This window comes from Empidonax traillii, unplaced genomic scaffold (assembly GCF_003031625.1).
Source record: "Empidonax traillii isolate 1590-97213 ecotype Southwest subspecies unplaced genomic scaffold, ASM303162v1 scaffold65:size4453928, whole genome shotgun sequence".
Taxonomy (NCBI): Eukaryota; Metazoa; Chordata; class Aves; order Passeriformes; family Tyrannidae; genus Empidonax; species Empidonax traillii.
The window spans coordinates 1,626,743-1,770,921 of NW_020955258.1; the positions used below are offsets into that span (position 1 = coordinate 1,626,743).

Sequence of the window (144,179 nt, forward strand, 5' to 3'; positions counted from 1 at the left end):
TGAGGGCTGGCTGGTGAATATGGCTGCAGAGAGGAGCTGCTTTGGGATGTCCCTCGTTGTTTTTTAATAATTGCGATTGGGCAGAGCTCATCTCCTACTCAGTGCCCCGAGTCACTGTCCTGGCCCTGTGGGACAGCATGCCCGGAGGAGGATTCTGAGATGTAGCACAGAAGTGTAGGGGGATTCACTGAGCCTCAGATGCTCCCAGGCTGAGCAATGGGCTCCTTCAGCAAAGGATGGAGCCTGCAGAGGGCTCTTGCTGAGAAGTTGTTGTTCAAGGTGCTTTTCATAATATTTAAAAAATGTGTTTGCTTCCTCTTGCAAATGTTCAAACATCTTTAAAGTGTCTGTGGTGCCAAGCTGCTTCTCGCCCTGTTTTAAGAGAAATAAGCTTTCTTTATGAAAAAGGAGCCACAAAAAGCGCAGCAAGCCCAAAGTTAACAGTGAGCAGACCGAAACTAAATTAACACCAGCAAGATTTCAGCTGCCCCTCCAAAATATTGTGTCTCACGGCAAAGGGTCTGGGAAAAGATGGGAGAACAGATTGCTTTAGCGCATCTTCATGGTGTCTCTGCGGCACAGATGAAGCTCAGGCTGGGTCTCCTTCCCCTTGCCAAGCCTGCAATGGGGACTCACAGCTCCCAAAAGTGGACAGTCGGAGGCACAGGCTCGATGGTGCCATGAAAACCCATGGGTGCAGCACCACAAAGGGATGCAACTCCGAACACTGTAGCCAGATAGTTTAGAGAAGCATCACCTGCAAAATCAGACCATGAGCCCAAAAAAGGAGCAGTGAGCAGGAGGTAAGGGACAGGGAGGGAGAGCCTTGCCTTCTCCACTGCCATAAAGGTGGAGGCGAGACAATGGGAGTGTTAGCCACTGGCCACAGTGTTACAGCTCCATGTGGATTACGTTGGCCAGCTTCAGTCATGAAAATAGGCAGCTAACAGTGAATTCGTCTTTGTAACAGAAAATAGTCAAAACAGCTTGAAAACTATTCATAACGAGAGCTCTGAGAACAGCCAATGCTACACAGACTGAGTGAATACTGTCATTAAGCGCTCTTTGGATGACAGTCCCAGCAGTTCATTATCCCCCATCACTGCATGGGGAGGGTGGTGGAGGAGAGAGAGGGGTGAGGGGTTTTTTAAATAATCCTTTTTTCCCTAAATTAATCCCCACTGTAATGCAGAGCACCAAAGAAGTGGTATAAAGGCAGCATCCTGCCTTGCCAATGCCCTCTGAGGCTGGAGCTTGAGGTTCTTGCAAGAACTGATGCCACTAAAACGCAATTCCAGCCTTGATTCTATTTAATTTGCTAATGGATTGTATTTATCTTCATGCTTTCTCTCTTTTTTATTTATTTAATTTTTTTTTTTAAGAAATGGTTTCTGGGTGTATTTTCTTCCTCTGAAAGTGCAAACAAAACTTTACTTTTAAGACTCTGGCTAACATTTCTGACTCACATTAGGCAGCAACTCCAACAGATGTCAGCTTCAGGCTCAACCCCCAGGTAACCTGTGGTTAGTGAAGAGGTGCAGGATACCGAGCCTTGTATGGGCACAAGGCTGGCAGCGCTGTTTGCATGTTTGCAGACTGAGCCAAAGTGTATCCTGCCTAGGCTAGATGGGGACATCAACTGATGGTGTTTTATAATTAGCCTCCTTGTTTGAAGAAGTGGTTTGTTTTTGTCAGGGACAAGGTTATGATGCAGAGTGGGTCTCCTGACCAGAGGTTTTTAGGATGTGAATATCCCCATATGCCCAGAGGAGACCTCTGTGCTCTTGCCTGGTTGTAAGAGCCCAGCACCCTACCACTGCCATCCAAACTCACCAGAGCATCTCTTGGACATCAGGAGGAACACAGAAAACAGGGCTTGTTAAAACTTGTGCAAATATTTCCCTAGCCTGCCAGGTCACCTGGGCAGCTGTGACGAGTCACCGTAGTTAATGCTATAGCTTCCTTCACTTCATCAGCATTATCTCCCCTTCATCTCCAGTATCTAGGGAAAGCATAATCATTTATTCCCGAGTCAGAATGCCGAATCTCTTCAATTCCAGCAACATTGGTGCGTTCACAACCTTGTCATTGTCCTGAAGCTGATAACCTCAGGTACAGATGTTAATTTTTTAAGTCATTGAGCAATGTCCTGTTTGCAGCACCAGAACTACCAGATATCCTGGTACAAGCAGCTCTTTCCATCCTCCCAAATCACTTGCCAAACCCTCCACCATTTGACCCAGCCTCACTCTCCTCCTCAGCCCTTGAAACAGATCCCGGTTTAGAGCTGCTCAGCTGCAGGTCCTGTTACAGCCCCCTCCTCATGTGCTGCAGTCTAGCATCACTGCTAGGGACTGCAGATCGCTGCTGGAATGGTTTTATTGTGACACCCAAAGCAGTACACTGCTTGTTCCCAAGTGTGGCACTGCTCTGGTTTAATGAGCTTTGGAGATGATATTGGCAGCACAGCCCTGGCTGTTTGATGGTGGTCAGTGGGGCTAATTAATCCTCTGTGTGCCCAGAGCCCCGTGCCTGCCTGTGGCCTTGGCTGGGGCAATGCCAACAGCACAGCTGGGCTGCAGCTGAGATGTGAAACTGCCTTAAAGGGGCCAGCTCTTGCCCACCTCTTCCTCTTGAATTGAGGCTAACATTGTTTCTAATCTCAAAGTCCAACTTCTTCCTTTGGAAAAAAAAAAGAATAAAAAGACAATTTTATAAAAAGACAAAGCATCCAAGTGGGACTCTGTGACTTGCTCCATGATGCCACCAGGCCCAGATTAGGATGCTCCTTGCTTGTAGCTGTGTCTGCACCTGGCCTCCACAGAGCTGGCAGTGACAAGGTTAGCACTCCTCGTCCCAGGGAGATGGGCCAATGTGTTTTGCACCACATCCCTCCTTGAATCTCCAAGGCACACAGACCCACGGGGGTTAACTGTGCTGCCACCTTTGCTTTTGGACACTTCAGCATGTTTCCCCCATGTTTCTTCCAGCCCTTTGGAGTGTGTTGCTGCTGAAGCTGGAAGGAGCTGCTTGAATGGCATTGATGTGGTCTTGTATTTGAAATTGAGAAAACCAAGAGTTACTTAGATAGCTTTCCCTTTCCAGGAGGAAAGTGTCATAGTTCTGATTTTAGCAAGGAATTTTCTTCCCTTCCCCCCCCCCCCGCCCAATCAGAGTCCCTTCACACTGTAGACGGGGACAAGGTCCCAGTGGTTCACATGAGAGGTATGTTAGGTAAAACAGTTTGGGTTAACCATGCCTCGAGCAAAGGCAAATCCATTCGTGGAGTTGTCTTTGCCCAAGGACCTGGTTGCACATGATGCAAGAAGATGGAGAAACCCGGTGCATACCTGAAGGAGATATCATCTTAGGGTAAACAGGCCATAACTCCGTATCTGTATTTGTACCTATATATTTGTGAATGTGTACGTGGTTTAGAATAATGTATGCATGTATGGAGTTCAAAAAAGATTCAATTTGATAGATGTATGGTGGCATGGGAAAGGAAAAAAAATTAGGGGTGGATAATGTCATAGTTCTGATTTTAGCAAGGAATTTTTCTTCCCTTCTCCCCCCCTGCGTGTGTGCTCTGTTAATGGGCCATCAGATAAACAAAGGAGTTGGCCTGATCCCTAAATGACCGAGACATTAATCTCCTAGCAATGAAGGGGGAGGAATTGAGGAAGGTTAGGATGTGTGGGTGGAAGGAGGTGGGGTTTGGGGGATTGGAGCTCAGCTCTGGGGGGTTGGAGCTCAGCTCTGGAGCCGGAGGGGAGGCTGCCGCAAGCGGGAGAGACTGCTGGGTTTCTTCTTTGTCTTTTCCTGTTGGAGGAGAGTTTTTTTTTTACTGCTGTTCTCTGCTCAGCTGTTGGTAGCTGCAGGCCTGGTTCACCGCGAAATCCTCACCAACTGAAAATCATGAGTTTTCTTCCATTGGGAGAACTTTCTGGTTCCCTTCCCCTTCCCCCCTCCTCCCCCACCACCTGGCGGCAACCAAGGATCTCACAGCGCCGCCTGGTGACGGGCACTGGACATTACAAGTTCTACTCCTCCAGTGACTCGACGGCGCCCCCTGCTGACTGTGGCTGGAACTACACCAAAGGGTGCTAAAAATTGAACTACTTAATTTTCCTTTTGCCGGTTTATCGGTTTTGTTCTTGAAGGGGATTATTGGTGGGTATAGGGGTATTGCTTGGTTGTTTTACTTGTTTTTTTTTTTTTTTTCCGTGTTCCTGTTAATACACACATACCTTTTAATAAAGGGCTGTTATTTTTCCCTTTTCCATAATTTGTTTTCCTTCAATCGGAGCCTCTTAATTTTGGATTTATAATTGCTTAGAAAAGGAGGTTTGGGTCTCTTTCTCCTAATCCATCCTCAGCAAAAGACCTTTGTCTCATTTAAACTAGGACAAAAGCCAGAGCTGGGACTGACCTTTTCTTCTTCCTTCTTTCCCCTAAACCAAAACAAACCCAAGTTTTCAGCTGCTGCAGCAGCCTCTGTGTCAGAAAGAGCCATGGTAAACTCCCTTCACTTCATAAAACTGATGAGGCACATCTGTCAGCCTCCTTGACACAATCGGCTTGCCGTGTGTTGACAGGGAAGTGGCACTTACACCTTCCGGGCACCAGGATTTTCTTGCAGTGGCAGCAACCGGTAGCGGTGATGGGTCAGCCTGCAGCAGGAAGTGGCTTCCCTGCCTGTCCTCATCCTCATCCCTGTCCAGGCTGTGAGGGATGGGTGGCCTCCACATGGTGCTTTTGGCAGAGGGCAGGAGGTGTTTAGGCAGAGTCACCACTACCCATGAAAGCCCTCTCAGCAGAGGACCAGTCTCCCATCACCCCCGTGTCGGTGCAGGAGAGGGATGTGGTGAGGACGGGGATGGGTGCGTGCGAGCCACACCTCCCTGCCTGAAATGGCACATGTCACGCAGAGGAAGCACCAGGCCTGGTTTTCTAGATGTTTGCAGGATGTCTTCTCATCCAGGAAAATAAATAAATGGATAAATAAGAATTGCTGGGCAAGATGTGGTGGCAGAGTGCCAATCCCAGCCCAGCCAATTCATTTGCAGTTCTCATTAATTTGGACTGACCTTTGCTCACATTTCCACCACGAGCACGTTCAAAACAAGGCAGACATTTAACTCTGTTTTGGGCAATGTTACTCTAATGTGGCTTTTTTTTGCGTAGCTCTCTCTTTTATGGTAAGCAAATGTACTGCCAACTTTTCTCTTGCTATGTACACCAGCGAAGGGAACCAGATGCTTCGTGTTTTCCTCTGAAATGTATCTGAATGTTGTTTTTTGTTTAGTATTTCGGAGGGAGGGCTGGCTTAGAGACAGCATTTCATAAATCCAGTCCTCACTGCACGCTGTTTCCCAACTTACGGTGGGTCCTGGCTGTGGCTCCTGGCTGGATTTGCGGTCTCTCCTCACACAACGTGGCAGCAGCCCCTGAGGCGCTGAGGGGACGATCCCCAGATGTCCCACTCTCAGTGGGGCACGGTTGCCACCAGAGGAGACCTCACTGGAGGGGTTCCTGGTGAGTGCAGTGAAAGGTGTGGGGCCGGGCAGGCTCATCCCACTGACTTCTTGCACAGCAGAGCATCTGCAGCCTGGCCACCTGCAATGGCCACAGCTCACAGGGAAGCTGTGGGATCAGACCAAACACATCACAGGAGAAAAACCCCCAGTTCAGGGATGTGTTTTGCTGCTTGTGGGGAGCAGCAGGTGTGGATTTGCCTGGTGAGTTCTGATCTGTCTCTGAAAATGGAGGGGTTTCACTCATCATGCCCGAGGACACAGGGGCCATATATGACTGCCTGTGCCCACCCCTCTTTGCCGTGTGGCTTAGAGCTGGTGTTCTGCATGGTGGGGGCTGCTCCTCCTTCTGTCCATGCAGGGTCTGAGCTGTTGAAGCCCACCCAATAAATTCTTGATGTGCAAAAAAATCAAGCAGTCCTGGGCAAGATTGTCAAAAATACCCGTGCCACCAGGGCACTTTTGGCCATTTTAAAAGATTCTTTCCCTCTACCTCCATTTGTAGTTCTGCTGCTATTTTTATAATCACTCTTCTGCTTTCAACTGCTTATCTTCCTTAGCTTTTCCTCTTCTTTTCACACTTCATGCCCTAAAATCTTTTCATCACTTTTTTTTTTTTTTTTTTTGAGGGGGGCTTGATTGGGCTTCATTTCTTCTCCTCTGCCAGATTTATGTGAGTTGTCAAGTCCAGCAGCCGTTTGTCTCTGCCTGATGACAGACTTGCTTTCCCCCACTTCCCTACCCCCCCTCCCCAATCAGATTCATGGTTGTTCTTTAAGGTCCTTTAATATTTTAATGCTCTGACTATAAATTCCATTTTCTCTAAGCTTCAATCCTTCTGTGGGCCTTCCCGTGGAGGGCCGGCAGCTGCCACCCCCACTCCCGCTCGCCAGCGTGATTTGTAGTGTGTCACAGGCGGCGTTTGGGGTGGCTTTGCTCCGTGCACGGGAGCGGAGGGCAGGGGATGGGAGCATAGCAGGAATTCTCTTTTCCTTAAGCTCAAACGATCCTTCAAAACTTGACAGGAATTGACTTTCTTTTTTTTTTTTTTTTTTTTTTTTTTTGGCTTTCAAGACATGATTTGTTGTGGGCTTGTTGTGCTTTTTATTAAAATGCTCTCGTGGAGCGCTTAGAAAGGTTGGCTTTGCACAGCCCCAGCTTCCTTCTTTAATAAATGCAGCCTCGGCTTACAGTTTTTCCCTCTGATGTGTCAGCTGGGGGACTCGCTTTCCATCTCAAATACACCCAGACTGCTTAAATCATCCTTATTTCTCTCACAGGGAGAGAGACTTTTGCTCTCCAAAACTTTTCACGCCCTAAGTTAATAAAACTTCTCCACTGAAAGGGATGGATGTGACACTGTGCTGAGGATTTCATGGCCGAGTGCTGGATTATTGCTGTGGTGTAAAGGGCTCCCCAGCCTTGGTAAGCACATTGAATGTCTTCTTAAAATATGAGGTTGAAATGCATTTGGCAATAGCTATCCCTGAAAGCTGCTGGAAGAACTCACCCCCTTTGCTGGTGAGGAATGCTTCCCAAGGGGCTGCACAGCCCAGGGCTGCTGCTTTGTTGCTCCACACAGCCCATTGGTGAGGTGCCCTGTGCTTCTGTGAAGGCCACTCTGCTTGGGAGCGTGCTTTGAGGGCTGCAAAGAGAGCTGGGCTGGAAGCCAGGGCACAGTTACTCTGTATAAACACGAGAGACCAGGAGGGCAAAAATAGTGCTAGAAATTTTGACAGTGTTTGTAAAGAAGTCAACTCTGTTATTAAGCATGAGATTGGCAGCTGATCTGAAGGTGACAAAGCAGCCCTGCACCACGCCAGGAGGGACCTGATAGGAAATTATCAGTAACATCTGGGACAGCTATTTCCTCCAGATTTGTAAACATTTAACCAAGGACATGTTAGCAAAGTGTTTTGCAGCAAACAGTCCTGAGCTACCAGCCTGCGCTGGCTCATCCCGCAGCCCTCCACCCACTGCAGCAGCACAAAGAAGCAGGGCTATATTTCTTTCCTTGATTTTTTTGGCACTAGGGCCAAGGCAGGGGTAGAGCTGCTGAGTGTTTAATTCAGTGCTTTCCATTTCAGATATTAGTGGCGCAACTGAATTACGATACAGGAGCCTAGAGAGGAATCATTCCCTCTCAACACATTCAGGATTAGTTATTTTCCTATTAAACTGCTTTAGACATGGTGAGTTTGTTGCCTCAGATGGGTCAGTGCATGTAAAACAGGAGTTGATGGGACAGCCTAATTCTACCTGATCAGTGTGAGTGACAATAGGGACCTATTGAATTCAATGCAAATTTTGCTATAGATGTATACAGACCAAAACCCTAACCTCTATATTGACACCACAGGGCTGTGCTGAGCAGCCAAATAAAGGCTGAAAGCACTCAGCAGGGATCCAGCCGTGGTGGCACTGGCTGCAGCCATTGCTCAGCTCACCAGGAATCAGCATTTGGGGGTTCACCAACAGCTCTCATGGTCTGGTGGGTTTGGCCCATTTGGCGTGTAAAGTGGGAAAGTCTGAACTATCTCAGCTGAGCTACAGTAAACAGAGCAATTCAGCTTCCTCGGGGAGGGGCCGTGGGGAGAGAAGGTGCCTTTACGGGTGCTCGTCGTCATGGTCTGAGCCTGACAATTATGGAGATGTAAAAGCAACGTCCTGCAACATCCACAAGCTCCCCGTGGTTCCTGCAGAGAGGACGTGGGAGCACCAGCCTCCCTGCCTGCCAAAGTCACTCTCTATGGCTAAGCTGGCACCAGTTTTCGCTGAATCCTGTTGGATGGTTGGTGATAGTGCCAGGCTCCGGGAGACAGAGGAGCTTTTCAGAGAGAGATGGAAGAGAGTGAGGCAACGGGAGGCTCCACTTGCACCTGCCTGCAATTAATTAATTACGAATCCACTCATTAGCTCAGCCCCATGGCTCCCCTCACTGCCAAGCCCCCAGCTGTCCAGAGAGCAAGTCATTATTTGAAAAGATTTCCTATTAAACCAAAAAGCAAAGAAATATTTCAAAGAAGAAGGGGCAAGGGAAACAGCAAGGGTGCACACACGATTGCAATCAGCTCTTGAGGATATGCTGGAGCAGTTGGATCCCCATCTTGCAGCAGCCTGAGAATGGTGAAATCGATTTCATTAGCCTGCTCAGCCCCTGATTAGTCTTGTGCCACATAAAACACCCCTGCGGCCCTCACAGTCCAGCCTCTGCTGGCAGTGAGTACCCGTGTATGCATGGCAAAGGCACCCAGACACCCCAGGTCCCACCCCGTCCTGCTGGCTGCAAAGCAGTCCCACCCAACTGCAATCCCATCTTTCTGAAAAAAGAAAACAAAACCCCTGAAGATTTCAATTTCTTCAAGTGTGTGCCTTCCTCCCCTTGGTGCCCAGGAGGCAGCTGCAGCCTAGCTCACAGGCTTTTAACCTCAGCCGGAGCACACATCTGCTTTGCTGCCCGTTTTTCTATTACCTGCAGAGTGCTCCTCGCGTTAGCAGAGGCTCCTCTTAAACCGCAGTGATTTACAGCCGGTGCTACGGCAGGACAGGTCTGACACTGATTGAGTCGCTTATCTGCCGTCTCCGTCCTGCTCTCTGACAGCCTCTCCCCCAGGTATCAATCTGCACATCAGTTCTTTATTCCTGGGTGAGGGGAGAGCTGTCAAGGTTGCAGCTACACTGTCATCTTCATCTAAGCTGCCAGCCACCCTTCATCACTTAAAGACCCTCTTTAACACACAGGCGCTTTGGGAGGGGGCCACCGTGTTGGAGACGGCAGCAAAATTTCATTTGCTCTCAAGGTGTTCAGGGCTTGATTGATTGACTCTCATTTGTCAGGGTACCCATACATAAATAAGAGTTTCCAAGCTGTAGGTTCAACCCCACTGCTTCTCCCTTCTGCAACTCCGTACTGGCTCCTGGCTGCCAGCTGCAGAGTGAGTTGGCAGGGTGTTAGGATCCCTGCAAGACACCAGGTTCCCTCAGGCCTAGACCACTATCAGGGGGTGGGAGAGAGCAGAGAGAGGGTAGAGAAGAAAAGTATGCAGAGCCAGGCTTAGCATTGGGGTTTGTCAGGAGTCCCCACAGTCTTGTGATGTCCAAGGATGGGACTAAAGCTGAACTGCAGAAAACCCACCATCCCAGTCACTGCCTCCCTTTGCAGGTCTGTGGAAATAGGACAGGGATTTGCCTGGGTACCAGCACCTGCACCCTGGTGAGTGGACAGACTGGGACAGGCTGACCCCCACCGTGTGCACTTTAGTTCTAAATGATGAGGTTTTTTAGCCTAAAACCGCACTCCTCTCTGAGACTGCTGGCAGCACTGGGCAGTGGCACATGGTGAGAATAAGGGACCTGTGTCCACTTTCGCGTTTGCTATCAGGTGCTGCTCTTGGGCCAGAGTAGCTTCCAGCTGTCCCCAGCTCTGAGACGCTGTGTTAAAGCCCCGCATCACCTCGATGTGAGAGGCAGCCTGGGGTAATCCAAAGGGATGGACAGCGTGCAGCAAAGGAGAGCAATGGGCATGGCCCTTTGTGCCTCCGGCGGTGCCTCGTTTCCTTGGGGTTTCTGCCTCCCACAGCCCTCTCAGTTTGGGCTCCTTGTCGCTGCTTTTTCATTAATAAAAAAGCCACTGAAACATAATCTCTACCATAATGTTTATTAAATAGTAATTTTAAAAGGTTTTTATACAAATCATATAAACACAGTTTTTTTTGTTTTGTTTTGTTTTTTACACCGAAGAATCACAGTAAAAGCTCTTTAAGTCCGTAAGTCCTGGCTCAGCCAGTGAACGATCAAATACCTTGAACTGCAAACCTTGGAGAAGTTCCATTTCTGCATATAATTTCTTAATGGTTTAATTCCCATGCTCACCTCCGGCACCTTCCCACAAAATGAAGTCACCCAGTGCTACAGCCCATTAGCAACACGTCCTCGCCATAGGAAGGGTGTGGAGGCAACAGCCCATTTAAGCAAAGGCCTTAACACCTTTTTTTTTCTTTTCCGAATTTCACAGAGGGAATTGTGATCAGCAAATCTAATCTATTTGCAGAGGCAGATGCAATGAATTGAATGCACTGATGACTTTTCCCCGCCCTCCCTGTTAAAGTTACAATCAAACACAGTTTTCCGTAGAACAGTAAAGCACCCGGCAGAGGTAAGTGAGGTATTGGCTGTGCAGCATTTTCGGCCTTCTCCCACCTGGCAAGCGCACACGTGGGCCCTGCCCCATCTGCAAGGGGCAGGTGGGACACGCAGGGTGGGCGCTTCACTGGGCCCGTGCCACGTTAGTGCCAAGATCAGCAGTACTCTCCTGCCCCAGATCAAGAGATACATTAACACGAGTCAGTCCCACAGAATAAGTCACATACACGATACATACAGAGAATTCACGTGCGTGTGCAAACACACTATTTCTGAATATATGTATATATGAGCTCTTCTCTCTGTACGCCTACTAGACACCATAACATCACCTTTTTAATTATATATTTTCACCTATTGTTTGCCTAAGTTGGCTTTTCTAGTGTATGGTCCTTTTCCATTCATCCTTCCCCTCTCCTGTGATGTGAAGGGGATAAAATCATTGAGCAGCAGCAATCCAGCTTTGAAATGGTCTGGTACATTTCCTCTCACTGCCTCTGTTTCTTTTGTACAGTAAAATAACACCCCTGTGGAATTTGTCTGCGAAGAATGCCGAAAGAAGTAAGGTGATTCAAAAGGAGAATCAGAGATACATTTACTGCTGTTTCTGTCGGGTGCACAGTGTGAATTAAAAAACCCAAGGCCTTTGTGTGTGCGCGTCTCTGCGTGTGTGTACGAACCACGGATGTTCTGATGACGCAGCTGCTGGTATCTGCTCCCCCAGTACACGGGCGTCTTTCTTCCAGCAGAGAAGTCTTTTCTTTTTTTCCTAAAAACTTATTGTCTGAGGGAGCTCTTCGTGAAACACTAGACAAATGTTCCTATTCCCACAGTACTGAGGAGCAGCTGTGGCACTGCTCATGTGTCCATGCTCATCTCCTCTCCAGATGTTGCTCCTCTCCCCAAACACCTGGCCTCCTGCACAACGTGTTTGCAGGGGCTGGGCCAACTGAGTTTCACAGCACATCACACCTTTGCCCCTCTGCAGTTAGTGAAGAAAAAAATTCCATCCCCAACCCCAACTATTTGCCAGCTGAAACGTACAAATCAAGACACGTCAAGTATTTCCAAGGAGCCCCTGAAAAAGGAAACCCAGTGTGCTGGAAAGGTTTCTCATTTACGTATGTGCAAGCTAATAAGGGTGATCCACCTGTACTGAATTGGAAATTAAGACACTGGTTTGGAACCCAGCATTTGAATTCTTTTTCTCCATTCAGTCATTTTCCTAAGGCTCCTCTCCCACAGCACAGTGGTAAGTAGAGAAGCATCAGCTGCCAGACAATGTAGCCAGACCACTTGAAAGTAGAAGGACCAGACTTGTTCTACTGGGCTCTACCCGGCAGAGAGTGGTGAAGAAGAGTGTTTTGCAGGGAAGGATGAAGGCCTCACTTGCTGTTTGATACAGCACTGATCATCAGATGGAGGAAAAATACTTCTTCTAAGGCACTTGTTCAAAGTAAAAAAAAGCACAGCTCATAAATAAAACTTGGGGGTTTTGCTACTGATCAGGAGCAGCGCAGCTTTGCTCCAAAGGGAATATGGCAGCAGCCATTTGGTCCAGCGGTGCTGGTGGCACCAGTTCACACCCCCCAGCTCCAGGAGAAAGGGAGAACTGTGAAAATGAGGGGGGACAGTGGGTACCATGGCCAGGCTGTACCACGGGGGCTGTGGGTACGGCTCCAGACTCCCTCCCTGTTCATTTTATCTCCCTGGCACTTTGGAGAGGCCTTGGCACTGTACCTCAAGTCAAACCCCAAGTGAAGCCCCCTTCCCAAAGCCGTTGCCTACGCGCCGGGCACCTGACAGGCTCTATCTTTTGTTTGCTGCAATTTTCTCATTATAATGAAAAGAAAAATGGCAGGCTCAAGAGGGGTGGGAGATTCAGAGAGAGGCCTTCCTGATGAAGGCGTCAGTTGTTGCAATCAAAGATCTGGATTTAATAAATGGCTCTTATTCACAAATCACTTTAAGGCTCTTCAGCTTCTCTCAAAGAGGTGCTTCTACACATAGGGTTTCCTTTCTATTTTATTTCTTAATGATTTCAGAAAGCAGTGTTGTTACCATTGACACTAAAGCCAGTATCCCACCTTTCCCCCAGCACCAGGAAAAGGAAAGTTGAAGGTAACAACATGCTTTCATTTTCAGGACTGCAAACTGCAGCTTCCTATTCTTAGTGTGAAGTGCACAAATCCCTACAACAATATCTGGATGGAGTCTAAAATGGACAAGGTCTCTGCATGTGTGTGTGTATATGTTATTTCTAAAGAAATCCCTCAGCCTTCTCAGCAACTCACCAGAGAAAGGAGGTGGGAAATAACGATCTACATTTAGTTTCTCACATCCAAAAGGTAAACCAGTCTCCCTCACCACATCCCAGCCACTCGCATCAGCAGAAAATGAAGATGAACCAACAAACGAGGGGCTAATTACCCCCTTTGCCCAGCACAGCCTGGTTTGCAGGAAAACCCACTCAGTCCTGGGAGAGTGCCACCTGCCAGCAGTACCTGGCGGCAGGAGCGACAACTCCCCTCACTCCTCCTGCTCCCCTCATTCCCTGTTATGGCATTCAGTTCCCATAGAAAACAGCAAAAGAATTACCCCCTGCCAGCCCACCTCATGGGGCACAATGCCAAGGGTGGTCCTCAGGCACCCATCAGGCTTCTGAGCAGCACTTCTGGTGGTTCATCTTGACCTTGTGCTTGATGCCGTCGTACAGTTCGAAGTTGTAGTTCTCCAGCGTGGTGGAGCTCCGTGAGGACAGCCCGGCATACGAGCATGTGCAGTAAAGGAGCAGCCCAGCACAGATGGCCCCGAGGAGGACGCCGAGGGAGCTCATTGCTATAATGGTCACCAGGATGGGATCCAGGGTGTATAGCCAGCTTTTTTCTTTGTCCAGCTTCGGGGTTCCTGGAGAGTTAGTAGAGAACAGTGTGTCGTTCCTATCCGATCCAAAGTAATCTGCAGTGGAACGGGCACTTATTATCCAGGGATCACTTTTTATTCCCTCTCACCTTTATACATTACTTACTTGGAGCTGTGATGGCTTAAAAAAGGTGTAAGTATATATATGGGAATATTTCAGCAGGATTCACTAAACAAGATCTAGAAATTCTGTGAAGCACTGAACTACCGAGAAATTTAAGCACTCTGTACACATCAGACAGACCATTTACAGAGCATGCCAGCAATTTACACCCCCTGAAACTCTGGCCCTTTCAGTGCCACTGGGTTCAAAACTGTGGGAACAATCTGTCACAGTTCTCAGACTTAATTTTCTTCATTTACAAGTCAAAATGCTATGCAAGCAGCAATTAATGCTTGAAAGATCCGTTTCTCTTGGCCTAACACAAATACAATATATTGACTTTGCAAGGTTGCTGGCTGTTGAAAAAGGAAAACAGGAAAAGAAAACTAATATCTTTGTCCAGAGTCTAAGCCACCTCTTCAGTGTATGTTCTTAAGTGTGTTCGAGCTCTTAACACCTACTAAAGCTGAGATTTGTGAGTAATTGTACCATCTGATACTAAAACACAAGTTGCCACAGCTAAATTGCCCATGTGGCATTTGGGTACCAACCTGGATCATTGTCTTCAAAGTCTTGCTCAGAGCTTGGAAAGTCATCCTCTGTTCTTGGGAAGTTCACTACAACAACAAAATGGGAAGCACTGTTTGTTAAAAGAGGCCTTTTTGGGAGTGTTATTGCCACTGGTCACTGGATTGTGAAGCCAGCCAGAAAAAAAGTAACAGTTAAAACTACTACAATGCTCTTTCTTGTGGAAGGAGGAAGAACTCTTTCTTTTCTTCCTTTGGCCCAAGTCAATGAAGACTCTTGCACCTCTGAGAGAATGGGATATTCCCACTACATCACATTTCATGACCACCAAATGACCAGCTTTTAAGAAGAAAAGAGAGCAAAAAGCAAAGAAACCAGACAACCTGAACAACACTAAAATATTGTCACTGGTGCCTGCATAATGGCCATAATTCACTATTAACATACTCCTGGGTATTACCCTTACAACTTTGAATAGGATCTTAGTGCCTTTCATTACTTGCCATTAATGTCAGATCCATTTAGCACACACTCTGTTTTTCATCCTTTCCCATACATTTTACTGGATACAGAGCTTCAATGATCCAGTTCCTCTTTGGGTTTCAGATAAATTCACAGTAATTTGAGGAATTCATGTATCATCATTATATGTTTTAATGCAAAAGCTGGTTGAAATTGGGAGAGAGGCAAATGAGTGTCCATATCTAGGCATTTATGTTAATATTTCTCTGATCCAAGTTCTTTTTAGTGATATTTCTTTTTATTGTTCAGCACAGACCAAGGACTAGTAACCAAATGCACATACTATAATCTGAGCAGAAGTAAGCTATTTTCCTGTGCAGTTTTCCTAGCATTATCTCTACGTACAGTTACCATGGCTCTTTTTCACTTTTCCAGAAGAAAATGTCTTTTCATTTCAATCTGCCAAGACTTTTCAAAGCTGACTGTAACTTGGGGTCCTCAGCTGAGAAGGTGTCTTGAAATGATCAGGAATGCAGAAAATCAGGGACTACTAGAAAGCGATAGAAGTCACACCCTTGAAATAGTTGTGGTTGGAAACCAAGACTACTTTGTGTCTTGTGCAAAAATGGCAAGAAGAGTTTAAAGAGGTTACTTATAAACAACCAAAACCAAAGAATGTAATTTGTGACTAAAAAAACATGTGCAAAGAAATTATTCGAAATCTTATAAGAGAATATTTCTGCATATTTGCATGGATATTTAGGACTTGAAAAGGCCTCCTGAATTTTCAAATCTGTTTTTTTGCTATCCCAGGCAGCAGCATCAGGCAATCCCTGCCAGTAACATTTCAAGGTTCACTTTCAGAGTGAGGGGCTCTGCTGAACACCGTGCTGCCCCAACACCACCAACTTGACTGCAGAGATCCTTTGTGCTGGTACTGATGATACCTTCCAAAATATCCATTCCTTGGGCAGAGCTGTAACAACATTCAAGGGATTAAGGGATTTCTTTGAATTTTCAAATGAATCTGGCAACAGGAACACACACAACCCCCCTGATGATGAGTTCTGCTTTTAGTGAGTCACGTAGTTAAACTCACTCAAGGCTGCTGGGTGCTTGTTGAAGAAACATAGGTGCACACTGTCTTCCGTAAATCCTCACTTTAGCAGCGAGTTCACATGATTTCTCAACATTTCTCGAACTGACAGGCCCAGATGGCAACATCTTAGGGCTGGGAGAACTGCCTGAGGGCCTCTTGCAAACATTTAGAACCAAACATGTGGAAAAATAACTTGCAAAGCAGTTCACACGTGGAGAGTGCATTGCTAGTCGTCCATTGGAAGACAAGCAGAGAGATTTGCCATCCGTGTCACCCACACAACCCTACAGAAACACAACCCTGTATGTTGCTCAAAGATGAGCAGAGGTTGAAATCAGGCCACAGTCTGCCCGAGGAGCCCATGTATGGGGAAAGACTGTTGGAAGTCATTTGCCTTTCCATATTGTAGCTGCTCTAAATTTTGTATGAAAACAAGCTAGCAATTTGGTCCTTTTGTTATTTCCCAGGGTAACTTTGAGGGAAAAGCCAGGAAAAAAGAAGCATTGGTTAATTAACACTTTCAAAAGAACACCAGTTTGTCCAGACTAAAAGGAAGGAGCGCTGGGAAAATTTGAAAAGAAAGAACATTTATACAAAAAGCCCAGCCCAGACTCTATTTACTCTTCTAGCAATTTGCTCAATTCCCCATGCTAATATGACTCTTAAGTCCTGCTTAAATGATATCTTCCTCCTTGCCCATTCTCCTTCCTCCTCAGGCCCTCATTCTTCTGTTCCCCACATGCCATTTCATTGCTATTCAACTATATGTTATCATGCAGGGCTCTACACCAGCTTTGGAAAAACGTAATTTGACATTTCTTTTTCCATTCTGGGGTTTCTCGAGTCATTAACTGAATCAGCTGGGGCTGTGTGGGTGTCTGTGGGAATTGAAGCTGGTGGTCTCAGTTAAGTTCCTAATGGAGATAATTTAGAATCTAGCCTGTCACAGAATTTAGACGGCTATTTGTCATCAATGAGGCTCCTCTGGAACAAGTCTCAGCAACACTGTCACAAGTGAAGCAGGCCACAGAAAGCAGCCCTCTTGGAGAGGGGTTCCCAGAAAAGCCCTGCAAATTGCTGGGCAGAATGGGAGAAACATGCATCGCTCTCTGTTGTGGAGAGCTGCTTCTTTAAAGGGCAGCTTCCAGGCACAATTTCCTTTGCATTTTAATGGAGAAGGTATTGCATATATTGGAGAAAGGGAGGCAAGAAAGTTAGGGGGAACTGTATTTAAACATGAAGGAAGAATGCTTTCTCCTGAGTGAAAGGCACTTTTTAAAGCTTGTGTGCTGAATGATGGCTGTGAGCACCTAGCCAGTCATGCCCAAAAGATGATGTTAGCAATGATGCTGGAAACAGCCTGATGCCAAGAAAGACTGTTATCTGTTGGATCTGAGAGCACTGCCAGCTAAAAATCTAATTTATGGGACCTGGAAAAACAGAAGATTAAATTCTAATCAAAGAAAAGGACTGACTTAAGTACCATGTTTGTATAAACTAACATGGAAGGAGAGCAGGAGAGAATTAGTATTTCCAGAGCTTCAGTGTACATCTGTTTTAAAATAGTAGCAGGGCTGGGAGGGATTGGGCCAGCGCAGATGAGGAAGGCACAAGGGCAGACAAGGTTATCTGGTGTCCCACCATAGACATGTATGTGATTCTTGCAGGAAAGCTCTCCAAACCTGAGCTTAGCATGTCATAGGGACTGGCATGTATTTCCCATTACTACACGTGCTTACCAGCAATGCCCACCACCTCAGGCAGAGACCTCTCCAAAGCAATAGCCCTTGGCTGGTGCAGAGAACACCAAGTCCTGATTGCTGGAACCTGGACACATTCTTCCAAGGCGAATGACAACCATCAGGAAAAAAAAGTTGCTGTTTCTTTCTAGACTGACTTTGTCTGGTTTAAATCCAGGCACTGAGTGCTGCCTCCTGCTGGGTCCCTCCACAGTGGGGGAGAGCTCTATTGCCACATCTCTTTACACACAGGCATTTGTGGGTGGTGGCCACAGCACCTCTTCAACTCTTTCTGGGTGAACAAAATGAGCACTCAGCAGGAAGTGCTGTTCTCAAACAATATATCGAACTTGCAGCAATTTCCAGCTCTTTTTGATGCCAGCCCACAGCCGCTCTGGCACAGGGTAGCCTGGCCTGGAGAGCATTCAGGATGCACTGCCACCATCCCCATGCTCCTGCTCCCCGCTTTCTGCAGGGGTCCATGGGCTCTGGGGCTGAAGGGGATGCACCAGGTGATGGTGGCTTGTGAGCATTGCTACCTACCATCTTTCACTCCACAGTAACATCTGTGGTTGTGACTGCTGGCGCAAAAGAGCATAACGTGTAGGAGGGAGGAGGAACAACAAATTGGTCTTTCTGGGGAAGTGGTTGATTCCCCACTGTGGAAAGGATCAGAGGGCAGCCAGCTACATGCTCACCCCTCTCTCCTGCTGCTACAACATCCCTCTTGGCCGGTTGCTATCCGGACCAGAAAGGGGAGTGTAGGAGTGCTTTGCTGCCAAACAGTGCCAACAGTGCCCTGAAACATTAAACACAGCCATATCCAGGAAAACAGGGGCAGAAACTGCCACTTTCCAGCCTTGGCAGGGAGAGACAGAGCTCTGTCTCCACACTCATCCTTGCCTTTCTCTATTTGCTCATTCCCAGTCCTTTTCTCTCTGCAGCAATAGCATGACTCCAACACACATCATTTTGTTTTGACACAGCCGAGCAGCCACGGTGGCCTCGCCTTGACACCGCTCTGCTTGGCAGCAGTGCAACGTTGCTCCTCTGGCTGGGAGCCCCGGGGGCTGGGGGTGACACCTCCCACCCTCAGTGAATGGGGAAACACTTCTCAAAGCAGGAGCATAGGCACCAAGCAGAAACACTCCCTCTGAATCCCTCACTGCTCTATTTCCAGCTGAAAATCCACCTCACTTCTGTCTTCCCCACTCCTCCAGAAACAGAGAACTACTTCAGTTTACAGAAGGATTAATCCCTGCCAAATTTCAAATTAAAACAGTGCTTTGGCCACAGCTGAGCATTAAAGAAAGCAAGCAAGCAGCCACTCCCTGGCCCAGCTACCCTTTGCAGTGCAGGAACCCTTGGACCTGATCCTCAGCCTTGGGGCTGTCCTGACAGTGGTCAATGGTGCACACCATGGAACTATCTTCTGGGGGGCACCGAGGAGCCTCTTGCACTCCTTGGGCTTCCCATGTGCAGATAACATGCGGAAGTGTGGCTGGGCAGGTGAAAAGCACTTGGAGACATGAAGCCAGGCTTGGTGCAGAGGGGGATGAGAGCAGGCAGCTGTTTCCAGCCCCAGTGCTGCCCTCCAACATGTGGCACCCTGCTCTGCTGCACACATGGGAGATGGCCAAGGTGGCTGCCCAAACAAGGATCCTGCAAACACTCTCTGCAGCGGACACGTCCCCTGTTGCAGCCTGATCCCTTCTCCAGTGTGCCCTGTTTTTGCACCTCTCCTATGCACTAACACCAGGCCAGGGAAACAGTGGTGGTGGCATGCTGTATGCATGACAGTGGCACTACACAGCATGGTTTTCCTCTCCCTTAGTGCTGGACTACCTGGCTAAGGGTACACTGGCTAAAAGTTCGGCTCCCTGTGCTAGAGCTCACCAGTCCCAAACCGAGTAGCTCCTTGGTGCAAGGGCAGCACTTGCCACCGTGCAAGGACTTGGAGCTGGGGGAGAAGCTGGCAGCTCTGTGGCATCCTGATATGTTTATCACCCTCCCCGTTGTTGCTGTTTGTTTTTACAGCGCAGTGGCTAACGACACGATTCCTCAAACTGGCAGTCACGCCTGCAGTCTCTGCTAAGAGCCGCCAAAGCCACTGATGGAGGAGCTGTGGCGGAAAGCCAGGCGGCTGTCCAAGCTTGCCTCAGGGCCTCGCCTGCTGTCTGTGCGCCTCACTCTGCTGCCCTGACACAGAGTAAGCGGGGGCCGGCCCCGACAAAGTCAGTAGGTTTTCACAGGATTTCTAGAGGGGCAGAAATCCAAACAGCCCATGCATAGTCCAGTTTCTACCTTGTTCCCTTGCACTCACGAGCAGAGGCATTTCATCCCTGCCAGGAAAAGCCAACCTCGCCCCCACAGCCCAGAGGGAAACAGCTCTGGTGTCCCTGTACCAAGTGTCATCCTGCAGGTGCATGCCCTGGCAGGAGGTGACCCAACTGTGCAGCCAGTCTCTCAGCTGGTGAACGAGGACTGCACTTTGCAGCGTGAGCGATCAGCCATCTCGGGCATGCTGACATTGCTACGGCACAGCACAGCCCTCCCTTTCCCGCAGCGCTCTTTGCTTTGCTAGGCCAGTGCTCCACCTCTCACATCCCCATTAGGCACTGGCTTTGCCCCACCATTTAGAGAGAATGCCCACGGATGCCCTTCTGCCAACTGCATGGCATTGCCTTCCCTACAACACAGCAACAACCATAAAGATAAAAAGACTGACACCATTACCCCATGTTTCACCAGCGAGCCATACCCAGAGCCTCCCCATGACACATGGGAGACATCAGGTTTCCACCCCTAATACCACTCCCTGAAATAGAGCCCCAACTGCTACCCCAAAAAGTTGAACCCTTTTTCTTTTTTAAGTAAACACTTGAATTCATGAAGTTACTGGCAGAAGAGTATGCATCAAAATCACACTAAGTTGTATTTATTTCCTTAAACAAAGCATTTTAATTTAGCTGCTTTCTTCCCTAGGATGTGCTGCAGCTTGAGCAGCACCCAGCTCTCCGGTCAATCTGTCTGTGGCTCACGTACAGAATAATTAGACCCTGAATGATTCCTCCCTTTTCGTCTGTTTACTTAACAGAATTTTTTTCTTCCTTGTTGGGAAGCCATCAGCCAGTTTCTCCCTCCCTGTTTTTCACATGTGCATATTTGTTTTGAATTTTGCCTGAACAGTCGCTGAAGTGTACAAAATGCAAATTACAAGTGTATGGGCTTTGCTGTACAATTAGAGCAAGGAAAAAAAAAAAAAAGCCCTCCCCCAGAAAAGCAGCATGTGTCCTCAGCTTTGCTTATGTTTGAGCAGCCAATGCGAGGGATCACATTTGAATTATTTTTTTGTTGATGGCCTGAATTCCTAGTAAAGTCAGGAAGTTTCATTGCAAAGCTGAGTTGTATGCCAGGGTAAAGAGTATAATAGAAGGAAAATAAATGAAGGAGGGAAGGAAAAACTTCTCAAACTGGCAGCAAAATGTATTTCACATGAAATGTGATGCTGCTGATTCTGCTGAAGGGGTGAAAGGTGCACCTAGAGAAGACAGGAAGCAGAACCGCTGCAGCAGAGGTCCCTGTAACAAGTTGGGAGGACTCAGGTGAAGGAAAGGCAAGGGAGGCACACCTCTCCAAACACTCTGTGCTGTGGCACCCAAGCCACTCCCAAGGAGGTCTCCTGTGCAGTCTGACATGCAGAGGAAAGGACTGCACAGAAGAGGAACGCATTGCTGTATTCATTATTATTTTGGTAATGGCTTACCCTTTTTTTGCTGTGCTCAGGGACATGTGGCTCAGCCGAGCTGGCAGCCAAGCCAGCCCCAGGGGCCCTGGGAATTCGGATGTCCTGTCTCCAGGGGCCCCCTGAAAAAATTCTGCATAATCACATTGAGCAATTTAGCACTTAGGCAACGTTAGTGAAATCCCCAAACAATCCCAAGTGTCAGTCCAGCTGCCCAAAAGTCCCACTAAGGACTGGAACAAGTGTAATGGATCTAAAAGATGCTATTAATGGCCCGATCCTGAGTGCAGCAAGGCAGGGTGCACACAGCAGATGTGCTGCCGGGAGCTGGGTTGCACAGGAGAGGAGCTTCACTTTGCTATAAGAAATAGCCCTGATGCTCCAAAAGAAAACATGGAGTTTTGAAACTCGTCTTTGCTTCAACCAACAGTGTTCTTGTTAGCAAAGAAAGAAGAAGAAAGAAAACCCCCAGATATTTGTATAAAAATATCATCATTTTATTACATTCCACACAATACATCTTCAAAGAATTTCAAAATTCCACAAGATATTTTTCACACACAGGCAACTGGGCAACGCTGGGGATGTCAGGGCTTGAGCAGGGGAGAACTGGGAGTAAAAATCTCTAAGTGACCTTCTGTTTTGTCTTTGGTGATTTTGGTTTGAAGGACAGGGTGCCACATTCTCCTCTCTGACACACCAGTGCACACTTGCTAAGTCCATAGGGGTGAACTTGGTCAAAGTGAGGAGATCATCTGAACTAGGGAGACTGAACTGACTTTGGAAATGTGACAGTATCCTCTGCTGACATGGCTTACACTGACCTGATAATGCAGCAAGTGCATGCCAGTATTTCACATCTGTTCTAATTTGCAGCTGGCTGAGGGGAATGGGATTTCACATCCCAAACCATATGCACCCCAACACGAGTGCTGTGTGATGAGGAGGCTCATGGTGAAAGCACCCTGGCCCTAGAAGCCCCTCTCCAGGGACCCTTAAGTGGTACTGTCTTTAAAGTGACAGGAGCTCCCCGGGGTCCCTTCTGGCCCTGCTGAGAAAGGCACATCCCTTCTGCTCTGGAAAACCTTGTGGGAGCCAGGCCTGGCTCCCAGGTGCAAGGCTGCCCTGAGCAGCCATCACCCCAATGTGCTCACCATGGCACATCACCTTGGGTCTTTTCTGCACTCCCTGCATGTTTTAGACACTTGCTGCTGCAGCTGAGGGGGTCCCACTGAAATCTGTTGTGGAAACAGCATGGAGAGCTGAAACTGGCTGCATGAATTAAGGCAAGGAGGTGGGGGAGAGTGACACCCCCATCGACAGAGATCCCCTGGGGATAGGGCTCTGCTGCCATAGGGGCCAATACCACTTATGCACAGCACCGTTTGTATTTCTACTTTTTTTTCCCATTTCAAAAGGAAGCTCAAGACTGCAGGGAAGTTAACGGAGCTGCTCATCTTGATTCATTTTATGCAATATTCATGGGCAAAAGAGGGATGGGCACTAGCAAGTTTAGGAGCGGGGAGGGATTCTGATCACTGAACACAAATGAACACAAGATGGAGAACCTTGCTCACTGGAGGTACTTTTTTTGCCTGCAAACAGATTAGGGTTAACGATTCAAACCACTTTTGCATGTCATCATTCAGTAATTTATATAAGGCATTTCCACTACAATATGCTGGGCCATTCAACAGTCAGAGGCATGTGGAAGCTCCTCCTTGCCTCCCCGGTTAAGCAGCAGCAATAGCTGGGCCCCCCAGGCGCACTGGCTGGGCTTTGCTTGCTAGATGTTACTGGCGCTCTAAGAAGCAGAACATTAGCAAACGCAAAACTGACATTCTAGAAAGTCAACTGGCAATTTTTATGATTCAGCAGCTATGAATTGGGCAGAGGAAAAAAAAACAAATCCAGAAATGGGAACTATACTTGTCCCTTGAACATTTCTAGCAGAAAGACAAGGAGGAGCCTTCTCCCCCTTCCCCCTGAAAAAAACAAAACCATCAGCACCCAGAGCGAGGATACTTATTAAATAAATAAACCTTCAATTGTCAAGAAACTACAGTATTTAGCATCCACTAAGACCTGCTGAAGTCTATGTGTTACCCTAAGGCTGGCTTTAACATATACAAACAAAACATTCATTATGAGCTTCTCTGATATAAGGCAACTTTAAATAGATTCACTTGTGGGTGGGGGAAAAGGAGGGTTTCCCCTCCCTCTTCCAAACAATGGCTGTGTTATCATGTTGGCTGCAGAAAGAATAAGATGGAGAGATCTTACTTTTTGAACATCTATGGACCTCTCTGGATTCTTCTAGCCATCTGAGGTGGACATTCCTACAGTCCAGCCTGGCCTCTTCTTCTCAATTTGCACCCAAGACATTAACACTATCAAACAAGAAACTCAGCCAAAGCTAGATAAGGCAACAAAAAAGCATTGCTCTCTTCCCCAAGTAAACAAATCAGGGCATTCACCATAAACATGTCCCAGACCTTCCAGAGAGGAGGTGGGAAGGGGGGGGGGGGGAATTAACAACAATGAAAAAGCATTCCCTGTGCAAGTAGAAGCAACAATAAGCAAATTAAAAAGGGGATGTTTCTAAATATACATTCAGTCAGTCATATGCACTCCCATACACACTCACACACACAGATTTACCACACATGTGCACGAGCCTCACACACAAGCTTCCAGGCTTGCCATCAAGTTCCCTTGCAGCCTGCCTACTGGGAGGAGAAAAAAAACCCAAACAAACCAAAGAAGCTGACCAACAAAAAAAAATATTCCCCAAATAAACACAACAAAACAAAACAAAACAAAAAATCCCCACCCGACACCCCAAGACTCCTTGAAAAGTAATCGAAAGGGAGTGTTCACTTCTGAAGTGAAGGGGCGGTGTGTCTCTTCTTGCAATCCAAGATGCAGCATTAGTTTAGTTTGTAAAAGATTCGGGGAGGGCTGGGGGACGGAGAAGGGACGGAGATGTCTAAGAGTTCACATGTATGCTAGGTAAGGAAAAAAGTGCAAAACTGAGGCAACGTATTTGAAGTCTTAGTTTCTGTCTGTCTGTCTGTTTTGTGTTTTGTTTGCTCTCTTGTTCCTGTTCGTCTCTCAGCAGCGCGAGCTGGGGTCTTGCTCTAGTTTTATGGTTAGGGTGGGCTCCACGGCCACGGGGGCCCCGTTGGCATAATGGGAGGTTTTGTAGGTGATGGAGTGATCGCTCTTCTTGGCCGCATAGCGGAACCGGTGGTAGTGGAGCACAAGGGCCAGCGCGACGGAGACCAGCACCACAACAGCACCTCCGGCGGCAATAACGTAATACCAGTAGGCTGGGATGGGCTGCACTGACACCGTGTCCACTGTGGGCTCGGTCCCTGGCAGGAGGGTTGCCCCTGGGGAGGAGACACAGAACAGGGTTGCTAGGTGGGAGGCATGCAGACGCATAAAAAGAAACACACATGCTTTCAAGAGTATAGCACGGAGCAACACGAGGTCCCACAGCCGCCTCCGGATATGGGGCATGCTCCTAGGGGAGGGCAAAGCCTGGCATTTGCTGAGCCCGCATATTCAAGGGCCTTTTTTTTCCCTTTTAATTAATCAGGCTGCCTGGACTGCAATACAAATTCCATATGCACGCTATTATTACTGTTATTTCTGGCATCAACAAATGTTTTTTTCCCTTCTTTTCTTTGGCCATCTCCAGATCAGCCACCTGGTTTTGTCTCCACATGGTAGATGTTGTCAAGCAGTGACAAAACACATCATGTTCCTAATTGGAAAAAAAGCATAATCTCAGATGGCCAAGGAAGTTACTACAGGAGACTGGAAAAGAGATTACAAGGAGAAGCGTTAGGCATTCTTACTGAAAAGACACAGAAGAAGATCCCTGAAAGTGCTCGTCTCAGCAGGTGCCCCATTCACAGACCTACAGATTTCCTTATTATTTTTTAAAGTGAGAAGGGATGGTTATAATTATTTTCACGGCACAAGCTGCGAAATTCAACCCAGCACTCATGTAAGAAACTCATGCTCTCTGCACCTTAAGCAAGCTGGGATTATGAATTCATGCTGATAAAGCAACACGTCTAGGGAGGGCAGGAAAAGTAACTGCCTCCCTTGAACCCAAGGGCAGGCAGCACCCTTCCTCAGCTCAGCGATGGTCAACCCTTCCTACTCTTGCAGCTGTAGCATGCTGCAGGGCAGGGCTGCAAGGCGCTGCTCTCCCTTCCCAGGTCATCCCGGGACAGCTCGGCACACATCTGTTGATCAGACGTGCTGGGCCTCACCACCTGTCCACAGAGCATGTCCACGCACGCGGCTCTGCTGGCACCGAGCACCGGGGTCTGCTCCCGCCCACGGCCCGCGACCGGCTCTGCGCTACTGCTCCTGCACACGCCGCTCTCACCTCCCCAGCAACACTCGTGGGAGAGAGCTGTAAATAACTATGGAGAGATGCATTTTTGCACCACATTTATTTACTGGCTATTTCAAGGGGGCTGGAGTCCCCAGGGAAACTCTATGCAGGGTTCGCTCTGATGCAGGACATTGACCCCCAAACTCTGCTCACCCTCTCCTCTTACCCCTGGCCTGCTCGTGGTAGGGGGTAGCCCCCTGGCTAGGTGCTGGCAAGCAGAACTTTGGGGGCTCCTGGATTTGGTGTCAGCATATCAATGAGCTCTGTGCTAACCAAACCCCAGCTGGGTTTCCTGAGCAGACTTGGAGGATGCCAAGGGGAAAATACAAAACAGCTCAGGATGCATCTTGCAGCACGGGCTCTGCCCTCCCCTCCAAACACTACCCTAACAGCAGAGCCACTGGCTGGAAACTTGGGATGGCAATGGCTTTTCTTCTGCTGGCAGGAGATTAGGCAAAATGATGGTACCTCTGCCACTCACAAGGCTTCCCTTCCCTCCCCTTTCCTCAAAACCTGGGCACAGGGAATAAAAATAAGAATGAACGTTTCACTCAGATGAATAGCTACAACAAAAAACCCCCTCAAAACCTAGAAAAAACCCCACACAAGCAAGACAAATCCTGTTTTTACAGAACAGGAGGCTGGGAACCACCCACATATTTGTCATTGAAGGCAAGAAATTCGGATGTCTCAGGAGAAACCTAACTGTCAGATATGCCACTCTCGACCCATCTCACCCCAGCTGCCCCCTGCCATCAGGAATGGGGGTGGTCCTGTCCCTCCCGCTCTCCAACGGCGCCTGCAGAATGCGGATACAGGGTGTGTTGGGGATGGCACAGGTAGGGAGCAGGCAGCCCTCTGACCTCCTTCTCCACCTCCAATAGCCACCCTGGTGCGGGGGGATGAAAGCAGCACATCCCTGCGCCTCCCCAAGCAGCTGCTGCCCCTCACCTGTCTGTATGGGGGGTGGCAGTGCGGGACACCCCGTGGGGGCTGCTGCTGGCTCCCTGTGAGGCTGAGCACGTTCAGTGCTGCCTTGGGCTTCACCACTGTCTCCCACCACAGATCCAGCTGGGCAAGCCGCTCTAGACCCAAATGTGACCCACCACCATCCCTGAAGGATCAGCAACACCTCGCCTGTGCTTGACAGCACTAGGGTGCAGGGCTGACCCCTGCAAAGATCATGGGGATGCTCGCTGTGTAGAGGCCACTTGTGTTTACATTTGGTGACATTCTCTGCTTACGTAGCGCCTTGCTCCAGCAAGAGATTTATGGGTGAACAGCCTCTCACACCACTGATATGTACCAGGCCCCACCAGTGGAAACTGAGGTGGGGAAAGGGGGCAGGTGCCAGGGATGCCAACAGTTCCTAAGTCTCAAGAGGGCAGGAGGAAGGTTTCCTCCTGATGGCTGTACATTGTCCAGTGGAGGACTGGGAGCACAAAGGGTGGTCTGGCCATAGAGAAGCATGTGCCCAGCCTGCAGCCCTTGCCCTTTGCCCATGCATCTCTGTCTGCCTGGGGATGGAGGGAAGCAGCATGATGTGCCCCAGATGATCCCACTTGTGGGAAGGATCCCTGGGGGACCTTAAAGAAGCTGGAAGCCAACCCCTGCTTGGCCCTGACCCACTTCAGATGTCCCTGTGCAACAGCCAGGGCTGCAAGCGTGAGGGGTGGTACAGAGCCCTTCCTCAGCCCCTGTTTCCGCACTGCATGGCCCTGCTGAGGAGATAGCAGAAGTCTGGAGAGTTCATTTAGCAACTGAAGTCATTAAGGAATCACACTTGGTTGTCTCTAAGCCCTTAAGAAGCCAATTCCCAACATAATTGATTGTTCTTCCTTACATTGCCAGACACTAAATATAGCTGCCCATCCACTCAGCACACAGCACCGATGTTATCTGCTCTGTTTTTACTGGCTCTACTGCTCTCTGGAAGTTTTCTGTTATATCCGTGGAAAAGTTCATTGCTCAGGGAGATGGAAAAAAAAAATCCATCTTCCTAACTTAATAATTTTTCCACTCCCCTTTGCCTTCCACCACACACACACACACACACACACACACACACACACACACACTTGCCCTTCCTCATTTATTCACTACTGCTCTTTGTCTTAATATAAGAATTGCCTCCTGCTGTTGCTGTCAAGTTTGCGGCTGCTGTGTTTATGGCACAGCTTGGGACTTAGGACACCAGTCAGTGAAAACCGGATTTATTCCCTACAGGGTGGATATTTCATGTGAGTGTGCTGCTGGCATTCATACCTCCCAACTGTCCAGGTACAGCCCCATCCTCTTTCCAATAGGGAAGACTCTATAGTGACCGGTTTTGGAGCTCTGCAGCAAGAACCAAAACCCAAAAGAAGGAAAAGCAGAAGTCATCTTGGGAAGAAAAGGAGAAAATCTTTTCCAGAGAGCCTCCTAGAGGGCTGCCTGCCTTGCTCTGCTGCTTCCGTGTCACAGCTCGTATTCCTTTCTGAAATCACTGACATTAACTCCTGTGGACAAGTAACACAGCTGGACTTTTCATAGATGGCACAGATGAAAGCAAGTATTACACTTATCTAATCTGAATGCCACAAAATCAGTGTCAGTCTCAACCCCATAACTGCCACCTGTTATTTCTCCAGGAAGATATCTCTATCTTGATTTCAGGATACCTAGTATGAAAGAATCCACCAGTCCCAAAGGCAAAATGTCTCCACATTCTTTGGAATACATCTCTTATTTTTAGCCTGATATTTATCTAATTCCTTGCTTCCAGACACTTGTTATACCCTTTCTTTAAGGGTGAAATGCATCAACTCTCAAATGCAGCACAGTTTAAACACACTTTACTGGTCTTGTAAGATCCCGACCCACTAGCTGAAACGTATTCCACCTACACAGTTCTCTTCTTATCATTTGCCTTGTGATCCTGGAGCATGTAAGGTGCATATTTTCAGCTTTGCTCACAAGCCAGGAGAGGAAGGATTTGCTATTATTTTTAATGGCATCTGACTTTGTCAGTTCATCATGTAATTGCAGGGGTGGGGGCTATAGAACATCTCAGTAATTTCTGCATAGTCTTTCCAGCTCCTTTTTCTCCAGCCAGGGATTTCTTCCCCTCATTTTACCCTCTCCTTCTGCTGGGCATCTGTGTCTTTCCCTCATTTTAATTATTATCATGTAATTGACTCCAGCCTTCACTTCTTCATCTTTTCCCTCTGTATTTTGCTCTTTCCCAGGTCACTCCATCCCTCTGTGTCATCCATTCCTGCCTGTCGTCCAGGGAAACCTTCTCAACCTTTTTCTGCAATTGCTCCCCTGTCAGGACCAATCCTAGGATGTCCTTGAGGAAGCCAGGAATTAACAGGAGCCATTGGAACAAGCTGGCAAGTTCCAGTGTGAAGGGGAGGTGTGCCTGTAACAGCATCTGCCTGCGGTGTTCAGGGACCTCACTGCTGCTACCCAGCCAGTGTGCCCTGGGGAATAGGATGGGGAAATAGAGGCACACAGGCAGCAGGGCAGGGGGTAAAAGGAAAAAGAAACAATATGAGTTAGAAGCAGTTTAGAACACACTCAGTGTGAGGACCCACCGAGAGGTTCAAACTGAAGATAACACGCATGTAACAAAAGACAAGGGTGGTGTTCACAAAACAGATACCAGACCAGGCTTAGGAGAACAAAGAGCAATGGTGTAAGTAAGGAAGGGTTGTGAGGCTTGAACTGTCAGCTGAGAATAATGCAGCAGCTTTTCAGTAACACCACAAGCCTGAATATCAGATAAATAAGGAGCCTATAAATAAGCAAACTTGAATTCCTGGATGTTACAGTACAGGTATGACTGTAAAATACAGTGTTACACCCTGCACTTTTCCCTCACGTTGGTAACACTCCACAGCCTGCATCCCCAGGGATGGGGTTGACTTCAGTCTCTTTGTTTACTTTTCCTTTACTGCCACAGATCCCAATGGACATACCACAAGAGAGACAGCTTTGCCCACATAGAAATGCAGTTGCTTCTAGGGTAGAATCCAGCCATACCTTACCAGCATAGTTCACCAGCATAGTAGGGGTTCAAGCAAAAGCAAATGGCATGTTGATTGAATTGACAAAACAACTTTAAAGTTAAGAGAAGCCCCAATTTTGCTCCTCGTCACAACACAACCCTCAGACACAATGCTGAAGAGGCAGGCAGGAAAACAAAATCCAAAATCAAAACACAGGGACCCCCCCCCCCCCGTTAGACTGAACTCATCTTCTCTGCAAAAGTAGATAGCTTTTCCCACCCCAGAGCAAGACAAACAGCATCCCCACCAACTGCTCAAAGGGAAAGGCAGTTTTTCAGAGTTCCTCACCTTTTCTCTTACTCTGTAGGTTTGATCAGAGAAATGCTGGTTTCTGTGCTCCAGGCTAGTATTAAGCTATTAAATGCACCATTTCACCTTGTTTTCTTTTATTGACTGTCACCTTCAGAGCTCCTCAAGGCAATTTGCTCTCCCACGTCTACCTCCCAACTCCTTTCCCCTTCCAAGCAGACTGGTCCCACCTTCCTTCACCAGCATGCCAAACACCACCACTGCCAGACCATCTATGAACCAGAGAACCATCTTCCCTCACCATAACATGAGTTACCGCCACCAGATTTCACTTGAATTGGCTACTGGGTTTTTTTTCATTTAAGTCAGTTGAAAACTACTCTTCAGCCTTCCCATTTTGGGCTTAGTTGCTCTTCAGGAGGCTGAGTGCCTCTTGTGATGGTTACCTAATGCAGTTCAGTCCCAAGACAGGGGGACCTGCCTGCTTGCCTGCCCTGTCACCTAGCAGGAGTCAGAGGGTGCCACCTTCTGCTGCTGTGGCAGGGGAGGTTTAGTGCACACTTGCCATTTCAGTGCTCAGATCATTTCCTTTTTGTACAAGCACACACATTGCTTTCCTTCGATGTAAAAGCCCATGCCAGCAGAATAAAACCACCAAGAGAAGTGCAGTTTTACCTGGAAAGTAGGAGTTTTCACCTGGGAAAGCCGTGATGGGTTCTGCAGAGGACAAACAAAAACTAGTATTAGAGAGGGGAGTATTACACACAAGGCCCCTTGTTCATGTCTCTGTTGATTTGCAATGGCCAAACAGAGCAGGCATGGAACTGTGCCCCACAGAAGCCACTCACTGGGAACAGCACAGAGAGCCAGCCAACTTCACCAGGATGGGGAGAAACTCGTCTCAGCTGGGGACCAGCCAGATGCAATAAGCTTTGACTTAGCCACAGACTTAAGAGAAAAATATGTCTGAGGTTGAGGGTCACTTGGATCAATCCTGGCTGGTCTGAGTCATCCAATGACAAAGCCTCACCTGGCCCAGTGATGAAACCCTGAAACCCCCTAAATTTCCCAAAGTGGTTTGGTTTCTGGCTCAACTCTGGCACCCATTATTCATATGGGAACTATGTTACTTCTGGGCAGTGATGCCATGCTGCCTTCCATCTCACAGTGACGAGAAACAAAGACAAGTGATTTTTTTTCCTTCTTTTTAGATACTTTGAAGATGTAATCTATTACAAATTACTGGATCTGAAAAGCAATAATTGGTACTTACTACTGATTACTTTCTCGCAGAAGTAATAGACTTCTGATTATTTTTAGATTACTTCTGCATTATGCCTGTGAGTCACAGAAGCAGACTGGCTCTACTGAGTGTTAGGAAATCATCACTCGGGTTCAAAATGCGAATGACACATTTGTCAAAGGAAAAAAATTATTGTGACTTATTAGCGTTCTTTCATGCTAAAAAGGAATCAGATTACTTCCAAGGATTATGTCTGAAAAGACAGTAGCTTGTGCTGGAGTCAGCTATTTTCATGGCTCTGACAGAGAGCAGCACTGAATCTCTACCATTTCATTATTATTTTGGTGAAATCAGAAATGACCCCTTTGTTATAATAAGTTTGCAGTGGGACCCCTTTGCTGGAAATGATCTGAAACAAATGTTCCTTATGGGTTATAAGATCCACATTCAACTTCCTAGACTGGGAAAATAATTTTGTGTAGCAGTTTGGTGTTATTTTTAGGGCTGGCAATGCTTGAAACTTTGTAATTTATTAATGCTTTTGTTTTTAAAATATTAAGCTTTAGGTTCATGAGGCCCAAGATACAGTAACACTGGAGATAGGTGAATTGCTGAACTCAAAAGAAGTTAGATAGGAAATGGTATTAGTGTTAATCATTGGTCTTGCTTCTCTTTAATGCCATAGAAGGCAAGGGATTAAAACACCACAGTCAAGCCTTAAATACAGGGAATTTGACATCTGAAGTATTAGCTCCTTTGGCAGATGGGAGACCAGCAGAGTTCAAAGCATCAAAGAAACCGGGACTGATAGCACTCAAGAGCATTTCTGGGGCAGTCCTAGTCCTCTGTTCTATTATCAGTGCTGGTTCCTGCACCATCTTCACCATTGCTAGCCTGCCCACGGTGGCAAGCGATGGGACCAGCCTTTCTCAAGCACAATTTGTCTGGTGCTTCCTCCCCTGAGAAACACCTTTTTGAAGAGAGTGTTTGTCCTGCTTGAGTAAGGAGGCACTGGGATCCTTCCTTGGTGGGGGAGAGGAAAGCAGCTTCCTTGAATGGGGCCTTTCAAAGCCCAAAAGGAGAGAGGCTCTGCTCCACTGACTTTTTCCATTGCCTTCAGGATGGGTTGGACACCTTGCAGGTGTTCAGCAGTAAAACATGCCTCCCCCAGGTCGTGCGGAAGAGTAGGACCTAGTTACTGTAAGCAGGTCTCAGCACAGATCCCACTAATTGAATACTGCTGGTCCCACGCTCCACTAGTATACCTCTAAATCCACACCCAAGCTAGATGGCAGCCAGAGCCATCAGAGTGCCTGCATGGACATGCCAGCTAGAGGAGAAGGGCAGGGCAATGGCTCCACCAGCAAACTGCTGGACACACTTTTTTTGCTCCCTTTCCCCCCCCCCCCCAAGCCCTCTCTGTCTTTTACATTGAATTATTCCACCTGGCTTTTGGCCTGGTTTGAGGAACAGTGAATTCTAGGACAAAAATTTCCTTTGTTATTCTGTTAACATTGCTGTAAAACCCCTCTGCTATTTTCTTTCTTGTTAGAGAAGACTCCTTTTGAACTCATCGGCCCCTCTAAGCATGTAATGCTGACTGACAGCTGGTTTCTTTTGTCAAGCGCTTTCCTTTTAAATTCGATGTGTGTCCTTATCACACAGAATAGTCCCCAGTAACCGTCAGCGCTGCTCTTTTGGCTTTGCGTGGCAGAGACATGTGCTTCCGTCCTCTCACACCAACGCAGAGCCCCCGTCCCCCAGAGACTGAGTCCCCCTCATTTCCTTAATGGGCAAGGGAGGTCCCAGCTGAGATCCAGAAGCTCCTGGTAACCTAAGCATAGGAGAGGTGTCCCACTGACACCCTGCAAGCAAAGGCCTTCCAGCCCCAGCTGCCCCTACCCCCATCCCTGACCCCGTGGCCGGATGCAGCACATACCCATGCAGTTCTCCAGCGGGATGTCAGTGCCGAGCCGGATGTCATCAAGGGCGAGCTCTCCTGAGTGGCCATTGCGTATAAATCCCTCAAACACAATCTGTGAGAAATTGGGACAGAAATGTCAGTGCTGAGCTGGGAAGCAGAGAGTGGTTGCTGCTCCCGAGGGAAAGCGGAGGAATCTACTCCTGGCTTTCCCTGCATACCTGTGGATCACTTGAGTCTAGTCCTGCTTCCTTGTCCTGCCTCTGCCACCCCTTCCCCAGGGAAATCTGATGTGCAGGGACGGGTTTGGCAGAGAGATCTTTACCTGGCAGCACTTGGCTTGATTTTGTTCACTTAAGTGCTTCTCATAAGGAATAAAGACTCAGTGAACCCCCCTGGCCCTTACACAAATGGTTCAGGTGGCATAACACTGAGTTAGAACAGCAGCTTTGGCCCATGGTATCAACCAGACTATGATCAGAAAAAGGAAGGGAAGGACACAAAATGCACAGTTACATTAACTGTAAAGTGATGTTCCCAGCAACATTACATAAGAAGTATTGAAATGTTAAGAGTAGAAGGGTCAATTTATTCCTACCAAATCACAGGCAAAATATATTTACGAAAATAAGTAGAGTCGTTAGCTCTAAGAACTGCTGAGTGGAGACACTTGCAGTATTTACATAATGATGCTGTTATTCAGCTAATGCTGGTATATTCATGTTTAACACATAAAGTAGTCAGCCAGTGACCATCATTCTTATATAGGCATATTGTGTTTACTGGTATTTTATTAAAAAGCCAAACCCATACATGCAAACTAGCCACGCAGCTCCAGTGCAAAGCTTTTGCTTTATAATCTCCCTGCCTGCTCTCAAGGCATTGGAATAGGCTGCCGAGGGAGAGGTGGAATCACTATCCCTTGAAGCACGTGGGTGTGGCACTTGATATGGTTTCGAGCTGAACAAGGTGGTGCCCGGGTTAACGGCTGGACTTGATGATCTTGGTTGTCTTTTCCAACCTTAGTGATGCTATGATTCTAAGGGTCCAAATAATTTCTTAGGGCCATGTATTTCACAAACTTCCTCTCCCCATATTAGATGCTCCCTTTCATCTAGGGTGCCTGGGATCCACATCAGCCTGCCAGGGACACCTCTCTGAAGGGCTGGGCATCTGACTGTGCAGGGGATGGAGTGTTTGAGCTGTGGGTCCCAACTGCGGGCCATCAAGCCACACGGGAAGCAGCAGTTTGGAGGGGTCAGTGGCCTGACAGCTGCAGCATCCTGGGTCAAGGTCAGGGCTGGGATCTGGCTGGAGCATGGCTTCCCACCGCGTGGTCAATTAAGTGCCTGCAAGCCTGCAAGTATGTTTCCTTCTGCGTTGGAAGGTGCTGGATGCTGTGCTGATGCTCATTAGCAAGTGACAACAGTAGCCCTGGCTTCCTGGCAAACAGCAAGCTGCCCAGAAGAGCTAACCTTGCCAAAGACGCTCCTGGAAGCAGCAGCCTTTCCACGGGGTGCTGGTACAGCTGCGCCAGAGGGGCTCAGGCGGCTGTGCGGAGCAGCACAGCTCCCTTCCTCCCTTCATCTCATCCCCTCTCTTCCACTGATCTCCTGACTGTGGGACAGGGCCTTGATCCCACAGCACTGCACCTAGCCCTCTCATCTGGTCTATGGTATCCGAGAAGTGGAATTACAAACGAGCTCACATTCCCTCTTCCTTCTCCCACGTCAGCACTTGCAGCTGAGGCTGGAGAATGGCTGTTTGCTGACACCCCTAAGAGTTGGCTCTGCTCTGTCCCAGCTTCCCAATTCTCCTGGCTGCAGGGTTTGCTCCCTAGAGCTGAATGCCTGCCTCTGGTCAGACTATCTGATGACCGTCAGTTGGAGGGGGAGGAAATGCACAAAACAAAATGAAAAAAAACAACAACGGAGAGTATTTATGAAGTCGGAGATCTGAGGAATATAAAAGGCAACAGGCTGAACAAAGGCCCAAGTCTGTGCAGAAGACAGGCACTCTTAGAATAACAAACAGTGTCATTTAGTTACTATGGTAACTTGAGAAACACAATGAAAACAGCCACATTCCCTAATGATGAATGGGCCCTGGCTCTGAAACACTGAAATCAAGATGCTGGAGATGTCTACCTGGTCTAGCACACCTTTCCTGAGCATCTTACCCGGTACTCCATGTCATAGCTTGGCAAGATGATGCGACCTTCCCTCCACTCCTCCCCTTGGTCCTCTGTGATGACCCACAGTGCCTTGTGCTCCTGGCTGGCTTCCCGCCAGACCCGTAGCATCACCCCATTGCTGCCCCATGCCTGGTACTGGAAAACCATGCAGACAGCGCTCTGGGGCAGATAGATGGTGGGACTGATGAGTCGGGCTCGCTGTCCTTCCCGTCTTCCGCTGCTCTGCAGCTGCAGGTAGTTCTTGACATCTGTTCAGAGAGGAGAACACCATTATATTATTTTCTACAGCCACTAGCAACAAGGGTCTCATGTCCTGCCAGGTGGCTTTGGTAGTGCTGGATGGCAGTGCAGCCCCATATGCCTGCAGAAGTGGGGTTTCACAATGGCACCCTCTGTATGCCCCTCCACCTGTGCTACTTCTGCACCCTGTGCAGCCCAGGCAAAGTATCGAGCAGCACACTTCCCTCTCCAGCCACCACCCTCTGGTAGGAGACCAACAGCAAAACCAGAAAGTGCTAAGACAAAGACTGACATAATTAGGAGAAGTTAAAGAGCAGGAGCAAGCTATTGTCAGAAGAAGTGATGCCACGATAATTGCATTGGCAGGGGGTATGTGTATTATTCTTCTGGGAGCTTGCTCAGTGAACAAGCCTGAGGTGGGTTTTTCTAAACGCTGGTGCGGAAAACTCTTCTTGTTTTGAGGATACACACAACAAAATGAAACCCTGGCTCTCAATTTTTCCATAATGCAGGAAAAGAGCCTCTAAAGCACAGCACAGAGGAAGGACATGGTCCCAATGAGTGAAGCATGCATAGGTGATGACTGAGTGGTTGCAAACTTGAAGGTAGCTGAAAAACATACAGCAGAGGGTTCACTTGCTTTAATACTACATTTAAATTGTGCCATGCTTTTTGTCAATCCTTGGAGAGGAGATTTGATACGTTTGATATCCCAGGGGATAAGGCTGAGACTGGAACTAGAGATTTTTGATATGAATACCAATAGCAGCAGAGCCCATGGATACAAATCCCAGGGCATAGCTGACTTCATCTGGAATCAGTGGTTTCCAGCCCTCTCTGATGAGAAGCCTCCTCAAGGAGTTTCCCATTTGCTGCTTGGATGTATGAAGTCCCTTAGCACAGACTGAAAGACAAGGCAAGCTGAAGTGATCCTTACCTGTCCCCCCATCATGACCAATGTCAGAACAGAGTCCCTTGGGTTGCTCTGTGCCTGCAGTGCAAGGGGATACAGACAGGCCAACTACAGATACTGCTGGATTTTGCATTTTGCTCAACAGAGGGATGCACAGACAGTACACTGCTCTTGCTAGACAGTGGGCAAGTGCCACTAGTGCTTCCTGCCAGAATGCACCTGCCCTCCTACAGCCTAGGAGAGTTATCTCTGCCCCAGGATCACAATGAAGGGTCTGTTGCTTCCTTTGCCCACATCTTAACCTGCTGTGCTTGCTGTTGTGCTTGATGGGCAAGGCTCTGAGCAGCAGCTTGCCTCCTGCTTGCCCTGTTCCCTCGGCGGCTTCAGTGCCCATAGCAATGGCAAGAACAGCAGCATTTGCACTCAGAATGTTTGCAAAACACACTCAGAACACCTTCAAAATTTAAACCAGAGAGATCTGAACTTGGAATCCATTGAAAAGACAGGTCCTATCCAGAAAATGGCAGCTGACCTCACTGCTGCTCAGCAATCAGGTGATCCCAGCCCAGAGGAGACTTATCAATGGCCCTGGCCCTGCTGCAAGTTTGTCACTGCCAGAGAACTGAAACCAACCACTGTGAGCTGGTTTCTAAAATAAATTTAGGGCAAGACAACAGGAATATTTGACATCAGTCAACTCCTGGGATGTATGATCAAAATATTTCAACAGTGTATCCACTCCTATGAACTTTCACTGATTTTACTGTGTGAAGGACAAATCTGTCCCTGGCCACATAAAGAGCGAGCTACATTTTTTAGAAATATTTTTCAGTACCTGTGAAATGTACCTGGGCCACTTAGCACTTCACGCCAACAAACAGTAGCAGAAAAAAAGATGAAAGTGTGTTTGCCCACTCCTGCTTGAGTGAATCACTTGAAAAAGTACCATGCCGTTCTCTAATGGAGGAGTGTTCTTGTGATTTACCTCAGAGTGGTAGTAGTGGAGGAGGAGATGTGGGAGATAAACAAGTGGAGGAAGAAGAAAAAAAGAACAAGCTGTACTCCATGCCTAAGGAGCGATAAGGCATAATAAGTCATCAAGGTCTCCTGAATTAAAATCCTCTTTTTGTAATTCACTACAAGCCTCTTCAAATAAAAAAGCAACAAGAAGAAAAAACAGCAACAACAAACAAGAGAGAAAATCAGACTGTGGTCATACACTTATCTCACAGCTGACATGGTCTCACGGGCAAATCTTTAATAAAAGCACCAGCCAGGCTCAAGAATGATCAAATCCAGATTCTCAAAGTTCAGGACCAACCTTTGACAGCCTAGGCAGCCTGACTGAGTGCAAGGATGTGAGCCATCCTTAGATCCACCCAAAGCCGACAGATGACACAGAGGACTATGCTAATTATGCAGCTGGATACCTCCCATGGTCTGCACCCTGGGAGCTGGCAGGACCCAGTGTTGCTGCCTCTGCCACTTCAGCAACAGAGCCTGTGTGCATCTGAATCACATCCCTCCTGCCAGGGTTGACATCGCCCTTCTGTTTGTTCCCATTCTTATTAGACTGTAAAATCAAAGTAACTCCCCATCTGCAGCCAAAACCAATGCTCCCCTCAGCCACACAGGATCTTTTGGAGCCCAGGAACCCTCTATCTCCTGTGCTCCCTGCCCAATTCTTTCTGGGGCCCACAGAGCTCTCCAGGCCTTACTGGCAGTCCCAAGGGCTGCGAGAAGGCTCAGTCTTCAGGTGATGAATCCAGCTGCTCCGCTGCAAGTAGCACTGGGTTTGGGCACCACACGCTCTCACTCCTGGTACCAGTTTCTGGAGTGAAAAGCCAAGCACAAGCAGGCATGACTTTCTATGTCATTTGAAGATGAAGTGGCTGGATCACTCTAATGGCTAGCTGGACCTTCGGAAAAGCCCCACGAATTTGCTGAGACTGACTGAATAAGGGCACAGTGGAGCTAATTGTTGGAACAGCATGTGGGAGCCTGGTGGTTCCAGTAGTCACTCTGTTTGATAGAGTAGATGGAAGCCTTTGGCACAGAAAGCACCTGAAAGGCTGATTTTCCCTGTTAAAACACTTGAAGAGAGCTTTGCAACGATGAGCTGATCAATTCTTCCAGGATCAGAAATGCATTTTAATCTCTTTCCCAGAACTTTGCTTTGCAGTCTCTATTCCAGCTAACATGACAGCTATATCCCCCACAGAACTGGCACTAGTAGTTCAAAGCACTGGCTCAAAAAAGGCAGGACAAACCTGCTCAGGCATTTTACTACTCTTTTGCAACTGAGGCTATGGCATAAATCTCATGGAAGATTTATGGGATCATCAGGATGTAGGGGAGCCAGTAGTGTGAACATGGAACCACCCCAGCTAGATGACGGCAGAGCCCCTCATATGTGTATGGCAGTGAGTCCCAGATAAATCACCAGCTGGGGCCTGCAAACCAACCATCTGGCCAACGCAGTTTCCTCTTGGCGCACCTGTCCCCTCCTGCTAGGAAGCCATCTGAGAGGACATTAAGGGCAGCAGGGGATGAAGCCTCACAGTTTGGGTCAGGCTGCAAGCACAAGATACAGCAGCCACTCCCTCTGCAAGGTCAGCCTGCCTGTGCTTGGGTCCTGCATGTTTCACCCTGTCTCCCAAGGAAAGCCCTTTCCCTCATGAATCTCAGCAGCACATCTGGAGGTGTTCCAGCAAAACATGTTGGGCAGCAAGTACACAAGCAACTACTGAGATTTCAGATGCCCTCCGCATTTCCCCCTCACTGGATATTGTTGAATTACAGCTGCCGCTCCCATGGAGGGACCACGCTGAATTGCCTTCACTTATGTCCCTCCAAAGGTCACTGCACTCTTCTTCATTGTAGAGCTTATTTCACGGTGTGCTTTAGTGGCAACACCACACTCCAACAGCCACCTCATCTGTCAAATCCCATAGGTGACAACACAGCTTCAGGCAGTGTCTGCTGCCTGCATAGCCCCAAATACCACCCCAACCACTCCGTGTCAAGGCCAAGGGGACATCCCAGTGGGGCCTGATCCTGCCATTCTTCTGGGGCATGTGAGTTGGAGGCTGCATCAGCTTTTGCCATTCCTGGGAAGCAGATCCTCTCTGATCCCCTCATGACTGCAGGGTGGTCTGGTAGCAAGGGAATGGCAGCTGCATGAATATGCAGATTGAAATTGGATAGTTATTATATTTTTAATTTTTTTGGCAAATCATGCAAATTCACCTTAAAAGGCTGCTGCTGTAATTTCAGTAACAGGCCTCTCCTCAGTGACAGACTTTCATTTACCAAATGAAGTCAATCCCCCATAAAGCTAATATTTATATTAACTAGATCATTGTGTCTGCTGGAAAATCCCCTCAATTTTGATTATGTGTTAATTAGCCTGCCAAGTCCTTGCCATTTCAGTCTCTAAATCGGTCCTTCAAAAGGCATAAAGCCCCACACTTGCCCAGAACCAAGCTTTTTGTCTGCTCTCCAGAGCCTTTCTAATGGACTAGCCATTACATCCTCTCAGTTAAGCCTCACGTCCTCAACAGCACTGTGCAACTGTGAGTCCTACAGGAGCACAGGGAGGGCACAGTGTCCCTGACAAATCAAATGCCAATTAGAGCCTGACATTTACGCTAAGTGAGCTGCCTGTCACTGAGCTTCATAGTCCGTCCTCTGGCAGCTCAGCTGGCACCCTGCATGCCCCTACATGTAAGGGTGTGTGCAGACCCACTTGTGCCCGGCGTTTGTGCATGCGCAACTGCGGGCATCAACCACTTCCACTGCTCAGTCTGCTCATTGCTGCTTGCTCGTGCCTGCACACGCTTTCCCAAATCAGGGGCTGTGACTCACAGGCTGCTGAGGCACTGCTGTGAAGCGACGGAGTGGTGCCCACACTAAGGTCTGAGAGATGGTGGCTTGTTTACCAGAGAGCATTCCAGCCTGGGTTTTTATGCAGTGTGTGTCACTGGTGTTTGGGTCCAAAAACTGACTAAGGACTCAGGCAAGCAGTTAACAAATGGGTGAGCCCCAGAGGAATGGTTTCTTCTCTGCCTCCAGCTCCCAAGTGAGTGGGAGCTTTGCTAGAAATGCAGGGACAGACCACGGCCATACCCCATTCTCTCAAGAAAGACAGTATGGACACAAAGACAGCCACAGGCTGGCCCTAGCCTGCAGCCAGGGAACTCCCACAGCCCAGTTGACACTCAGCAAATCTCCTGTGAGGTGCTGGGGTGTCCCAGCTCTACCATGCTGTGGGGCGGCCAGGGAACAAAGGACTTTAGCATTTGCTGTCCTCACTGTGCAAACAAGAGTCAGGAGAGACCCATACCTCAGCTTTGCTGAGAGGCAATCTGCACCACACATGAGGGAAGTGAGGAGAGACAGAGCTAGCTATGTGGTCTCCTTCCCACAGTGTGCAGCTGCTCACTCATTGCACAGAAGTGCTTGACTTTCACGCTACCCCACATGTAAAACTCCCTCCTACTTCAAAGGAGACAGGATTGACCCTTGAGGTCAAAATGCGTCCCCAAGGCACAAGCCCTGAGATTCTCACGAGAGTAAGTGCAGACCCAGTTCAGTCCAGCCCTGATTGTTAACACCATGAAAACTTTTCTGCTGGTTTGGACACAGTAGAATCAAGGCCTTCAGGCAGCAGTTCTCATGGACTGCAGGAAAAATATGAAACTTTCCCTTTTAAAGATCTCATGGGAAAAACACAAGAATGGTAAGGGGTCACCATCAGCTTAAAACCAGCTCAACATTTGTTTCTCTTAAAAAATAAGCTCTTACGAAACTTCAGAGCACTACAAACACTCCTCTGCTGAAAACACTTTGAAACAAATAAACCTTTCCCTGCATTGCCCACAACCCAAACGAGCAGCATTCCTCACCCTCAAAGCCAGCCAGGCTGTGGCCCACAAGAGAAGCTCTCAGTGGGTTTTGCAGCCCAGCCCAAGAGCTGTGTGGTCAGGAAAGATGCAAGGTTTAAAGTGCTTCCTTTTTTGCGTGCATGTACAGCTGCCAACATCCAAACAACGCGGGGTTCACAATGCTGCCAGGGCTCTGACCCTGGCGCCGTGCTCGCCCAAATGAGAAGCAGTACGTGGTAAAGCTGCGGACCTCGCAGTGCTCTTCTAGGACCACAAGGTATTTACTTAAGCGTTGCAAGAAAAGAGAAGAAAAAAAATAGGCAAAACACACCCATTCCAGCTTTTCACTGCTGGCTTATTAGTGTAGCATCACTGAGAGCAATGCAATCACACCTACCACCTAAGGAGATGACCCAGGATCTTTACACCCTTTAGGATCAAGACTCCAGTGAAATTCAAAGATGGTGAAGAGTTGAGGTGCCCAAGTTATCAACTCAGATTTATTTTCAGGTCTTAAGACCTTTATCTTGACACCAATGGCATGCTGCCATTGCGTGCAGCAGGAGGGGGAATAAAATCTCACTGAAACTTGAACTTGTTGCTCCTTGAAGCTTGCTAGGTGCAGCTAAGGGGAATCTTTCTAGGGATGGGAAGCATCTTAAAGTCCACAGAAGGAAAAATCCGGGCAATCTCTTGTGGGGGCATGGAAAAGGGAGCCAGTGATATTTTCTAGGCTTGCAAAGGGCAGGTAGCAGTTGGAACCATGCTGGGCTTCTGCTGAGCTGGGCACTTTGAGTTTACTTTCACCAATGAGGTCCCCAGACGTGTAATGGGAGACTGCAGGAAAGGATGCTGGAGTTAATCCATGGTGCGAAGAGCCCAAGGAACACAGGGCTAAAAAAAGAAATGCAGAGCTGCCTGAAAGAGTATCTTGGAAATAAAAATAGTGGAATGAGAGCAGTGGGTGTCTTGTCAGTCTTGAGAAGTTCTCTGTGCCAAAGACAAGGAGGAATTGCATACAATGCATAAAATGAAATTGGGAGATATCTGAGGAATTCAGGCCTGTCTCTCAGCAGACTTTTCTAATCAAGTGTCTCACAGAAGATATTTCACCACGGTCATTTCCTTCCCCCTCTCTCTTATGTAGACTGAGCCAGGGCTCCTCCTTTCATTATTATTTTTTCCCTTTTAATTTTAATTTTTGTTTTGCCATTTTCAAAAGAAGCAGAAACACATTCCACATGGCTCTTAAAGGCACAGCATATTTCCTTGCTACTGTGGAGCAGCCAGGCCTCTAGCCAGGGCCAGCACCTTTAAATCAGAGCAAATTGACCTCCAGCAGCTTTAAGTTCCCATTAGCTTTTGCCCTGTCTCTAACCAAGCACAGCTGCTCTCCTTCACCCAACTGCTCACCCCAGGGTGGGGAATTCACAAGTAAAGACCACCCTGAACAACAGCTTTTCATTCCTTGCTCCCTGGAGTCTAAGCATGAATTTTCTGAGTAGAAAAAAGTGCTGGAGGGAGCATGAGGGAAAGGCAGGGGAAGAATGAGGGAGTGTGAACCAAACAATGCTTTGATTCTGTCCCCACCAAGGAGCTGGCATTGCCTCTTTTTCATGTTTCTGGAGTTGCTTTTAAAAGCTGCGCAGGGAGGAAAAAAGCAAACAGTTGCTTCCTTTTGTGTCTTATCTTCTTAATTTCTAAGAGCAGGACCAAAGAGAGACATGGCAGTGATGCCTTTGCATTCTGACCCCTCTGCAGCCCTGTGCTGCGTGGGCAAGGCAATGGCACAGATGCCAGGAGAGCACACTGGTGTCTGCTGCTGACTTCCTCCGCTGCTATGGGCAAGTCACATCAGCCCCCTGGAGCCACTACCTCGTCCTCTTCCTTTGCCCGTACAGCCCGTGACTTGCCAGCAGTGCCCGAGTGCCTGCCTGCACCCCAACGCTGCTTCGGTGCCTGACTCTGCACAGCACTGTAAGGGAGAGCTCTCCACACTCACACAAAAACAGATTACTGAACTCAGCAGCACAACGTTCCCCAGCCCCAGCGATGAGACTTTGCAATTCATAACTGAGAAAAAGGAGAAGTAGAAGAAGTGTAAAAAACAGAACTGCACGCTGAGCTGTCTGAGGCAGCGCCAGCCTCTCCTGTGCTACAACAGTGTCTTCTAAGAAACTATGGCCAACTAATTGTAGGGAGACTCGGGGGAGAGGAAATGAAATGAAAAATTGAGTCTGAGTTATAAAAATAAGTAATTTTTATCCTACTTGCAGGAGACTTATATTAATTAAACATTATTACAGAGAATGAGATGGGGAGGGTTATTAAGTCTGGGGCTGGCGGTAAGTGTTCTCTCCTATTGCCTGAGGCTCCACTGAGTTCCAGATATTAATCTTCTAAAGCACTCAAATGCTGAAGAGATAAACACTTGAAATATGAAAATATTTTTCTCCATAGCAGACACTCTGTCCCTATGTCACGCCAAAGAATTCGTCAGATGTCCATATGGGCTGCACTTACAGCATTACCGTGTCTCTTAGAAAAAAGCTGAGCACCTCAGGAGCTGAAGAGAGAAATGATGTGTGCATTTGTGTGGGGGTGATTTGTGTGTGGAGATGTAGCAGATTCTCCTCTTCCCATATGTTTCTGGAATACATATTTTCCTCTTTAGCACTGCCTACCAGGTGTTGGCTGCATGGCTTTCCAACTGGCTGGCAGCACTGCCAATCTGGCCAGCGACTCTGCCAGGTGGCTAACAGGTTCGCCTGAATGTTTGCATCTCGAGACTCAACCTTACCAAGGGGAGGGCGAGGAGGAGCCCACAGCATGCACATCTCCCTGGGAACATGACACGCAGACACTGGAATCACCAGGTATCAGGGCGGAGCTGAGTACAGGTAAGATCAACCAGCTCCCCTGGGGGGAGTCTTTAGTTTCATGGGCAGTGACTGATAGTGAAGTGATGCTGCAGTGACGCAGTCTACTGTTATAAGGAAATTGGCAAATGTTCTTCAAGACAACCATGCCACAAGTCAATGAGGGATACGGAAAGTGCACTAGTTCCGGAGTGAGTTCCAACATGTGAAGCTGAAAAACTTGATCTATCAACCACATTGCCAGGGATAGACTCCCTTCCAACCCATGCCAGCACATCTCAGTGAGATAGGGCCCATAAATTAGGCTCTGCCACACTCATGCAAATCTTCTGCTTCCAATGCATGGAAGACAAAAAAAGTCAAACAGTAAGAAGACGACATTTTCAGCATTCTTAGGGCTTAGCTAATCCTTCACTTGGAGGAGACTGAAATCTAGTTTATGCAAGCTCAGAGTGCAGAACAGCTGAAGACTACAGGCAATCTGAGAAACATACGGGAGGAAGAAATGCATTCTGGGGAAAAAGCATTGAATCCTACAGAGGACATTTGGGTGAGGATGTGGAAGAAAGCCTGGGCTAACTTTCACAGTCACAGGGGGTTCAAAACCCACTGCTGCATTCAAGGCTATCTCAAGAGAACAGTTAGTATAATTCAGTGCCAGTGGTCACAGTCCTATAAATAAATCATGAACCATACAGCAAAGCATCTGAGAGCTTCCATAAAAGAAAATGTTCAGCTCTGCACAGCCTTCAAAACTCACGATAGCTGTGCAATAATTATTTATACTGTTCACGTGGAGAAAGCCCCATCAACTCCCTCTTCCCTGCTTCGGTATTAACCATCTTACCAGGCACAGTCTCAGGGCTTGGTTCAGAGTTGCCAATCCAGGTGCTTGCAGGCTGAAAAGACCACGTGTAACCGGTTGCCAAGTCGTGTGACCAACCACAGAGGTCTTCAGGAAGATCAAAATTGCAGTTAAAGTTCGCAGGGAGCTGGAAATCTTATAAAAAGAAAGAGAAGCAAAATAAAGATGGATTAAAAAATGACCTACCCATGAAGGGTTGCTACTAAAAACTGACTGAAAACTAAAATAGTTGGCAAGCCATCAATATTGAAGAAAGCATGAAATCTCACTCATACTGATGCTTTTAACCTATCTCACATTTCCTCAGCTCCAAGGATCAGCCTTGAGTTCTGCATCATCAAAATGTTCACACCACATCCTGTGGCTAATCCATCAAACTAAGCAAATAAAAAAGCAAGTACCAAATGCCTCCAGACTCTAATCTAAGAACCTTCTCTTCATCCCCTAAAGTGGTCAATATTAAATGCCTTTTTAAATGTCAGGGAAGAGTGCTTCCTGAGTGCCCCATGCTCAGCAGTTCCTGCTCTGACTCCAAAAGGAAAATCTCAAGTGCTCCAGAAACCCAGCTCCTGAGTGACAGATCTAGCCACTTGCACCAGACGGGAGCTGTCTGTCAAAGTGGAGAGCTGTCACTCACCGCTTCCTACCTTCTCATGGAAATGCTACCAGGGAAAATGTGGGGCCACCACGAGCTCAAGCTTTTGGATCCTGAGTGAAAGGAGACAGCCTTTATTTCCAGCTCTGCTATGGACTCGTGGTCTTTGGGAGAGTCGTTTAACTTTTCATCTGTGAAACAGGAGCAGAGCTAATTCCCCTGTGACAACAGCTTTGAAAGCTCTGGAGAGCTTTCCTGCAGAGACAGGGCTATGGGCAGGCGGGCACATGCCAGGGGCTGCATGTAACAGTGAGCCAGCTGCTGGCTCCCTTGGTTGAGGGAAGCAGTCATAAGGCATGGAGGCTCCAGAAATGGTCTGAATCCATCCCAAGCACTCAGCGGACACGCACGTCTGAGCCTAATTATAGGCCAGGTTATTCCTGAGCAAAGAGGAAGTTTTAAATCACAGTGCCCACAAAGTGGGCGATAGCCAGAAGGAGGTGAGTGACTCAAGTGATAGCCATCAAGGGAACTTTGCTGCAAGGGGCAGAGGGGTTTTTTTTTACATGCTCCCACTCCAAAATAAAACAATGCAGATCATGGATCCTTTTATTCCAATCTAATCTCATACCCTGGAGAGTAGCATTGTTTCTGTTTGGCTGTCATAAATCTGACTGTCCAGAGAAACACACTCATTGTTTTATGGAGTATGAGAATGAAAACTGTTGCTAAATCTGAGGGAAGCTGACAGGGAGGCTGGTTCCACGCTCCACAGCATACTCTGCTTGCTCTCTTGCCCTGGACTGCACCCAGGAATCGTGTTGTTGCAGAGACTATTACTGGCCTAAATTTCCTCTCAGCAGTTTCCCAAGTGTCTCAACAGTTGCAGGATTGCACAGGCTTATCACAGAGGCAAAGCAATGAGAATCAGGCCCTTTGAGCTACTTCTGCAACTTGCATTTCCAGAACTGAACTACAGCAGAATCCCCATGGGAAGTGTGAAAAAGCCAATTAATGTTCTTTTTAAAATTTATTTATTTAAAAACCCATTAATTTTTCCTCTGGGACTGAAAGCTGAAGCGACAGAAGTCCTAGGAGCTATCTCAAAGGATAGTTAGTGAGATTCTTGTTGAAGTCCTTGTGTAAATGCTCCAGTGCTGAGGCCCAGGCTCTACTGTTGTGCCCAGGGGAGTGCATCTCCTGCATACTGCACTGTACAACTAACCTTGCTCAACTCTGCCAAGCCCTATTCCCTTCATCTGGACATTTCACAAGCTTTAGACGCTCACATCGCCCTTGCAAGGAGCAGAAGAGTATGATGTCTGCTTGTACAGGTAGGGATCTGAGACAGAGAAGATTAGCCTCTCCAAGCACTCGCTCGTAACAAGCACAGCATGTAGTCCAAACTAACATTTGGCCTCTTCCATAGTCAGAAGAGGCAGGCAAGTGCCACGGACACCAAAACATTTCCTGTACATCTGACAGCCATCTAAGACTATGCGGATGAAATCCTGCCTAGAGTGTTAGCGTTTCTCTCTCTGCTGCCTGCGCAAGGAGCCCAGGCTGTCCTCCTAACTTTTAAGCTGCTGATACAGATAAGTGTTCAGGACATCATTCTTTGATAAACGTGATTTACTCCCACAGTTGGGACTTCCGCAAAGGAGCCCTGCATACCAGGCAGCCTGAATCTGTCCTCTGAATCACCTTCTGAATTTATGACATCCAGCCAAGGGGATCTGAAATGCAGGTGGCTCTAAACAGTGCACTAAGTGAGTTTCTTCAGGTCATGTAAGGAGGCTGGGCGAGCAGCTCGTTGTGTCTTGTACCATAGGGACAGAATTAGTTGCTATCTCTTGCCCTTCCACCCTGCCTTGATGTAACTTATCAGATTTTGGCAGGTTTTGTTTATGGGTTGGTTTGGTTTTTTTTTTATCCTGGCCTATCAATAATAATATTACTCTAAGCTTTCCAGGAATCAGCCCTATGTATAGGAGCTAATACAGAGATAAGAGTATTTCCTTAGCTCTTAACCAATCACTTATTAAGATAAAGATGTGCTGCTCTGATACATACCCTCCTCATCTCCACAGCTATCACCACACTCGGTTGCTTCTTCATCAGTTGGGTATGGGGTGGTGGTCTCTTCGCTCTTCAAGGTGGGCACCAGTGTCTCTGCAGTGGGCTTTACATCTGAAAGAAAAGGAGTAGAGATGCTGTTTGCAACAGACAGTACAAGAAGCCTAGGTAGTATGAAACAAAAGAAAAAGTCTTTTTCTCATGTTCTTAAAATGGCAGAAAGAGATAAAACAAGAATACCATGACATTTCCACGTGCTACAAATGTCAGCATGGTTTGAACTTCAAGTGAACTGTGTGTTTCCATATGGGAGTTCTATGGATTTTGAGTTCCCCTTGGACACACGACTTTTTCCTCTTAATTTTTTAATCTACAGTCTACACTGGTGTTGGCAATCCACTTAGCTGTCATTACTGGATAAGTGAGATCACAGGCAGAACATCCTTTTCTTTCATAAAGGCATATGACACATTAAAAAAACATACACAACATTCCCAACAATTGTGCCAATTTATAAAACAAGTCACTCAAACCCACAAATGAGGTAACCGCAAACGGACCCAGAGGATCCCCTAGTGCGCTCTGGCTTGCTGCAGAAAGCATCTGGTTTCACACTTCAGGCTCCTGACTATGCCTTCAAAGGGTCTCTGTCCAATTTCCCTTTCTCCAATGTGGCCCATGTGAAACAACCTCCAAGCAGGTGCCAGGGGAAATTTAAGCAAGAAAGAGAAAGATATTAAGATCAACAGTAAATGACATTAGGTTCCAGCAAACTCTCCTTTTATGGGTGCATTAAGTGGAGTACAGCAGGCTTGATTCTTTCCACTTTTAAAAAGACCAGCTTTGCTCAGTTATGTGTGATTGTGTTTCTTTGTCGGCACCCTTCAGGATATCATTTAACAAAGCCATAAGCAGGAGGAAATGGCTAAATACATTGAATATTTTCCATAGGTTCCTTTCAGCCCTTTTATTTTCCTGTTATTAAACATGTTGTACATAAACTCTCTGTGTTTTTTTTTTACTTTTTTTTTTTCTTTTTTTTTTTTCCCCAGTGTCTGTCTTTTGTTCAGGATAAAATACCAAATAACCTCAAAGTCTTTTAATTTGTAAGTTCAAATTTGTTACAACCCCATAAAACTCCAAACGCAACCAAGAAGCAAATTGCAAGCAGCCAGGCACAGAAAAATGTCATAAAAAAGAAAAGAAAAGAAAAAGCAGCAGGTGAAGGCAACATATCAAAAGCTGCGAATTATTTAGAGCTGGTACATTTTTTTAGGTTGTTGTTCCTGTATATTGAGATTTATGGCTGAAATGTGACAATGTGGAAGGACCTTGAAAGCCAAGTCCCATATGGGACACAGATGCTGAGCGGATGTAAATCAACAGTGTTGCATTGCCCTGGACAAGCCGCAGAAATATATCTTGAAAAATCAGTTACCATGGCAGAGCCGCAACACGATGGTTACAAGAGATAATGAAAATAGCAGGCAGGACAGCGTCATGTGTGAAATGGAAAGTGAAAAAGAGAGGTCTCGCTTGCTCGCTTTCTCTCCCTCCCTGGCCCTGCAAGTGTCTGTGTGACTGGTGGTAACTGCTAATCAAAATGCAAAGTCACTGAGCAATTGAAACCAGATGTTTGGAACTTCAAAGGAGAGAAACCCAGCTGCAAGTGAACATTCATCATTCTCCACTCTTCTGAGGAAAAATTTTGGCAGGTCCTTGAAAGAAGCCAATAGCTGACTGCCTGCTTCCCAATTATTGTTACTAGCCAACTAGTTTTGAGCCCAGTTGTGGCTGATACCTGTTTAACTCAGTAATTAAGATATTTATTGCTGATAAGAAATAGTAGCAGCTGGGCAGGGCGCACGTGGGTTTAGACCCTAACTTGAAAATATTTTTAATTAGATTGTTTTAAACCATCTCCTAATCTTGTTCCCAAGCAAGTGCGATTGCCTGGGATTTTGCAGTCAGTTCTGTAACATGCCTGGGTCCTCCCAGCAAAGGGGGGCTGTATCTTGCCATTGTCAAGGACTGCTGCATGTAGCCAGCCCGGATTAAGCATGCAGATAATGCCATGGGCTATCTCTGCTCCCCAGGTTGCATCAGGGATATAAATGCCTTTTATGACATGGTGAATCCACAAGATTAGAAGCCCTGCTCTGATTACAAAGCTGAATGCCTGTAGATTAATAAAGCTATGGATATTTGTGATTTGGCAGTTGAGTTTTAAACATTACAAAGTGCAAATTATTACCCAGACAAGGAAATGACCATAAAGCACCCTGCCTGGAAAACAAACATGGGCTGTTGCTACTGATATTGAAACTGAGCGTGGACATGGATGTAATAGAAAATTTGGACCAAAAACAGCACAAGAAGTTGAGGACAACAAACCCTTCTTACTCTCTAATTTGGAGGAGTGCAGTGGAAGGGCTGACAAGCACATGGTTGGAGGTCTTGTGTGACTGCCTCCCTTTATGGCAGTGATGCAGTACTGTGATGCACCAGCCAGCAAGAGTGTGCAGAGATCTGGCAGCTGGAGACTCCTGGAAACTGCAGGAAGCAGCAATGTGGGAGCTGCCCAATCACTTCATCACAGAGCCTCAGCTGCCATTGCTTGCATGAAAACCACGGCACCTACATTTCCCACAACTTATTAAGATGTTGTAAGATTTAAATTAAGATCTAATCTTGATTTAAAGTTTAGATAATTTACCACGGATTCCCAGTCCAGGAGGATATTTACCACTGACTTCAAAAGTGACAAATTATCATTATTCATTGTGTGTATGTGTGTTGTGTGATTTGCTGTTAAGAGACTGTAATGCATCTCGCGGCATATCACAGGAGGAAATGGTACTAAAGTCTCCACAAAAGCTCTATGCCTTTTAAGCTTCCTGGAATGGGAATTCTTACAAGAAAATGCCTTCTACAGATGTGTTTATAAAATGGAAATCATACTTCTTTATCATTGACATCTGGAGACCAGATTCAGATTTAAGCAGATTATTAAAAAATAAAATAGATTAAAAAATGGGACAACTAGCCTCTGGCACTGAAAAGTTAGCATCAGACCAAATGACCTGTGGGGTGCATTTTTTGCTTTTGGGGATGAAACTATGGAGCAATCATCAGCACTGAGCCTCAGAGGGTTAGAGGCACAACCTCTACTGATCCCAGTGAGTGTGTTAGACAGTTTTCATCTCTGTATTAAAAACAGTGGTGGCTGCAAGGCATACCATGTGTGAAAAACAGGTGGTCAAAAGTGAAAAAACTTCCCTGGTCTTAGAGATGTCACAGAGTTAAATCCCCAACCTTGTCTGCAAAAGGGTTTTCACAGTGGGTTCAATAATAAAGGGACCATTGTTTTTACAGAAAAGCCTTATTGAGGCAGCTCAAGATACCTGTACTGGTCACTGCACCCCTCTTTGCACCTCTGCTTCTCTTCCTACTTTTCGTCTTACTTATTGGGACCAGATAGCCCAAATGTTCTCTAACATAGAGACTGGGAAAGGCTGCTCAACATCCAGATTAAATATCTGAAAGGAATGTTAGAGGAGTCGGGGACAAATTCTGCATGGGGCTCTGTGTGAAAGCTTCGAACGGGGTCCAGACATTGCTGCTACATCCTGCATCACAGCCAAATCTTTTTAAGGTGAAAATAAAAAAGATGGGGCCAAGCCACCCTGCAAGTCCTGACTTCATGGCTGCAGTCGCCCTGCCACGGCATGGCCTCGAGCTAGGGCAGCGGGAGGAGAAATAACCTTAAGTTTGCACCTTGCTGGTTTAGTGCCTGATGTGGCCCCAGTGCAGCCAGTGGGCAGAGATGTAGGGGTTCCTACCTGTCCAGTCACAGCCCAGCACCTCCAGACGCATTCCTATTCCCGCTGGGGACCACCTCTCTGGGTGCACTCGGATGTACTGTGCAGGAACAGGGTCAAACCTTCGGACTTCAGGGATATCATAGTGGATGTTGCCTTCAAAAAGCTACAGAGAGAGAAAAGGCAAGAGATGTGTGCATCTCACATGCTCTCGGTCAAACCTTGTATTTTGTGTCTGGCAGGACGTAGTCACAGTTTGAAATAGTTTGGCTGTCCAACTCCTGGCCATCGAGCCCAGCTGAACAGAAGTTGGGCTGTTCCTTCCCAGTTTCAAGAGGACAAGACAGGCTATTTCTAAGAAACTTGCACAATCTCTTCTGGCCTCTGCTCAGAATCCAGAGGTCAGATTCTTGATCTAATCCCTGCAGGGGAAGTCTGGGGAATATCCACTAACTTCACATATAAATGAGATCAGATTCATCCTTTGGTAAATAAGGAAGCTACTGCATGTTCTAAGATAGCATAAATGCTGGGTTTTCTTCACAGTCCAAGTACTGATGCTTTTCAGCTCACACGCATGAACTAAAGTCTGTGGGGAATAAACAGAGGGCTATAGATAGCATCAGCCCTCATTTGTAGGATCAGGAAAAAATAAAACTTATCCAAATTTTAAGCAGATGAGTTTGCATAAAAACAGAGCATGCAGTAGCAGAGAATTTATTTATTCCTCAGGCCCCCTACCACTTCATACCACTAAGCAGAAAGATTATGGGGAATTCCAACAATACAGGAAAAATATGGGGAATTTCAGGGCCACATCAGTGTGGCAAAGAGACTTCAGATACTGTAAATTTCCCAGAGAGAAGTTGTAATTCATCTTCCTCTTTCAGAGGTGTGCAGCATGACAGCCACATCTTTCCTCTTAAAATACTTAATTAGTTCGCGTCAAACATAATTGAACACACCATCTTGTGGGCTCTGACCTGCAGGAGCTGGGAGAACCAGAAGGTGATGTCCACATCCCCATGCCTGGTCCACAGAAGGAAATGAAAACTGCTATCCCTGGAGCAAGGTGGAACCTACAGCCTCTAGGACAGATGGGGAGCAGCACCAGGGGACACAACCTGGGATTTCATGGTGACAACCCAAACTCCCAAGGTCTCTGTGGGAGTGGACAGCCTATTTCCCAATATCCCATTGGGCAGACTGAAGCTAGCAGAAACATATCCTGTTTTGCAGCTGTACCAGACAGTGCCTACCTTGGCTTGCATTGTTTTGGGGTCCTGGATGAAGTCCCAGTCCTTTCCATTCATGCTGTAGGCCACCTTAAACTTCTTCACAAAGGAGCGGGACTCGGTGGTGGTCACACTGTCCCCTCCACGAGCCCCCTGAATAATGACGCCTTTGATATTCTTTGGGACACCAAGGTCCACCTGCAGCCACTCCTCCCCAGGCTGGGCTTGGGGGACACGGGGAAACCAGCCCGAGCGGCTGCTCACCAGGCGGGCCATGCTGGGAGACCAGTCGTAGCCTCGGATGGAAGAGGCAGAGATCTGCGAGTCAGGAATGAGGCCAGAAAGCATTCCCAGCAAGTTGGAGCAGGGTGAATCTGCAGGGAAGGAAAGGACATGAATAGTCAGAGCTGTTGAAGGGAGATGCTGGTGGTTCCTTCCACAGCTTTAAGCTCTGAACACTAAACCAACACCAACACTGGGCATTTCCCCCTTTGCAGCCAGGACCTGGGTGCCTTTCTCTCCAAGTGCATCCCACACCATAGGTGCCTCCATGCTGCTCAAAGTGTCACAATTCCCACCCCAAGCAGCCATGACAGTAGCAAGGGACAGAATCTCAGGACAGGCTGAGGGACAGGAGGGTCTGAGGCCAAGGGGAGGAGGGGACCCTCACCAGTGATGCGGCAGCCATATAGCTCCAGCCTCAGGGCGATGCCATTGTGCCAGGTCTGGGGACGGATGCGCACAAAGCGTGTGAGCAGTGGGCTGTGGATCTTGTTGAGAACCACCTCTGTGGCATCCTCGTTGGCCTGAAACGTCTGCAAGGGAGACAGGGCAAAAATACTGTTACATCCTCACCAGATCAGCAGTCAAAATAATCTCAGCATGGAATACCAAGGAGAGGCTTTCTGTTCAGGGACAGATTCCAACCAGGGCAAGCACCCAGGGGGTGGCAGTGAGATCTGAGCCACTGGCAGGACAGTATGATGGATGGACTCACCTATCAGGCAAGACACCGGAGAGCTTGCTGTCCCACTGCAGCACCCCAAGGCACCTTGGACTATCAGTCCTCAGCTGCTTTGAGCTTGCCCCCAAACCTAGAGCTGCTCCAACACAAATGACCAGGTGTCCGCAAACGCGGTGAGAGATCTCGTCTCCCCTCCACGGGGAAAACAGGCTGACATCCTGACACATCCTTGCACTGAGTTGCACCACAAAATATCACGTGCAAGCAGTGATGTGAGCAGGGAGGATACCACCTCTGCCTGGGGTGACAAGCTGCTGTCTCAGCCAGCCCCTTGCCTCTGCCTCTCCTGCACACATGCACCCTGCCACACGGAGACAGCCCACCACAGAGAGACAGCTTTTCGGGAGAGTTTATGATCCCACACAGTATGAAAAGGCTGCTGCCTTACCAGATGGCCATAATCAATAACTACCAGATGGATGTTAGATCCACCCCTTCTGCCCATTTTTTTAATAGACCGGACAAGGACTGCATACTTGTGTTTCTGTTTCAGGCTGCAAAGCCATAGCAGGGAAGAAAACTAAATACTGAACCCAAGGATAATTTTCCGCCCTTTCTCTGCCCCAGCATAAAGCTCTAGAGCTCACAGACCGAGGCTGCAGGCATTGCTGGCTCTCCCTCCAAGCATGCAGGCTCTTCAGGACAGGGCTAGAGCATCCTCGGTCTCAGCCAGGAGCCACATCCACACTGAGTTATTGGTTGGGTTCTTCTGCAGGCTCCTACCACGCATATGCGTGCTAAGCACAGGAGCTCCCACTAAGTTTATCTCAGAGGAAAGCAGGATAGTGCAATCTCTGGCACCAATCTCCTGTTGGAGGCAAGAGCCAAACAATTCAACTGCAGATCCCTGTGATCCAGGACAGAAAAAGGGGTGAGGCAGTATCCTGGCCTCTTGCCTTAAATAGCACTTAAGAAGCATTTTATAAGCCTCCTGTGGCTCTAGGCTTGCAGACAGCACATGTTACCGCTCTTCTACCCAGATCCAGCCCACCAGGGCGTTTACAGGGAGGGACGATGGCTGTTTGCAGAACCCCGGTTAGCTCTGGGCTGACCCTGCACATCACTGCCCAGCCTGGGACAATGACACTCCTTCAAGGCAGGGAACAGCCGCCCCACAGAGAGACTTGGTTGCAAATCTGGCTGGTAATTGGGATTTGGGCTTGATGTGAACTTGAGCAGAAATGCTAATCTAGAGAATATATATCATGCTGCTACCGTTTAGCAACACAGCATGGTTTATATGTTTTTAATATCCTACTTTATCCTGTCTGACCCCACTTCCCATAATTTTCCTTGCTCAGCAGACACCAAATAACCTTTTTTTCCAGCAGGAGGGCTATAAGAAGAGTGGTTACTGTGAAACACTCTCCAGGAATGCGTGTGTGTGTGTGTCTCTGTTTGTGTGTGCATGTCTTGTAAACCTGTGGCAACATACACACACAGAGTCTGAAAGTATATATTTACACACCACAGCAAGGCCTCCAGCGTTATGCCAACACAGAAGCTGACACACAACACCTTACCTCTGAACCTAACACCGGAGGACAGGAAATGTTTATCTGAGCTGGTGCAACTATTTTAGCACAAGGAGCAGCATGTCAGGTCAGGCCAAAGGTCCCTCTGTCCCAGAGGGTGGCTCTTGATGGTTGGCCCCAGCAGATGCCCAAGGGCAGCAAGTCCAGTGGAGTCTCCTCCTGGCAACCTTTATTCACTTCCTACAATCAGCAGTGTGAAGACTCCATGAGCCAAAGGTTGCATATGGACCAGCATGTTTAACAGTCACTGACGAGGTTTGCTGCTCTTTTTGATTTAACATATTTCAAGTTTTGTTCTTTTTTAGCTCACTTCGCACATACGAGCATCAGGGGCCAGAATCCAAATTTACACCAGCATAATTTGATGCTGACTTCTGTACAGTCAAGCTTGACAGAAAGCAGAAGCAGGACTTAGCCCAAAAATTTTATCATTACCGCATGCATTGCTGAAAGCATCTCTTAGATGACCCTGGTCACAACAACTTGCTTCCAAGGAGAGCAACCTCAATTCTGCTTTAGATTTAGAAAACGATTATTTACTCAGGCTAGATCACATTCAACAAGCTATGAACTCTGAATCTGGGCCATGACACTCCAGATTGCCAGTCTGAAAGGGCAGAATCAGCACCTGACTTCCAACTCTGGTTTCAGTTGCACTGGCAGGATCCATTGTACCTTCCTTCTGAAAAGCCCCAAATGATCACAGCACGTCATCGCTTTGCACCCCGTTCAGCACAACAGAAAATGGCCATTTTCAGAGCGCATCTGCTTAGTGCTGTTAGAGACCTGGGGTCCTCCCGAGTGCCTAGTCTTTCAGACTCCTTCCGAAGTGGAAATGCATTGTAAGCCCACAGGTCCTGATGCTGCTGACCAGGGTCTGACCCTGTGTGTGTGGTTTCTCTGCACTGAAAATGCCAATCTCATAGCCCCAGCACACCATGGAGAGAGTCCCATTGACTTGAACAGGCTCTACATCCTGCCTCAAATTAGCACTCACAGCATAGGAAGAACTAGCAGGAAAATGTGTGAAATTGGGAGTGCCAAGAAAGCAAAGATTTCTTCCCTCTTACCAAAATAGAACATTGCTATTCCTCCCATCCTCTCTGCTTCCCATCCCACTCAGCACATATTTTGAGCCAAGTCTTCGAATGGTGCAAATCAACATATCGCCATCGAAGTATAAGAAGTCACAGTAATTTACACCAGCAGGAAAAAAAAAATACCTGGCTGTGATCTAGGAAGATAGATAGATAAATAGATATACACTCAGCAGAGAGCACACATGCGTATGCACATGAACACACACTGAAGGGTGACTGTGCCAGCAGACGGATGGGAAAACCATTAACAAATTAAAAGCACCTTCCATGAAACAGTCAAGGGAACTCGTTTCCTCTGCTGCATCAAAAAGCTGCCCATCTCCTCCCCATATACTACATGTTTACTTCCGTTTTAGTCCAGACAGCAGGTCTACATGTAAAATTAAATTGAGAATCAATGAGACCTGACCTGCTTAATTAATTTGCTGCAGAAAGCAAGTGGTGGGAGATGTTGTCTAGGCTAGAGGAGGACTGTAAAAGTTTTCCATGTGCATACACAAGCAAGATCTGCACCAACACAAGTTATATTTTTGATATGCTGGAACCATCATAGGGTGATGGGGGAAATTCTGAAGCTACGTTAGTTCCAGTGGATATGGGAATTGTGCCATTGGTAGTTTGGAGTGAAGGGAGTGAAGGACAGGGAGACAAAAAGTACCATGAAATTGAAGAGGCAGTGAATCACGGAGGGGAGAGGGGGTAACCTCTCCTCTGCTCTATTTATTATGCTGCTTGGCCACTGTGTAGTTTCTTGGGGAGCTAAAGAAAGGAGCTGAGGGAGGCAGAGGAGAAGGCCAAGGATGGCAGCAGCCCTGCCTTCGTCTGTATGTATGTGTCTCTTTGGGCCCACTAGATTTACTGCAGGATTATGTTACTCCTGTGGAGACAGAGCCCTAGAACAGAGCATGCTAACAGGATTAAGGCTTCAGGATTTAGACAGAGAAGCATGAAGGAGAAAAGTAGGGGAGATTATTTTCCTTGTCAGATAGGAAAGGCATAAAATGGAGCATGTTTGATGGTAGGAGAATTCTGGCTCAAGCGGAGGGTGGATAGTTCTGGATTTATTAAATCCAGGAACAAGGAGTTAAAAGAAAAATGATACTTGGCAACATTCAACAAAGCACAGCGTCTGGGCAAGGCACAGTGTGCTGGGTTGGGCTTGCCAGCTCCATGTCTTTGAGAGGCTCCACTCAGATTTGGGAGTCATCAGGGACAGGAGGAGTGGCACTGTGTTAGCCTGCAAAGGAGATATCAGGCCCAGAAATACAAAGCTTCAGCCTTGCTAGGAAAGCCAGGGCTGTAATTCTCCCCTGGTACTGCACCAAGCGTGAATGCGCAAGGCCGCCTTTCCCAAAGCCTGATGTCTTTGTCCTGCCTGCAAGAGCAGCAGAGGAAGGCTGGGACCTGGATGCTTCTGGGCAAATCCTCTGCACCGTGATGTCTCTGTGCAGAAACACTTGTGGCACTGTGGCTGATCATGCAAGCTTTTCCTGAGTTTTCCAAATAAAAACCCCACAGAACTGAAAGTTTTTCTCTCTCCCCAGGTGAATGAATACAGAAGACCCGATTAAGAACTGAAAGACAGAGGAACACTCCTAGGAGAAGGCACAAGGGTCTCTGAAGAGTCATCAATACTGCCTGCCAGCACCAAACACCTCTGATGTCTCCAGCTCAATGTAGAGCTGAGATATTTGGCTCTTTGCAGCAATTCAACCTTTGTGCACCCACCACCTCAACTACCACCCAGGAAGGTTAGTGGATAACAAGCACAAAGCCATCAAAATGAGTAGGAAATGAAAACTGTACAGCTGGATCTTGCTGCCATTTCTCATCCATTGACTTTTACAGGTTCTGGAAGCAAACGTTTCAGGTGCACATCCTCTCATTTTACACACAGACCAATGGAGGCAGGAAGAGCACTCATCGAGGTCCCAACGCCCCCCAAATCCTGAAATCCATTCCATCCCCCAGTCCCTCGCCCACTAGATGATCTCAGTGAGCTGATCTCTGCAGTTATTAAGACAGAGTGGCTCAGACCACACAGGAGCTGGAACCTGAGACCTACAAAGAAGCAGGCAGATCAGAATGGATGAGCACTTTGTTTTTTGATAAAATCCTCATAGTTGAATCTGTCCGAAGAAAATGGACAATAATAAAAGGTCAAATCCTGCCAGGTGAAGAAAATGGCCCAAAACAAAAGGTCAAATCCTGCCAGGTGCTCTTTTCCTTCCTTGAGTTCAAGAAGAGTTGTTGTTTTCTAAAGACATTTTCAAACCAATAGATAAGATCTTGGCAAGCACACCAGAGCTGCTGCCTGGAAGATAACAGAGGTGGATGCAACAGGGAGGGAAAAAGCCAGACTAGCCTTTCTACAGCAGGGTTTGTTTGGCCTTGTCCCATGGGGACATGCTAGTGAGTAATAAGGGGTGAGTATGGGGCAACGCGTGGTGGTGGCCACTCTGTCTCCTCTCTCATGTGACATAGGAGGACAGCTCATCATCTTTGTCCAGGTCACCTGCTTGGCCTCTCCCCCTGGTCTCACCCCTGAGGAAAGGACAGGGGGACATCTGGGGTGTGCTGGGCTGGGTTTTGTGGGGAGCGGGCTGCCACACAGGTGGAAAGCCTGGCAGGGATGGGGTGGGTGGGAAGGGGTGGGTATGAGAGTAGGGCTCCACTCCTGCCGGCTGCATTCCCACTGCTTCCCCATCCCAGAAACACAGGAACGCTTGGCATGGAAACAGCCCAGTCAGCCGTGCCTGCTGCGAGCACATATTAATCACGTTTTCCTCTGCTCCATCCTGCCTTTCCCGTTTCCCTTGCTGTGGAGTGCCAGCAGCTGGGGACTCAAAGGTGAGCCATCACATTTTGCACGGAAACACCCTGGCTCAACTCTCATCTGAAATACCAGGGCAGCGGGGGGCATAAGAGAGGAGATCAGAGCTCCCCATCCTCTGCAGAGAACATCATCCCCTCCCCACCCCTCCCACACTCACTGGTTTTCTCTTGCTTTAGCTCTCTGATGAAGATGTTAATGTTAGCTGACCCACCCATACATGGCAGAGCTTTGCTTTTGGCCCACAGAGCCGGCAGAAATTCAGAGCAGCGTTCGATACACCCCATATGCCTATGTGTGCATGTGCATATATATGGGTGTATGTGCAGATATACGTATGTGTGTATATATGTATGTGACTCTCTCTCTCTATATATGTATATATCTGCATGTATATACAGGAGTAGAGAGTCCCTGTCTGTCCACACTTTCCCCTCCCTCCCTGCTCCTTATGGCACCAAATCAAGCTGCGGCAGACTTGACAAATCTATTTGGCATGGTTCACTCCACCGTTGCAGCCTGAACTGTGCGGAGCACCGCACTGACGCAGGGAGGAATCTGCGCCTTGAATACAGACATCTGGGAGCTTGCTTAAAGCAGGAACAGTGGGGATTAATGTGGGCAGGGAATGTGGGGCCAAAGCCCACCGGCACCAGGCCTGCAAGCATTGCCCTGGCCTCACCACGGCTCAGCAGCTGGCAGACAGTTGTTTGATTGGGAGGGAAAGCAGTCACTCAGATGCAAGGAGCAAGCGAGCCATCAAAAAGCAATTACTTATCCTCCAGCCTTGGGAGGTGTCTGCTAAATTGAGGCCAGAACGTGGGAACGAATTGAGACCGGAATAAAGGAGTAAAAAAGAAGAGGTTTGGGTTTTCCTCTTTTTTTATGAAAAGAGAAAACGGAGCAGAAAAAAACTGATGGGACTCAAGGCCAAATCCTGAAATGGTGGCAATTCACGTGGCTATGGGATTGGTTTGGACTGACACCAACCAGGGTTTAGGGTCTCGCTGGAGCGATGTAAATTTGCTCAGCAGCATTGAAACCAGCCTGCTCCACCCTGGCTGAGGATTAAGTGTCCAATGCCCAGGACCTCAAGGATGGGATATTTATGCCTCTCTGCAACTAAAATCACCCTCCAGGCCAGATTCCCGCTACTGTTAGACTCCAAAAGGTGAATTTATTGCTAGTGGTTATTTGAAACACTGAGCTGTGTATTCAGCCCATCTCTCTGCCTAGCATAATGCCAGCCTCCTGCCTGTTTCAGCTTACAGAAATGGACCCAATGAGACCACAAACTCACCCATTAGCACAAGGTGCCCGCCTGATGGCCCTGGTTCACAGAAAGCTCTACTGTGACCAGTGGGTCCTGGGAGAGTCCCCACACCATGGCCACTGTGTTAGAGGTATACATGAGCTCTGCCATGAACTACTGCCCTGGAGCCAGTCCACCTGAGACCTTGGGCAGCCCAGCTGCTGACCCTCCTATGTTGTACTGGGCTGCCCTATGCCTCCATTTCTCTACCTCTAAAATAGGACTAACACCACCTCACTGGCATGCCAGGAGCTTAAATACTCCAAATATTGGAGGTATGAGACCCCGATAGGGACCTCTGCACAGAGACGACTCATTCTGGGAAGCAGAGGGAATTTGAACCTGAGACACACATGTGGGGAAGGGGAAATCACAGAGCCCGGAAGGAAGGAAATGTCTGGATGAATCCTGGACAAGGCAGGCTACTGCATTTCATGTGAGAAGTGCCTGTGCCAGCAAACGGAGAGGACAGCTAATTTAACAGAAGTGCTGAGCAATCAGAAGTTACGGGGACGTGCGTGTGGGGGAAGGTGTGTGGGACCCCAGGCACAGAGTTCACACAGGCAGACTATGGCACATCAGCGGGGAGGACCCGAATGTGGCAGCAGAGCTGGTGGGCACCACAGAAGAGCAGGGAAGCACTTTCTCAAAGCACCCTTAACCAGCGGACAACCACATGACCAAGGCAATTGACAGAGCAGGACCAACCAGCCCAGCACCGTGGCTGCCTTAACCCTCCTGCCCATACAGCAAAGCTTCCACGCAGACCACACCAAGTTTATCTTTCCTGGCCACATACCAGCACCCCCAAGGCTTCAAACAGCTCACCACCCGTATTTACCCTCCCTCCCACCTCTCTTGTGTGTCCCAGAAACACAGCAAGAGCATGCACAGCTCCCAGTGCTCAAAGCACCCTTGCTGACCATGCCTGCTAGCACAGATCCCACAGCTCTGGCAGCCTGAATTGCTTCTCATTATTTATTGTTCATTTTGTTCTCTGGGACAGTGCGATCGCCTCTTAGGATTTGTGCCCTTTCATTTCCAGGCCTCAGTAACTCCTGAACTACAGTTTCATGTGGTTTTGTGATTGTTAACCCAGCATGCAGACGGGTGTATGACCATAAAAGCTCAATGAATCTTGTATGGCAAAACACAGGCTGTGAAAGCATTTTCTTCTTCATTTGCAGTCAAAGAACATAGTCTCACCACCACGAAAGATGCAGCAGCAGCCAGGTTTTCCAAGGAATATGTTTCCTCATTGCTGTGCAGAGGAGAAAGGCCTATTTCTGCTCAAAACATCATCAGTCTTTCAGCCATCATCAGAAAAAGGGTCCCTCACAGATTAAACCCTCTGGAACTGTAAAATTTCTCTGTTCTCTTCCCTCCTGTTGGCTGCAAGACTCACCAAGGTGCAATCAAAAGAGACAAAAAGGTCTTTACCTTGTGGTTTTTCCCATGTCGGTACATCATCCAGTCCTCCCCATTGGTGCTGACCTCCAGCTTGTAGGTACGGACATAGTAGCCCTTCTGGGTTTCTCTCGAGATGGCACCCTGTGTGGCAATGGCTGTGAGAACAGTCAGGAAGTGGAGGTCCACCTTTCAAGGGGAAAAAGGAACAAGAGAGAGAGTGGTGAACATGTGAGAGCCCTGGGTGGCTAGTTAGTTCCTCCCTCTGTCTTTGAAAAACGAAAAGGTGCAAATTCAGCCTGTCTCACTCTCTCTCTAAGTGCTCAGTTCAACAGGCACAACCTCCTCAGGCTGACTTAAGCAGGATAAGAACCATGGGACAAGAATTACTAATGATCTTCATATCCACTCATGGGACCACCATAAAGCCTTCTTCCTGCCTCAGACCAAGCAGCAGGATCTGCACAGATGCTCATGTCCATTAAAGCAGGACAGAGACTGACTTTTTCCATGTAAAATAATCCAATTAGCAAGTGCTGCAGTTCGTGGTTTTCCCTTGTTGGTTTTCTCCTTTTTTTTTTTTTTTTTTACAACGTGGGTTGAGAAAGGTCAACAGAGCTGGCTTAGTAGCCCTGCCATGAATGAAGAATGAGACGTCTGCTAGAGGCAATGACATTCACCACCTCCCGCTCCCAGTGCCCTTTAGCAAGCAGTGTCTCCCGGCAGTGTGACACAGCCAGAAGCCCTGTGCGGACAGACTGTGGCTCTAACCAGCTCGCAGGGAAAGCCTTTGCTCTGTCAGCCCCCACCTGACATTAGCCTGCTCATTCTCCCTGCATCACTGATGAGATAAATATTATTCTTGTTTTTCCACACACCCCCTGGAGACTTTGATCCTCAGGCCAGTGTTGGAGTCAGTGGCCCTTGTAAGTGGTAGAGGTCTCTCAGACTCTGTCAGTCTGCTGGAAAGTCCATCAAGGTTTTGGGCAGGAAGGAGGGGGTGGGAGAGGGACAGAGGATTGAATCAGTCCTTGGGCGGGCAAGCTAATGGAAGAGCCAGCCCCTGGCACTGCAGCTCCCCTGCTGTTTGCTCCCCATGAGCCACATAGGCAATAAAAAATTCAACAAGCCTTATGGTCAAGGGTCAGTTTAACAGCATGACACTCCATTTGGTGGGGGAAGAGGCGAGGAGGCTGGAAAGGGTGCATACCTGGAGGTACTCTTTGTTGCTGTCGACATTGGGAGTCCAGCCATTGTCATCACTGTTGAGGCGGCTCTGCTGAGGGGTCCATCGCCCATCTGAGTAGGTGGAGGAGGCACTGATCTGCATGTTGGAGATCCTGCCAGACTCCATCCCCAGAGGCACATTGCACTGGAAGTCTAGAGCAGACACACACATACACAGAGATAAGTTTACAGCCTCAGTACTTCACCCCCAAGTGAAAAGCAGCCCTGAACTAATCTCCCCAGCTAACCCTGAAGCAAAGCTGCCTGTCTGGAAAGATGAACAGATCTGCACCATCTTGAAGGCTGTGCGTGCTCACAGATGGCACTGAAAAGCTGATGGCCCTCTGAACATTAATACAGCCCAGATCTTTCTTTCTCTCCTTCACCTTTGCTCAGTTTTGACATAATTCTGTCTCTTCCCTCCCTCCACCTCCACCAAGCTCTCCCAAGTCCTCTTGTCACGAAGTTCCCATCTTCTTGAAGGCTGTAGGTGAAACCTAAGCACTGACAAGGTAAGGGGTACAGACAGACACATCAGGAGGGTGCTTACTGATGTGCTGCTGGCAGGAACATCAAGGACTGGAACGGGCAGGTCTAAAGGTTTTGTGCGTGTGTGAGAGTATGGACGTGTGTCTGTATTGTCTATGTGCATGTGCTATAGGTGGTATCAGGCCCATAGGAATTAACCAGACAAGGCTATGAAAGGCTCTGGTATGCTTTCATTTGGATCTCCTCACTTCTAAAGCTTTAAAAGTCAAAATTGGCTCAATTTTATGGCACATCTTACATATTTTACGTCAGCGGTCCTGTGACTGAAAATATTGCACGGGGCCAAGAGGGCTGCTGCTGTAAACCAATGGGGCTCCACTGAACTGCCTGTGTTTTTAATGTGGCTAAGTCAACCTTGAGTAGAAATGATGGACCAAGTTAAGATGTCAGTGGTATTATTAAAGTTTCCATTTATACCACCATAAATAAAAACAGGCATAGCCCTTTAACACCTCTTGTGCTTGATTTTTCAAGCTTTAACACCTTATTCCCACATTCTTTTAAAGAACAGAATAGAGGAGGGATTAAAGAACAGATCAACTGAGTATGGCAGTAGGTAATAGTGAAGAGCTCATGCTTGTCCATAACTCTCACAGCCTCAGCAGTACTTCCCTTACTCAGTCACAGTGCAAGAGCTTGTAACCCTACTGCCCTGGTGCTGCACAACCCCTACTCTATCCTGCTGTCTATCATAGGCTTTCAGCAGCGGGTCAGGGACTCCTTCTCCTTCTCTGGGACTGAGGGGCGTACTGAAGGCTTCTTCTGCTGCATCAAAATTCACTGAGAACAGAGGTCAAGGACAGTAGCTCTGATGCAAAAATATCAAGGGAAAACAAATGGAACCTTTCCTGGCCTGGAAGTGTTATCACAAAGAATCAAAATGCTCTTCATTCTCAAAATACACAACTTACTTCCTCACTCCACATCAATTTACCTCCCTTATTTAGGGTTATAAAACAAAATTTGGCTTGAAATTCTCAGAGCTTTAAGCATTTTTTAATTAGACAGCCAAGAAATTCCAATTTGTGGTTTGGGGCTGTGAATCTTTGGAAGACTAGAGAGAGAGAGAGAGAGAGAGAGAGAGAGAGAGATTGTATTTTCCCCCATGCTTTAAAGAATCTGCTGCACACACTGGGCTGAAGTCTTCCTCTAAATCCTTTGGGCTGAGCATATCCATGAAGGATTCTAGCCCAATACGTATTGAGAAGACTTCAAAAGCAAGTGAAAAGTCAAAAAAAAAGTCAGAAAGTGAGATTCTTACTGAAATCTCATTTCTATCAGAAAAAGTGTACACACCTAAACTGCATAAATGGTGGGGAACCAGCCCCTGGACACACTGCTGCCTGCACGTGCCAAATGAAAAATAGGAAAAACAGGTGACAGAACTAAGTCATGCACCCACATTTCCAACTTACTTTCTGGGACTTCCTGATGTATCAAGTAGTACTGAGCAGAGAAACCATCCTTAGCCACAGCCAGGTCCGTGTGGAAGGTGAGAGAGAGGACGCCGGTGGTTGAGCGGATGTCCGATGGCATCTTAGTGCCACAATACCTGCCTATCAAGGGGCCAACTGCAAAAGAAAGAGCAGCAAAGGTAATGCCTACTTTTCCACTAGCCTCCTGGATCATCAGCAGATGGGCATCACTCAGCAGGGATGCCTTAGCAGGACCGATTGGGATAAAAGAAAGGCTGTAGGGATGGGCTATTTTTTATATCCACTGGCCTGGTGCCATGCAGTATGCCATGCAGAAATATCCACCGCAGCAGGCACTGCTCTGCAAGTGCTGGGAAATGCTCCAAAATGCTCTGTTTTTCTGTGATACAGGGTAGCGATGTTCTCCCATTATTGCATGAACCCATTGCCCTTCCCTGAGGGAAGACCAGTGGTATGTTGGAGTGTCCCATGGGGCTTTTCAGATCAGTGGTTAGTTACAACAGAGCAGTAGTTTGGGGTTTAATGAACGCAGTCTTCTGTAAGCACACTGTCCCCAAGCGGGCCATGGAGTGCCCCAAAAGCAGGCTGCATGCTGCAGGCACCTTTGAGGTTAGACACCTTTGGTGTTCAGGTACAGACTGCACAGTTTTGGAGCTTTGTGAAACACCAAGAAAGGTTGAGGATAGCAGCACAGCACTCCATGGCTTACCCTGAGGGATGCCATCCCAGATGTCCAGCCAGTCGTACTTGCAGTCTCCTTCCCCTGCCTGCAGTGGGTCGTGCTCGAGGTCGAAAAGCACAAAGTGGAGGAGGATTTCTGTCTTTGGCTTGGCTATGATGGTGAAGACACAGTCCAGGTTGTGTGGATACTTGTCAGGGAAACCTGGAGACTCAATAGTGCCGTTGGAGGCAGTGAAGTTTCTGGAGCAGTCCTCAGAGCCTGTAGCAGCAGGAAAAAACCCAGAGACTTAGCAACAATGCAGCTTAATGCCAACAACTTGACACTGTGGAAACCCCATTTTGAGCTTAGCAGGGCTGTGTATTCATTTCTGGAAATGTCCTGTAAAGAACTATGGGAATTCCTTCAAGAAGTGAGAGGTGGAGAGCATGGTTCTTAATCCCTCAGACAGCTTTGCAAGCGTAACCTGTGCACCACTGCTGACCCTCCCTGACAATTACCTCAAAACCAAAGGACTGAAAGAGTGAGCCAATCCAAAGCCATGGCTGCAGTTTGGCAGGTCAGCATCCTGCCACATCCCCCACACTGGTGGTGGTGGAAAGGAAGGCCACACTGAGCTGGCCTGGCTTCCCCAGCTGGCCCTCTCCACTGTAACCTAGCCCCCAAACACTGACCTGTGTGTGCCAGCAGACCTGTGTGTGCTGCTCCAGAGCCTGTGGAGATGCCAGCCAGCACACAGGGAGCTGACACATGTAGTCCTCACTGACACAGCTGCCATCTGCAGCCATGCAGTAAAGGGCCACAGCGGTTCCAGGTCTGATGGAGGAGCCTCTGTTCAAGGAGTGAGATGTCTGGGATGGGGCAGAAAGGAGTAACGAGATGTATTCTTTCTGGAAAAGCTGCCCCCAGGGGCCAGTCTCCTGAAAACGTCACTCTTCAGGCACCCACATTTGTGCCTCAGTTTCCTCTTGAGAAAATCAAAGACAAATATTTACCCAGTGAAAGGGCCTGGGGAAGGGTGCCAGTGTCTCCACTGTTAGCTGTAAACCCTCAGGAAGTGCACAGTTTGCCTGCAGCCCCCTGAGACCCACGCAAGGGACATGGGCCAGCTCCAGCATACATCCCCACAACGTGGCTACGGCAATACTGGGGTAACAGGGGCCATGGCAGAGGGGTTTCTGCTGAGAACAGGAACAGAGACTTCTTTTTCACAGAACAAGCCATCCACACCAGAAATGCAAGTTATTTCTATCCTTAAGGAAGACCTTTGCGTGGTGAGGAGGGCAGACAATGTTGCCTCTTATTTGTTGCTGACCTCAACACTGGCCTCAACTGCAGCCAGGCCTGCTCCGTGCCCCCTCTCACACAGCCAAGGTGCCTCGGGGTGGCTGGGGAAAGGGGAATTTGTGTGGTATTCATACCACGGTGACTTTGAAACCCTTTAGCTGTGGACAATAGACAACAGAAATCTGCAGCCTGGAGCTATCAGAGGGGAAAGGGGATGTAAGAGAGGCTGCTGGTCACTCCTGCAACCCGGCACTAGCATTCGCAAAGGTTTCTGCTTCACTTTTACCAGAACACTCTCCTTCTCCTCTACAAACCCTTCTGCTCCAGCTCTTCCAGGCAGCACAAGCCTTCCTAGGACTAATGGGAGACTTGTTATTCAATTCAGCATTAACCTACAGGAGTCAGGCCAGCAGCCCGCAGTAATAGCAGGATCTCGCACTGCATTATGCAGTGCCTGGCTGGAGAGCTACTCAGGAGAGGCTCTTAATTGACTATCTAATGAAGCAGCCAGCTTTTCTGGTGTGAACCTGTGGGGTAAAATGCAGAGTTAAAAAATAAGGCCAAACACAAATCACAGCATAATGCCATGAACAGGGATAAGGGTGCACTTCGTTCCAAACAACTTAAAAGACAAACAGATAAATAGGGAAAATAACACAAGCTCCGAGCTAGGGAGAAAATCAAAGACTAAACCCAGAGTCAGGAACTGTCCTCTAGAGACAGGAAAAAGACGTAACTATGACACCGCATTAGACGACATTTTCCTCATGTGGGGCTCTTATCGCATTTGGCATCTTTGTCTACATTTTGGCTGATAGCAGCAAACACAAAGATCAGCTTTTTATAAGGAAGCTGCAGATAATCAACGGGATTCATGCTGGCTTCGGCAGCAGGGCCAGCCTGAGAGACTTTGATGCCCAGAGCTGGAGAGCTCAGGCCAGCCCTGCCAAACTGACTCACAAAGGGAGCAGCAGGGAGGCTGGACCAGCCAGGGCAGGCAGCTCTTTTGTCAGCCCACAGACCGCTCACTGATACCCATCAGGGGACTGTAGACTGGTATGCGGTTGTTTGTATGCAGATTGCTCCTCTCTCACACTGTGATAAAGGAAATGTAGCACAAGGTGTGGAAGTAGATGCTCGATTGAAAAGAGTTGGTTTTTTAGGTCACCTTTAAGAAAGAAGGAATCTGCAGGCACTGCTGCCTTTACTGATGTGGACAATGACAATCTGATGACCTTTAAAGCCAGTGACACCCTTGCTGGTTTCCCTGACAGCTCAGACAGAAACTTGGCCCGTGCCTGCCTGCCTGCCAACAAAAGGCAAGGTTTGTTTGTAGTGTGGTAGCCTCGAAGCCAGCGCTGCCCTCTCTGGGAGCCCTGGCAGGGACAAGGGCTGTGCAGATGTGGGATGGGATTAATCACAAGCTCATCCATACTCCTCTGCCCAAATCTTCCTTGCCAGGCTGGATTTCATGGGGTGCAGCTAGAAGAAAGCATGGTTGTTTCTGGAGAGGATGACTGTCTGCGGGGGGACCAGGGAGGGAGGCAGCAAAAGGAGCGCAAATACCACTTCAGACCTGAAGGCAGTGCTGCAGGAACCTACACTGAGAGACACAAACTGAGCTCCAGCCTGTATCCAACAACTGCACTCTTTCAGATCAGCCCTTGCTTCCATTCCTTCCTACCAGCAACATCTCCTTTCCCCATGAATTTGGTGCCTTGTTGGCTCCCACCTAGACAGAGAGTTCCTGGTTGCTATTCCCTCCCAGAGCATGGCCTGTCCACCTCAGCCAGCTGCACCACCCCACTCAGGTCAGTGGGTGCCCCGTGCCCCAGCTCAGGTCAGGCACAACTCAGCACAGTGTGCTGGGCTCATCACGGGTGTGTACACAGAATGAGAGGCAAGGGGGGCTGAGATGGGTCAGGGGTCTTCCCACCTATACACAGGCATCCTTTGCCATACTTTGTCCTGGCAACTGGCTTTAGCAAACCCCAGTAGCCAGCTGAACCACTAAATGCTTTCAGGACTAATCTGCATCCTAACCATCAACTAACAGCAGTGGTGAACCGGCTGAACAGCAGCTCAGTGGCCAGTTAAGCATTCCAGGCAACCACCAGCAATAGCACTTTCCTCATCCATCTGAACCTTCATACACCTCCTGTCCTCATCATTTCACAATGAATTTGGGGAGTCTCATTCTCTTGCAGCAAAGTCTCCACATTCACATCTACCTGTGGCCAGGCTGTGGGCTGTCTGAACACCTCTGCCTGCTGCACAGATGGGACAGGGTGCCCCAGGCCTCTGGTGCCTGTGCTCCCTGTCTTTTCTTTAAAGAGGCTGGATAAGTAACCCTGTTGTGCTCCTTTCTGGTTCTTCACCGGGTATGGACATTTTTTTTCATGCTGGCTGCAATGACATGAAAGCCGCATGTGTGATTTCTTCCAACACACCACCAAAGGAATGTGGGCACAGGGCAGGCGCCCGCGTATCCATGCAAAACACACTCCTGTTCCCTTGGCACGCAGGCACACTGTTCTCGTGTGCACATAGAGAGGGTTTTATTTTCTCAAGCCTCCTTCTTCCCAGACACAAAAATCCTGGCAAATATTTAGACAGAAACACTATTAAAATGCCTTTGAGCAGCTTTTCCTTTCCTCAATAATAGTTTGGTATTAAACAGAATTATGAATAGTTCCTCTTATATCAGCCTGTAAAGGCACTGCCTCAGACCTTGACAGCATTGCTGACAGCAATCATTTAAAAACCAGAGCTCCCCAGTTACAAACCCCACTTCGAGGCAGGAAAAACACAGAGTCATTGATCAACCCTGAAATGCAACTCCACAGGAGGGGGAGCTCCATGCCCTTCTAAAGAGGGACAATCCCCTAGCACTAACAAGCTCCACACGTCAGGGAGAAAAGATACATGTTTCTAGTCCTCAAATACAAGAGAGCATTTTAGGAAGAACTTCCGCTTTTACTGCCACACTGTGATCCAAAAATGCACTGTAACATGCCACTAATATCTTTACCTTCTTGGAAATGTGATGCATAGGCTTACTTAAATTAAAAAAAAAAAAAAAAAAAAAGTCCTTTATGTCTGGATAACATGCTAGAAATCACACTGAAAACATGGTCAAAGACATCATCTTGTGAACAGAACTACGACAAACAGCCTGGAAGACAGGCACTGACTAAGACACTTACCTGTCTTGTAGATCTCATAGCGCAGAGAGAAGCCGGCACCTTGCCGTGCGTAGTCTGAGGTGAACTTGATATAAAGAGAGGGGCCAGAAGAGATGATAGTAGGAGGTGCTATGTTCCCACAGTGCTTGCCCAGCAGTTCTGCTGCTTCACTGTCCCCATCTCGGATCTCGATGTAGTCATACCTGCGGAGGCAGGTGAAATGGCAATGAAACCATCTGTCAGGGAGCCGCTTCAGGATGCCGGCAACAAACAAAAAACCACTTCTTGGTATTTGCATGTTTCACAGAACGTCTTCCAGACAGGTACCTGGAACTCTCTCACATCACACCACAGCTCCCCAGTACATTTTATCTCTTTTGTCTGGCTATGGTTAGGTCCCTTCCTCTGTTGCAATTCACGTAAGTTATTGCATACACATCCACTCCAACTTTACAGCCAGCATGCAAAATGTAGGACACAATTTACCTCCATTTCCACAAAACTCCTTTGGCATGGGAGAAGCTCAGATACAACTCTCCTGGAGCTACTCTCCTCCTCCTCTGACCTCTCTCCTGAACTGCCATTGTGCTAATTGGCACACCTTACTTTATTCCAGTATCCATGTGAGATTTGGCCAAGCACACGCCAAGCATTAAATTTACAGTGTTCAATCCATGTGAGCAGGTAGGACACCACATTGATCCTTTAACAAGCATGGTCAGTACTTAGCACTAGGACAGTAATTTCTATTAGGTGTTAACAAAGATTTTCTGTGGATGAGAAGTGCTGCGTAAGAGCTGGGTAATGGCACTCACTCCTGCTGATTCTTGTACACCCTGTAACTGCAACCTGCCTTTGCTAAACCCTACTTGGAGATGTTCCACCTTCCCACTGGCATGGTTCCTGGATATCTGACTGGTCCAGTGGAGGGTTAGAAGAACTGCCTCCTGGTACAGAGACAAAAGACTGTTGCAAGGTCTGGATGGAAGGTGAAACAGATTCCTTCATATTTTCTAGGCCATGACTAGGCAAGGTAGTAGTATCAGGCTCTGCGTGCTGTGAAGAAACAAACAGCTTTTACGTGTACATCTTGTTCTTCAGCTGCTTTCTAACACCCACGTTCTCCTGCTCCTCTCTTCCTTTCTGGCCAGCATGCTGCTATTTACAGAAACTGCCCATCTCTCTTTGACTGTTTATTTGCTTTGTATCAACCTGTTTGAACAACATGCTACAGCTCTTCTCACAGGGCCAGGGTGGGAAAAACCATTTCCAGGCTGCCAGGAATCTGCCTTTCTTCTTTGTCACAAGATCTTCTGTTTGGGAATGGAGAGTTGAAAGGAGAAGTAGCTTGCTGGATGCAGAATGATCCTCATGTGACTCATTCCTGTTCTGCAAAGCGCATATCGGCAAGCAACAACCTCAAAACAAACTTACAGGGACTTAGTGTGCTCCTCCACAAAGAAAGATGGCCTGGACAGCTTTGGTTTCACTCCTTTCTGGGACTAAATCAGGCTGAGAGCCAGAAGCAAAATTCCTGCAGATAAAATCCCGCCTATGCTGGAACTGAGCACTCAACTAGCTGCAATTGCCCAACCTTTAACTTCATTACAGACTCAATTGGCTTGGTCAAGGTGAAATTCAAGCAGTCTTGAGAAGTGGCACTCAAACAGGAAGAGCATCTGGCTTAGCTGGTGCGTGGACACACAGCGATGCAAATGAAGACCTGCTCCCTCTGCTCTCTCCTCAGCTCTGCCTAGCTCCCCATCACCTTGTGACCCCTTATTACCCTGACACCATTCAGCAGCACCCTGCACGACCCCAGTAATGTCCATCATGTGCGGCTTGATCCTACCATCTCCCCAGGGAGGAGGAACAGAGAGGGCAGTGTTAGTGCTTCTTCTAAGTAGATTTTTCTCCTCCTTGTTTGTCTATTTGTTTAAAGTAGTACTGAGCAAACAGCAGGGACATTTTGTTCTCTAAATAACCACTTGCTTTCAGCGTGCTTGCAACCCTTTCACATCCGAAGTGCACATCTGTGCCGCAGGACTACTGGCTACTCGCGAAATTGTGAATATGTGGCAAAAAATTAATTTGGCAAAAGCATGAATGTTGGCAAAACACAGTTAATGGATTGGATTGTAAAAGCTGCCATTTGCATGGCACAGGCAGAGGTTAGCTGCATCCCAGGGAATCACATCTGCTTGTGTCCTCGTGGGGTTGTTAACTCGCCAACACAGTACATGGCTTCAACTACTTGACTGAAATGATCACAGCTTCTGCTGCAGCCAGCACACCAAACATCCTAGTGCTGTCCACATGGCTCCTCAAGACACCCAGTGCTGTAGGAGCATTGCAATTTCAGAAGTAAGTTCTGGACCAAGAAATATTTGCTTATTGAATGGGTGAATGACTTCCAATAATACATACAATTTGGGAATATTGCAATTTGCTCATGGGCAATCTGCAAATGGAAAATTGAAAGAACGAATCTAGTAAATAAATCATCAGGAAATATTTGCCTCTCTGAGCTAAACCCTCTTTGGCTTCATTCACGCATCTAACTGAGCTTTCTCATACTGTAGCTAATCCTTAATAAATCAAATGTTAAAAACAACTAGAAACAAGCCCTTAAGAGAAGGTCAGGGAATCATTTTTGCCAAATGTAAAATGAACATAAATGCATAAGAGTTTTCTTTCCTAGTTAAAAAATCTTGGCACAAGTCCTCTGCTCTTTATGAGGCAAAACTTTTTTTTTCAGGCCATACAAACAGAAGGTGAATTGGGGAAGTATTACACTTGGGAGATAGCTCCTACCCAGATGAGTAGGAGCACCTACTTACTTCCTTTCCACCACAGCAAATAAGCTTTAGGCTTTTAAAATGAAACACTGAAGACATCCAGTCCAAACTGATAAACTTCCAAACTTCAGCAAGAGTGCCAGCTAATCCCCACCACAGATTCTTTTGGAATCATGTGCTTCAGATATGTAGCCCTCAATCAAACAAACTGATAAACCTTGTTCTCCTCACACCAGTTCGCTGGACATGTTACAATCTAATTTGGCTAAACCTTTGCTCCTATTAAGCTTAAGCATGGTTTCCAGACTTTCTGCTTCTCATGTGAAAAAGAAGAAGAAAAACTGGAAGGAAGAAAACCCAGCCCTGGGGGTGCTTTGTACTCTAACCATTTAATTTTCAGATAATTACAGACTAGGGCACAGCTGGGTGGGACACATTCATGCTGCAATGGCATCCAAACTGTCTCGTACAGTGCCCAGCAATTTGCATTTCACTCGTATAACCAAATGCATTGTTTCAGTCATCATGCACCAACATCCTCATGGCCTGACCTCTCTGGCATTACCTCCAGTGGGCATGCTGCCACCTCCAAGCACATTTCATGGCCCCTTCTCCCCACCTAGGCATTGCTCCAATGAGTCAAGCATAAGCATGTGAGGGCAGGGTGCAGCCTCCATATCCCACAAGTGTAATCAGTGGATTTTTGCAGGGAAGGTGACCACAGCTGGCTGCTCCTCTAGTGGCAGGATATTCTCAGCTGCCACTTGACTGGGAAGGCCAGTGAGTTGGTTTGAAACTGCCTCAAAGAGCTTTCCACCAGGGAGTTTTAAGGCAGGGAGGCAAAGCTGAAGTGCTTTTAACTGCCCAGACAATGGGGGTTGAGAAAGAAAGGAAATACATTGCTTAGATGCTCTTCTTGGAGCTGTTTAACAGAATTAAACATTAAATGTACAATGCTTACAAATAGTACTGTCTTTTTTTGCAGATTTTTAGTAGAAAGGGCTTTGCTGATGTTAAGAGAGCTTTTATTAACTAATTATAAAGCACTTCTAATGCCTGTATTACTCATGCTTGTTTGCTTGCTTTTTCCTCCAGTCAACCTCTCTGCTTCCCTGTTTTTCCTTTCTATTCTCCCTAAGTCACTTTGCTGCTGACTCTGCAAATGAGGTGCAACAAAGGCAAACAAGCCCCAGTCGTAGGGATTATGAGAAGACCTTCACCTTTTCAGTTCTTTTTTTTTGTTGTGAAATAGCTAATCTGCTCTCTGGCCATTGAGCTGTGCTCCATGATCCCCTGGGGCCAGCACAGACCTCCCAGGTGCCCACCCAGGCACTGCTGAGTTCCAGAAACACTACAACCCACGTGGGGAACAGCTCTGGGTGCTTCTCTTCTGAGGGACAGGACCCAGCACAAAGCGATTTTATGATTCATACTGCTCTACACATAACCAACAAATCTGTTGCTCCTCAGCCCCAGGTCCTAAGAGATGCTGAGTTCTTCCCCACTGAAACACACTTCAAAGGCTTTACAGGGACATTAGGTTAGAATGGGGAGAAATACAATCGACAAATTACTTATGTGTTCACAGTCCTATCGTGAGTCCTCCCAATACGCAAACTTGTGCAAGCCTTGCTTCAAAGCCTGAGGAAGGCTGGCTTCCCAGGCCAAGCTCTGACCTAGCTGACAGCTTTCTCAGTCTCTTCCTAGAGTGACAATTTGAAGTAGGTGAGGCCCTGCACTCAGCAAAGCCTGTTTTCCAAAGCTTGCCAGGGCTGGAGAGAGTTGCAAGGCTCTAACCTGAACTTCCCCAATGTTTAATTTGGAGCTATTATTTATAGGCGTTTCCATGGGGCTCATGACTGCAGCTGGCAAACAGCAGTGATGGGATTCTCACGAGACCCTGGGAGGTAGGAAGGCTGAGAGGAGCAGTGTCTGGCCCAAGGTCACACAAGAAGTTTGCAGAACAGCCAAGAATAGAAGCCAGCCTCCATTGGACAGATTATATTATATTGGAGAAGTCTGGCCTAGATAGGCAGAGAGACAAATAGGTACTGACTGCATGTCAACAACCCCAAATTTGGGAATGCCCAGTGCTGACTTGAGCCTTCAAGACCCCTGACCTGCTTGAACCACAGTCACTGTGTCTTGAATGCATCTACTGAGGACAGGAAGAGAAACTGCAATTATAGTGAAATTCAGCAGGCATTAATACTCTGCAGGTAGCTGGGGAAGGTCTGTGCTTAGCCACAATGGCAGTTGCTAAATGCAATTGCTTCCCCTTTGAAAAAGTGGTTTATTTCTCAGAAATTGCTGTAAAAAGCCATAAGGGGTTTTAAACATCCTCTAAGAACAGGGGGTTTCTTAAAAATTAAACAGCAGTTGCAGTATAGAGAGAGTTAAGAAATAGTGAACCTGCATCTCTGTGCTTGCTTTGTAATCAAGGGGTGGCTAGAATTAATGTCTATTATATGCTAGTTGGCTTAGTCGATTTTTCTGTGTCACCACCCATCTTCACGCTTTTTTGTACATCACCTTCAAACCAAATCCTTATTCCATGGCTGGTTACATTGTGTAAGACAAGAAAACTTTTCTGTGGTGTTTACACCATCTCGAGAACTGCAGGACTTACCCTTCAAAGATAAAACTGTTCCAGAAGCTATTGAGGACTTTTAAATTATATTTTTTTCATAGCCATGATAGCAGAGGCAAGCACCACTGCTGTCTGACAAAACAAGAGCAATGAAGTTTGATCTTAGCTGCCAGCCCTTAATCAGGGTAATTAATTATAAATACAGCAGATGAATTGGATTCTCCTTTGACTTGAACTGGTTTTACACATGTGTAACTCATCATTTTAAGGGTAATCACTCCTAATTTATCCTGTGAGAAGAGAATCAGTCCTCATAGACACAGATCCTGATATATTTGTGCACAGACCTAAAAAGCCTTTATCACATTTAGCTTAAGCCAACTAAATGTCCTATGCTCTCAGTGGAAGCAGACTTCTCACACGCAGCTTGAGACGATGTTAATCGTTCTTCTGCACTGACTACATAGGTACTTTAAATCACTCTCGGTGACTGGACGTGAACTTTGGGTGGCTGAACATCGGAGAGATGAACTGGGTCTCAGCCTGCAGCTTTTAGGGTGGTTTTTTCCCATGCTGAGACAAAAGATGCTCACAGAGCTTGCCCTTGTTTTGCCCTGATGGAAATAACTGTCCCTGGCAACAACAGAAAGAAATCAGCTAAAACTCTCTGAATCTTAAGGGATTTCACTGGATTTCAGTGACTAAAATGACAAAAATCCAATGGCAGCAGGGGGAGAGCCAGGCTGGGAGGGGGCATGGGGTGATGGCACAGGCTTAATTGCTTAGGGTTTCTCAGAAGTTTGTTTTGAATTTGTTGCATCCAATTATGTCTTGTGTAACCACAGTATTGCGGGGGGTTGTAATCATTATACTGTGCTTTGGATTATTTTACTATCTCTTAAAAAAATCATACCAGAATTTCTGAGAACTGAAAAAAATCCAGTTATCCAGTCAAAGAGAAAAGAAAAAAGAGAAAAAAGGAAAAATGAGAAGAAAAATAGAGAGAGGGAAAGAAAATAAGCTTATCAGATTGGAGAACTCCTTCAAAAATGCCTTGAAGACAAAAAATGAAAACTACAAATAGTCTCTATTTATACTCTTTGGGTTGTTGCTTTCACCTCCTAACTAGCACCGCTGACGGCAAGTCCCTCAGCACCTACTGCTAACTTAAGCAGGGGGGAAAAAAGGTAGCCAAAAAACATCATGCAAAGGGAGGAATAAAACATAGCTGTAAACTGCTCCTGTGGCAAGTTCTGATTCAGGAGGGAATTTCAGCTCCTAGCATGCTGCTGCCCTCCCCTGAGACAGGAGAGCAAAGGCTCCCCCGCGATTTGCTGTTCATGCCCGGGCTGCCTTCTTCAAGCTGTGTTGCCAGATCGTTGTGGAAAGGCGCGTTGGAGTAGAGAAGTGCTCTCATCTGGGGCATGTCTGGAAAACCTTTCGTTATATAAGAAAAAGAGATGTGCTAATGTGCACTTTGGGGGTTTTCTGCAGGCTGTTGTTCAGGAGTTACACATGGCTGTTTAATTTTATTTCTGTCTCCAAAACCATCTCTATAAATTCCTCACACATCTATCTTTAGCTACAGGGGCCTTTTGTTGCAATATGTCTTTGGTATTCTTTTGGGGGGGGGGGAAATCATGGTGAAATCAGGAATAAAATATATAAAGGATGATAAGAATAAGCCCCCTTTCCATGGCATTCTGCCTTATGTTGCTGCTCTAAGGGAACTGAAGCAACTCACAACCCTTTCATACCCCAAAATGCAGGACACTTGAGAAAATGCATTTGCACTTTTCTCCTTCTGCTACAATCCATCTGTGGAAAAAATTCGACTTTGGTTTCTATGTCATTTTACTGTCACCACTCACAGGCACTTGATCACTAAGAGAAATTAAAAAATGTATATAATAAACAACAACAACCACAAAAGGAGAATTTACTGCTGAAAAGCATCAGAGCAGGCAGAAAGCAGGGGCAAATGCTCACTTTGCTCTCCCTGCAGTAGGGAGAACAGGTTTCCCTCTCCTGATGGGATCCAGTGCCCAACAGCCCAGGTAATGGAGCTTGGGCCACGCTAGCCCTGGTGGCTGAAGGTCTGGGGTGCTGATGAGTATTAGGGAACTCTCACATGGTCTGCTGTGCAGCCCTTTTCCCGGAGGAGCAAGTGATATCCCATCATACCTCGATGGTGTAGTGTCAGTCAAGGCCTTGGACACAACATGCATTGAAGAACAAAAAGATAGTAAAAACTGGGATCCGATGGGAGCTTTGTAGCTGAGCTTTCCACTGTCATTTATTTGCACTGGCTTTTTTCTTCAGCACAAAACTGAAATAAACACCTCGTTAAGCACCAGTTGTATAAAGCAGGTTGTAAGAACAGAGACCTGACCAGCCCTTCCTCACTCTCCTGGCTGTCTACATCCCTCGCTAATGAGTGATGGCCACCCTGGGACTGGCCCACCACGGGGTGGCTTTCTGACCCCACATATTCTCAGAAACAGCCTGTCACAGCCCAGCTTCTGCCTTAGCTGACGCACAAGTAAGTAAAGCTCTGCCGCCAAGATTGGCCTTCAGTCTCCGCCATTTGAGCATTTCCACAACCCAACCATGCCAGCTTGCAGTAAGAGCAGTTTTTGAGGCAAACAACACACCAAATCTGCTGATCTCTCTTTGAATACTATATAGCTAGCACAGCACATCCTAACCCTTTCTCCCCTCAAAATATGGGCATTTGCAGCTCAGTGGTCATCTAAACCGAGCAACGCTGAGGCTCTGAACACAATCAATGCCTGGCCGAGGGCGAGCACTGTGCCGTGCACATGCCACACCCTGCTGTGCTTCTGCAGCACCAGCGACCTCCCACACGGTTCTCAGAGGCAGCAATACCTATTTGGGGGTGTGGGAGGAATTAGCAGCTGGCAGGGACTGGTTGGTACCCCTGAGGTGAGCTCAGCCCTGCCTGGGACAGCAGGTCAGAGAGGCAGCCACACCAAGATGGAAGAGGGAGACAGAGACAAGAAAGTGGGATGCTGCATGAAGCTGGTTGGTACCTTTTATCCTTAATGTCCTCTGAGAACAGGGGGATGGGACCATCCCATCCCTGTTTCTCCCACAAACATGGGCCCTGCCACTGCTTTGTTCAGAAAGATTTTCTTTCGAGCAACCCTTTGTGTCACCCTCCCGTTCAGCCGTGGCAGTGCGTCTGCTTTGTCCTGCCAGCTCAGCCATGGAGTGTTTACAAGCCTCCCTCACCCTTCCAGGCTGTGGTTCAGCTCCATTGACACCAAAGGCAACAGACTCCTCTCTCGGCGTGTGATGAATCAATTACTTCCTCTGACACTCTATTACTATAGCCCTTACATCTCCAGATTGCAGATGAAAAGACAGGCTGCAAAGGGGGACAGGGAAGGGGAGAGGTCTCCTGAGGTCTCCTTCAATTGAGTTGTTGGACATCTGAAGAAATCCCCATCTGCCATATTTAAAGACACAGAGTGATGTTTTGCTCCTGAACAGCAGAAAAATCAGAGGGTTTTCACAAAAGAAAACCTAAGAAATCAAATGGGTCAAAAAAACTTCAACAAGATGCAGTGAACATAGATCAATGGTGAGTCAGTCCTCTCTGCTGATGGAGATCCCAGACCTTGTTCCTGTCCATGATTATCAGCCAAATATCAGTATTACCAAAGAGACAATCATTACACCTTCCCTTTTCACTGCAAAATAACAATGTAAATGAAACCTCACACCAACACTCTCAAAAGAGGAAGGAAGCTGAGCATATGCCTCAGACTCTCGTGCTGCTGGTGGAGGGGGGAGGGCTGTACTCCTTGTTGGACATCCATCAACAACCCCAGCTCTGACGGTTCCCTGGAGGTTTCTAATGCGTTGAGCACTTCCCATGCAAACACCCTGCGTGCGGCACAGCCTCGGCACGCATGAGGCTGAGCACAGGGGCTCTCCTACCACCAGTGGACGAGTGCTGCCCATTTCAGGAAAGGGGAATTCCACCTCAAAAAATTAGGGGTGCACCCTTCCTCACACAGAGCACAGTGTCTTCTGTACTGCTGCAAGAAGTGACATCTGGGACAGTCCCAGAACAAACGTGGAACAGCCACCCTGCCAGTTTTCATGGCATTTGTAACAGGATGGAGACTTCAGCATAGGATTTCTGCTCTAAGACCCCGCTACTTCAGGCTCTGCTTCTAGGAATTCATTAAGAATAACGTCTCCATGCCTGACCCAGCGTTACTTTAAAACAACACTATACAACTGTGCTGTGATTGCTCGGCAACGCTGTATGTAGATCCTAAGAATTCCTTGGGATTCAGAGGCAGGGGGAACTAAAACCAACAAAACCCCCCTGTAGGTTTTTCACTCTTTCTAATGATCTACTAATCTACTCACTAAGCCAGCATAAGGAAAGCTTTCTATGGTATGTTTGGACTGATATATCAAAGACAGTTGCCTAAAACATCCTAGCTGTGATTAGTGGACCATGACTACTATTAACTTATAAGGAATTCCAGGATCACCAGACTGTGATTTGCAACATATTATTACATTGCCATTCAATGGTGGTGTGCAGCTGCTTGAAAACCGAGAACTAGCCTCAGACTAAAAACTAACCTCACCCAATTCCTTCAAATATGTTCTATGCTGAGCTCTGGCCAAAAGCAAACAAATTTCTTCTGTTTTTCAGTCTGCTCTTTGCAGTCTGTTCTTTTTATTTTGCATTCATATTTAATTGCAGAATTCACACCCAGCCAGAAAAGGCTGGGAACGAACCAGTCGTTGTCTGCGACACTCTAACCTGCCCTTGTGATGCTGCAGCAGCCTTTGGAAGTGAGTGTGCATTGCACTGCTACCTAGACTGGGGTTTATGCCTGCAGATGCCCAGGTCTTCTTTATAAAGGAGGGAATTTAAAATGATTCTCCAGTGCAGGAACAATAAATCAATAGCAGAGAAGGGGAAGAACCCAAATCTCACAACTCCCAGACCTGGAGTTTGCCACTCCCCTGTTACAGCCTGACAATAGGGACGATATCCATTTAGCTAAGGCAAACAGTTTTTACATAAATCGCTATAAAACTTCCCATTGTTTTTACTAAGCTTTGCATGTGGTCCTTAACAAAAAAGGGATTTTTTTTTAAATTAAATATAATTCTGGCACTCTCCTTGCATTCACTAAATCTTCTAACTCCTGCATCCAGACAGCAAATCCATGACATGGAAGAGCACTGCTAATCCCACTGTGCAACACAAAAAAAAGTGACCAAGACTCATATCCTCACAGACATTTATTTAGGCACCTGAGACCTAGCAGTTCAGGATGAGCTTCTGTGAATGGTATCACCTGGTGTCACACAGTGGGCTGGAGCACTGTTGCAAAGACAGTCAAGGGCCTCAGGGTCTACTGAAAGCACGAGCACCCCAACACTGTGGTTAACAGGCCATTTCAGTGGGAGTGCTCTACTGCTATCCTATTGCTGACCCCATGAAGCACAGATGCAAAGATGCAACGGGCTTAGAGCTGGAATGTGGCTTACTTAAAAAGTGTGTTCACTCAAAAAAGGCACACATTTCTGAGACTTTTAGCTGGATCCTAAACCCACTTAGTGAGGAGTCACCACAACATGCCTCGTGCTTGCTCCCTCTCCAGATGCTGTAGGGTCCTGTTCCCTCCCTAGCTGTACAGAGAGGCTAAGAAGCGAGGACACCACCACCATCACCTCCTCCCCCAATAGCAGGAAGCAGGGGGAGAGTTCTCTATCTCTAGTGCTATTGTTCCCAGTGTCACCAGCTGGCCCTCAATTTGTCATCATGCCAACAGGAAACAAGGTGCAAAACGAGATCTGACTCCCACGCACCGGATGTTAGTGAACTGGCGAGACACAGGAGACCCCACGCGAGTGCATTTGGGGCCACCACCTTCTGCAGAGCCTGGACTTGATCTGTCCCTCCAGGGAGAGGCTCTGGGGCACAGAGAAATACAGCCACGGAGCAGAGATGGGCAGCAGAGAAAACTGAACAGCTTTGAGCTGTTAACTCATGTGGCTGGTCTAACGCTGTCCCAGCTAACCCATTCACTGATGTTCCATTTTGGAAAATGACCTGGGCTTGACGGGAATTGTGAACCATACAGCGAATGCTGAATGGAGTTAAAAAACAGTAGAAGCTCATTTGAAAACAAGTTGAGCTGCAGTGTCATGTTACCCAGACTGAATTATTTCCTGTACGTTAGAAATGTTGCTTCTGGCTACCCATACCACAAATGTATGAGCAAGCAAATGCCTTCCTTAGCATCTCATCTGTGACTTCCCCTCTCCGCAAAGTTAAAACTTGACTCCCTCAGTGCTACAGGAGATGCAGTCACTTCCCCTTGCATCCTAGTGAAGAATATCCTCAAGCCCTGGCATTCTGTAGTGCTCGAACATACTTCTCTTTTTCAAGCATTTTCCCAATCTCAAGATGAACTGCATTGTTTCTGAAATGTTTACTAATAAGCTCATTATGCATACTTTTCAAAGCATTTCCTAATTAGCTGTCCATTATTGCTGCCTTGTCTACTCTTAACCTGCACTGATGGAAGGAGGGCTTCTTGCCATATTACGCTCTTGTTCGAAGGAGATGGCAAGAGAGGCAGGCTGAATGCTGCGGCCACCAACTGCCTGCCTGCCTGTGGCTACTGGGTCTGGAAGCTGCTCTCCTCACCACCTGAGCAAGGAATTTGAGCCAGTATCTCTGCTGCTTTCTGGGAAGGATGCACAGCTGTTTCGTTTCAGTGCCCAGCTTCCTGGAAGCTCAGGAGGTGATCACGCTGCTGTAAGAGGCCTTCACTGGCTAACAGAGCCACATCTCACCCTTTGTGCCGTGGCAAGGGAACATTAGCTTGTTGCTGCCAGTGTCCCCTGGCAGGCAGTGCTCTGTGAGATGGGTGCTAGAAGTGAGCTGCCTCCCCTTGCCAAATCTTGGCTTCCTCTGCCCTTCAGGCTGGGAGCAGGGGTATCTCCTGGCATGCCTGCCCTGTATCCAGCACACACCACCAGCATGCTGAACTCAGTTCAACTGTCTTGGCACCACCGTGGCACTTACGAGATCACAGTGACAACTGCATAAATTTCCTCACTACAGTGGCCCAGGTCCTGTTTCTGGAAACCCTCAGGGCTTTGACAGTGGGAGCCAAAGTCAGGAGGAAGAGCCTGACTGCAGCTCTAGACTGTTTCCAATTTGCCATCTCCTGCCTGTTTTGGGAGTCACTGGCCCCTGTCTCCAGAAACATTTGCCAGCATTTTGCATGTGCCACCAGAGGGGGCTGCGAGCCACAGCAGCGGTCCCCCAAATCCTTCCCAGGCAGGGATCCCACCAACTGCAACCCAGTTTAAGCATGTGTTGGAAATGGCTACAGAAAAACCCGCTGGCATTGTCTGATTATCAGGCTTTTTTTAAAACAACAGCATGCCTCTGGAGCAGATGTTATGACTCAGCTGAAAGGTCTTCTGCTTGCAGAGGAAGCACAAGAGTGTCCACTGCAGCTTGGAGGAAGTGTGGCTTTGCTGTGGGTGTACAGTAACATCCCAGCACTCAACACTCAACAGAAACAGGGCCCAGCCTAAATCCCCTGGCAGAGTCAACTGAGTGTGGCTGGGGTGGCACAGTCAGCAGCCAGTCTCAGGAGGGAGGTTTTAGTGGTCCAAAGAGGAGATCAGCAGCGGGAGGGTGACACAAATGGAAAAGGTGGTTGGTCATAAATGATTCACTCATAGCTGAGGTTTCTGACTTGGATTTTCCAAGCAAACAGCGCAGACAGAACAGCAAAATGGCAATTAAGAAAGCGGACAGTTCAGCTACGTGACTGCACAACCTGGGGGAGAGCCACACACCTATTGCAAATGGTTCAGGTCACTCCTGGGATCACAAATAAACCCTGGCATGCACAAGGCTGCCCAGCTACCACCATGCCAAACAGGAAGTGGAAACATTTCACCACAGCAGCAGCGTGCTCTTTTCCACTACATGACACTTCCCTGTTCAGGGAACACATACTGATGACACAGGGCTGCACTACCCAAGCAACAGCTGCACTTCCAGCACAGAGAGGAAGAAAAAGCAAGCAGACAGGCTAGTACAATTATTTCCGAATAGTTCGGCAGATCTTTTATCGGAGCATCAAACTTCCCTTTTGGCTCTGTCATTACTGCTGTAGCCCCACAGCTGCAGGACAGCACAAACAATGGTCTGGATCCCATATTCCCTGTTACAGCATACCCACCCTCCCTGCAACAGGGATCCCTGCTGGCACGCAACAGCCACAACAGCTGGAAGAGGCCAATTTTCTTAACCTAGTGAGCTCCCAAAGCAAAAAGCATCCTTGGAGCACAGATAATGTGCAGAGAGAGAGAGAGAGATATGTTCTGGGGCTTCAGTTACACCAAATTACTTCTTTCATGATGGTGGTGGTGGAGTGCAGTTACTTCTTAACACAGCTGGACATGGCTGAAAAATAAAAGCCCAGATGTGCCTCCAGAGAACAACAGCAACAAGCAGCACAGAGCAGCCGCCCCTGGCTGCCACCTCGGGCATCCATCCCTGGCTGATGTTTCCACCCTCCAGGCTTGCTGAAGCTGCTCTCTGCAGCCAGCTCCTGCTCTGGCATCCGGGCAGTACCAGGTACGCAGCCCCTTCCGGCCAGCTGCTGGCTGAAGGGAAATCACTGACCTTTCCACAGATGTCCCCAGGGTGCCTGGCACTGCACAAAACACAGGAGGAAATGCCTCCCATCCCAGAGGGAAATCTAAAGCAGATATGGGGAAAGCCAGAAGGGACACAGTAAAACTAAAAAGACTTTTGCAGATATTTTTGTAGGCTTTTGAATGGATTTTAGGAATGTAAATGTTATGCTTCATGAGGGAGAAACTTTAGCCTAATAAGGTAAAATGAAATGTTGAAAGAAGAAGCAACAGAGGAAAGGGTTATGGTGTTTACCTCTGGCAGCTGGAAGCACAGACTGGCCCCACTGTTGCTCCAACAGCTGCAGGTAGCAACAACAGAGCAGGGGGACCTTGTCTACCCACAGTCTAAGTGCCACAGAGGAGTTCATCAGCCTGTCACCTTTGTGTGAATATGCTCTATATTAATTATGAGATGTCAAAAGGACAGCCCTGCCCTGAGACTATGTCTTTGATGTTGAACTCCTATTCCTGTTAAGGTTCCCACCTGCAGTTGCAATGAGGTCTTAGCTTCTTCATAAAAAACCCTCTGACACTTAGATGAGATTTATTACTCGATGGTCACCTATTAGTACTGCTTAATGCTAAGCATTCCATTCTGTTAATATTTGTCTCCTTCTGGTAGGTCACTTGAAAAAAAAAAAATCTCCCTCCTATCCATTTCCTTCAGGCAGTGTTTATAACACACTATTTTCATTGTTTTGTTATGCTTCCTATCAAGCACCGTCCATGAAGCTCTTTCAAACCCACTCCTGTGCAGTGCTGGCTTGAGGGAGCATGCACCCTAAGACAGCTTGACTCTCAGCTCACAGCTGTGGCCAGCAGATGCCCAAGTGCACAGTGGATGAATCCTGTTTCACTAATGGCTTCCTCGTGTACGTACACACAGAAAGGGAAAGGATGAGACCATGTAGCAGCCGCTCAGGAGATTGCCACAGTAAAGTAGAAAGTAGCAAAGGGGCAACATCTCCAGTGCTCAGGCAGTCTTCCAGCATACACCACCTGCAGCATGGGACCAGACACTGCTCTCTCAGAGGCAGAAAAACATGGCAAAAGTTGTCCACAATGCCCAGAGCAAAAACTACAGGTAGAGGAAAAACCAGGTGGCCGTAGGGGTTTCCATCTCTCTGACCAACCTGGCTTTGCTTGCCTGAGACCTCGAAGAGGCAGAAGCTGGAGTCCCTCCTGCCCAGCTCAACCCCTGCCCTGCACACAACATTGTCCTGGCCAATACATACGGCATATTCTGCAGACTGCAAATAGAGGCCTATAAAGCTTTTATTACTGTGAATTTGGGGCAACTGCATTAGCTATGAGAAAGCTATGCCATTCAGCCTGTGCAAGCAATAATAAAATCTGATAGCAACCATCATTCTCACATAACTTGCAAGGCCTTGTTGTGTTCATCTATGCCCACATTAAGTCCTTATCTACCTTATCTCTTCTTTATATACAGGCCTGATCCTGCGAAGTGCTAAACACCTTGCACATGCAGTGACTTCAGGAAGAGTTCATGGTGTTCAAAGCCTTATTAGCCCAAGCTCTATCTGCAGGGGGTGACAAGATCCCCAATGACATCAATCAGCACACCTTAATTAGAGTTTGAGGAGCTATGCTGATTTTTTGGTAGCTGAGAATCCAGCTCTGCACTTCATAACCTTCAGTACATCAATCATCAAACCCATGCTGAATTCTTTGTTCTCCACAGGACTGATTCTGCAGCCCTATAAATGCTTCCTCTGTCCCTCTGTCCTTTTTTGCAAACACTTTCCCTCTCAATATATAACCCCCTTTTAATCAACAGGAGCAACATGTCTAGCAAGACTGCTGTGTCAGGCCTGTTTTAGGAGATCCCAAGCTCCCTCATGCTCAGGCATCCCTGCAGCTGTCTGTGGTTTCCAGATTAAACACTCAGGTTTATATGTCTGCCGAGACCATGTTATTAACTCCGCCTTTTACAGTGCCCTTTGATGCCATTAATTATTCTTTACTAGTTGTTAATTGTTTTTCCTGGACATTTAGTTTCTGAATCACTTCTTAGGGAAAAAAAAAAAAAAAAAAAAAAAAAAAAAAAAGGAAAATAAGCAAACAAAACCAACCCCCGAGTTTGCCAAACATAACAGAAAAAGCACTATGGGAAGCCAGATCCAGCCCAGACCCCCAAGCCTCCAGGCTCACATTGCCCAAACCTCAGTCTCCAGCTGCAGGGCTCTCTCTGCCATACCTCTGCCTATTTACAAACCAGGAAACTGATCTGCTCTCCCAGCATGGTTTAAAAGGACAGTGAGGCCAACTTGACACAGAAAAACAAGCAGCCATTTAACCAAAGTCGAGGTCAGGTTGAAAGCCAGTTGGCTCTTGCTTTCAAGCTATATCAGGTAAATTAAGAACCATGCAGCATATCATCCTGTGTGTCCGAAGCAGCATCTTACAACCTCAGTCAGCAGAGGCAGCTCTTGCTCCTCAAAGGCAAGGAAATGCAGTGCTATGCAGGCTCAGGATGATGCCTGATTTCAAGTGCAACGAAGCATGAGACCCATACCACTAGGTAAAAGCAGGAAGAGGAGATGACTGTGTAATAGAGAGGAGGAGAAAGGCTCTTACTTGCAGTCATGTTTTTCGATTTCAAAGTGAGGGTTGAAGTTGAGAATTATCTTCTGGTTGGATTCAGGAGCGTAGATGACCCACTCACAATTCTGGTGGGAGGGGTAGTCATTGGGGTACCCTGGGGAAGTGATGTACCCAGCATCCTTGGAGTTCAGGCGACCCCCGCATGGCTGAGCTGCAGAGAAACAGAAGAGAATAAGGCATTAAACAGGTTCAGGGCATCAGCTGCACACAGCAGGTCCCACCAGACCACTGATAGGGGTGATCTGATAAAGACCATTCTCCAGGCCATTGACATCCCTTTGGTACTCTAATATTTGATATTAGTCTCTGGGCAAGAACAATTATTCTACAGAACAAACATATGCCTTTCCCCTCCACCTCCTGCCACACTTACATACCACATTTCACACAGACCAGAAAAGAGAAATGAATGCTCTTGCCAAGGCAATTACTGAGCCATAAAGTAAGAGACAGATTGATATCAGATCATCTGGAGCTGCCTCATTTTATCCCTTCTTTCGCCTCCTTTGCAAGCTGCTCTGCGGCAGTCTCCCACAGCTGCCTCGGGAGACACCAGAATTTGGACACTACAAATACGATCCAGCTGCAGGAGGGCAGAAAGCTTTGCTGCTCCCAGGGAAGTAAACTGAGGCAAATCAGGGATGATGGTGAGCCCAGGCCCACCCACGTTGTGTGGCAGAGCTAGGGACAGCATCTCTCCCTCCTGGGGCCTGCAGCCCCATGACAGCCCTTCTCTGCTCGCTGTGCTCTCCCTCCCCAACAAACCCATCTCAGCAGACCGGTCTCCTGAAACCTTGCAAGCAAATCCAGCCATTGGAACTGCAGACACAGATAATCAGCAGTGGTGGTTTTGTGGGACTAGCCCACAAATGGCTGGCAATGGCTGCGTGGTGAGCAGAGGAAGCTCTCTCAGCTTTGGGCTAGAACAGGCTCTAGAGAGTGATTTCATAATCAAAAAAACCATTTAATCTCATGAACACTGCAAATCAAGTTTATTATTGTATTACTTGCTGAGAGGAAAATCTGCATCATGGGGTCATTTGATAACGCGCTACAAATCCCAACAAAACCCCTTTTTCCATCGCATGTGTCCTGCTGGCCCCCCTCCCCTGTCACCACCCTGTCCCAGCACCATAGCCCTGCAGGCTGCAAGGGCTGCCCACAGAAGACAGCATTGTCTCTTCACACCCAGCAAAACAGGCAAAAACCACTGAAATGGGCAAAACCTCCAAAAAAACCTCCAAAAAAACCTAAGTCCCTCTATAGGGCAGGCTCGCAGGCATACAAGATGACCCTCGTCCTGCACTGTAGGAAGTCTTTCCCCTCCCTGACAATAAGCAATGGGGTACAACATGGGATGCAAACCCTCACGGGTTGTCTCCACTGTGAGGCTGTCTCCACAGCTTCCCCATAGCCCCAGAGGACTCAGGATGCACAGGAGGGTGCGAGTGGGTGTTCCCAAGGCCCAAATGTGCACACCCTGAGATGGAGCCCAAGGCACTTCCCAAACCCCCAGGGGAGTCAAGACACAGAGAAGCATCACTCTTGGCATAGGAGAATAACCACGCAATCCACACCCCATCAGCTCTGTGAGCCAAGGGTCTCCACAGCGCTCCCCACTGCCTGGGTCCTCTGGGATGTTCCTGTCCCTTCACATCAACACTCACTGCAGAGCCCCAGAAGGACCCTGGAAAAGCAAAGCAGTGCAGACTCATATGGGCTCAACCCCATGCTGCAGGTCTGGTTCTGTTCCTCTGCCATGGGGTGTGACAGGCCCCAGGGGTGTCCCCTGGCAGGCTGTCACAAGTCCACCCACTCTCAGTAGGGACATACCAGCCTGCCTTCAGACTGCCTCTTGCCAGAGCCAAGGCAAGCAGCAGGGGTGAGGCAGGACCCCTCAGTGGTAATGCTTCTTTGAGAAAAAAGCACTTGGAATAAACAACCTGCTGCCTGCACGATGCCTGCAGAAAATGCACGTGTCCTGTGTGAAAAAAAAGGGCAACAGGAGGGCCCTTCATGGGGCAGCAAGGCTTCCTTTGACATGAAAAAGCACTGTCTCAGTTTTCCCCATGTTTTTCATGCCCTCTAACACATTCATTCTTCAAAATAACTTTCTTCTCACACACCCAAAGGCAGCTCTGCAGCCTTCCCTTTTTTCTTAAAATAATCCTGCAAGTATCCTGAAAAATATGAGAGGGTAAAATCACAACACTGCCACGATGAGCTGAGAATACCAAAAAACATCTGGTTTTGTTCCACAGGAGAGCTTGCTCAACACATAAACATTTACAAACCTACGTTCTTGCACAAATCTCTTCTCTCAGCAAGACGTATTTGCCCACACGTGTCTATGTGGGTTTGGAGGGAGAGAGAAGGAGACATTCACATGGAAAGAAGAAAATCACAGACTTGTTGACATCAATGTACAAATAGACGTGTAATTCACACTTCACTCATGTGCGCACTTTCACACCTTCTCATAAAAATTCACACCTCGTTTGCACACATGTCCACCCCCTCCAGCAAAGAAAAATATTCAAGCTGCAGATTATTTTTCTTGGAAAGGGCAAAGTCTCGAAACAATGAAAACACAGTCAATCCTTCCACACCTCATCTTCCCCTCCCCGTCTCTCCAGCTTTCACACACATGCTACTCGCTAGGCTGATACCACCAACATCACCCCCCACTCAGAAGCTGCTAGCCCCTTACTTGCACTGGATACCGTGAATACCCTGTGAGCCCTTGCAACTCAACCAGCTGGAGGGGAACTGCCATGCTAACAGAGGCGTCAGGCTCCAGCTTGCTCTAGCTCTTCCCTAACAAACGAACTCAGGAGCAGAAACAAAGTTTTACACTGACCTTGAAACTTCTCCCTTATCCTGCAAGGCCATCACAGTGCAGTGGGACCAAGCTAAGGAGAACCCTAGGCTTGATCCTAATTTCAGATTAGCTTGGCGCCCAAATCAAAGCACTGGTGCCAGCGAGAACAGCCTGAGGGAGAGTGGTAGAGCCCAGCTCTCTGGAACTGGGATCTCTTCAGCAAAATGGGACAAGAAGGTGAAACTATTCAGTGAACAGAAGCACCAGCCACGTCCCTCAGCAGTTCAGATACCACCAGGAACATGTCACCATCTTTCTGCATCAGGGAAAGTCTCCCACCAGCAGGAAAGCTTATCTGTGTCTCTGAGAAGAACAGATTTTGTCCTCTCATTCATCCCCCCACAGGAGGATCCAGAGAAAAGAAAGGGGCTACTTTAGTACAGTGCTGCCTTGTCCACGTGGGCAGTAGCATACCAGGGAAGCCAGCGCTTCTTAGAATTATCTGAAGAGGCAACATGACTTTAATATCTCTTTAATTGTTCTGTCAGGCCTTTCCTCTTTTGACTCACTGGTATCCAGCGGATGAACACTTGCAACAACAACAAAAACAATAAAAAAAATCTATCACCATGCCGACTGATGGGCAAAGGATTTGCCTCAACAGTAATGCCAACCGCTGTCTTTCTGTATAAAATATAGCCTGTTTAGTACACAGTACAGAGTGAGTGGCATGCCTTACTGCTCCAACTGTATGCTCTGGAAGCAAGATGTGCTCCATAGCTAATGGACTGTGGCAGCTTTTGCCAGCTCTGAATTCACTTAATAAAATTAAAATTAAATTCTGAAGTACAAGCCAAGCCTGCCAGGTGTGTGGGACATCCCATTGCTCAGTAAGCAAAATGTAGGCACTGAAAGCAAACTGTTGGGGCCCCTGCCAGTCCGCAAGGTGGAGGGGCCAGTGGAGTTCTGTGCCAATGGCAAGGCCACAGGAGAGCAGCAGGGCTCCTCAATGGAGGCTATGGAGGTCGACATTCCCAGGCAGTGGTGGAGCAGGCTATGTTCAGGATGGAAGATCTGCAGATCCCCTCTTTTGTTACGGATCACCACATAACTCACATTATCCCTGCAACCCTCTCCTTGCAGGACCACTCCAACAGGGTAACTACATCAGATGATGACAACCAAGCCATAGGGATGGGAAAGGAAGACCTGGAGAAGATCACAAGAAGTGGACCCCTGGAAATGCTGCAGTGTACAGTGGGCAACTCCAGAGTTTCCCATAAAGAAGGGTATCAACAAAGTTCCTCACCCTTTGTAAGGGGCAGACAACTCTTTCTCTGCCCTAAACTGCTGAAGACACCCAGGCTGATGAAGTCTCCTCCTGCCTCCCCCAGGCAGTAACAAGCAATCATCACTCAGGGGACACACAAAAAAAAAAAAAAAATCACAGCCAAGCCCCAGGAACCTTCAGCCACACTTGGGTTTTTTCAGCTCTGCAGCTCATCAGGCACAGGCTGAAACCTTAGGCCAGAAGCAGGGCATTCTCCTACTTGAATTTCCTGCTGATTAAACCCCTCTGGATTTCCCTCACCCCAGGAGAGCAGGGCTCACTGTTATTGTTGGACCTTCCACACAGAAACTAAAGCCAACTCTGCCTGTAACAAAAATAATCATCACCACAGAGGTCTGTTTCACAACAAACACACATACTACAGCCTCTCAGAGCTTGTAGAGTCCAGCACAAAACAATTACCTGTTTTAATCTGCTGAGTTCAGTTTACTTTAGGATGTCATTCAGGGCTGTGCACAAAACTTAAGGTGTTCTTGATGCCTTAGAGGCAAGCAGCAGCATCACTGCACTGCTTGAAAAGAGCAGCCTTTGAGGATAGCGAGGGAGAGACATACTGGGAGTTCCACAGCAGGTGGATGCGCCACCTAGCCTTGCCACTTCTCTTCTTCACGTGAGGCCCTCCAGTCCAGCTCCATACTCTCATTCAACCACTGCAGAAGATTTCTGTGTCCCAGGATTCAGCAGTGGGCAGAGGAGATTTGCCCTGCCAACCCTCTAAGAGCAAAGCAAAATATGGGTCCTGGCATGCCTGACCCACTGCTCTCAGAGATGCTGAACTTGGCTTGAGTCCTTGTGCAGGGAACCCTGTGTTTCAGTCCAGTTAGAGTAAAACACCTCTTCAAGAGGCAGAGTTTTTCAAGGTCTGTGTGTGTCCAAGCACTTTGCCAAATCCCAGTATGGAGGAGACAAACAGACCTCTTCTGCCAAAGATTCATTACCGTTAATGTTTATCCTGCCTCATTCCCTGAGCTCTGACCCTGGCTGGGCACAGCTAATGTGGCAGAGGCTCTCACCCCAAACAACACAGCACAACTTTTGCATGAGGCATACAACTTTTGTATGAGCCCTCGGATATAAATGATACCGATTAGCAACTGACCAAGGAGAGAGAGACAGTGCAGAGGAAGCTAATGAGATTAGTTATTTTATCCCCAGTAGCATACATCATTTTAGCAGAAGCGTGTTTGCTTTGGATTGTGAGATAAAGCTTCAAAGGCTTCCTGAACAAATTAATGGACAAACACACCCAAACAACACAAAGCACTTACACGCACATTTCATTCCAGAGCACTACCCACATCCACATCTTGGGATTTCACACAACTAGAGAAAGTCCCCTGAACATTTCATTGAGTACTTTTACCAGTTTAACTAAAATTTCACTTACTTAGCAGTAGAGGCACAGCAAAGCAGAACTTAAAGACTCCTTTCGTGATTTGAACTAGGATTTTGTTCAGCTCAAAGTGTCTCAAGCCTGTCACGAGACAAGCTCATAAAACACTGACTGGGCTTAAGCAAGAAAGGAACGCGCCAATCCATCAGTTGAGGAATGCAGCCATTTGACCGCTTCCTAAGGCAACTGGGAAGGGATGCAATATATTCATTTTATAGTGCTGGACAGCAGCGAGAGAGGAATGCTGAAAAGCTCAGCAAGTGGAACATTTTAGCTGTGAACCTTTGCAAAAGGGATCATTTTAAATTATTTTTAAATAAGAAGAGAGTGTTGAAGCAAGGAAGAGAGAGGAGGAGATTTGGAGACTTCTGATACCTACACTTTTTTTGCCATGTTAATCCACAAAAGAATTAAATGGAAAGCTGAAATAGAGACCTACTCAAGCTTCACCATGGAAAATGAGAGGGCCAAATCCTGCATACAAATCCAGGTAATTTGCTTTGAAATCACTGGAGTTCAGCTGATTTCCTCCTCTGCAGTTCTAGATAGCCTTCCAGGGGCTGACATCGCTTTGTACCACTTGAGCCAGTGACAACTTTGACCTTTAAATGTCCATCCTGTCCACCCCTTCTCTTGTACCTTTGATGAGATTTTATATCCTGTTTTTACATGGTGCCACCTTCACTAACTTTATTATTTGTCATCTTATATCACAGACAAATGCAATTCCAATAGGGCAACCAGCTTAATAGCGTTAGTCTTTATATAGATACATGTGCACACAATTCTCCCAGCTTGCCTGCGAATGTAATTGGTGGGTCTGGAATTACAACTCCAGGCTGCTCCAGTAATCATTCCACAGAGCATGCAAGTGTGTGCGTGCACATGCAAGGGAGGAGGATAACTGCATTTTGAACTTGGAGGAATCCTTCTTGCCTCTCCTGCCTCTGTGCTAGGATCCCAAGGGTTTGAACTCTCATGGAAACACCCTGCTATCTCCCAGGAACAGGTGGCAGCTTTAGGACACCTTTAAGCTGCAGGTCAGGTAGTTTCTGAAAAAAACTTGCCAGTACTGCAGGCAGGGAAGCAGACTCAGGGAAGCTTGAAGGCTTCCTGCATGGCAGCCTGCCACCCTACCTTATAGGATACATTACGAAAAAAATATGAAGATGAAACAGTTTGCTGAGCCACCCCTATGAATGCTGCCAATAACAGACTGGTTTGAGGGCCAGAGAGGCAAGGGACATTTCGAATAGCACACATGAAGAAAAGATTCACCTAGGATTCCTCTCTAAAGAGCTTCAGGCTTGATGAAAGGTGTTCAATGCCTCTGAAATACTTATTAGCATTATTATTACAAAAATTCCAAGAAGAAAAAAAAGCTTATCTCATCTCCCCCCCCCACTCTCACACCTTCCTCACTTTGAGTCATCTGTCAGGGTCCTGACACTGACACTCATCCACTCTGAAACTGAATCCTGCTCTTCCCCACCAGGCAGTGGCAGTTTACTCCTGCCTCTTCCAAAGGCACCTGGCAGAGTCTGTCTGAATCCCATAACACCCCTGGCTTGGCCCTCCCTCTCAGGGGTCCTGTTGGAGTCTCAGAGCAAAACACAGCGCCTTGGCTGCAGTCAGCTCCATGCATGGGGCAGCAGGGGAAGCAGCACCTCCAGAGCCACGCGGGGAGAGCCCCATCACAGCTCCCTCCATGCACGCTGCCAAGCAGCAGTGGCTTCAGCCTTTTGACAGCTTGCTCAAATCCAGCTACTGCTGAGCCTCACTATGAGCACCAAACTTACTGCACATTCTGGCAAGTGCACATTCTGGCGAGAGTCTTAAACACATTGTTACCTGCTGAGCACATATTCAGCAGTAAAAGCAGTAAAACAGAACGAGAGAAAAGCAGGAACAAGCTTGGGGGTGCACAAGTTGCTGAGGGGCTCTGGGCGTGTCAGGGAGAGCGCAGGGAAGCGAAGGATGCAGAAGCATGTGTGTGGCAGGCAACAAGGCAGCCCCCCGCAACTGGAGGGCCTCTGTGTTAAAGAGGAAAGGTAGAGATCTGTAAGCCAGTGAAGAGAGAGAAAAAAACAGGGAGACTGCGTGTGTGTGTGTGTATGTGTCTACATGCTCAAGGGACTAGGGTTTTCCTCTCTCCTCTTCTCACGTGCATCCTTTAAAAAACAGGGCCCAAAGGAGCCTTCAACAAAACGTAAGGAAAGTAAAAGGACAGCGTCCTTTTGGCTTCACCATCTGCCTAGGAGAGACATAGAGAAAGGCAGCTGTTCAAGCCCTACACAGACAGCACTTCACAGCTAGGGGGTGACCCATCAGAACAGCTGGGCAGATGTTCTGCCTTTGACTCAAATGCACGGGAAAAAATGATGGCAGGTTTCAAAGACCTGGAGCCCAGCACTTCATCTCTGGAGCCCATTTTCTTTGACTCATCAAGTATGAAGAGAGAGGAAGAAGCATTCAGACAAGAAGCCCCTACAGCCATCTAGCCCTGCAAGTAATACTTCAGGCTATTCTGCTTGCCAACTTGCTGTTTGTACCCCGTTTCCTGACCTGTTTGGGAAGATGGTGCCTCGCCAAGGCTGTGGTTGGAGCCCCCGCCCCCCAGCATTACCCTAGCTGTCCTCCCCAGTGCATTTCATGGGCACCACTTGCACATGGAAAGGACTACAGATCCAAGCTGTGATTTCAAGTGTTTGGCCCCGTGCCTGCCGACCTCGTGCTGACAAACCTCTCCGTGTCTACACTTGTGTCTTTTCACTGCACAAGCATCAAGCCTGGCTCAGGATCTAGCCTTCTGAGATTGCGATTTGGCTCAGACAGGGAGCAGGCTGACCCTTTGATTCTGAGTGTGATTAAACCACGCTACTGTAGCGCTAAGCCGTGTGCAACACTGTTAGCAACAGCCCTGATTTATGTTGTTGCTAGTATTGCGGTTTCCACCAGGGTGTAGACAGGGATTTCAAAATAGCCCAGCTACCTCTTTGTCTGTGTGTGTATTATAATTAGAAATGTGTCAAAGGGCTGTTACAGACTGAGGATTGAGCTGGAAACGTTCACACCCCACTTCTGCCCCCACCTCCGTGCTGACACCATCAGTCCCAGCTTGGGTGTGTGCAGGAACATCAGCTCTGCACACTTCCCGGATTAGACAACTGTATTCCCGAGACCCCATGGGACACAGTGGTGGTGACTTCACCACACAATGGAGAGCAAGTTTAGCAGCTTCCAGTTTGCTCTCAGGCTGCTGCAATCTGCCCCAACCATCATGGCTAAATGACAACTTTTTTTCTATTTCGATTTCAGATAGGATCACGGGTCTCAGATGTAGACGATTTATTTTCCTAGCACAGCTGGTCTGTCAGAGGTCATATAATTTGGCAGCAGTCCCAGTGCTTAAAAATTAATTTTTCCTTATTAATACAACTGGGGGTCCCACAGGATAGGATCCCAGCCTTATCTGAACCTGACAGCTTCCTAAACCCCACGAAGGATGCTTTCTCCTCTCAGGCTATCTGCAGTACAAGGCCACCATGTCCTGGAGCCTGGCGGCACTGGAGGTTTCTGCTAGGAAACCAAGCCACCCCCTGCTTGGAGCAGCATGCTGCTGGGACGGGAAGCGCTGCCTTCTCCGACCCAGCAAAGAAGGTTGCTTTCTCATTTTAACCTTCTAAGCCTCTCTGGTACCTCATGCAAGAGTAGGTACTGGGATTGAGGTTGGGGGGAGAAGGAGCAAGGCAGGGAGATGGGAAGCACCTCTGTAGAGCCCCCTGGGACCAGTGTGCATGCCTGTCACTCCAGACACCACACACCATGATCTTCTGCAGCAGTAAAATTAGGAAAACAAAAGGCAGCATCCTAACCTGGGTCAGAGCCCCCCACCGAGCTTGTATCAGTCGTTTTCAGTGATGTTCCTGACAACTATCTGATTCCTCGTCTAAAAAAGCTTTTGTTCCCAGTAAGAGCTGAGTTAACAGCACACGGGCATAAGGCTCTACACTCAGTGCTTGCGTGGGTGTGTGTGTGCTTGTTTGTATGTGTGGCCGTGAGCCTGCTTGGCAGCAATTTGTTTTGGTCCCCCTCCCCACCTTGCTACATCTCCTAAGTAATTACTAAAAATACTAGCTTTTAAGTAAACTATTTGGAAGGCTTCAGAGTGAGCTTTGCTCGGAGTTGCATAAACATCATCTGAACGGCTCAGTACTTGGGTCACTCAAATCTGTTACTTTCTTACTTCATTTCTTTTTACGGGAAAATGAAAAACACACAGCCATCCAGCCTTCAGATTTATCTTCCCGGGTCTCCCACCCACTCTCCTCCATGGTTATCTCAGGGTTTGCTGGGCTACATACAAATTGGCAGCTGCCCTGTTTATCTCTTACTGTAGAAATATTGCATGAGGGTTTTTTCCATGTGGATTATCATATTATTGTCTATTAAAAACGTCTCCCCTCTCTACTAACCTCCCTTAGGGAACCTAAAGAGGGACTTTCATAATGGGGGAAGGCTTTCAGATACACCAGACTGAAACATAAATCCATCTACCTCTGGCATATTTTCCTTACTATGCTGGCTAATTTACTGGAGCAGAGTGTAGCCTGATCGAGATTTGCGTCCCATTACCCCATATTTTTGCTTGCAGCGCTGGCAACGAAGTCATTTGACTGATTTTGCAGCCACACCACATCTCGGCAAACAACCGCTGGTGTCAGCCGCAGCGAGACAACTTCCTTGCTGGCTCCAACACCATGTGATGTTCTGCTTAGCCGGGAAAACCCCGCGTTCAAATAAACACTTCTTACAGCGACTGAATGGCCTCAGAGACATGGTTGGCTCATAAAACCCTTCCTAGTTAGAAGTCCTGATGCCGGACTCACTCGAGGACATAAGGAGGTGCACGCACGGACACAGACACACACTCGAGCTCAGCAGTCAAAGGGATCGCAGTCAGGCTGTCCAGTGCACTCTCAGGAGCCTCTGATTACAGCCCGATCTGCCACAGCACAAAACCCACTCCAATAGACTAGAGAAATGCAACAAGGGCCATCTGCAAATACTGTTGCACTCAGCATGGGCCTCCCAGGACACTGTCCTTTCTCGTCATCCCATCGAGTGCTTATTCGTTTTCCTACTTGAACAAAAGATGGGATTCTTTCTTTCCTTTATAACCATAAGGAAAGAGGTGATGCCAACGGGCAAGCGAATGTATGTTGGGAACGTCTGTGCTTCGCTGCTGCAGAAGAGAGGGAATTTCTCAGGCAGCAGAGACTCTCCCACTTCCCTTTTCAAGGGGGAGCTGCTGGCCACGCAGCTCCGGGGCAGAAGGCAGAGAGACAGGAGAAGGCACACCGTACTGCCATCATCCAACATTGCCCGGGTCAGACCGCGGCTCAGGGCCCTGAGCCATGTCCCGAGGCCCCGACTAACGGGAAGGCAAAGCCACAGCTCAGCAGCTGCTGGCGTGGCACCACCGTCCTGCCAGGAAGCTCCTGGGCTGCTGAGGGCAGAACTAGCCCCCAGAGAGCAGTGGACGGCATATCCTTTTCCTCTAGGGACTACTCCAGGTCGGGACCCTGCTGCTCCCATTAGCCAGACACAAAGCCAGTGTCCGGAGTGCACAGGGCCCAGCCTCAGCCTACTCCTCTCCTGTCCCCATGCCGAATCAACGCCAAGACCGGGGCTTCATCCCAGCGCCATCTGACAGCCCAGCCTAGCTCTTCAGCGAAGACCAGAAAAAACACACTCGCGCCCCAAAACCTGACACGAAACCGCCTGGTCCCGGGACAGCCCGGCGTCTGCAAAGTAAGTGCAGGTCCTGCACGTACCGCGGGCAGCCGTTCCCGGGGGGCTGCCCGAAGGGTGCCACCACCGCCGCTAAGCTTCGCCCGCTCCCAGCGCAGCCCTGCGCGGCTCCGGCTGCCTGCTCCCTACCAGATGATTTTGATTTCTCACCTTAAGTTTCCCGAGGTTACAACCGGGCACGGGAACGCGAGCATCCGGATGCGGGTGTCCGGGATGCGGCTGTTCCCTACCGCTTTCCCACCCTTCCCCGCAGTCCTCCAAAAACCCAGTATGCAACTTTGCAATGCAGCTCCGTCCCCTCACGCCGGGCGATGGGAGCCGCGCGGCTACAACCGCTGTGTGCTTTACCGGGGGGCTGCGGCATCCCCGCCCCGCCACACGCACGATCCCCCCCAAAACCCAAGCTGCGAAAGCTGCGTGGTGCGGCCGATTCTTCACGTTTTCCCTTAATTTATTCCCACGCAAAGCCTCTATGCGTGCGCCCGGGACCGCGCCCGGGCAGTCAAAAGTTGGGCGGACGGGGAGGGTTCCCTGGCCACCAGCGGCTGGGGACATCCCTCGTCTCGGAGGGCGCCTTACCTGTCTCTGCCGTGCCTCCGGCGGCGGGCAAGCACAGCCCTAGAAATCCCCACGCGAGAAGAAACGTATCCATCCTTCGGAACAAATTATATATATATATAAAAAAAACAAAAAACAAAAAAACCAAACAAAACACAAAACCCGCAACACAAGACCCGAGGCTGCGGGGCTGGGCTTCGCCTCCCTACCCCGGGCGCGCCGCGCCGCGCCCCGCGTGGGCGCCCCACTGGCGAGCGGCTCCGGCGGGCTCAGCGAGGGGCGGCGGCGCTGCCCGGGCCGGGGCTGCGGGGCTGGCGGTGCCGGCGGAGCGCCTCTCCCCTAGGGCGACCCGCGGGGCCGGCGCCTCGGCATCCCCCGGGGCGCGGCGGCGGCGGTGCGGGCTGGGGCGCCGTCTGCGCCTCCTCTCCCTCCCCGCCGGCGCCTCGCAGCCTTTTCAGGCAGGGCGGCATGTGGCTGTCAGCGCCGAGCGCCGGCACCGCCCCCCGCGCCCCCCCCGCCCGCCCGCGCACCGCCCCGCGCCCGCGCAGCCCGCCCCGCCCCGCCCCGCCCCGCCCGCGGACACCGCGGGGCCCCGCAGCGCCGGCGCGGGGGCTGCGCGGGGCACGGAGGGGCGCGGGGAGCCGGGAGCATCCCGGCTGCGCTGCCGTCCGCGGGTGCCGCCGGCCCTCTTCCATCCCCACGGCGCAGGCAGGAGCCAAACCCGGTGGAAATAACGGCAAAAGAGCTGTGTGTGCGAAGGGAGACACCCAGAAATTGTCGGATGGGGGAGCATCAGGACAAGGATTGTCCCTACTCGCGGGCTTCCGCCGCTGCCGGCCGAGACCCAGGAGCGCCGAGCCTCGGCCAGAGCCGCCTGCCAGAGCGGGGAGCGGGAAGCACACGCTGCCTTGCTCCTGGCACCCGCGTTGCAGTGCAAAGGCTGCTACCACGGACAAATGCAAATCCGCTCCGGGACTGCACCGCAGTTGGTTTCCATGCTCTAAATCCGTTTTCTGCAAGATGCTCTTTAAAAACACAAACCGAGAACAGCGTTCACATAGTCAGCCTAACAGTGCTCAAAAAGTTTGTTCGCCTTTGATTTGAGAAGGTTAGGAGTCTCTGCCCGGGCTGGAACCGCCGGGATCTTGTGTTTACTCCTCTCTTAAATTCACAGACCGCAACAGGCTGAATAGTACCTGGCAAGTTGGGGCTAACTCACACCTCCATGCTGTTTGAGAGGTGAAATTTCAAAGCCTAGAAATGAAATGAGTCCTAAAACCCAGCATCAAAAAGCTGTTTAAAAACAAATTATTTCTGTTTTTGATCAGTCTCTAGATTATAGATTCCAACTTTCAAATAAAGAGTAGACAAAAGGATTAAAGCTACGTTATCTCAGTTTTTTTAAGTTGGTAATTAGTGAAAAGATACTGGCATGTGGCAGAAGTGAGATACATCATTGTGTGGGTGAGAGGGAAAGTAAGAACGTTTCACTGGTATTCATTTAGGGTGATGAGACTAATTATTTTGTACTCTGCTGTCTATCAGTTATGGGTAGCATCACCAGCTCACGTCAATGAAATCACGATGCCAACCTGTTTAAAGCACATTCACACGACACAAACGCATTGAGTTCCTCTGAGGCCTGTGGAAGTTCATTGACAGCAACAGATTCGGCCTGACAGACAGATCTGGTATTTCAGCCATTACCCCGAGGGCTGTAGCATCCGTCTTCCTTCTCGGTGTTTTGATACCTGATTTTGCATCTTCTGTATCTCAAATGTGCTCCAAAACCTGCTGAAGTCAATGCAAAGCCAGTGGCAACAGAGTCTACTGCCTTATGTATTGTATTTTGACGTTGAATTATGCAACTATTATTTACTACTCGCTTATAGTTAGACTACTATCAAGCTAGCAAAGTGTGATTTTTTTGTGTGTATAAATAGCCCTTGCAAACCATAACACAGATATCAGAGCTACCCACAGCATGAATCATTCCTCTCTTAAGACACGCACGGAAAAGGAAGAGGTTACCAGGCCCCATCTCACGTACGATAGAGCACAGGGGCAGTATTTCTCCCCATAAGTTCAGTTTCCCCTGGTTAAGGCCAATAAAAGAGTGTAAACACAGCCTTGGACTGGTAACAGCTCTGATCCGATACTGAGTGAAGAGAAGATAACCCTAGGAAAGAAAATGGTGATGGGAAATGAAGGTACCTGCTGCTCCACAGAGGTTTCTCTCAGCTGTTTTTCAATAGCTCTCCACAAATCCAGCTCTCTGTTTTAGTGTCAGACCTCATGTTTCCTCTCCTCAGCATGCCTCTGTCAGGAAAGGCAAGGCACAGCTATAGTACTGGGCAGGGAGATTGCAGTTTCTACCACTGCAGGTGTTAAGGGCAGGATGATAATAGAGCTGGTGACACCTACTAGTCCAGCTTAGGTACAAGAGTGTCAAAAATAGTTCTTTTGGGAGCATTTAAGACTCCAATCCTCTCTCGGGTTTGAAGGCACTGAGCACCAGGTGATGCTGTGTACCTTGAACTTACCTCTGCCTGTTTCCAGGGGCAGCTGCTGCTGCTGTGGGCATTGCTCTGTGCCCCAAGCAAGGCTGGACCTCACTGGCTTTCTGTGCTGGGAAGTCCTGCTTCTGCCAAAGGACTCAGGACTGTGGTCACTGTCCAGTTGTCCTGTGGGTATTTAAAAACCACAAGTAAGTGCTCACCAAACCCATCGGGAACTGCAGCATTTTTCCATGTCTGTATGTCAGAAACATCCACAAAACCTCAGTGAAAATGAGACAGTATGTAATTTAATGATACTGTAATATTTAATGTACCATCTGCATTAAATTTGGTTGAAGGAATTTTGCAGCCCAAGCATTAGTCAGAGCTGTGTGACGCAGTGAAATTTCTCCCATCTCTCCTCCCCTCCAGCAGAAAGCCTTTGCCTCCTCAAACACTGTCTAGTTCCCTGCTGCTGACCCGAGGGCCTGCATACCTGGGGTTTTCCCTGGCTCTGCTCTTCTCTTCCCTTTAATTGCAGCTTCTTTTAGACATTGATCATACAGCCTCATTTATTTTCAGTCACAGCTTCCTTTTTCTAAATGAGTCCTTCTCTCCTCATGAACTGACCATCAGGAGGTGTCTGTAAAGCAGGAAACCCCCAAGTTTTTCCTTAGAGCCTTTCTCAATGCTGTTTTAAAATAAAACACAATTAAAACCAAGGCGCCATGTATTCCCATAACCTTCTCTGGGCTCTAGAGTAGCTGGACAAACAGGGTGTCTCCCCCAGTTTTATGTCAAAACATACTATTTCCAATGCAGATCTTGACAGCCTTCCAGAGAAAACAACACGGCAGGACTGAAGCAGGGTTAGGAATGAGAGCAGGGAAAAGTGATACCCAGCCCAGATAAAACCGTAAGTATTGTCAGTCAGCAGGAGAGCAGGGACTCAAACATTTTTGGCAGGGTATCCAGGGAGAGGGAGTGCAGGGCATGGGGCAGACAGTGTGAGTTGTCTCCCAACTCCTCACAGGACCACAGACTTTTTTTTTTGCAGTTTTTCTCCTTCAGACAGCGCTTTGAGATCCTCAGCTAAAAAGCTCTAAGTGCATCATATAAAATGTTTTTATTAGTCTATCAGGTGCACGATTACAAGATCTCTTTTTATAGCCACAAATAGCCAATAATTACCTTAGCATCCCATTAGTCCTAGTCTTCAACGAGACTATTTGCTGGGGAATTTGTCCGTACTCAGAAAGCAGGCCAATATCCCCAACTTGTAGAGAGCAATTTGGCACATTGCATCCAAGTCCATAAACTTACAGTCTAGAGGTGGCTTAATTAACAACCTGCCCTGTTAATTTTTCATGGGGAGTACCATGTCTGCTAATTTTCTAAACAGCGGCTGCAGAGCGAGCCCAGAGGCTGCCTCTTCAGCTCGAGGGGTGCTGTAGCAAGCAAGTGCTTGCCCACCCCATTACTGCCCACTCACCCCGTTATCGCTCCCCTCCTTCTAACATGTCCTCCCCCATTTTTCCAGCTGCCAGACTGTCTGTAGGGCGTCAGGGAGCTCCTTTCTCCCCTTGGCTCCCCTGCTCACAGATGTTTTGTACAGGAGGAGCATTGCTGCCATGTAGAGGCTACTCCAGTGCTCGAGCTGCCCCGCTGCAGTGTGGCCTGAAGCTCAGGCAGCTTTGTGGGGCTTGGGCCAGTACTGCCCTGTTGCAGTGCCAGGAGCTGGCAGAGGGCTCTGGAGAGAGTAGGAGAGCAGGAGAGCAACACTGCTGCAGGAAAAATGAGGGGAGTGCTGAGACAGCCAAGAAAGAAGAAATAGGAAAAAGGAGGAAAAAAGCAGAGGTAAAAGGAGAGAAGAGTGGAAAAGGGAGGTGGCAAAAGAAATGAAGACACAGAACGAGGGGATGGGGGAAAATGAATAAACAGCAGAAAACAAGGAAGAGTACAGAGGAAGCAAACTAATGGAGTTAAAATCCATCATCGGATTAGCAGAGAGAGAGAGAGCAATTCCTCTTGGCTCTGGAGGTGCTGAGCTGTGGGAGGGGTGCAGACTTGCTGCTGGGGGCCTGCTCTGAGCAGCAGCCTTTGCCGGGGGGCGGGCAGTGGTGCCAACAGGGGGGAGGAAAGCCCCTGCATCTACAGAGTTAATAAAAAAGCTTTCAGACTTCAGCAGACTGGCTAAATTAGGCGGAATATAAAGGTGCTGTATTATTTCTCAATACAGCAGTGGTATGAAAGGAGGCAGTGGGTTTCTTTTGAAGCAGCTGCTGTGTAATCCAGGGCTTTCAGGTGTACTTCAACCAAACCCTCTCCTGGTTTCAGCAGGTTAACTTCATTAAAAGCTCCATCTACTGCTTTAATGTTCACTAAAATCCCACTGGGTGGGTACATTAGGCAGAAATAACCCCCACAAGATGATTGCATGCTGTTGTTTGGCACAGTGAATGGACCTGGAATGGGAAATGGAGGAGGGGAGCAGGGCTCACAGTGACCAATGCTGGAAGGACAGATCCTGAGTTGCTGGAGTGAGCCAATGGGCCTGGCCTTTTCTCTAAGGACATCAGAAGCCGCTGCAGCAAAACCCCAAGCCTGCAGGGAGCCATCCCTCCTGACCCCATCTCCACAAATAATGTGCTTGGTTCCCTCTCTGCTTTGATATGCTCCTTCTCCACGCACTCACTGGTGCTGGCCCAACAACGAGGAAGCTGTTGATCCTCCACAGCTTCTCTTCACCTGGAAAGAGGAGACCATGGAGCTGTAAAGGCCATCTGCTCCTCCAACAGACCCTGGCAATTCTGTGGGCTTTGCTACCGAGGGCTTTGAATGGAGCTCGAGTTTCTTACCCCACTGTAACTGTGAGGTGCAGTTAAGTCTCTTGAAAAATCAAATAACCTCTTGCTAGTATGAGGTGACCCAAGCTCTGTGTGTTCAACTGCTAAAAGCACCCAAAATGGCCCAGTGACCATGGTTCCTACCCACAGAGCAGCACATGGTCAGCTTCATGCTGGAGAAGTTCCAGCTGGACCACACTCCAGTTAGGATCAACAGCAAATTTTCCACAGACTGAATTAGAGGGATCCATTTGTGGACCTCTACTCAGTTACAGCCACAAACCAAGGGCCTCATTTAAAGACTGCTGAAGCTGGTGGGAGTTTATCTATCAGCTTCACTGAAGACTGGATGTGACCCAAGTGGTTGAGCCCTGCAAAGCCAGCATGACATCTTTAACTGTTGAGTGCTGCTGTTGGCTGCTGGCGGGCTGGCTCCCATGGTGTGAGTGTCATGTTCTGTAGTCAGCACTTACAGAGCTGCGTGCTCAGTGTTAGAAAGGGCCATGCCACAGTCTTATTAAAACACCTCCTTAAAAATCCACAAATTCTTAAACCAACAAGTCACTTAGACCCCCCCCTCTCTTGAAACTTGGCAAATAGATTCTTAAGACAGAAGCTGTTTCTTTTTTCTTATAAACAAAATGCCATTACCATGCTTTGGCTCTTGGCTTGATAGATCCTGGTAAGAAAATGCATGTGTATATTTTAAAGGGAATTCTCCATTGCTTATCATGGTTTAGCTTTTGACCTCACCCTTCTTCCCCCTCCCTCCCCATGCCCAGGCGCATTCCGGCATTGACTTCCATGGTGGTGGTAAGTTGCACAGCCCTCCCAGCAACTGGGGTTAGACACTCCCTCCAGCAGATAGCACATTCTTCTGGAGCACTGTCATGGGGGAAAGCCTTGAGCTATGAAAGGTTTTCTTTCCCTTTTAATCTATTATTTTCTTTGATGTTCATTTTAAAATAAATTATTATGCCTTATTTGTATTATAGTACCTGGCTGTACAAGGACTGGGACCTCTCTGCTGTCCAAACAGAGAGTCAGAGACAGTTCTTGCCTCAAATAGTTTACAATCTGAAGAGACAAAGCAGACAAAAACCAAGAGCCAGATACAACATGGATGACAAGCCTGTGGATTACTTTTGCATTTAGTTAAGTTGTAAACTGTTGAGGGAGAGATTGCCATTTGACTACGCCTGTGAAATATCAGAGGTAGAAACTTCTGATGCTGCTGAATACCCAGTTGTTTGGAGATGGGTTTTTAACACAGAACACTTAGGTGATGATGTCCCAGAAAGTCAGTGATTCCTAAGGGCACCACTGCTTTTCACTTGATGTCACCTAGCATAGGTCGATGACCTCAAAAAGCAATCTCATAACAGAAAAAGCCATGTATAATCTGCCAATAAAAGATAGATGAGAACAGATCTAGAGGATCCCAACTGATAGCTGGAAGCCAGGCTGAGCTATTTTCATCATAGCCAAGCACTCCTGTGTTTTGAGAACATTTCAAAGCATGTTTGGCACAGAACTTAAGTACATGCTTACCTTTCTAAAAATTTCTTAGTGTTGCTATGAATTTATTGGAGACAGCTCTGCTGGATGTATCAGCTGAAGATCATCTTCATAATCCTCCCTTTGACATATGTACACATTTCAGGTCAGACCTCACATTTACGCCGCTTCCTAGACAAGAAATCTCTGATCTTGTAGGAGCTCTGCTGTGCTTCCTTTCCTTTTCTGTGAACGTTTTGAGTCACAGCCCTTTCCCTCTGGGGAAGGACTGAAGAGTAGATCTTTTTCCCAGGAGGTGTCACCCCTCACTCCTCAGGATCCTGCACAGAGACTCCACTGATTTTCTAGTGTAACTTCTCATGGAAATCAATGGTGCTGACGCTGCTTCACAGTCAGTAGGGTGGCACAGAAGTCTCAGGCCTCAAATAACTACACTAGATGGTGCTCCAGGGAACTGGGACCTGAAGGACAACAGTCAGGAAGCAGACCATTTTCTGGGCAGCTCCTACAGCAGGGCAGTGTTTTCACTCTATGCTCAGCTGCCTTCACAGGGCATTAGGAGCGTGTAGCCCTCTGCAAATTCAGAGTGCGCTTCTCAGAAGTTCAAACTTAGGGCTTAGCAGCAAGAATTTTCTTACGTAAAAAATGCATTAAAATAACTATTATCAAGCACTCCGAAATGAGGCGGGGGGGGGTGGTGTTGTGGCCATGCAGCTTCAGATTCAGAGAATCAGTAGGTTCTTTTGGTCTTTCTGAGCCAGACAAGTGACCCAGGACCCATCCCAGTGTAACCCTGTGGGCAGTACTGGACCTTTCCTGTGGCAGTACCAGACCTTTACCATACTTTGTTTCATTTCCACGTGAGCAAAGTGGCACTGCTAATACCTTTCCTCTCCCATCCCTTGTCTAACTTGTCTGCTTGATATTGCACTCCTGAATGGTCTCTCCTCATGCACAGCACAGTGGGTCCAATGGCAACTGGAATACAAACGATCCTCAGTTACAGGTTTTCCTTTTTCTTCCTCAGTGTGCTACATTTATCAGCACCAACCATGAGCCCAGCACTGTCAGGCTTTCCCTTGCTCTCAGCACCTCAGAGCATTTGGGTTCACAAATCTTGCTATTAATAATACATTGTGCAAAGTTGGTACAGAGCTCAAAGTTTTCCATGTGTGTGCTGCAGTTTGATTGTAACTGCGGGTATCATTATCATCAAAGAGACTGAGGAATGGCAGCTTTTAGTTAAACAAATGGAAAGCTGTATTTAGTCTCTTTTGCCACATTGTGATAGGAAAGAATAAAGGCTTTTAAATATATTTTACAGCTGCCGTTTCTTAGGTTTTTCTGCCTTACAATAGTCTTCATGATTCTGACTGGGAAGTTGTTGCAAAAGCTTTTTGTTTTTAGTCCTCCTATTGAAATAATACATATTAATTGTCTCATTCCTGAGTTTTTTGTTGTGGTTGGAATTTCTTCTGCGGGGGGAGGAGGAGGGACGAGCTGTAAAGCATCAACAGCTGAGAGAGGATGCCCTGGGTGTGCAGTGAGAGAGGAGGCTTAGATAACACACTGCTAGCAGAGCGTGAAGGAGAAGAAATGTCTCCTAGAAAGTGAGAAGACAATTGGCAGAGGAGCCCGGGTCTCTTTGTGAGGAGCAGGGCAGAGGCAGAGCTGGGAAGGGGGAGCTGAAAGAGCTCAGCAGGGAAGCCAGGTGGGAGCAGGGACAATGCTACAAAGGAGCAGCATGAAAGCATAGTCTTTGATGAGAAATAAGACCTGGACTCGTCATACTGTGGCCACCAGAAATGAATATCAATGAAGCAATTAGTTCTGTGAACACTGGGACAAATGAACGCTGCTTTCCTAGAGGTGCTTAGCATGTGGTTGGATCCACGGATGTTTAATAAAAGTTCAACTCAGGTTTTTGCTGTCATGATGGCACTAACATGGTCCCTCTGTCCTATCTCCCCTGCTCTTTTTACAAATCTTGCAGGAGATTTGTATTTCTGATGAAATTGCCCAATGGTTCAAAAGTTGCTGTGGCAGAAGCAGAGAAACACATGGCCATATACCATATATAAGCCTCTTCCTTAGACACTTAAGCTAAAAGCATGTCATTTTATCCTACTGCTTGCAACACAGTGCTATCCCGAAGGGCTACAGGTAGTTTAGGAAAGCCATTGTGGTTGCAGTTATCCTGTTTTACATGACACAACACAGAAATACTAGACCCATTTCAGGCAGAGCAGAGGTCCCCATGCTCCTCACCACCACTCACTTTGTTCCTCTGTGCTCTAAGAAACATTTTGACCTCTCACCTGCTGAAAAACATGAAAGCAGTGGCTTTCTCTTCCAAATGCTAACCACAGATGCCCAGAAAAGTCCATGTGAGCTCTCTTCTTCTCTCAGCTCAGTCCCACAGCACAGCCACAGGTCCCATGCACGCCAGGTTCTGAGGGGCTGTCACCCAGTAGAGACTGGTTACAGTGCTGATGCCAAACAGAAGGTGAGCAGCAAAGAAGCCCCATCTGTTAAACACATGAAAGGTGAATTGACGTGAGCTCAAGCCAAGTACTGAAATGTAGCTGTGAATCTGAAAGCTTTGTTCCAAAGAAACGAAGTCCCACTTTAAAACAAGTCCAAAAAATCCCATCCTGCTTCCATTGAAGTCAATGGCAAAATTCCCACTGGTTTAACCAGGAACAGAATCAGGCCGTTTCTAGACAGATTTACAGCCAACACATGCTGTAACGCTTGCAAACTGCATGTGCTTACTTCTATTTCCATCCATGTTAAAAAATTATAGCAAATGCCTATGGATTTGTGCACATGAGTTATTGTGCTGCTAATGAGAGGAAGAATTACCCGAACATGGTTTAGATGGTCATCTGTTGCCAGCACAGATGAAATTGCTGGGTCATTCACCGGTCTTGTAAGCTGTTCATCCCATTAGCTTTTCCATTAGAATTATTGCAAAATGTAACTCAGTTTCTTTTTTTTTTTTTCTTTTTTTTTTTTTTTTTTTTTTTTTTTTTTTTTTTTTTTTGATGTAGAGGGGACTGTGTTTGTAATTAGTGCACCTAAGGAACTGAAACCTAAGCTGAAGGCACAGTCTTGTGCCACACTGCAGCCACTAATGGGACACTCCTCTGACAGGAACACTTCTGCTTAACTGGAGCAGTAGAAGTTCTAGGTATAGAAACAAACAGAAACAACTTCTCGCAGCTGAAGGCCTCTACACTTAACGCAACACGCTCATGCACTAGAAAGCTTTGCCTAATTCTTCCCCACATGCTCCTTGCTTTGGGCAGCTGAGTCTATCCCTCTTAAATATTAAGAAGTTTGCAGCCTAAACCTCACACAGATCTTGTTTTTCAAAAACGCTGCCTGCAATGAGTGGATTTCTGCTGCTGTTTGCCAGTCCCTTTGATAACTAGACCTCATGTTCTTTGCAGCTATCATTAAAAAAAAAAAAAAAAAGAAAATCATTGCATGGCTGAAGCTTCCCTCCCCTCACTCCTCCCACTCAGAAAAAAACACCATCTATTGTTTTCCTGTAATTGATCAAGCATAAACATTCAGCTCTACAGTTTTACGACTAATCACTCTACTTTTAAGGCACGTGTTCGCAGCTATGCAAGGCACCAGCTGCTGTCATTCCAATGGATATTAATTTATATTGTCTCCCACTCCCGTCCTCCCTGTGAGGATGCACAAAGGGAGTCGGGTGGTGGTGGGGGCTTTAGATGAAGACATCTGCTTGAAAGGCAGACAGTAGCCATTCTGCTGAGATTGCACCTGGACTTTCACTGGAAAATCAGACACACTAGTTGCTTCCTGGCACTCCAGGCTTCAGTAATCACACAGGGTTTTGACTACAGTTATTTACTTATTTACCTCTCTCCAAGGGAAATGAAATGTCTGGACAGAGGGAGTGTAGCAGATTTCAGGAGCAAAACAAAGCTGATTGAAATAAAACATCACAGACGTGTGGTACAGCAGCAGGGGGGCGAGGAGAGGGAAAGCTGAAGGCTCTAATTTTGTCCCCTGCAAAGGTTCTTTCATGATGGTTGGCTATGCTGGAGAAGCTAGCAACTGCCTGGGCTTGTGAGCAGGATGAACCTGCTATCTGTAACCTTGGGAGGAGGATGTGGAGAAGAGGAAAGAGGACTTGTTGGTTGTCCTTCTGTGACATCTCACAGAGACAGAGCTCAACACTGGTGGCTTGAGCCGGTGGCCCTGCTGCAGCATACAAAGTTTGTCTCCCTCTCACCCCACAGTTATCTCCCAATAATTGAACTTAAAAGCATCACACACAAATTCACAAACTCTCGCTGTCTGCAGTGTGATGGCCACAGCCCTGCACACAGTGGGCACATGGGAGGCTCACAAACCACCATGGAGTCTGCCACAGATCTCCTGTGGGGTTGCTGTGAGCTGCTTCTCCTTCAGCCAGCACCCTGGGGTAAAGCCCTGAGCACAGGGACGTACCTAGAGAGCCTGTTCTGCTAAAGTATTCAGATGCTATCTCGCAGATAAAACAAAGCTGAGGGCTTGATTGTAAGGGATATGAAAGATTTCTTTCTCCTCAGAATGGGGCTGTTTCCCAATCCCTTCATGTTTGGCAATCAAATACCAATGTAACTGGGGTCACATTACACTATGGCTGTCAGCTCTAAGTGCATACTGTGTTTTTCATGTCCCATCCTGGTCTGCTGTGTTGTGTTGCTGTTTCCCCCACAGAGGCAGCACTTGAAGACTTTTCCTTATTATTTGCCTTGTGATTTTGCTTTGAAGCCCTGATCGAGGCTTGGATCTGGTGCTATCACATCCTATGCAAATGACTAGTGAAAAGTTTACTAAGCAAAGAAGTTGGTTAAGCAGCTGTTCTGTGGCATTTAATTACACTAGTAAAGAGCTGAGACAGTAGTGTGCAGTTCAGATGTGAGGTGCTGTTTGCCCAGACTTCCTGCAGCAATTTTTCAAAATAAAGAACTCGGCTCAAACTGGAGACATATTTCACTCCTTTTAAGATGTGGATAGACATGAAAGTTTGGCATTCTTTTTTTTACGGTGTCTGAGCAAGCAGGGTTTCTGAGACAAATCTAAAAATCCTTTCTTGTTATTACATTACATGCTTGAATTCCCACTGCTGTATACCACATGAAGTCACTTACCCTCTGCGAATTGGTGTAAAATACTGCTTCTGGTGCAGAATTCATATCTAGGCATGCTTTATTTTTGACCAAGGTAAATGAGAATGTGGGTGTGACATCTTTCTTCCCTGTTTTTTTTTCATTAACTTAAGCTGAACCCATTGATTCTTTTGGTCACCTCAGAGCCTGTAGTTATGGGAGGTGACATAAGCATTTTGCTTTTGCTCTGCAAAATTTGCTCCGTTCCCTGAGCCCATGGCTTCACTCCTCTACTCTCCCCTCAGGTCTCCAGAGATCTCTGCTTCCCCAGGGATGTGCTGGTCCTGGGGCACCAGCCATGTGAAATGTTAGTATTCCCTCTACATATACACCTTTAAATAAGTCAAGGTATTTCGGATAGAAATGTTATTTTTAGCATCTCTGTTCCTTTGCCACAGCCACTGTGAGGAAGAAGCTGAGGAGCACTGACCGTTGTGCCATTAGACAGTTTTGATTGACTAGTCCTACTAAAATGTATGACTCCTCAAAAATTACGCTGGGAAGTAATACATTTAAACAGACGCTCACCACCCCCTTCTTTTCTATAAACAGAGAAGACATCTCGAAGGGGCAGGCTGCAGATGGTATTGCTTGTCTCTTAGTGACACTCGTATCCCAGGTTGAAGTTTCATGGGTAATTGTACCCAGGCCAGTGGAAAGACAATATCTCTGATGTAGCATCCATTTAAGGGGCTGCTTTCTAGCTACACTCTTAGGCAGAGACCAAAGGTCTCGAGGCAGATCAGGGAAGAGTCATATCTTGCAGTCTCATGTTCCCCAAAACTCTTCCGCTGGATTTCTCAGTTCATTACCCACACTTTCTGTCAAGGTTGTTCAGATTCCTAAGAGCTCTGAGTCAGATGATATTGGGATGATTTACTGAGGGTATGAGATGACAAACAGACTGGCAAACTTTTTCTTGCGGCCTTGGCCACTCAGACAGCTTGGAAAGAGCTTGGGGAATGAAAATGGCTACGCTACGAAACATGCATAGCACAAACTTCCACTGCTCCAGCCTGTTCTATCTGCAGCTACACAGAAATCCTCACAGAGCATGTATACACTGAGGGGAGAAGCAGATTTTTTTTTTTTTTAATATTAGATAAACTCCTAGATGTAAAGCAGGATCAAAATCTCAGAGTTTGCCCATACCTTGCTCTGTTTACTGCACCCATGCAATACAACTCTGTGTACAAACTTGTATTTGAAACAACAGTTGCCTTTTTTCTGCTTACCTGCATTTTGGAGTGCCAGTGATTTCCGTGTGCAGCCAGTGCTCCCCTCCATGCAAGAATCTCTCTCTTGAAAGGGTTAATTGTGTTGTGTTTGTAAAGATCTTGGAAAGCTCCATTCTGCAAGTGCCAAATCATCTCTTTCTTGGTCTCACTTCCAAGCACTACAATTCTGTGGGCCAAATGCAAGTCACTTTTACACGTACCGTAGCTCAGTCCAAGGGAGAGTAAAAATGCAGCTGAGATCTCCAAGCCCTTTTCTATACAACACATGGCACCCTCACGCTCTGGGGCTCTTCTGCAGGAGGGACTCACATGGGTCAAGCTATTGAGGCACCAAGGCTATGGGGACACCTGTTTTAGGAAGGCACAGAACATCTGTAAAACAGCTACACTAAACACTTTATCCATCCTCCAGGGCCTCGTATTGCAGAGGTGGAAGGGGAGAATTTGACCCTCCAGGGGACAGGAAAATCCCCAAGTGCCCATGACTATGGACAGACTTCACAAGTGCCCAGGAGAAGTGGAATCGAAAAATGACCCTCTCTGCTCTTCCATCACTCTCCTGTCTTCCCACTGCCACCGACACCTCAGCATCTCTCCACTTGCGCCATGGCAAGAGGGGTCACAAGGGAAACAAGGAACCTCTTTCAGTGGCTTATCACAGGAGATGCAGACGAATAAGTGGCAGAAGTAGAAGGATGTGCTATGATGCCCAGCACTGCAGGGCTCAGAGTGGACATGGACCTGCTGGAGCCAGGAAAGGTTGGGAGGCAGGATCTGCCTGGGGAGGTTCCCACATTGCTCCCTAGACAGGGGTGAAAGGCTGTAGAAAAGAAGAGTGGAGGGCTGGGAAGGGGCCAGGCATGGTGCTGCAGCGGGAACCTCCTCCTAGTCAGTGTTCAGCCATGTTAGCAGCTCACATGCTTGACCCTGGCTGATCAAAGCCTCAATAGGACACTGCCTTCATCTTCCTGCCCTGTCACTGCCAGCGGGGGCACGAGTTATTTGTCTTTTGTGTGTGAGGCCCTCCTCCTGGGGACCTCATTTTCCCTCTAATCAAATAATCAGATGTGTTTATTGTTGTGGAAATCATGCCCTCCCCTGAAATGCCTGACCAGCAACAGCTTCCTGGCTTTGTCTGACGCCTGGATCCCACCTCTCTCCTGGTGTGGCCTTGGGGGGCTGCATGGGGGCAGCCAGCTGCTCACACCCAGCTCTGTTGTGCCTCGGAGGGAGGGGACCCCAGCAGACAGGAATAAAAATGCATCCACACGAGGGTTCCTCTCTTTAGGACCAACCTCTGCCAGGGGAGAAAATCAGCCACATCCCAAGAGGAGGTTTGTATACTCGGCGCTGGAACACATGAGTGAGGGAGAGGATAGTCACAAGGATGGAGCTTCCCCTGTCTCTGCAGAACTGGTTGAGAAGCCTGAAGGCTCTCCTTGCCTGGCCACAGTGGCTGTGGGGCATGCCATGCCAGCTGTGCCCCACAGCCGGTCCTGCAGCGCCTTCTTGCCCTTCTGCAGCCTTGGCTTGGGGGACGCTCTGCTGCAGGGCCTTGCTGCTAAACTGTCTCATCTCACAGGCTCTCTGCTCAGCCAACAATGTTCTTAATTTGTTTGCTGACCCCCTTGCCCCCTAATACACGTTTCATAATCCATATTTTTAAACTCTGATCCCATATCCTGTCAGGAAAAGAAATGTCCTGACTGCACAGCACCAGTCTGAATTTTTTGGGTGTTTTTTTTTTTTTGAGTTCTTTTCCTGTGTTTACAGTCTCACAGTGCAACATTTATTAATCTGAGGATAAGGACAACTTAAAACATCTTGGCTTGTGAAGGCTGACAGCAGGGGTAAAAGTAAACTGAGCCCATGGTCTGCGTAATAATCTGCCAGTGCTGGCACAAAGCGCCAGGGCAGCACGGTGGGGCCTGGGACACCCACAGGCAGCCCCTGGCAACCCTATTGCCCTCCCCTGCACACAGACCCTCTTGGCCATGGCAGGGGTCTCATGTTTGTCCACCTGAAGCTGAATCATTGTATCTGGAGCCTGCCTGCCTTGCACAGGCACCCACTCAATGTGCCTGTCTGTGCTTGGCATTTTTTGGGCCTATTTCATGTTTTCACCCCAATCAGCATTCTGGCTTGTGAGCTGAGGCTCTGGCTATAAAAAGTGCGGGAGAAGGATAAGATAGAGGAGAAAGGACCAGAGTGAAGTAATTGGAAATGTGGGTTTTTTTAAATAAATAAGAGATTTCTTAAAATAAAATAAAAAGGCTTAGCAAATTAAAGCAGACAAGCAGGTTGCTTGGCCGCTAGAGAATAAACCTGAACATCCTGGGCACACAAAGCATCAAAGCATTCCCCAAAGTAGAGAGCCCTGAGAGCTGCCCTCTGGGCTTGGTACCCTGACCCAGTCCAGTGAGGCTGTCAGTAAAGCCTGCTTTCATTCCTGCTCCTGAGAGCACATGGACACGCATGTGTGCCCAGGGCAGTCTCGTCCCCAGGCTCTCTCAGGATGGGGCTGCTGATGGGTGTGTCATTGGCTCTCTACACCTAAAGCACAAATCCAGCTGGACCCAACCTCACTGAAATCCATGAGAGAACAAGTGCCTCTTGTTCAGCATTAACATCCAAGAGGAGACATGTAACCAAACAGCCAAAACAAAAGCTGCACTCCTCGAAACACTGCCCCAAACACTGCCCGTGCAGGCCAAGGGCTCCTATTGTTCTCCCACAGTCTGCAGGGCCAGGGAGGACCTGAAGCTCAGCTGGCAGACAGGCTCCTCTCTCATCTCTGAGGCTCGAGGAGCACCAGCCAAATACCACTGCTGCGGGCCAAGCCCATGAATGATACAAACTGTGTTGCAGGGTGACATGAATCATTTGCTGGCATCTCTGAGCCAGCCCCTTCCAGCACGACAAAAAACTCCAGAACACCCACCATGACAGAGATGAGGCTGTGACAGTGAGCACCCTGACCCTGCCTTAGGACCTGCTGGCTGCCTCCTCGCTGCCCCCTGTCCTGCTCTCACAGGAATCCTGGGGAGCAGCCCTCTGACCCGAGGAAGCCCAAGCAGAACCTCAGCATGCCCTGCACAGCTGGGCCCATGACTGTGCTGCCTCCCTGGCACTCTGTATTCCCAGATCATGGAGGGGCTTGATGGGTGTGTTACCTCTGGTCTGCAAGAGGGAGAGGAGTCTCAGGGATCCCTGGTGACTCCGTGTGTGAGTAATCCCAGGAAGGAGAAAAAACACAACCTATGTGAAAACTCAAATTTTCCCCTCCTTTCCTAATGCTAAACACAGAAGAAAGTCCACAGGCGAGAGTCTCAGGAATTCAAACTTGGTGAATGCTGTCTCTGCTCTCAGGAAACTTGGCCAGAAGTAAACGTGCAGAGGAATGTAACTGCTGCAGAAGTCGGTGCTTGACTTTTCAAATCCAAGACCCTAAATACAATGCACTATGGCTGTGATTTAGTGTTCTTTTCTTTTCTGTTTTGCAGCAGTGGCAGTTTAACCACACTCCAACCCATCCTAAGCCCCCAGCCTTGTTCCCCTCACCGCTCCATCTGCTCTGTTGTGCCATCAAAGCAATTTAGGGGACTGAGTTGGGAAATGATCCATGTCAAAAACAGCCCAGCAAAGAAAAAACAAGTCAGTCTTTTTTTTTTTTTTCAATAGCAGTTCAGTTACCTTTGTCCTTTCACAGCAATGAAAATCCCTACAATTGGGGAAGGAGAAAGGACATGTGGATTGTGATGGAATCAAGTGCTAGGAGGGAGGGATGGGGCAGGAGGGGTAGCCTGGCTGCACAACTGCATTAAATGTATGTTGGACTGAGGCCTTATTGTCCTCTTGTTATTTATAAAGAAAAATGACTGGCCTGGAGGGCTTATTTACAAGAGGGGAGAGAGGAACAAAGAAGGAGGGAAGCAAGGAAGGACATTCTCCGTGGTCAGGAGGATGTGTGCATATGCCTCTGTGAACAGACCAGGAACACCCTTCTTGAACCTAACATTCCACTAACTGAATTAGCTGAGACTTATTTGGCAGAATTTGAATACAGAGGTGGAAACTGAGCATGACTTAGAGTGCCTTTGATTTCCTCTTCTTGCCAAAATAACCAGTAGACTGTCAGGCAGCAGATTCACGCAGTCTCAGAGCAGCCTCATGTCTGCTCTAACTTATGCTCTGGTTTCAATCTCCCTAGAGGTGCCACCCGCTCTTCCCATCCTGGCCAGGCCAGTGAGTGTGCTGCTGTTACACCACAGTGCCTGTCCAGGAGTGCTCACCACTGCAGCAGCCTTGCAAACCCTTTCCACAGCTGGGGCAGGCACCTCCCTGCAAACTCAGCCCACCTCTGCAAATTGGCACTTACAGGAATGCAGGCATTGGAGTTACATGTAGCATGTGGAAAAGCTGGTCTGTCTGGAAATTTCCTCCTTGCTTTGCTGTGCGTGGCTCAGTGGGTCTGTACAATCATCCACTCACGAACCAGCTGGTCACCGTTTATATTGCATACATCGCTGTACCTACTGACTCCTTCACAGAGGGGGAATGGCTAGAAATAAGTTAGAAATAAGTTAGACAAGTAACCTTGCTTTTACATCAAAAGCTGCAATACCTAAGTGTGTATGTATATATATATATATGCATGTATGCATGTATGCATGTGCATATCTATACCTAGGAGGAAGTAAAGGCTGGTTTATTTATTTTTATTTACTTATGAACTAGTTTCTTCATATTTTGTCTATTTTGTATTATCTTTTTATTCCTAGAAAAATTATGGCAGATGAAACCCCTTAAAATAGTAGCTTGCTAGTTTGAAAATCTAGGCTGCAATTTTTTATTTTTTTTTGCCTTTGTACTCTGGATTGAAGGATGTGATGTAGGAAAACTCCAGTTTAACAGAGCCTAGAGATTAAATCAGGTAAGGTTTTGGCAGAGAAGCAGCTACTTCTTCCTAACCAGTATCATGAATTCAGAGAAGAATGGGGTAGGTTTTAATATAAGTTTATTTTTCTTGCAATGAATTTTAATTACAGTTTTTCATGACTGCTTCTGTGATTCATAAGAGAAAATTAAAAACCTACACCTTGAAACTTACACGACAAAGCTGCTAACATCTCGCAGCTCCTGGCATTATCTTGGAGAACCCTTCAGTCCTGTTTCTATGCCACATTGTTTTCCACACAAAATGTATTTTAAATATAAAACACTGAATGTTCATTCCTTCTTTATACCATTTTTATTCATTATGTGCTGGAGGCAAAGGGCATGCTTTTATATGGAATCCTCACTGAACGTCTTATTTTGCAATTTTACTCTACTGTACATATTTCCCAATAAATTATTTTCTTTCAGATGCAGATATTCTCCTGGAAAAGTGAAGCAGGGCTGTTTCCTCTACACAAAAGTTTTTCTTTGCCATGAGCACAGCCAAGTTGTCTGGCTTGGGTTAGTTTGTCAGGCATATTTTGGGAATGGTTTGAGAATTAATTCTGTTTAAAGAACTATAATCACCTTTTTGGCCCTTGAAAGTGGTTCAGGATTTTTGTGCAAGGCCAGCAATAAAACAGCTTTTGCACATGTCAAAGGCTTGTTCTAGACAAGCAAAAAGACGGTGGAGATAAAATCTGTATCTTTCTTGCAATCTCTATCCACAAAGCAACTGCTTCCAAAGCGGCTGCAGCTTGTCCCTGGATGTAAGGAAGGCAGAGTCCCAGCCTGCACTGTGTGGACGCTGGCCCTGGGGGCCGCGTGCCTTGACTCTGTATCGCTTTCAGGTGCCAGTAAAATTACTGGTGTTGGTTACCTATACTCACAGATGGAGCAAGGCTTCTCAGTGGTGAAGGCAAAAGTTGTGTTTGGAGGTCGTCATGGCTTTGGGGACACCAGAGATCAGGGGGAACTGTGGATGGAGGAGGCAGTTAGGAAATGAGACTTTGTACTGTTGATGGTACCTAGGGAGGTGAACGGCGGTGTGTGCAGAGCAGGCGGTGAGATCTGGGTGCCAAGATGAGATCTAGGGGAGGGGGCAGTGATGTGTGACGAGTGTCTCTCTCCCCATAGTGGTTGATGGGTTTCCTCACAATTCCTACTTGCCCTTCTGCTTCCTCCCTCAGGCATGGGTAGCTTTGTGCTGCAAACTGGTTTTGACTCTGGACATAGTGGAGGGGTCTGGGATGCAAAACAGAAATTGGGGAGCAGCAGTCAGTGTATGACAAAGTGCCACCTTCCTTGTTGGTCTGTGAACTTCAAACATCTGGGACAATCCCCTCTTCTTCCCACCACTTATTTCCTTATTTTCAGGTCTGATGCCCCCCCAGCTTCCCTTCCCCTTTCCAACCTATTTTAATTTCTCATCCCTTTTCCTTTGCTCCAGTTGCCTCTCCTTGTCACTTCCTACTCTATTTTCTCTCACCTCTCCTTCCCCATTCCCAGAACAATCCTGTCTCTCTGGTTGCCTGTGTCAGACATTCTCTTCCAGCCCATTGGGAAAACCATCAGCCAAGATGGCCTCCCTGGAGCAGATCCTGTGCTTGGGAATTAGGATCCCTTCTCAGTCTTACTTGTTTCCCCACTTTCCCAAGGCATGCCTCAGTGCCTCCACATCTTCTCTGCAGGGAGAAGCACACAAAGCATAGGGAGTCTGAGCAACCTCCTCAGGAGGCCTCCAGAGCCATTGAGCCAGAGGCCTCAGGGACTTATTAAAAGCCCTGAATGCCTCCTGGGAGGGTGCAGGAGCAGCTCAGCTCTACTTCAATCTTGGTAATGGTATTTTGCTTCCTGAAAGCCTCCCAAGCAGCACAGCTCTTCATGCCTGAGAGGCTTCTGTGCTGTACCCTGCGTATTGCTCAACTGCTGCCACGTTGCAGCAGGTCAATGCATTTCTGCTGGGGTAACCCAGCTCTGAGACCCTCCATGCAGAAAGGCACTACATCCCACTCTGCTCACAGAACAATACAGGTCTCAGGAGGGTGCAGTCTGGTTCATTAAAATTAATTAACAATCAAATGGCTCCATATACTTCTTTATGCAGACAGAGCAGTGACTGCAAAATAGATTTTCACTTGAGCCCAGGTCCCAAGGAAGTGAGCGCTGTCATGGGGAAACCACAGGAGATCACTGCCAAGGCAGAAGGACCACCATCTGAAACTGTGCTCACTGAGTTTCCAGCTTCTAATACCACTCCTACTTTATCTTTTGCTACTCTTTGTACAGTTCCAGCAGAAATAAAAACAGGTATCATTTTTATTTGTCCAGTTTTTAGCCTGCACTTGTGAGTGCAAGTTATGACCTCATAAATTCTAAAATTGGCATCTATGTGGATTATAATTTAATACATGCTAAAATTGACTGACTATTGCCCCTGAAGAGTTTTGGCCATAAATACCAAGATCTGCATTTAAAATGTTTTGGAGTGTAGTACACATGTATTTTTATTGACCCATTACTGCAATTTCTGCTCTATCTTGTGCTGTAAACCTGCAAATTTCTGTCTCTCTGTTTGGTTCTTTCAGTCTTTCCTTTTTCTTTGTAGTAAACTAAAATTTCCCTCTCAGAAAGGGTTCATCTTCCTTCTCTTCGTTCTAGTGACTTTTCACTTAAGTATCTGCTATTTTGAAAAACTGCTCCATGTAACAAAACACTTGTCTGAATCTCAGTACAACCCATAGCTCTGATCCTACAAAGATTTATGCTTGTGCATAATCCGTGAAAAACAGAGTCAACAGCTTCGATCAAAGTACTTATGCACCTCAAGTTACGTACCTGTGCAGAACTTTCAAGGAGTCCTAAATCTCTGGCAAGGCAGTGCTGCAGCCATCCCAGCTGGCTCGACCTGGTACCTGCTACACGGCTGCACAACACCTCGGCTGACACCAACAGCAAGAGAAGAGCTCGATGTTGAGATGAAGCTGTCTGGGGAACTTTAGCAATGAACATGCAGCTGCCTAAGATGAAGTTCTCCAAGGTGTCAAGGGACTTCTCTCTCACTTCTCTTTTCATTCCTGGCTATGGAATCGGGATTCAGGCTCTACCACTGAAGACAATGAAGATTTGAGAGGGAATCAAGCTAAGCCCTGTGATGCATTTTTTTTCTACAGAGCACTGTATGGCTGTTGGTTCCCCCACCCATTTTTTTTTTTTTAAGAGTCATCTTACCAATTCTGATCCATCCTGGATCACACTTGATCTTCTAATACCAAATCACATCCAGGGCTGTGCTTGACTTTGTAGATACAAAAAAGAGAAAGACTCTACATACAAATACATAATCATATATAGTCTTAAAGCCTTTATTTTAATGCAAAATAAAACAGGAAAAATTTATATAGCCATATGTAACAAAAGATCAACATTTTTGACGTGGTACTAGAAAAAAACCTCTCGAATTATGTGTCAAATTTCTCCCCCAAAACAATCACACGTGATTTTTAAATCAGTTTCACTTACTTAAACACACAGGTATTGTCAGGATCATAAGCACCTCTCTCTCCCTCACAATAACAGAGTAGTTACAAAGCCTTCTCTTCTATGCAGACATAGTGAATAGTGCTTCCGATTTTGCACATAAGGCTTAAGGACCCTGCAGAACAACTGTGACGGAGGGCACAGGTGTGGGGCCCTTTGGAAGTGCAAAGCAGCCCCTGCTCAGAGCAGAGCGTCAGGATGTGGCCCTGGCAGAGCAGTCGGTAGGATTCACTCACAGCATTAACTCTCTGATAAACAAATCTGTGATGGTTGGGAGGAGGAGGAGGTAGCACAAGTCATCTGTAAAAAAATTAGGCAGCATGTGAAGCTATTTCTAGATCAGGAAGCTGGAGTGAATTGGAATTCAGGGCTGCATGCACTTTTTCAAGGCAGGAGCCTTTTTTTCTTTTTTTTTTTTTTTTTTTGATGCTTAGTTCTCCCCCTTTTTTTTCCCCAAAAAGGGCAATTGATACTTCTTTATGCATTCAAGGGGTGCTTAGAGACTTCTACATCATAATATATCACAGTGGTAATGTTGACTTACAGGCCAAGATCATGGCTCACTAGTGGGTGGTCACTCAGAAAATCCACAGGCTCTTTTTTCTATCTCTTAATCTTTCAACTGCTGGGCCTGGCTGGCCCCATGCCAGAGCCAGAAATGCAGGCTGCACGCCACCAGCTCAGGAAATCAAAGCTTCCAGCTTCACATGAGCACGGGCCTCTCTCCCTCTTGTCTTGACTCCTGTTCACATGCACACTTACAGCACGCTGATCCTGCGGCAAACCCAACTCTCCCTTCACACCCACCACGTCAGTAACTTTACTGCTGGACTGGCACATTTTGGATGAGGGAGTGTGAGGCAATTACGTGTCAAGAGCATTTCAGACTCATAATTTTCCCAAACATATGGACATATGGGGAAAAGAACAACTTGTTACTTAACGGCTCTTTTGGATTTTGCAAGTGTGTATTTTCAACCGTCAGTTGTAGCACCTCGTGAATTCTGCATGGTACATATTTTTCCACAATATGGTGCTAAAATCATACATTTTACACTGCAGAAAATCTGACTATATATACTGTAGTTACACATTATACTTTTGAAAATACTGTATCCCTACCAGATATTAAACCAGAAAACAGCAATTTTCTCCCAGAACAATGGCTCCAGGGATTGATGAGATGCTCTGTAATACTTTTTTGGTCTTGTTCCCCCAGCTAGGTCATACTGTTCTTCCTCCTTAGCTCCTTACCTGTAGGATGCATTCATATATTATACTTACAGCACTTCTTTTTTTTTTTTTTTTTTTTTTTTTTTTTTATTGGAAGAAGCTCTCCACTGAGTTCTGCTTACTGAGCAGAAGCATCATTTAATAACCTGTTGGGTAAGATTAACAGCTCAGAAGGTGTTTGTTTGATCTGTCTGCCTCAACTGAGTGGAGCCGATGCAGTCACGGAGAGCTCTTAAGGAGAGATTCAGGTTACGGGGAGACAATTGCACAGGTCCTTCAAAGGCTATAAATAACCCAGGAGCTGTTTTCATCCAGATTTTATTTGGCCCTGGCTCATGAAATACTGTAAATAAGTTCTGTTCACTGTGCTATGATGCCATTTGAAGGGTTAGTTCAGAGTGATTTACAAAGGCAGTAGCTTATATTCAGAGCTGTTCTTAATTGTGGCCTGGCTTGATAAAGCCACTGTCGCAAACATATTAGTTTCTTTACAGCTGGATCAAATGTATCAAGGGTTATATTTCAAGGAGGGAAAGGAAAGTATTTTAATTTGTTTTTGCTTCACTTTCAACAGGCCTTTATAACACCAGCAGCTATCCTGCGGCTGCCAGGTCCTGGCTGAGTATCCTACAGCATTTAAAACTCTCTGAGAGAAGTACAAGGCTGTGTAAAGCACGTACATGACAGGCAGAGTTTCCTTGGGGAATCTGCCTTATTTATGGAGGGTACTGAGAGACATCCAGCTTTACATCCAACGCTCCCTCCAGAGGTTTTTCCCTCCTACATTACTAGGGAAGAGGGCAGAAAGAAATGGAACAAGAATCAAACGCACTTGTTTCATAATCGGTTGCATTCCTCTCCCTCTCCCACTCCCACCAAAGCTTCCTCCTGACTGGGTTTAAAGCTGTGCCTGCCCCTACCCCAGGGAGTCCAGCCTTCCATCTGAATCACAAAGGTGCTCCCCCTACTCAAAAGCTGTCTCCTCTCCCCTGCTTCCCAGCCCGGCTGGTGGGTAGAGGCTGGTGTCAATGCAAACGCTAGAGCCTGCTGGCCAGTCAGGCAGCTGCAAGTACTCCTCATGCCTCAGGGATATGCCAGTCTCTCACCAACATCAGCAGCAGAGAAGAAACGTGGGCCGGGATTAAATGGTGCTTCTCATCAGGGTCATTACCTGTTGGTGGGAGACACTCCTAGCAGGACAAACCTTCCTGGTGATATTTAATACCTGGGAAATTACCTATGTGATTTAATCTGTTGCATACCAAAGGTGTCAAAAAGACATCAAAGAAATCCTTATGCTTAATCCTTGGCCAGGTCACAGTCTTTTCCTGATGAGGAGAGGAGGCCAAATGGTTTAGTAACACTGCCAAAAGGCAGAAGTCGAGGAATTAAGGACACTTGGAAATAATATATTTCTAGGTCACATGACTGCATGGTTTCCCTGTGACAAAATCCTTGAGACAGATCTCTATGCACTCACAGCCCTCTGGGGCCAGGTTGCACAGGCCCCTGTGGCTGGGACATGCATTTCTGACCTCTTCCCATGTTGGCTGGCTGCAGAGCAAGCTCAGGCGATGTGGGGCAAAGAGTCAGGCATGTACCCCAATGTCCTGTTCCCTTACCTGGCTCTGCTGCGCTGCTGGTGCCTTCTCCCCACCCTCACCTTCTCTTCCTATGCACCGATGCAAATAACTTGCTACAAACAGCTATTCTCTCCTCTTCCTCCTGGGTCCCAGGGTCTCAAAGGAGTTGCTTTCTTGTATTTTCCTTCCCCCCTTGCTGTGAAAAGCCCCTTCCCCCACTGACCTGATGGTTGCTGGCTGCAGGAACTCATAGTTTGGCACTTGGCACGGCAGGACCAGGCGCTGCCAGAGGCTGAGCTTCACTTGTGGACTGAGGGTGGCCCCACACCAACAGGTGCCTTCCCGTGGCAGCAGGCGGCCAGGGCACAGCACACTGCTGGCAGGCACTTGGCTGGAACACTGCCCTGATGGAGCCAAGGCAGCACTTAGAATGCTTAAGATACAGTAACTTAAGATGAATTGTGGAGTTCATGCCCACAGTCACCTCCTCAGCCACTTCTTACAGGCCAGCTCCACTGATACCCCAAGAACGACACTTCCTGACAGGAGCTGAGAATCTGATCTCCAGGGTTTACAATTAAAGAGTGCACACTATATAACTAAGGAACATTCACAAGCACACACACACAGACACAGTTCTCAGGTGGCTGGTTGGCTGCCTGTCCTCTGTGAGCCTGCCCAAGCATAGAGGATAAAGTTTTTTGTCTTACTCCGAATGCAGCAGTGCAATGAGACTCTTGATCACAAACTGCAAAAAATAAAGGCTACAAGATAAATGCTGCCACCACCAAAAAGAAAGAGGAAGACAGAGACCAGATGATAAATCTGGAACTGCAGCATCCCTAAAGCACAGAGCTGCTGGAATGTGGCCACTACTTCTGTGGTAGTCCCTTGTCAACTCATGATCACACACTGGATTACACAAGATCCCCAGCTCCATATGACATCCATACTGCATGCTGTGTTCTCACTTAAAAGGCTCTACAACAGCGCTCTGAAGTAAACTCTGGTGACTCTGCTGCCCTTACACAGACAGCTATGTACTGTATAGGTGTAACTGGATTCAGTAAATAGCCCTGAGGTGTATTTAGTGTTGTGTTTCATTTCCAGCAGCCACTTTCTATTTCTAAAAGGAATTAAAAAACACACAACTGTCTGGTACCTCACATACTCAAAACACTTCGTACCTCACGTGGCTTTTAGTTCGCCTGTTAGAAAGCACCTACGCTGAGCCCAGCTCAGTAAGAACGACTCCAGGTCTCGTGTGCCATTCTTACAGGCAGCTATGCTTGGGAACAATTCTACAAGGATGATGTCCGATGGGACTCCTCCTGGGCTCTGCTGGCGAGTCCAGTGCATGGCTATACAGCTGCAGTCATGGGGTTCTTCTGCCTGGGATCCTGTTGCCTGTACTGGTAGTGGTCTGGACTGGTCCCACGGTGTCGGACAATTTCATGATAAGCTGGTGCTCGGTGGGACTGAGGAGGGGAAGGTGGCACGTCTTGTCGGAGGGGTCCTTTATGCTGGTTTGTGACGGGCTGGGCTGGGTAATACTGGGGGTACCTCAATTCTGCCACTCTTGTGTCCGGTGCGCGGATGTGGTTCCCCTTAGATGGGTGGATAACAGGCTGTCCTCCTTGGTAGTAGGGAAGATCTCTCTCTTTGTATGTTACTCGTGGCCCTGTTAAATATTCTAGTGGCTCTGCAGGTCCACGCCTGAGGAGGAAAAAACATAATAAAGCACATAAAAAGGCAGTCTACTAGGCCAGTGATACATTATTGTACTTACAATCTATGTTTACTTTGGGAAAGGAAACGCCACCTCAAGCATGACAGGTCCCAATGAATCAAAAGAACTTCTGAAGGATAACAAGCCTCCCACCTGCACGCTACAAAAGTCAGTAACATCCAGGACACTGGAGGAAGGGTCCAGCACACATCACAGCCCTTTTACAATGGGGGAGCACTGAAGCCCTTCAGTTCCCAAAGTCAGTCTCCTGTGATCCATTTGCCATAATGGAAACAAAGCTCCTTTAAACAATGCATGTTTGACTGAATCTTATCTAGCCTGAGGATAAACAGATGAGTTGGGTCTGCAAGTCTGCAAATCTCATAAGCTTTACATGCACAAATATTCGCACTTTCCAAACCATTTCCCACTATTCTCTCCTAACATGTCAGACTGTAAAACTTTCCAAACACCATAGTTGGAAAAACTGGAACTCCTGGAAAAAACACTAGGGATGTCAGGCTACAATACCTGTGTTTAATGGGCAAGCTGCCAATGGAGTTTCAAAAAACCTGTAATCTAGAAGGCCTGCTATTACAACAGCCCTGTAACTTGTCTGCATCAGTATGGATCTGACAGCCTCTATTTCGCGTGAAAAGCAACACGTGAACATGTCTTCCCTGAGGATGTGCCATGGAGCCCTCTCTATCTTAATTTCATGATTTGCACTAATGAAGCATTGATATTTTTTCCTAGTACAACTTAACTTGTGATACTTTTAAAATGGCAAAAATAATTGTTCTCACAGACGTGTCACCAGAGCATGCCCAACAGCTCAACTCAATTAGGAGTTTTTGCCCGTCTGACTGCAAATGTCTTTGCACTTGGGCAAAAACACCCATTGAGAGCTGAAGGAGGACAACAGGGTTTTGAACCAAAACAGGGGCTGAAAGTATAAATCAGTTACACCTGCTCTGTGGCTTTGGTACTGAACTCATTGACTGTTTAAATATTCTTTGCATAGATCATGAAAAAAAAGTCATTCCGGTACAGCAGATCAGGTGTTCAAAATTTGTCAATGACTCTCTTGTTCACACAGAGATTTTACAAGCATTCTCCTCCTTTCTAATCCAGGCTCCCAGACTTTGCTGAAACTTGTTTAGCATGTAGTAAAACAAAACATGTGGTTTTCTGCTGCACTCGTTTAAGCCCATGGGGTAAATCATGGACACAGGCAATGAACAAACATTATCTGCCTTGAAATGAACCTACAATTCTCCTCCTGGAATAGCTTAATGCAAATGTTTCCTGTTTAAAATGGAAAGAGCAAAAGGAAGCATTCCAGGCCTTGGACTTTTAGGACCCTATGCTCCCCAGAGACTTTCTGCTTTAAAAACAGAACATTATAAAAGACAGGCACTCCCAGCTTCCCCCCCTCACCTCCTGGTGAGACAGTCCAGACAAAGTGCTGAAGGGCCTGAAGCCACCCTCTGAGATACTAAACCACTCTTAACTGCATGCATTGAGACAACTGCTGTCGCTGCTCACACACCTACGCCTCACAACAAAGTCTAATTTCCACAGAAGGCCAAAGAGCTGCTCCATGTATTTCTACGTGAAGTCTTTTTCACTAATCAGTCCCATCACACTCAGCTTTAATTCCTCTGTGCATAAAAATGTACTTCCAATCATAAAAGACTCTGCAACAGTAGGAACTGCTTTGTGTCAAGCAGCACACCAACAGGAACAAATGTCAAACCTATCCATCACCTTTTAATATAAGGATAATGCTCAAAATCCTGTACATTATGTTTTAGAAGATGTTCTCATCAGCAGCTATAATCAAGCAAATTCTTGTGAATCACATTACCTGAAAAGCGAGGTACCTTTTGCACAGAGCTCTAACTGAAACGTTGAATTATTCTAAAAAAAACCACGATTTCAAAATTGGTACAAAAAGGACGGTTGAGAATAGGACTGAGCTACCAACATCATGTACTGAGCCTTCAGTACACAAACTCAGGCCTCAACTGACACAAGAAGCTGCAGGAAAAAACAAGGATGTGTTTTGCCATCCAGCCAGAAGAGCAGTTCCCAGGAAAGCTCAGCTGCTGTAGTTCTAGGAATCAGTGTGACGCTGCTGCCACAGAAGTTGTTACTGTGCAGAGGGTAGTGCATTGAGGCTGCTATGACCTAGGACTGCCCAATGAAGATGAGCCTGACCAATCAAAGCGTGCCAGACATGAAAAATGGACCCGAGCTGCTTGAGCTTGTGCCATCAGGTCTCTATTGCTGTTACCTATCCTACCAAATCCAATCCACCATTGGTTTGCTTACAGGTAACACCATCGGTGGTTGTGTAGACCAACTGCAGATGAACATGTGAAAAGGGCAAAATCTTTCTTTAAAAAATAAAGAAACATCCAAGTTGTTCACTCTCAGGACCAGCTACCCTTCTCTGAGGGTGAAACACCCACAGGTCGTACAAATTCTTGAGTGCCTTCCCCAGAGACAGGACTTAGCAGCTGGAAGGAGAGGTTGTACACAGAGAGCAGACTTGAATCCACTTCAAGAAAAGCCTGAGAAAGACCAAAGGCATGTGAGTTTTTTTAGCAGCCTTAGGGATGATAAAAGCAGTGATCTAACCAATGATTACCAGAACTCTCGCACGAGTAAAACTTTGGAAAGCACTGGTAACTGCCCAAAAGGCTGACCCTGGTCAGCATGACTGAGGGAAATTTCTCAAAAGATATCTACAGGACACTCTCCAGCTCACTTCCCCATGTGATCCCAGTGGGTGTTACATATGCAGATACACAAACTAGAATGACAACACTCTTCTTCCCTGTTACGCCCAGCAGAGCACGTTGGAGATGAATTATTTCCTGAGGATTCATTCTTCCCCATCTACCAGCCATGCCTGATAAAGTCCATTCCTAGGGAGCTACTCACAGTGCAACCAACCAGCCAGCCTAAAGAGTCTCCACAAACCTCTGTGTGACAAACCTTAAAATACAGGAAAAAACAGCCCTTCCCTCCTCAAGGGTGTCAAATTAACCATAAGAAAGTCAATCTTTTCAAGGCAGAAGAAACAGCTGCAGATACCAAGCTCTGGCTGTAGGAATGCTATCACCCTTAGCAGTTAAGTCTGGGACACTGGGGGCAGCAGGGCTCCTCTGAACCAACACCCTTTTCACTTGATAGCCCATGTTGTAAAAGTACATGCTGTTGTTTATCCTTAAAGAAATTGCCATAGCAACTCAAACCAAACACTTTCTACTTGGCAGCCCCTTGTAGATGCTGTGCTTGTTTCTGCAAGAAGGAAAACAAGTCCCGCCTTTTCACTCGGCAGACACTACCACCTCTGAGGAGGCCCTAATGAAATCCTTCTCCCCTCTCTCACTGTTTTTGTTGGCTCCTGATGAGTTCAGAGTTCACAGGGGCATATCACACCTCCCAAGTGACCTACGATGTGGGGGTCAAACCAATAACCTCAAGTGGAAAATCAGCGACCCAGGGGAGTGATCAAAAATCCACAAATTGGGTCAAGCAGGTCCAGCCACTCAAAAGGACCAGGCCAGGAGTGTGCCCTCTGAGAGGACATGCTGGGTAGGAGCTGCTCTGGCCGTCAGCTGTTTTCCAGATTTTCGGCCAGTTGTTTGACCTGGGGATACAGTGCAACTAATGGCAGGCAGAAGGCAGGGAAGCTGACACAACATCCTGGGAAGTCACTGATCTCAGAGCTCAAAAACTGGTTTTGCTGATAGTTCAGCTCTGCTGGCTCCTATTAGAAAGTGCATTATGGATGCAGGTCTAGCTAAAAGCAGAAGCTGCTGCTGAAGAAAGCACTGACAGGAAGGGAAGGAGAAGCACCAGGTTCCAGAAAGGAGTGAAACTGGCAGAGCAGTGTGAAAATGTACTCCTCAAAAATGTCACAGACAAGGTGCCCCTTAAAATTTTTTTTTTTTTTGTGGGTTTGTTTTTTTTTTTTTTTTTTTTTTTTTTAATTGTGAGGAAGCAAAATCTCACCTTCCCCTGCAGGGAAATTATAGTTCATACACACAGGTGGTTGCTAATATGTTTCACTGTATCATTTCATATTCTGGATAGCAGCTCTACAGGTTAATCGTCTAAAATTATTCACCAGGTAACAACTGCAATCCATTTGGAGCATTAAGAGCCAAAGTAGCCTTGTCCAAATAAAGCAGGCAACTTGTGACTGATGTTCAATTAACGTGTTGTTATTTTCTCTATGACAAGTAAAGCCTAAAGTAGTTTGTTTTTCTATCTCTGCTTTATTTATCTTCCAAGCACGGAACAGAAAATCTAGCATTTTCTGGTTTTGCTGCAGAATTTTCAAGAGCTTCTGGGTTTACTTAAAACTGAACCACAGGATTTGGAGTACTTAAGAAAGGCTTCTTTTACCCAAAATGTTATTTAGTCATTGAAGTTAAACAGGTTTAAAAAACCCAACTAAACAATTTTTGCTTTCTGCAGTTCCTTTTTTTTTTTAAACCCCCATTTCAGTAATTCTTCAATTGCAGGAAATCTTACAGAGTAGACTGGCCTAAATACTCCATGCTTCAAAAAACAATCAGAAAAAAAAGTAATTAAATTTCAGGTATACTGCATTTCGTGGATAACCCCCATTTGCAGGTCACCTTTAACATCAGCCAGGAGACACATGCTCGGGCTATCTAAAACGAAAGGAAATCAAAATGATGGTCTAGCTGTTCGTGCTGTGCCCCATCACGTTGGGGGTTTGGATTTCATCATGACAAAGAGTTTTTCTTCCCTCTGTTCTATAGGGAGAGTCACAGAGGTCACCCTCTTAGTACCTGGTAAAAAGCAAGGAAGGGAATGCTCTCTTCTTACATCACTGTCTCCTCCTTGCTGCTGAGGGAATATTTTGCAAGGGATATAATCTCACATGAAAAACTGTCTTCTTACTTTGTCAGGGAGTACTTCTTGAAATAAACTTCAAAGACAGCCACAGACTAAGTGGCAAATGGAAAGCCCACATTTGGCTGCAGTCTCTTTCATGTCTAAGCAAGACATACAGAGACTCTGGGTGATGGCATCAGGCAGCTCAGGCTGTGATTAGAGAACAGGAGAAAGCAACAAGGTCCTATCTGGGTCCAAATTCTCACTGAAGAACTCTATTGTATGCACTGTGATTGCATGCTGTTTGTTCTCAGCCAGGAGGATCTACTTTTAAAGAAGAAAGGAGAAGCTGACGTAAGAATTAAATTATGCAAGCAAACAATCTTACAGTATCAAATACATTACACTGTGTCTTTATAAAGCTCTTCTCAACACGCACTCAAAACAACTGGTTGAAAAAACCACACAGTTCCATTCTCTCCAGATACAGTATTAAAGATACCACAGTGCTGTTTGTAGTCAGTGGCACTAATTACTTGTGTTGCTTAGAATTTAATGTGCATATAATGTAAAAAAAATAAATAAAGGAAATTTTAAATCACTGCAGGTTTCAAAAAAAAAAAAAATCACTGCATGACTCTGAGCTTCATTAAAGTTTGTACCTTAATAGGTGAGATACTCCTGTCACAAATATTCTTTGTCATTTCAGACCAATACTTCCCATAGCCAACGAAGGGTTTGCATTTAAAATCCACTGGGGATGAAATTTGGCATTTTAGCACTGGGAAGAATCTGCAGCACAAGGAAGGGCTCAGTGGCTGCTGTCTGTGAGCAAGGCTTGTACCTCTCAGAAGGCGGCAGATGCCTAGCAATGTCATACTAACCTCAAACACACCATGCACTATTATTTATGGGCTGAGCTGGTGGAGGTGTTTCCTTCTCCTGTCCTTTTATCAACAATACAAGGTTAAAAAATCAGATAACGTAAATGAATACAATCCCTGGCTCTCATGTAGCACATGCCATGCAGAGAGAGCTGTTTTTAGTTTGAGGACTGTGTTTGGAATTCCTTCAGTGTCAGGTTTCCAGTTACCAGACCCTCATCCCTGGGCCAGGCACGACTGTGGTTGGACTGGATTAGCAGAACACTCTGCAATGTATATTACATAGCTTTGACTTCTACAGGCTTTGTAGACCCATAAAAATAATGATCACTTCATGACCTGCATTTCTGGGAGGGAGAAGGGGAGGAGCGGTGGGTGTAAGAGTGGAAAAATCTTTCTTCTCTTTTGAAATAATTCCTATTTGATTTTCATTTGGAGAAGGAGGGATCCATATAAGTTAGTTTCAAATTCAAGCAAGAGTACATTTCAGATGCAATGCAGGCAGGCCTGATTCTCTCCCCTTGCATGCAGTTTTGTAAAATTTAAGTGGCATTAACTGGCCTGAACACAAGAGTTTATATGCACAGTCTCTCTCTCTCTCTCTCCAGTAATACAGCTTGAAATATTTCGAAACAAACAGCTAAAGCACCACAATCCCAGCAGGTAAGTGCGTAGATATGTTTACTCTAGTTGAAGTCTAGCCTTAAAGCAGCTGGAGAACTAAGTCATTTATTGTTTGCAGAGGGCCACATTTTGAGAGGTGTTGGGCCCCAGCTGCTCTCTGAGCAATTTTTAGCAATTGGAGATGTTTAGATGTCACCCTTGCTTTTACACCTAGGACCAAGCATAAAGTTTAGTTAGATACTAGCTTTCCTTGCAGATAAACAGACTGAAGAAACAAGTGTAAACCAGGAAAACATCATCTGACAGGTTTAAAACTTTACTGTAAGATTATACAAGACTTCTTTTGACAGCATGAACATCTTATTTTGCCTGCAAGCAAATAGATTGTTCTCAATCCTTAATGGAGCAAACTCTGTCACAGATTGGTTAACATCAGAATTTAGAGTACCATTTAATTAAACTCCCTCCCATCAGCAACAAAACCATAAAACAGTATCACTCCTTTGCTTCAGCATTAGTTTATTTTCCAAAGCAGATCTCAGACCAGCTTCTGATAATCCCATCCTGCAGGCAAAGCTCCCCTTTCTTTCCTTCCCTAAATCCAACCTACAAATAGAGGAACTGCGATAATCAGGATTAAAACTCTCGAATCAACAGCAGCAAAACCCAAAATGTGCTAGCTGGTGCTCTATAAATGCCCAATAAGCATTCAAAACAACCAGTGCAATAATCCTTCCTACTCAATTCCTCACTTGTTTTGTTCATATGCTCTCAGGCATGGTACATCTCTTCTACCAGGAGGCATAAAATAAAGTAGCACCTATTGAACAAGACATCCTTATTCTGTGATCTCGTCAAGCTTAAAGGGATCTTAAGTAGATTGGTACTTTAAGTAGCGAGTCATTACAACATGTGTCATTTCATATGTTACTCATTATTCAACACAACATAATACCATGTGAGTCATTAACCTCTTGGCATTGGTAACCTACTCTCAATGCTAAGCAGTCATGCTTGTTGCTCAGGAACCCCCATGCTCTGTCGGGGAGAGAGACCTGGCTGAGACTTTAAGGTCCCTTTGGTCTTTTGTTTTGCAGATCAGTGGGGGCCAAAAGCTCTTCCTATAGACTAAAAGAGTTCCTGGCCTTTGGTCTCTTGAGTCATGTTTCTGAGATGATGCCAGCCAAGTTACGTTGGAGGGGAGAAAACTTTTGAAAGGACATACACCTCTTAAGCCAGCAAGAGAAGCAAATGTTTAGGTTTCTCAGTTGAATTTTGCATTTCAAGGCAAACTGAAACTAATACAAAAATTTACTAAACGCATGGGCAACTGCTACCACTGGGGTGAGATGCTGAAGTGAAAACTGTGCTGTGGTAATATTTGTTCTGTGTTACTGTGTAGCAGCTCCAACAGACCCTGCTGCTCTGCACGCCATGAGAAAAAAAGCCAGCTACTTCCCTCAGGAGCAGGCAATCAGTGAGAAGGGAGCGAGATACAGAGGCAAGACCCCAACACGGGCCTCAGCGCAGCAGCAGCACAACAGCCAGAAATACTATCTGGATCTCTCTGCCTCATCCTAACCCCAACTGCAGGACTCTGCTTTTCTGAAGGCTATCAGAGTAAAAATTAAAGGTCCTGTGGTGGTACAGGAGCTTTTAATTTAATTTAAGAGAAATCCTGTTGCCATAGTCAAAATCCCTCTTCTGAAGGAATCGATCCCACTCCAGAAGAGCTCCTCCCGAGCTGGGAAGCCTACACCCTTCGCCTATCCATTCCCAGCACTACTGCTATCCACACTGGTTTTGTGCTTTCAGAAAGACTTAGACCCAAATTCTACCCTGATCTCATATTTCACATGAAATGAATTTAAAGCACGGTGACCATTCAGCTGTGCTGTTCAAATGATTTTCAACAAATAGCAGAAATCATTAAAAGAATCTTTCTAAGTAATAACAACCTGGGCCCAGGTCTTTATTTAGCCGCTGGGACCTTAACATGCTGTGTGATCTTTAGTGGGCTAGTAAAAACCTCTAAGAAGTGGTTATTAATGTTATTACCAAGCTTTTAGGCTTTTTTTTTCTTTTTCTTAGAGCATCTCTCATTTAAATTATAGCATTCCTCACAGTATTTTCTCCCATTGGTATGATAAAGCATGGCTGTCAATTCTGCCTCCAATGGCACAAACTGGGTAGTAAAACCGTGCTCCAATAAAAAAGGAAAATTATTTTTGAAACTGATTGTAGCTGGTTATTTTTTCCTCCATTTTGTTTCTTTCTGGTCCAGACATTCTGCTAAACTCACTGAGATGTGTCATTCCCTTTTTTCCCCTTTGCAACAAAGGCAAAGCTCAAGATCCAGAGGAGAAGAATGGCTACTTTTTGGGGGCTAGAGGGACCCTAAAACCAAGAAGCTCTTACTTCTTTCTTCAGACAGTATTTCAGTCTCTATTGTTCCCCTACTGCTCATGTACTGATTTGCTCCTATACAGAACAAATAACCTGTAAGTACATCCCCTGTCTCTGTATTTTCTTTTATTAGAACTGTTCATTTCTATACAGGCATTAGATAATACATTTCCTGGCTTGCCTAACTCCATTAACACTCTGGTAACCACCCATTTTCCAGCCAGCCATTAAACACCACCTTTCATAATGAAGATTTAAAGGCTCAGGGCATGATAAACGCTGAAGTTATAACTTTACAGCTGCCTCTACAGAAGTGTGTAAATCTCTAGACTTGGATAGGCAAATCAGTTAATTAGACTTGCATTAAGTCACAAACTTTGCGGGTGCTCTGACAGCAGATGTCCCGAAATTGAGCTTCAAATAACAAGGGTCAAAGCCCTCAATCCCACCGGGCTAGGAGAGACGGAAACGTCCCACCCGGTGCCCAGAGAGCAGTAGCTCTGACTGCAGCTGTTGTGACTTGCAGACGGCCGCAAGCGCCCCGCGACTGCCGCCCGTTCCAGCTGTGTTTATGCTGGCTTCTTCCTTCAGAGCTTCTACAGTTACACCAACAGCAGTGCAGCTGCAGCGAGCACAGAGACTCCTGACTGGATATGCTCTACCTGCTGCCTGTGGCGGAGACAATCCTTGTTTTACTACCCTGCATTTTCTGCCTGCTCAAAGCTCTCAAAGCAGGACCCACAAGTTGCAGAACAGGGCACAGCTTCCCCCCCCGTGGCTGAGGAAACTTTACGTGGATGACCCTGAGTCCTGCTAGCCAGTAAATATTCAAAGAGAATGCTGAGATTTGGAGCTGCAGGCCACCAGCCTCTTCAGGGACATGGGGAATAAGAGGTTAACCTTTGGTCGTGAGGCCCAAGGGCCTGTGCTCCACCCCTGCACGAGTTATCTGCCCCTTGCCGCATTTAAAAATACTGTATGTAATTAACTGTTATCAGGTTGTTAAGCAGTGTGCTGAAGTGTGAACCTATCATTCAATTGTTTCCTTTATTTACAAAGTCCCTGCCATTCTCTGAGGCGGCAGCCTGGGACAGGCTGTTGACTTGCTCAGAGGAGGAGAGTTTAGCATACCAGATCCTGGGAGCAGAAACAGATTCTGGAGAAGTGAGACACAGACGTGAATCAGCAAACACCCCCTCAACATACCCTGCAGAATAGCTGCGCTTGAACGAGACACACCACCACTACCAAATACATCACTGTAAGGTTCCTTTGAGACTTGAACCACAGAGGAGAAGCACAGTACAGCTCCAAACTCTTTTGGGCACAGGTGGAGTTTTTACCATAGATATGATATTAGCTTTAATGCCTACAGATATACACAAGTCATATGTTCCATTCACAGACTAAGACAATATAACTGTTGACTTTCATACACTTCTGGGCTCAGTTCTTCCCTTTTTCATTTGCAGGACTTTGTTTCTTTAAGCAAATCTGGAAGTCAGAGGTCATGTTAGACCATGGCTGCAGATGGGTAGACATGACAACAGGACAAGATGCTACATCCACCACTGTTTTCTCTACCTCAGCAAGGCCTAGGTTTGGATTCCTGGAGCCCATGGCACACACCATGTTTTTTACCACTACCTCTTCCTGGCCTGGCTACTGTTCTCTTCTTTGCTTTCTTCCCCAGCAGCATGAGCCCTGGCAATGCCAGCAAGGAGTACAAGATCAATAAGACATCATCAGATCTATGTGATTTTATTCCATGCATTCCGGGTCTGGGGCAGCACCATGCACCCAGAAGGACTTACTAGCATGGTCTTTGGGAACTGGTGCAATCATCAATATTCCAGATCCATGTGCATCCCCTCTAATACTTGTAACAAACAAGATATGTAGCTTCTAGACAAATTTCTTCTGTGCCATCTGCACACTATGCTGCATGACAGATGACAAGATAAAATTTGCAACAGCAAAGTCCTCGGAGCACAACAACCATTTAGAGAGAGCAAGTACAGCTGGTTGCAAAAGTTCGATCAGCTTAGTCATGTATCTAGAACAGAAGACATCAGGATCCTGAAGGTGAAAGAGGAACACACGGCAGAAGATGGAAAAAGAATGCTTTAAAGACACATCAAAACACTGCATCCTTGGCAAACCAATGTCAACAGCTGGGAATTAGTGATACCTTGCAGAGGTGACAGCACAGCAGTTGGAACACAGGGGCAAGCCAGCACTGAGATAAAGAGAGGCTCTGAACAGCACCACCCGGTATAGGCTTTAATTTCTTTTGAATGTTTACGTACAGCATGTATCAAGGGCTACTATGTGCAGTAGAATCTTATGTGCAAGACATGATACTGTCAGCAGCTTCAGCTGATATTACAATGAACAGCACCACAATCAGAGAGGCACCCCTACTCCACCCAGGAGGGCTACTATGATGAGAAAAAAGAGAAGGAATAGTGCTTCCTGATATGAACCTGGTAAGAACCTGGCAAAGACTCCAGACGGCATGTCTCAATTTGGCTGGGGGAGAAATTTTTAAATAAAACCACTCTCTTAACTTGAAACAATCTCTTACATAATGAATCAATCAATTATCTTTGCTCTAGTATGTTCAAATCAAGGGAATCATCATTGAAAATAACAACCAATTTATATAGCTCATTTAAAGCCACAGTAAGCTCAGCTGCTGATTCACTAATGAACAATAAAGGTCACTGCTATAATATCACTAAGTATTTTCAGATTGTGTGATGTGATAGACTTGAAGTGGCATGTTCATAAAAAAAATCAAGATACTTTGCAGGGGGAAGTAAAGATGGAAAGAGATCTGTGCTCTGCATAGATACCAGACTGAGAAGAGGGAATAACTTTGATGCAATGAGGAACTTCGTGCCCCAGACTCATCTGGCCTCAGCCAAAGCCTTTGGATGTCAATGCAAGCATTTCAGTGATTGTTGGATTAGGCTCTTGTATAGGAGAATGGGATATGAAAGGGGAGGAGAGGGCAGGGAGAGAATGAGACATCTGTATCCTGGAATGAAGTCAGGAAGTTAAGGCCTGACAGCCTTAGACCTCAAACAAATAGCATGGGTGCTAGATGTGGGTTGCTGAAATGCCTCACTCCACATGGAAACATTCTTTTTCAATTGTGTCTTTCAGGTAGTCAGAAAAAAAGACTGATGAAAATGCTGTTAATTTATTTCTGACTTTTTGAGTGCCCATGATCTAGAAAAAGGGAAAATATATGCAATTACTAAGAAACAAGACATTTTACCAGGTGAACAGCACACCTCTGCTACATGGACGTTACATCTACTTATTCTACAGCATGGCAACTGGGGCAATGTAGTGAGTAGAGTGTGCCCTAATCTGCAGCATCCCGTCGGTGACTATTATCAGAACCAGATGTTTCAGAGGAAGCTGCAATTAGTGGTCAATTAATAGTCTGCACAGGTCTTACAGCAAAAAACAACCTCTCCTTTCCTCCTCAGATGCTGACTCAAACCAAAGCAACTATTAGTCTCAGTCCAGGTTTGCAGAAAGGTGCAGGTTTCAGAAACAAAAAACACTCGATGGCACTTGTGTACTTGCAAATGTTGACACAAAACCCCAAATATAATAATATTTAACCTTGACAGACCTACTGTTTGAAACCTAGAGGCCTAAAGCACAATACAGTAGAGAGAGCCTGTGGAGAGCTGAGAATGATGTCTTTGCCAAATCTCAACGTTAAATCTTTAATGCTGACTTGAGTTCCTCTTAAAAAAGGATATGTGCAAATCAACTTCCAGTAAGATAGGATATTCTTTAAAAAAACTTTACAACATTTCAAAGGACCCTCTTTTTAATGATACAAAAGTAAAAGAAAGAAACTTCATGTTATATTAAGCAGCTACAATATAAAACATTACACAAGAACATCACTACAGTTTTTAAGTCAGAAAAGCACAAAGCAACAATATCATTCTGAGGATGCAAAATTGACTCTGTATACTAAAGTCCCTTGAAAAACTTACAAAACTTGTGGTACAAGCTAGTACAACTGAAAATGAAATGTCTAAAGAGGAAAAGACCAGGGTTAAAGGTTCTATATTGATTTTTTTTTCCCCTCACATTGCGATTAAAGTGATCTCAGCTGGGACCCAGAATTACAGATGTAATTATAATTTCCATTTATATTTTTAGACTGTGTACAAAGAAGTGTAATAATGGACAGCTGAAAATTTTCCATTGTCCAATGTTTCTGATGAAATCTCTGTAAAACCAAGTACCACCACAGTAATCTCTCAATAATAGAGCTTGGTGTTTGGTGACAAGAGAGAAGGGAGAGCCGTTACCCCTTCATACAAAGAAATCAAACCAAAATGACACTAAGGTTGTTATTCCCCTCAATAATACTAAAGAGATTCCAGGTTAAGACTACTAGCGAGTCTTTTCAAAGAAAAAATCAGGTGATTCATTAAATAACCTTTCTCGATATTATTTACAAGGTATTTAACAAAAAAGCACTGCATTAAGCAGGCATTATTTAAACCACATAAAGTGCAGAGACTGAAAAAAATGAAATTAGTCCAAGTACTACTGCCTGTCTGCCATCTGTCCTCCATGCTTTACAATGCCTGTTTAAGCCCAGGTTTCCTGAAGGCCTCTGATACCTGAGCAAATGACTGCTATTGAAAAGCAAAATTCAAGGTAAAGCAGGTGCTTAAGTGCTCTGATGGAACTGGGCCTAAAAATTCAAGTGTAAACCCCAACTCAATTTCAACTGACTAATTGAATTTGCCTTTTTTTTTTTTTTTTTAAATTCCCTTTCGTTGCAAACTGATCTGCTCTGTGCTTTCTGCCATCCAGCGTGGTGCAGTCGGTACCGCAGCACAGCCTGCACCACCGAGCTGCTCCCACTGGCCATTCCAGAGGGGGCTGCAGCATGGCATGTTGTAAAGGCATCTGTACAGAAAATGCTCAAAACCAGCACTGCTATGTTCAGGCAGCCTAAATTCAGCCTAATTCCCTAGTCAGTGAGAAACCCAGATGCCTTCAGAGACCCCTACAAAGCTAATTAGAAGACTACCAGAAGACTGTGCACAGAGAAGTCGCATGGGTTTTCTGAGCATGGCTGCTGGGATCCTCAAAGCTTTTAACTGATTCTGGAAATCTTTAATCGCTGAATGTATAGTTGCAATGTGTGTTTGCTGTTTGAGGATCTCTAGAGGAAGGATTGTTATCATCCTTTTTTCTACTTGTTTTGTCCCAGCTATTGTGTTGGGTGGTTAAGTTCCATTCACGAGCGTATCACTATTACTTCCTTCAAAAATCAAAACAAAGGAAAAAACTGCGACCATACCATGCTGCTAAAAACACACTCTTTCTATACTGAAGACATCTCAGTTCTCAGTAAACAAACATCCCTTTTCCTTAAAGCACAGTATCTCAAATGAAACCAAAATTCATAGCAAAAATGCTAAATGAGGGACCATAACCTGGTGACATGTGGGTATATAATAATAATTCACTAGCACCTAGATCCAAGGAAAAAACCATTCACATGGATTTTCAACTGTGAAATCCCACTGAGATTGGTTTTGCTTGCCAGATTTTGCCATGATCTACAACAGACTTCTTTCAAAGTATCTCCCTTCACCTGTAAAACAACTTTTCTTTAAATGAAGTCAAGTGCCAGCTACTCAATATTCAAGGACCCGCTTTGGCTCAGGGTTTTGCTTGATAACCTGGCTGATTTTTGTTCACACATTTCCTGCCCTCTGGATGGAACTCTGGCTGCCAATTTCCAAAGCCCTGTTTCAGGCTATGTAGTGCACAGATCCAATCTCCTTTCGGAATTACATCTGGGGTGGAACAAAAATGGCAGATAATTCGCTTTCTATTAAAGTTAACACTCTCTTCCACTTGCTTCCCACGTATATTATACAGTGGACGTGTTTGCATGTTCTGCTCTATTTTTTCAGCTGTTGCAAGCACATAAGCTATCAATTACTCTCTGTGCAGAGAGAAAATGGTGATTTGAGGAACAGCTTCCAGTTTACATAACTCCTCACCTCATCACTGCTCAAACATTTACATGAATGCTTTTGGGCAAGAGGCCTGAAGCAGAGAGATTCTTTAGGTGCTCTCTCCCCTGCCACTTCCTCCTTCATTGTATGGTTAATCAGAGCAGCATAACTCTTTAAAACTAATATTTATTCAAACAGCTGTAGGATCCCATCTGCTCATGCAGAACAGAGCACAGAATCGGTGGAGGCCACAGCAACACCACTCAGAAACCAGCAGAAGATATGAGTTCTGTCAATATCTCCATAGACAGCCTAAGTTACATTTGGCAGACAAAATAATTTTGAGTACAGCAAAGACACTACCATCATCTTAAAGATGTGGTTAAGTTTTTGACATATGCATTATGCTATTTAATATATCTCCAAAATAAAGCTTGCTGAAAGTCTGACTAATGGTCTATGTGCTATTTAACACCAAGCAAACGCCTACAAAGTTTTGCTGGCGTGTTTCCGGCATATCCATGACATCTTTACCTCTGGTAAAGATGCTCAATAGTTTATGTAGATTTTCTTAAATAAGCATCAACAAAAGAACAGTATCACTGTGCATCTTATGCTTGTTTATGCCATATTTGAGAGAACTGTTCTAGTAGAAAATTTTGCACAGGTGCTAAATGGCAAAGTGCTAATTTACATAGCTATTAAATGCTAGAACAATGCAATCTTTTCCAAGCCTGGAGATGATGGTAAAGATTCTCAAGAAAGCAAGAATTAATCCTGTTGAACAGGGTACTACAGGAGTTTTAGCTCTATGCTTGCTCTTAACAAAGTTACCGGTCCACAACCACTAGTGATCTGAACATTTGCAATTCTTCAACAATTGAATTATGTTAAATTTTTAAGGAGTACTTTTACTTCACTTATATTTGTAATAAGATTTGATGAGCTGAAGAAAAACATATCAAGGAGGAAAAGATGTATTCCTTTTACTAGGATCTCCAGTCTGGAAACTGCTAACATTGGTGGGCAAAAAACCCAATTAACCTAATCACAGCTTATCAAATTACTACCAGACTGACCCAGACAGCAAAGAAATCAAAGAATATGCTCTAACAATGGCTGCATTTCACTCTAAACCTACTGCTGATTGCAATCATTAGGAACACGTCCATGGATTGCAGTGGTTCTGGACCAGGTTCATTCTAGCTTCTACAACATTTCTAGTTGTTACTTAAACTGGATCAACACATCCAAAGCATGACTTTCTAAAGCATCATAGTTTAAGAGCAACATAAAAGCCTTTGGTGAATATATGTGCAAAGGAATTTGGACAAAACCTTCTAGAATTTAGACAATTCTCCTGATATGTTAAAGACTTCTGTGCAGAGAAATTAAATATGTCACCTTCTTATGAAATGGAAGCATCTTGGCTGCCAATTGTATGAGTTGTGTTGAAACAGCTGCTCTAGCAACTGTTTTTACTATTAAATTCTTTAGTGATTCTCTTATTCCCAAATTAGATACCTCTTCCCTTTAATCACCAGTTCATATAAAAGCTCTTTCCTCACAAGGCAGGGTTTCACCAAGGATAACAAACAACAGCAGGTCTGCTTAAGGCACTGCCCTTGTGTTTCTCTCCTGCTCACATCTCCCCCACCCTGTTCCTCGTTTCTCGGTGGGTGGCACACTGAGTACTCACGACTCTGTCCCCTACATGTTTGTAAAAGAACACAGGAGTATATTTGAGGTCGTCAGATTTCACAGCCTGTCATTACCTTGCAGCATGCAATTAAGACTGTCCACATACAATTCACTCCCCTACTTCATCATCATAATCTCCTTTCCTCTTTCTAAATGTGTACATAAGAATATCTATAACTGACTCATTTTAAATGGCTTGCTATTAGAAGCCTGAAATTTGCCATCATGACAGCACAATGTCCTTGTTCTTTTTAACATACTTCCTGTAGGGTGGTGGGGTTTCTTTTGGTGGTTTTTTTTTTTTTTTTTTTTTTTTTTTTGTCCCTGAGCACACTTCGCAGAGATTGGACAGAGACAAAGGAGTTGGCTGAGAACTAATATGGAGAACTAACTGCAATCTGCCTTTGAGCAAAGGGTGCCATTGCAAAGCTGCTGTTTGCTCGCAGGAACACAGCCGAGCAGTGACAGAACATACAGGAGGTTCACACACAACACTGAGAGCTGCAGGAAGCTCACTCAAAAATTCCTGAACCAACATCCTCAAAATAATACATATTTACACCTGATACTGTTGGCTTCCTACACTGCTCCTTTGTTAGCTGTTTTTAAAGCACGTTTGCTGACAGCCATCTTTCAGCCGCACCCCCAGACATATTTATCAAGGCAAAGCCAAGAATGGGAGTGAAGTTGTCTTACTTTACAAAGCACTTTCTCACCTCTGCAGCCTAGAGCCTGCATTTTTTGATCAGTTCTGAATTATAACCCAACATAAGCGGCAACATTTTTATTCCAAATATCCACACCTACAAAGCAGCCAGCTGAGCTTCCCAGTCTGGTGGTCTCCTGAGCAATTTCAGTATCCATCTCAACAATGCAAAGGAGGCATTTGCATTTTGGAGCACACATCTTATTCCCCAGGTTTCACTCAGCCCATCACTCTGTTGATGCATTCTATGGGATATATCCTTTTGGTTTTTAATTTAATCTTCTTTTTAATTTGCATTCACTTATCTTTTTTCCACAGATCCTTCATCTCAACCTAACCATTTTGTACTGACACTTCTTTCTTTCATTAATATTTTGTTCCCTAACAGTTGTTTTGTTCCTTTACTCACTGGAGGCATAGTTAATACAGCTTTCTCTTCTGAGGCAATGTCTCCATGACTTCATTAAATTTTATAATATTAACTCAAGCCCTTTTGTTCAAAGGCAGCATTTTCCTCCATCTCCTGTATTTTTAAGCTGAATTTGGTGCCCTTAGATTGAGTGGGAGGTCCTTATGCCTGATTATACACTAAAATTCATACCAGATCCATGTTTTCTGTAAATGTGACACTTGAAAGTATTTTTATTTACTCCGGATAGTATGTCCTTGCAAAAGGCTGGCTGTTTAGTTTCAAAATATTAATTGACTTTTAAACTATTCCATATTGCATTAACTGGCTTTTTGCTATGAGGAGTTGACTGACTTATTAGGAAAATTGACAAACCCCATCCCTGTCTGCCTCCTTCTACACTTCCAAAGTATTCTTCTGGGACATCTGGCTTTTAGTGTTTTTTTTCAAGCTCTGTCCCAGTTGTTACAGACATTTTCTTTGGTCAATTTTCTTTAGTTATTCCCATGGAAATTATAGAAGCGGCTGACGGCTGCAATCCATGATCGATGTCACGAACCTTGACCTTTCTGACTTTTTAAAGTATACTTTTTCAGTATTTAGACATACTTTGGCTTGGATAGAGCCATCACACTCATTTCAAGTGATATTTCTATTTTATTAGAAAGTTGAAGGTATGTTTTACAACCAAATCTCCTTCCTTTTGTATTCACCACAGAGATTTCTGAAATTGTGATTCTGTTTACAAGTTTCTTTCTTCTTTTCAGTCAAATCTTAGAGACACAAGACCATTTTTTGGAAGGTGTATAGTACCGTGACCCTTTCCTTACCTGCTCTGCTTTTAATGCCCCAAACTCTCCCTGTGGAAGGTGTAACACAGGTTATTTATGAACTCTGCACATTTTTGGAAAAATGTGTTTTGACACATTATGCGAAAAAAAGGTCTTCAGACTTCACATATGACACTGAGGTGATACCAGTACCATGGCACACCGCAGCAGAGCACCTGAGACTGAGATGAAACAGAACAAGTTGCAACAGAGCACTTCCAGCTTTCTGCTGCGCGTACATATCACAAATCTGGTGTCCTGCTAGGGATTT

General features: G+C 46.8%; 2 protein-coding genes and 1 long non-coding RNA gene across 5 annotated transcripts in view; all 3 read right to left on the minus strand.

Moving 5' to 3' along the window:
- Positions 1-10,175: 10,175 nt before the first annotated feature.
- Positions 10,176-99,269, minus strand: NRP2 (neuropilin 2). 3 transcript variants are annotated; one of them, XM_027880188.1, is made up of 17 exons: positions 99,145-99,269; positions 87,160-87,337; positions 70,459-70,640; positions 65,996-66,226; positions 65,266-65,421; positions 63,285-63,454; positions 62,108-62,263; positions 53,534-53,678; positions 52,888-53,237; positions 51,650-51,794; positions 47,805-47,921; positions 45,119-45,271; positions 35,339-35,601; positions 33,178-33,274; positions 30,671-30,712; positions 14,256-14,321; positions 10,176-13,586 (listed from the first exon to the last, which is right to left on the minus strand). In XM_027880188.1, exons 1-17 carry the CDS (start codon positions 99,215-99,217, stop codon positions 13,333-13,335), a joined length of 2,778 nt encoding a protein of 925 aa, XP_027735989.1. In that variant the 5' UTR covers positions 99,218-99,269; the 3' UTR covers positions 10,176-13,332. The 3 variants fall into 3 exon arrangements, with proteins under 3 accessions (XP_027735989.1, XP_027735988.1, XP_027735990.1); XM_027880187.1 differs by having other exon boundaries at positions 10,176-13,637; XM_027880189.1 differs by lacking the exons at positions 10,176-13,586; positions 14,256-14,321 and adding an exon at positions 21,753-24,672.
- A 9,056-nt stretch (positions 99,270-108,325) lies between these two features.
- LOC114055756 lies at positions 108,326-116,975 on the minus strand. Its single transcript, XR_003570817.1, has 3 exons — positions 116,797-116,975; positions 112,416-112,584; positions 108,326-108,513 (listed from the first exon to the last, which is right to left on the minus strand). It is a non-coding gene; the product is annotated as an uncharacterized LOC114055756 (long non-coding RNA).
- Positions 116,976-124,112: 7,137 nt separating this feature from the next.
- The window catches only part of PARD3B (par-3 family cell polarity regulator beta), a 392,632-nt gene continuing 372,565 nt past the window's right edge, over positions 124,113-144,179 (minus strand). The window contains exon 23 of the mRNA XM_027880190.1: positions 124,113-125,428. Within this exon, the coding sequence (XP_027735991.1) occupies positions 125,074-125,428 (355 nt within the window). The 3' untranslated portion in view covers positions 124,113-125,073. The remainder of the gene's footprint in view (positions 125,429-144,179) is intronic.

Coding starts and splice junctions, on each gene's coding strand:
- NRP2 (XM_027880187.1), bottom strand. CDS start 99,217: ATGGATACGTTTCTTCTCGCGTGGGGATTTCTAGGGCTGTGCTTGCCC. Junction 66,227..70,458: donor CTATGAGATCTACAAGACAG/GTAAGTGTCTTA, acceptor CTGCTGCTACAG/GCTCTGAGGACTGCTCCAGA. Junction 35,602..45,118: donor AAGCCCTGAGACTGTGCCTG/GTAAGATGGTTA, acceptor CTCTCTGAACAG/ATGTCAAGAACTACCTGCAG.